Here is a 137,554-nt window from a genome sequence, read left to right as displayed (position 1 = left end):
GTGTGTGTGTGTGTTAGTAACGAGAATTTATTACTTTCTTTTTTTTCACAGATTATCTCTCCTTTATGTATTTTTTTATTGTACTTTAGATGGTTTACAGAACTAGCTTCTCATTAAATAGTACACATATTGTTTTATGACATTGGTTAACAACCACACGACATGTCAACACTCTACCTTCTTGACCATGGGTTCCCGATTACCAGCTTTCCAGTCCCCTCCTGTCTTCTAGTCCTTGCCCCTGGGTTAGTGTGCCCCTTTAGTCTCATTTTGTTTTATGGGCCTGTCTAGTCTTTGGCTGAAGGGTGAACCTTAGGAATGACTTCATTACTGAGCTAAAAGGGTGTCCTCAGGCACACTCTCAGGGTTTCTCTAGTCTCTGTCAGGCCAGTAAGTCTGGTCTTTTTTTGTGAGTTAGAATTTTGCTCTACATTTTTCTCCAGCTCTGTCTGGGACCCTCTATTGTGATCCCTGTCAGAGCCATCGGTAGTGGTAGCCAGGCACCATCTAGTTGTAGTGGGCTCAGTCTGCCGGAGGCCATGGTAGTTATGGTCCATTAGCCCTTTGGACTAATCTTTCCTTTGTATCTTTAGTTTTCTTCATTCTCCCTTGCTTCTGAAGGGGCGAGACCAGTGGAGTATCTCAGATGGCCACTCGCAGCCTTTTAAGACCTCAGGTACTGGTCACCAAAGTAGAATGTAGAATGTTTTCTTTATAAAATATGTCATGCCAGTTGAGCTAGATATTCCCCGAGACCATGGTCCCTACAGCCCTCAGCCCAGCAATTCAGTCCCTCAGGGAGTTTAGATGTGTCTATGGAGCTTCCATGATCTTGACTTGTACAAGTTGTGCTGCTTCCCCAGTATTGTGTACTTTCTCACCCTTTACCAAAGTTACCATTTATCTATTATCTATTTAGTGTTTTTTCATCCCCACCCCTCCCCTCCCTTGTAACCATCAAAGATTGTTTCTTTTTGTGTGTAAACCTTTTCATGAATTTTTATAGTAGTGGTCTCATACAATATTTGTCCTTTTGTGATTGATTTATTTCACTCAGCATAATGCCTTCCAGATTCATCCATGTTGTGAGATGCTTCACAGATTCATCATTGTTCTTTATTGTTGCCTAGTACTCCATTGTGCGTATGTACCATAGTTTGTTTATCCATTCTTCTGTTGATGGACATCTAGGTTGTTTCCATCTTTTTGCTATTGTGAACAATGCGGCGATGAACATGGATGTGCATATGTTTATCTGTGTGATGACTCTTATTTCTCTAGGACATATTCCTAGGAGTGTGATTGCTGGATCATATGGTATTTCTATTTCTAGCTTTCTAAAGAAGTGCCATAGCGTTTTCAAAAATGGTTGTACCATTTTGCATTCCCACCAGCAGTGCATAAGTGTTCCAAACTCTGCACAACTTCTCCAGCATTTGTTATTTTCTGTTTTTTTTTTTTTTTTTAATTTGTGCCAATGATGTCTGGGCAAGATGGTATCTCATTGTGGTTTTGATTTATGTTTCTCTAATGGCTAGTGGTCACGAGCATTTCCTCATGTGTCTGTTAGCCACTTGAATGTCTTTCTGGTGAAGTGTCTGTTCATTTCTTTTGCCCGTTTTTTAATTGGACTATTTGTCTTTTTGTTGTAGAGGTGTTGGATTTTTCTGTAGATTTTAGAGATTAGAACTTTGTCGGATTTGTTATAGCCAACAACTTTTCCCCAGTCCATAGGTTCTTTTTACTCTTTTGGTCAATCTTTTGATGACCATAAGTGTATAATTTTTAGAAGATTCCAGTTATCTAGCTTATCTTCTGGAGTTTGTGTATTGTTAATTATGGTTTATATCCTGTATTAGGGCCTCTAGTGTTGATCCTATTTTTTTCTTCTATGATCTTTTTAGTTTTTGGCTTCATATTTAGGTCTTTGATCCATTTTGAATTTGCTTTTGTATATGATGTGAGGTATGGGTCCTGTTTCATTTTTTCTTTTTTGCAGATGGACATCCAATTTTCACCAGCACCATTTGTTAAAAAAGACTGTCTTTTCCCCATTTGATGGACTTTGGGCCCTTGTCAAAGATCAGGTAACTGTAGGTGGATGGATTTACATCTGGGTTCACAATTCTGTTCTGTTGGTCAATGTGTCTGTCATTGTACCAGTACCAGAGTGTTTTCACTACCATAGTTGTATAGTAGGTTCTGAGGTCAGGTAGTGTGAGTCCTCCTACTTTATTTTTCTTCAGTAGGCTTTACTATCCAGGTTGTCTTCCCTTTCCACATAAAGTTAATGATTAGTTTTTCCATTTCTTTAAAGAATGTTCTTGGTATTTGGATTGGGATTGCATGGTATTTGTAAATTGCTTAGGGTAGAATTGTCGTTTTCACAATGTTAAGTCTACCTGTCCATGAACATGTTATGTTTTTCCATTTATGTAGATTTATTTTCGTTTCTTGCAGTAGTGTTTTGTAGTTTTCTTTGTATAGGTCTTTTATATCCCTGGTTAGATTTATTCCTAAGTATTTTATTTTTTTAGGGGCTATTATAAATGGTATTGTCTTTCTGATTTCCTTTTCATAGTTCTCTTTATTGGGGTATAGGAATGCAACTGATTTTTGTAAGTTTATCTTGTATCCTGCTCCTCTGCTGAATCTTTCTATTATTAGTTCCAGTAGTTTTCTCGTAGAGTCTTTTGAGTTTTCTATGTAGAATATCATATCATCCACAAATAGGGACAGTTGTACTTCTTTCTTACAATTTAGATGCCCTTCATTTCTTTTTCTTGCCTTATTGCTCTAGCTAGGATTTCCAGCACAATGTTAAATAAGAGTGGTGATAAGGGGCATCCTTGTCTTGTTCCTGTTTTCAAAGGGAATGTTTTCAGCCTCTCTCCATTAAGGATGATGTTGGCTCTTGGTTTTGTATAAAAACCCATTGCTGTCAAGACAGTTCTGACATAGCAACACTATAGGACAGTGTAAAACTGCCCCATAGTTTTCAAGGAGCACCTGGTGGATTCAAACTGCTGACCTTTTTGGTTAGCAGCCTCCAGGGTTTCCATTGGTTTTGTATAAAAATTTTTTTTTTTTTTTTATAGACACCCTTTATTATATTGAGGAATTTCCCTCGTATACCTATCTTACTGAGAGTTTTTAATCAGGAATGGGCTTTGGCCTTTGTCGAATGCCTTTTCTGCATTGATTGAGATGATCATGTGAAGAAGCCAAATCTTGACTTAATCACTAATTTATAAACCAAATGAAGTCGGTTGCCATCAAGTTGCATATGACTTATAAAGACCCCATGTGTTTTAGGGTAGTCCTATGCTCCATAGGGATTTCATGGCTATGATCTTTTGGAAGCAGGTCACCAGGCCTTTCTTCCAAGGTGTCTCTGGGTGGGTTTGAACTTGCCAAACTTTGGTTAGTAGCCAAGTGCTTAACTGTTTGTGCCACCCAGAGACTCCTATTTATATAAATAGCAGGGTCAAAAGGAAAGCCACACTCCATGGAAGAAATAGCAGATATTATCAACACAAAGCAAAAATATTAGGACTATCTGAATGTGCTGAGTAATAGCCAACAAACACACTAATCTTTCTTGAAGAAACCAATCATTAGCAACTTTATTGATTATGCTTCTATTTCTAGCTGTATTTTCTCAGTGGATTCTTTTTGGATCTGCTTCATTAGAGGCACAAAGACATGACTACGTTTGATGGCTTTACTCCAAAATATGAAATGAATCTTAGGAAATTCAAACATATCTTTACTTATTAAAGTAAGCAATATTAATGATTAGCTTTAGGAATAAAATTGCTAAACAAAAGGAGTTTATGAATACAGATCATTATTATTATTATTTTGCTGAGGATATGTACAAATACACCCACTAACCCACTGCCATCGAGTCAATTCTGACTCATAACGACCCTATAGGACAGAGTAGAGCTGCCCGATAGAGTTTCCAAGGAGTGCCTGGCGGATTCAAACTGCCAGCCTCTTGGTTAGCAGCTGGAGCACTTAACCACTATGCCACCAGTGTTTCCGTACAAATGTAGGATTATTTATTCTTAAAAGATGATACACATCCAAATGCTTGTAATATAAGCAAAAGGGATTCAAAGGAACTGTGGTGGTGCAATGGTTAAGCACTCAGCGGCTAACCGAAAGGTTAATTGCATATCAGTATATTCACAAGTTGTTAGTGAAGGACTATTTGGAGCAGAGCACAGACTGGGCACTTCTTGTGGTATGATCAACAGGTGTTTATTACTCACAGGAGGATAGGGATGAGGAGAATGCACACATACATCATCATCAACCTTGGTTTCCCGAGTCAGGCCCCTGTCCACAGGGTTAGATCACATCCAGGCATGCCCAGTTCATGTCTTAAGAGGAGAACACTTAAATTCCTGTCTCCTGGTCTTAAATACTAATCAGACAGCCATGTCTACATGCCAAATAGTATGTACAGAGAACAGGTAGGGGAAGGGGTAATAAAAGTAAAGTGGGGTAATAGAAATGGAAATACCCCTGCAGGCAATAGACATCATTTATTGTCTCTGTTCAGGTTATTCTAGATTTACTGGCGCCAGAAAACAGCCCTTCCTCCTTTACTCAATAAGATAGAGTTCCGAGTGTCTTCATAGGCAATCATCTCCCCTTAAAGCATATATTTATGTCCATTAGCAGCTAGGAAGATGTTGAGGAGGTGTTTTAGCTATCTAATGCTGCTATAATAGAAATACCACAAGTGGATAGCTTTAACAAATTCATTTCCTCACAGTTTACAGGCCGGAAGTCCAAATTCGGGGCACCAGCTCTAAGGGAAGGCTTTTTCTTTGTTGGCTCTGGGGAAAGGTCCTTGTCTCCTTTCAGTATCTGTGGTCCAGTGTTCCTTGGAGATTTCCATGCTTCTTGGCATAACAGGTTACAAATTAGTATCAGAAATGACTCAGGATATAGTTCATTGGTCAGGACAGCTTCTAAGCCATACATGCAGGCAGGTCTCTCTCTCAGCCCTCAGTCCCTTGGTCCTTCAGCCTGGTCCAGCCTCTGCCTGCTCATCAAGTGTTATAAGACTCTTCAGATGTGCTGATAAGTGCCCAGAGGCACATCACTCCACCAGTAAGCCTCGGCCAGATGGCATTCAGCTCTCTAGCTCCATGGGTTGGCAAGCCTAGCTCTGCTGACAAGTACCCGGAGGCACCCCACTCCGCCAGCAAGCCTTCTGACCTCAGCTCTCTCACTCTCTGGGTCAGCACACCTGCTGTGCCTTCTCCTGCCAGTCTCCTGGTTCTGCTGCTGCTGCTTCTCTGCCACCACTTCTTGCCTTCTTGTGTGGTCTCCAGTGTTACAGCTCTCTGTTTCCTGGGTCTAGGAGGTTCTCAGCGCAGGGATACCACGTGCAAAAGATGTGCTTCACTCCCAGCTTTTCTTTCTTGGTGGTAGTGAGGTTCTCCCTTACACCCCTACTCACTTCTCTCTCCTTTTATCTCTTGTAAGATAAAAGGTGTGACTTCAGCAAGGGTGTGGCTTGACTAAGGGGAGTAAGGGTGGTGACTCAAGATACATCCCACCCTAATCCTCCTTCGTTAACACATAGAGATCAGGATTTACAACACACAAAATGGAGGATAATAGGATAATTACATCAGATTACAAAATGGAGGGTCCTAGCCAAGTTGACACATATTTTGGGGGGACACAATTCAATCCATGATGGGGCAATTATAACACAGCACACTTGTGCATCCAGCATTAGCAATTCAAACCCAGTCAGTGGCTCCACAGGAGAAAGACCTGGTGATCTGCTTCCATAAAGATTACAGCCAGAAAACTCTGTGGGGCAGTTCTACTCTGTCACATGGGGTCATTATGAATTGGAATCCACTTGACTGTATCCAACAACAATAACAAAAGGGGTCCAAGGCTCTTGAAGCTTGTAAAATGAAACTTTGTATCTGAAACAGGAAAATTAGAAAAGGAGATTTAAAATCAAGGAATTTAAAGGAGAATAATTTTAAAAGGAAAACAGGTTAGCAAAAAATTAAGCTAACAAATTATGGCACAAGATTTCTGGGTAGTTTCTTCTTGTTTAATATCAGGCTCTTTAAGGTAAATACCCAGTCACCTCCAAATTCAAATTCCTCTCTAGGGGCTATCTTTCTCCTCTCAAAGTCTGTTCCCTGCATCTCTTCTTAAGGCTCTGTCAAGGCCATTAGGTGGTAGAGCTGGGCTTCAAATCTAGGAAGACCATCTTAATCAATGGATCAGAATTTATGAGTGTCAAAATCTCACCCAGAAGAAGTGTATAGTGGTTGCCATTATAAGACCTGACTCTTAGTGTTTAAGATTTCCAGCAGAGAAGGGACTACAGGCAGTTGTGTTCCTCCTTCCTCCTGGTCAGCTCAGGGACTTTCTGTCTGCATCTCCTTCATCTGGTAAGCTTCACCCCTTAAGGAGATGAACAGTAGCTCTTGACTAAAGACTGGGGTACCCCGATACAGATTCTATAAATAGATAGGTAAGATCATACTTAAATTAAAAAAAAAAAATCTTGAAATAATAAGTTTATTCTAGTTAAAAATATGGTAAAAATTGGCTTGAAAGAGGAACATAATTCCTCACTCCTTAAGTGTGGGCTGCAAATAGTAATTTCCTTCCAAAGAGTACAGTATGGAAAGGGGGGTGGGGAGGATAACTTTAGAGAAACCTAACAAACGCGACCTCATCCAAGTGATCAAGGTCAACCTCAACAGTGATTAGCCATGTTGGTAGTATGTACTCATGATGAAAATGGCACTTTACCTCTGTGGTCTTCCTCCTAAAAACTCATAACCCCAGTCTAATCATGAGAAAAACATCAGACAAATTCCAGTAGAAGGGCATTCTAGAATATACCTGACCAGTACTCCACACTGTTGAAGACATCAAAAACAAGAAAAAACTAAGGAAGTCTAAATAAATTATGGACTCAAAGTACTCTGAAAAATTTTCCCTGATCCTCTTGGTGCTTTTTAGTATTCTGATTTTCTCTCAAATGATCTAGTTTATTTGGTATTGTAGTTGTGTTTTCAAGTTTAGCTTGCCAATTAAACTCTCAGTTCATTTTCTATATTTTCACATCACTACTTTTTAAATTTTTTTTTACCCTTCCTTTGGAAACTCTGGTGGTGCAGTGGTTAACTGCTACAGCTGCTAACCAAAGGGCTGGCAGTTTGAATCCGCCAGGTGCTCCTTGGAAACTTTATGGGGGCAGTTCTACTCTGCCCCATAAGGTCGCTATGAGTTGGAATCGACTCAATGGCAGCAGGTTATCCTTCCTTTGGAGCCCTGGTGGTGCAGAGGTTAAGAGCTCAAGCTGTTAACCAAAAGCCTGGCAGTTTGAATACACCAGCTACTCCCTGGAAACCCTATGGGACAGTTCTACCCTTCCTTTACCCCAAGTGCCATACAGAGTTTTGCATATGAAAAACTTTTAGATGTATGTCAAATTTTAAGTTTTTAATTTTAAAAGATTAGCTGCTGTTTATAATAGCAAAAAGATGGAAGCAACCAAGGTGCCCATCAACAGATGAATGGATAAATAAATTATGGTATATTCACACAATGGAACACATTGATAAAGAACAGTGACGAATCTGTGAAACACATAACATGGAGGAACCTGGAAGGCATTATGCTGAGTGAAATTAGTCAATTGCAAAAGGACAAATACTGTATGAGACCACTATTATAAGAGCTCGAGAAATAGTTTAAACAGAGAAGAATATATTCTTTGATGGTTACAAGATGAGGGGAGGGAGGGAGAGAAAGCGGTATTCACTAATTATATAGTAGGTAAGAACTACTTTAGGTGAAGGGAAAGACAATGCACAATACAGGAGAGGTCAGCACAACTGGACTAAGCCAAAAGCAGTTTCCTGAATAAGCTGAATGCTTCGAAGGACAGCATAGCTGGGGCGGGGGTTTGGAGACCATGGTCTCAGGGGACATCTGAGTCAATTGGCATAATAAAACCTGTTAAGAAAACATTCTGCATCCCACTTTGGAGAGTGGCATCTGGGGTCTTAAATGCTAGCAAGCAGCCATCTAAGATGCATCAATTAGTCTCAACCCACCTGGAGCAAAGGAGAAAGAAAAACACCAAAGACACAAGGTAATTATGAGCCCAAGAGACAGAAAGGGCCACATAAACCAAAGACTACATCAGCCTGAGACCAGAAGAACTCGGTGGTGCCCGGCTACAACCAATGACTGCCCTGACAGGGAACACAACAGAGAACCCCTGAGGGTGCAGGAGAGCAGTGGGATGCAGACCCCAAATTCTCATAAAAAGACCAGACTTAATGGTCTGACTGAGACTAGAGGAACCCTATTGGTCACAGTCCTGAGATCTTCTGTTAGCCCAGGACAGGAACCATTCCCAAAGCCAACTCTTCAGACAGGGATTGGACTGTACAAAGCCAACTCTTCAGACAGGGATTGGACTGTACAATGGGATAGAAAATGATGGTGGTGAAGTATGAGCTTCTTGGATCAAGTAGACACATGAGACTATGCTGGCATCTTCTATCTGGAGTGTAGATGAAAGGGCAAAGGGGGTCGGAAGGTGGCGAAATGGACACAGAAAGAGAGTGGAGGGAAGGATTGTGGTGTCTCATTAGGGGGAGAGCAATTAGGAATATATAGCAAGGTGTATATAAATTTTTGTATGAGAGACTGACTTGATTTGTAAACTTTCACTTAAAGCACAATAAAAATTAAAAAAAAAAAAAGAATAGCTGGTATGGGATTCACTTACTTTATGTGTTGCTAACTTGCTATTTAGTTAATTTCATAGGAAAAAAAGGTTCTAGATATGCAACAGTAGAATGCCTTTACCTTCTGTGAATCCATAAAACCAGGATAAAGGTGAGTACAGGCATTCTCAACTCAAGCAGGTGTTGTTCCAAGTCAGTTGAAAATAGATTGATACAAACTGAGAAAATCTTTTATCTTTGTGATACAAAACAGTAGCTTCAGAGGAGGTTACCCATCCCCGGGGGTGCGTAAGACCATTCGTTGGGATTTGGAAAGAAAATATTCGAACTTTTGACTATGTTTTGCCTCAATGATTTGTGTATGTCCTGTGTTTGTATGATAATGTGTAATTGCCGTAGCTTTACAGCATGTTTTAAAATTTGTTAGGGCAAGTCTCACCTTCACTATTCTTTTTAAAAAAATGTCTTGGCAATTTTCATATGGTCACACTCTTAAATTAGATTTAGCATCGTTTGCCTGGTGCAGAGGATATAAAAAAAAAAAAGAGAGAGGAATATTACCTCTGCTTAGAAATATTTTAATGAGCTACTTGAGTTAGATGAAGCTCAGTAGGCTTGGCTGGGTATGTCAATTTTTAGACATTGTAAGATGGCTAAATGGTTCTGCAAAAGAAATGGTTCTACATAAGACAACCAGTTTTGGCTCATGACAAGTGACAACATAATATGAAAACTCACCAGAAACAGAAATTTTGGATTTATTATAAACATCTTTTTAAATGAATATCTGAGTTCTAAAAAAGTAAGCAAAACCCCTAGGAGGAGGGGGTAAAAATGAAGAAACTGGAAACCAAAGTTGTAAACACATTGGGAGGTGGGATAGCCCATTTCTACCCCAAGTGTTGTGAATACAAAAGCCCAGGTGTTGAGCCACTTGTCGTAGAGTTGGGATTGAGACTCCTGAATCAAAATGGGACATTCAAAAGGCTACACCATCAAAAAAGAATGAGCTAAAAAATAAAACCATGCAGTGGCATGAGGTGATGAGCAGCTCTTAATGAGTATGTGTGCTGGCAGTTATGGGTAGGAGGGGAGGAAAGAGTCTCCCTTATAAATTTGCAACTGTGTACCTACATCTGCCAGAGTTTGAATTTCTACTTTTATCACGTATTGGGAACTCCAATGCTAAGAAATTAAGAGAAATAGTGATCCTGGGGTGGTAACATCCCCTGGCACACCTAGCTGTAGCAAATCCAAAATCTCTCTGATGGAAAACACCCTCAACCCAGGCCATGTTTTAAATAATTAAAGCCATAAAAGAAGATTTGAAACGTACCAAGAATAAGATGATATAGAAAAGAACAGCCATTGGACAAAGAACTAAGAACTTTAAATGAAAGCTAGATTCATTCAAATTAAAAAGTCAATGGATACATTATGAGCAGAACAGATACCGAGGAAGAGAGAGAGATAAGTGTGGAAGAGATTTATGGAAATTATGCAAAACATTGCACAGAGAGATAAAGAGATGAAAATATGAAAGACAGGTTAAGAGATATGAAGGATAAAATGAAAAAATCAAACATATACCTGAATGCCAGAGGGAAAAAAAAGCATGCAAGAATAAAGGAGAGGAAATGGCAAAAGGTATCACTGCTGAAATATTTCCAGAACTGATGAAAGGCTTGAGTCCTCAGATTCAGGAGGTATAGTAAGTTCCTAGTCAGATAAATTAAAAAAAAAAAAAAATCAACAATTATACATCAAACATGAAACTGCAGAACTAAAAATAAATAAAATATCTTAAAATCTTTCAGAGGATAGCTACAAATGAATGACAATTAGATCTACAGCAGACTTTCCAAATGCACCAATAGAAGTCAGAAGACAATAGAATTACTTCAAAATGCTGAGAACAAGTAACTATCAAACTATAATTCGGTTTCCAGTTAGTCAATAATTCAGGGATGAGTGAAAAAAATAAGATTTTAGGCAATTAATAATTGAAAGAATTATTTAAGGAAGTACTTCAATAAAAAGAAAATTAAAACTGAAGGAAGGGGAGCTCCTAAAAATCAAACACCTATGCTCATCTAAAGACTTCACCAAAAGAGTAAAAAGACCACCTACAGACTGGGAAAGAATTTTCAGCTGTGACATCTCAGACCAGCGCCTGATCTCTAAAATCTACATGATTCTGTCAAAACTCAACCACAAAAAGACAAACAATCCAATCAAGAAGTGGGCAAAGGATATGAACACACATTTCACTAAAGAAGATATTCAGGCAGCCAACAGATACATAAGAAAATGCTCCCGATCATTAGCCATTAGAGAAATGCAAATTAAAACTACGATGAGATTCCATCTCACACCAACTAGGCTGGCATTAATCCAAAAAACACAAAATAATAAATGTTGGAGAGGCTGCGGAGAGATTGGAACTCTCATACACTGCTGGTGGGAATGTAAAATGGTACAACCACTTTGGAAATCCATCTGGCGTTATCTTAAACAGTTAGAAATAGAACTACCATACAACCCAGAAATCCCACTCCTGGGAATATACCCTAGAGATACAAGAGCCTTCACACAAACAGATATATGCACACCCATGTTTATTGCAGCTCTGTTTACAATAGCAAAAAGCTGGAAGCAACCAAGGTGTCCGTCAACGGATGAATGGGTAAATAAATTGTGGTATATTGACACAATGGACTACTACGCATCGATAAAGAACAGTGACGAATCTCTGAAACATTTCATAACGTGGAGGAATCTGGAAGGCATTATGCTGAGCGAAATGAGTCAGAGGCAAAAGGACAAATATTATATAAGACCACTATTATAAGATTTTGAGAAATAGTAAAAACTGAGAAGAACACATACTTTTGTGGTTACGAAGGGGGGAGGGAGGGAGGGAGGGAGAGGGTTTTTTATTGATCAATCAGTAGATAAGAACTCCTTTGGGTGAAGGGAAAGACAACACTCAATACATGGAAGGTCAGCCAAATTGGACTGGACTAAAAGCAAAAAGGTTTCTGGGATAAAATGATGCTTCAAAGGTCAGCGGAGCAGGGGCGGGGGTCTGGGGAACATGGTTTGAGGGGACTTCTAAGTCAATTGGCAAAATAATTCTATTATGAAAACATTCTGCATCCCACTTTGAAATGTGGCGTCTGGGGTCTTAAATGCTAACAAGCGGACATCTAAGATACATCAATTGGTCTCAACCCACCTGGAGCAAAGGAAAATGAAGAACACCAAGGTCACACAACAACTAAGAACCCAAGAGACAGAAAGGGCCACATGAACCAGAGACCTACATCATCCTGAGACCAGAAGAACTAGTTGGTGCCCGGCCACAATCGATGACTGCCCTGTCAGGGAGCACAACAGAGAACTCCTGAGGGAGCAGGAGATCAGTGGGATGCAGACCCCAAATTCTCATAAAAAGACCATACTTAATGGTCTGACTGCGACTAGAGGAATCCCGGCGGCCATGCTCCCCAGACCTTCTGTTGGCACAGGACAGGAACCACCCCCGAAGACAACTCATCAGACATGAAAGGGACTGGTCAGCGGCGGGGAGAGAGATGCTGATGAAGAGTGAGCTAATTAAATCAGGTGGACACTGGAGAGTGTGTTGGCAACTCTTGACTGGAGGGGGGATGGGAAGATAGAGAGAGAGGGAAGATGGCAAAATTGTCACGAAACGAGAGACTGAAAGGGATGACTCAATAGGGGGAGAGCAAGTGGGAGAAGGGAGTAAGATGTATGTAAACTTACATGTGACAGACTGATTGGATTTGTAAATGTTCACTTGAAGCTTAATAAAAGTTAATTAAAAAAAAAACTGAAGGAAGGAGTGAGAGTGAAGAGTAGTGAGCAAATAAATTGGTCAATATGTAGGTAAATCTAAACAAGCATCAATGTGTGGGAATACAGAAATAAACTGGATCTAAAATATAGTCAAAAATAAGACGGTGACTGGAGTGCAAGCCCTGGTGGTACATAGAGTCGCTATGAGTCGGAATAAACTTGGTGGCAACAGGTTTGGTTTTGGTTTGGAGGGAAAGCATTCTAAAATGCTTGTATTGCTCTGGAAGAGAATAGAGGTAATGCTCTATTTGACTATTCATACTAAACCTTAATGTAACCACTAAAATAATGAAAACATAATGTCCTAGGCCTCTAAATGAGCAGAAAGGGAGAAAAAGAAAAAAAAAAAAGGACAAGAATTATAAAACAAGCAATCCATTAGAATGCTAAGAATAGATGGGGGAAACAGCATAGAAAATAACAGAGTAAACATAATGAACAAAATAAGAAGGTAAAAACAAATCAAATAAATCCATAATCAGAGTACAAGCAAATAGTATAAGGTCACCTGTTTTTTTCCCAAAGAAGATTTTTTTCCCCAAAGAAAACTCTCCAGATGGGGGAAGGGTAGGAAGTTGTGGAGCTCTAGGAACAGAGTAGGTAGAAGGGCTGGGTCCCATTTCACATTCAATTTGAAGGTGTTATTTTTATTCACTTATTCACAGCACCAAGTTTGAGGCCTTGCTCGTTCAATTTCTCTGGAGAATGACCCTCTGAACTCTTATGGATTTGGGGTGGGAGGGGGTCCTCTGGCTCTCCAAGGAGAACTAGGGATCAATAGCTATGCCGCCGGTATTCAGATACCAGCAGGGTCACCCATGGCAGACAGATTTCAGCTGAGGTTCCAGACTAAGACAGACTAGGAAGAAGGATCCAGTAGTCTACTTCTGAAAAGAATTAGCCAGTGAAAACGTGATGAGCTGCAGCAGAACATTGTCTGATATAGTGCTGGAAGATGAGCCCCTGAGGTTGGAAGGCATCTGGAAGAAAAATCTAATTGTATGCCATCCCTACTGTATAGATCAACGAATGGCGACTCTCAGGGGAAAAATTAAACTTTCAGGCATAAATTTTCAAACAATCAGAGCTATCCCAAGAGGTCAGAGACCATAGGAACCCTAGTAATCTCTTCCCTCTCATTCATTCTGGACACAAGATAACACCTTTGTCCAAAAGATTTCCTTTACTTATCTTTGGGGTTAGGTAATAATGCATGTGGCTCTTCTGAGTTACTTGAATGAGTAACTTCTTTACATGGGACTGTCAGTATCTGCTGGTCAATTAAGCTTAGGGTCAAGGAACAATATAAAGGCTCTTCCTTAAAGCACCTGAAAAAATCTGAGCAGAGCTAACTGGAGTTAAGTAGGCATTTACGCAGCCGACTTATGCTGCTTAAGGCATGGGAACAAAACCAGTTGCCGTTGAGTTGATTCCAACAGTGTAATTTAATGGCTTTAGAGTCAAAAAGTACTGGATTCAAAACCTGGCTCTAATACTTGCCATCTGGATGGCAAGTTATCTAACCTCTCTAAGCCTCAATTTCCTTATCTGAAAAGTGGGAACCATACTACACACCTCCCAGGATGGTTGTGAAGATTAAATGAGATGCCCCATGTAGTGTGTCTAGTATTGAGCCTGGCATATTGCACAATTTCAATGCCTGTTAGCTCCTGTTTGCCCTCCCACACCTCTCCCATTCTGGTGCTGTCAGTCCTTTGTTGCCACTAATGAGAGCGAAATAAGAGCTGCACATTAAGAAGGAAAAATTAGATTAAAAAAAAAAATTACCCAATGAAAACAAAGTAAACACACCACAAATAGTGTAAAAAAAAAAAAAAAAACACTAGGATTTGGTCCAGAAGGCATAGATTCTATCACTAAGTCACAAAGGAGTGGCTTTGAGTATGCAGCCCAAGCTTTGAGTATGCAGCTGATGCCTCCGTTTCTTATAATGAAACACAAACTCAAAGTTTCTGAAAAGAATGAATGAATTTGTTAAAGAAAATTTCGTTTAATAAATGAATGAATGAGTAACAATGTGGAAAAAATAATTGCCATCAGGACAAATCACCACAAAGATTAAGCTCTTCTGTCAAAAGTAGAAATACTTAAGACAATACAAGCATTGAGGAAAAAATCAGCTTTTCAGTGAAGGGAGCATCTGTTGGCAAGACTTACTGATAAAGTTTCCCAAAGGTTCAGGGTTATCCAGGCCGAGTTCCTGGAAGGTACCCAGAGCTCACCAAGGAGGAACCAGGCAGGCCATTCCCAGTGTGGCCTTCCTCCACTGACTCCCACTCAGAGAAACAGCTGTCAAGGGCCCTGACAGCTCTCCCACTCCTCAGGATGCGCTGATCTCCATTTCCGGAGATAAGAAAGACCAAGTAGAGTGGGCACTTACTCATAGGGGAAGTTGAAGAAATAACACCCATCAGTTGTGGGACTGGACTAGAACTTTATAGATGCTTCCAACCTGTGAAGTCTGTGATTTCTTTGGTCCCTAAATCCTCCTCTGTATAAACTTTTTAGAAAAAAAGAATACCCTGGGCAGGAAAATGAGTTTCCTTTATTTACAGCATCGAACAGAGTGCTCTATAGGCAGTCGGCATCTGTAATGATATTTCCTGATCAATTAGCTTTGAAGAGATACTGCTGCTTACTAAACTTTGGCGGAAATGACATATTTCTCAGTAATTTAAACCTGAATGAGATACTGTAAATTTATGTTCCTGAAATAAAGGAAGTAATTACTGGAACAGCTTAGGCAAGAGTGCACTTTTTTGGTTCCTGTTTTTTCAGCCTGCCTCTCTCCCTACTTTTTTCATGCCCTTTGCTTCGTTATGTAATGTGGAGTCATATTCTGATGTCATAATAACAATACATGGCTTTCTGTTGAGTCAAGTCAATGAACATAGCTGGCGTTTACAAACATCAACAACCATCCCAGTGGGTGAGTCCTTCAAATCATTACTGGTAGATAATTTTCAGTTACTATGTCTACTATCACTCCCTCTAAGAACTCCAACTTAGCTCAGCACCCCTAACCTCATTTTGGAATAGGATGTTGTTGTTGTTGCTCCCATAAAGATTTACAGCCCTCAAGCTGGCTCTGACTCATGGCAGCCCCGTATACAACAGAATGAAACGCTGCCTGGTCCTGTGCCATCTTCACAATTGTTGGTATACTTGAGTGCATTGTGGCAGCTACTGTGTATTTTGAATGCCTTCCAGTCTAGGAGGCTCATGTTCTAGCACTGTATCAGACGATATTCTGTTGTGATCCATAGGGTTTTCACTGGCTAATTTTCAGAATAAAATAGGCCTGTGATATTTCCAGTCTAACATGTCCTACCTAGCCATATTTACTTAAAGAAGGTGAACGCTTTTCACCAAATAAATTAAGAGGATGTTTAACAATAAATTAAATCAATGCAAGCAATTTTTTTTCTTACTCTGTAATTTATCTACTTTGGGAATATATATTAATTGCTTAGGCCCTTTCCCCCTGAAGTATTCCCAAGCCTTGAAAAACTGGGGTATTTGTATATGCTGATGATTCTCCTTAAGGAGAAAGCAGTATTTAGGACTCTGAGAAATATTTTTGCATTTGACAAAGGGTAAAGATATTCTGTTGGGATGGTCTATATTGGTGGGTTATGCTCGGATTTTCTTCCTGGATTATGGACAGGAACCAAAGGATGAGAAAAATGGGATAAGAGATAACAGTAAGCAAGAGACAAGGACATTCTCTTGGCTTCCCCATTACCTTCCCTTTGAAAGATGGATACATAACTCCATATCAGATTTTGGCTCTCTTTCAGGGGCCCTTAACTGAATGTTGCCACTCGGGGGGTAGTAAAGAAACAAAGAAAAAACAGAGGATGTGGGAAAGAAAACGACTTCTAAGGAGCATTCCAAAAACCAAATCAAGGGACCAGTGTGACTGAGTACATAAGGGCAATATAGGGAGTTTATTGAAATACACATTCCTAGGTTCAACCCATGGGGCATTGACGGTTCAGTGGTAGAACTGCCTTCTTCTGTGCGGGAGGCCTGGATTCAATTCCTGGCCAATGCACCTCATGCACTGCCACCACCCTTCTGTCAGTGGAGGCTTCTGTGTTGCTATGATGCTGCACAGGTTTCAGCAGAGCTTCCAGACTAAGCTGGACTAGGAAAACGAGCCAGCAAAAATCCTATGAATCACACCGCTGAATCCCCAACCCATCACAGGGATGGCGCAGGACCAGGCAGTGTTTCCTTCTCTTGTGAAAGGGTCACCATGAGTCAGAAGTGACTCCAAAAAAGCTAACAACAACAACAGTTTCAACCCTAGATTGGGTTGCCTGACTTAGCACCTCTGGGCGGAGCTTGAGGGTCCATTTTTTTAAATGTCCCCCTTCTGACCAGTCCCTGGAGAAGGACATCATGCTTGTTAGAGGGTCAGCAAAAAAGAAGACTCTCAATGAGATGGATTGACACAGTGGCTGCAACAATGGCCTCAAACAGCAACAATTGTGAGGATGGCGCAGGACGGGGCAGTGTTTCATCCTGTTGTACGTAGGGTCACTATGAGTCGGAACCGGCTCCATGGCACCTAACAACAACTTTGGATTCTGGTGCCAAATCTGTGGAAAGGCAAAACTTCATGCTTCAACAACTCAGGACTTAATTTAACTTTGGTTTTTGAAAGGCCAGAGGATGTCTAAAGTTAGTTATGAGACTCTCCTCTTTATTGTCTTCCTTATCCTCTCTTTCCTTTTCAAGCACCTAAACCGTTTTGTGCTTATTGCCTCAGGGGAAGAATCAGCCCAGATAAAAAGGAAATAACCTTCTAAATTAAAAAAAAAAAAAAAACTGTCACGCCGATTCTGACTCATAGCAACTTTATAGGATAGAGCAGAACTGTCCAATAGGGTTTCCAAGGATTGTCTGGTGGACTCAAACTGCTGACCTTTTGATTAGCAGCCAAATGCTTAACCATTGCACCACCAGAGCTCCAATAACCTTCTACTCCCTTCTAAAACCTTAAGATCCTTAAACCAAACCAAAACCAAACCCACTGCCATTGAGCCGACTCATAGCAGCCCTATAGGACAGAGTAGAACTGTCCCATAGGGTTTCCGAGGCTATAAATCTTTATGGAAGTAGACTGCCACATCTTTCTCCTGTGCAGAGTGGCTGGTGGGTTCAAACCACCAATCTTTCAGTTGGCAGCTGAGTGCTTTAACTACTGCACCACCAGGGCTCTTTGGGAATAGATACACTGGGAAAATGTTTGAGAGCTGGAGGGTAAGCATTCAGGAGGTGCTCCCCCCGTCATCCCTGGAAAGGACTGTCTAGGCAAAGAGAGAAATTTAGAGAGGAAGAGGGAAAGCCAGGAGCACACAGATGGCCTTGTATCCTCCAGAGGACTTGGTGCTCTTCTGGTGGGTGAAGAGCCCTGGGGAGACGGCAAAACCTGAGATAGTTGTCAGATTCGATGGTAGAGAGGGTATGTGCCTCACTCCCCAGCATAGAACACCAACAGGGCAGTAAGGACCTAAACAGGAGAATGGGTAGGCTGCACTGTAACCTAGGCAGCCATTGTTGTGTGCCATTCAGCTGATTCCAACTCACAGTAACCCTATAGGACAGATGAGAACTACCCCATAGGGTGTTTCCTAGGCTATAAATCTTTACAGGAGCATATTACAAGGTCTTTTCTCCAGTGGAGTGGCTGGTGGGTTTGAACCATGGATCTTTCAGTTAGCAGGCAGGTGCTTAACCACTGTGCTACCAGTGCTCCTTAACCTAGGCAGATGGGGTAGTAAACAAACAAAAAACCCAAACTCATTGCTGCTGAGTCAATTCTGACTCAAAGCAACCCTATTTAAAACAAACAAACAATCCCGTTGCTGTCAAGTCAATTTCAACTCATAGCAACCCTACAGGACAAAGCAGAACTGCCCCATAGATAACTGGGAGCTCCTGAAAATTAAACAGTTGTGCTCATCAAAAGACTTCAGCAAAAGAGTAAAAAGAGCATCTACAAACTGGGGAAAAACTTTTGGCTATGACACATCCGACAAGGGTCTAATTGCTAAAATCTATAGACTAACACCTCAATAACAAAAAGACAAATAATCCAATTAAAAAATGGGCAATGGATATAAACAGACACTTCAACAAAGGCATTAAGGCGGCTAACAGACACACGGGGAAATGCTAGCGATCGTTAGCCTTTACAGAAACGCAAATCAAACGTACAATGAGATACCATCTCACAGAGACATTACTGGTACGAATCAAAAAGCAGAAAATAACAAATGCTGGACAGGTTGCAGGGGAAATCAGAACTCTTATGCATTGCTGGTGGGAATGTAAAATGGTACAACCACTATGGAAAACGATATGGTGCCTCCTTAAAAAGCTAGAAATAGAAATACCACATGATCCAGCAATCCCATTCCTAGGAATACATCCTAGAGACATAAGAGCTGTCACACGAATAGACATATGCACACCCATGTTCACTGCAGCATTATTCATAATAGCAAAAGATGGAAACAACCTAAGTGCCCATCAACAGGTGAATGGATAAACAAATTATGGTCATATACACAATGGAATACTATGCAGCGATAAAGAACAATGACGATTCCAAAAAGCATCTCACAACACGGATGAATACGGAGGGCATTATGCTGAGTGAACTAAGTCAATCACAAAAGGACAAATATTATATGAGACCACTATTATAAAAATTCATGAAAAGGTTTACACACACAAAAAAAAAAATTTTTGATTGTTATGTGGGAGGGAATGGGTGGGGAGGGGAAATCACTAACTAGATAGTAGACAAGTATTAACTTTGGTGAAAGTAAAGACAACACATAATATAGGGAAAGTCAGTACACCCTGACCAAGGCAAAGCCACAGAAGCTTCCTAACACATCTAAACACCTTGAGGCACCGAGTTACTGGGGCTGAGGGCTGGGGACCATGGTCTCAGGGACATCTAGGTCAACTGGCATAACTTAGTTCATAAAGAAAATGTTCTACATCCTACTTTGGTGAGTAGTGTCTGGGGTCTTAAAAGCTTGAGGGCACCATGTAACATACATCTACTAGTCCCGTCATGTTCGTAGCAAAGTAGAATGAAGAAAATCAAAGAGACAAGGAAAATATCAGTCCAAAGGCCTAATGGACCATATGAACCACAGCCCCCACTAGCCTGAGCCCAGAACAACTACATGCAGCCTGCCTCCCACCACCCACCGCTCTGACAGGGATCACAATAAAGCAGGAGAAAAATGTAGAACAAAATTCTAATTCACAAGAAAAGTTCAGACTTACTGGTCTGACGGAGACTGGGGGGACCCCCAAGACCATGGCCCCCTGACATCTGAGTTACAGAGCTGAAGCCACTCCTGAAGTCCACCTTTCAGCCAAAGATCAGACAGGCATATAACACAAACAATAATCCACATGAGGAGTGTGCTTCTTAGTTCAATCAAGTATAGGAGAACTAATGGGCAAAGGAAACCCTGGTGGTATAGTGGTTGAAAGCTACAGCGTGCTACAGCTGCTAACCAAAATGTCAGTGGTTCAAATCCACCAGGCACTCCTTGGAAGCCCTATGGGGCAGTTCTATTCTATGAACCGGAATCGATTTGATGGCAATGGGTTTGTTTGTTTGTTTGTTTGCAATGGGCAACAGCTGCCCAAAAGCAAAGATGAGAAGGCAGGAAGGTACAGGAAGCCTGGAGGAATGGACAAAGGGAACTTGCGGTGTAAAGGGGGACAGTGCTGACACATTGCGAGGATTGCAACCAATGTCACAAAAAATGTGTACAAATTTTTTAATGAGAAGCTAATTCACACTATAAACTTTCACCCAAAACAAAATAAAAAAAGGGGGGGTTCTAACAGTAAAAGATTATTTTAATCACTTTCATTTAAAGTATTTTCCAAACCCATGGAAACACTTGTATAACAGAAAATTTCTTGAGGGGAATAATGAATTGGAAGACTTTCAATGAATATGCATTTATCATTTAATCACATTTATCCAGTTTGTGGATATAAAATGTTAGGAAAACTTGAAGTGGCAATAGTGATGGTCTTTTACTTCCAGTGTATTATTTATTAGTTCTTCAGTATTTATGATGCTAGTAAGCGATACTCTGCACTTCTGTAGCACCACTCATCCAAGGTACAACTCATCTTTCCTTCGCTGATTTTACAGCTTCTGAATTTGGGTCAATGAAGAGGCAACCTGGATACAGAAGACTGACTCATGGACAGTGAATACACCAAGGGTGAGTTCAGATCAGCCATGGAATATCTGACAAAATTCTTGACCCTCTCTTCAGAAATGGCCGGTCATGATTCTATCAGAATTTTAAGTTTCCCCTCCCCTCGCTCACCTCAGCCTTCTTCTCTTCTCTTACCTCTCTCGAACATTTCTCCTTTCCGTCTGACTGAGACTGGAAGGACCCTGGTGGTCATGGCCCCCAGACCTTCTCTTGGCCCAGGACAGGAACCATGCCCGAAGCCGACTCTTCAGACATGGATTGGACTGGACGATGGCCTGGAGAGGGATGCTGGTGAGGAGTGAGCTTCTTGGATCAGGTGGACACTTGAGACTATGTTGGCATCTCCTGCCTGGAGGGGAGATGAGAGGGTGGAGGGGGTTAGAAGTTGGCGAAATGGACACGAAAAGAGAGTGGAGGGAGAGAGTGGGCTGTTTTATTAGGGGGAGAGTAATCGGGAGTGTGTAGCAAGGTGTATATGGGTTTTTGTGTGAGAGACTGACTGGATTTGTAAACTTTCACTTAAAGCACAATAAAAATTATTAAAAAAAAAAATTTCTTCTTTCCTTTTCTATATTGCTGGCATATGTAGGAAACTTGAATTGAAAACTGCTGGAGAAATCTAAACAAACAATCTGACCTGTCTTGTTTAGATCTGTTGGGCCAGCCACTGTTATTTTCCTTTCCTTACCTTTAACTTAGGTAAGAAAGCTTTTAAGAACAGTTGCATTTTTTTCTCCAACTCAGTATTTTTAAACAAATGTTTTATTGTACTTTAGATGGAGGCTTACAGAGAAAACTAGTTTCTCAATAAACAATAACATATTGCTTTGTGACATTGGTTGCCAACCTACGACGTGTCAACATTTTCTTTCCCCTCCTCGACCTTGGATTCCCCATTACCAGCTTTCCTGTTCCCTCCTGCCTTCTCGTCCTTACCCCTGGGCTGCTGTGCCCATTTAGTCTTGTTTAGTTTTACGGGCCTGTCTAATCTTTGACTGAAGGGTGAACCTCAGGAGTGACTTCATTACCGAGATAAAAGGCTGTCAGGGGGCCTTACTCTCAGGGTTTCTCCAGTCTCTGTCAGACCAGTATGTCTGGTCTTTGTGTGTGTGCGTGAGTGAGTTAGAATTTTACTCTACATTTTTCTCCAGCTCTGTCTAGGAACCTCTGTTGTGATCCCTGTCAGAGCAGTAGTAGCTGGGCTTCACCTAGTTGTGCTGGACTCAGTCTGGTGGAGGCTGCAGTACTCGTGGTCCATTAGTCCTTTGGACTAGTCTTTCCCTTCTGTCTTTGGTTTTCTTTATTCTACCTTGCTTCAGACGGAATGAGACCAGTGGAATATCTTAGATGGCTACTTACAAGCTTTTAAGGCCCCAGATGCTACTCACCAAAGTAGAATGTAGAATATTTTCTTTATAAACTATGTTATGCCAATTGAACTAGATGTTCCCTGAGACCATGGTGCCCACAGACCTTGGCCCAGTAATTTGGTCCCCCAGGGAGTTTGGATGTATCTGTGGAGCTTCCATGACCTTGCCTTGGACAAGTTGTGCTGGCTTCCACGGTATTGTGTACTGTCTTCACCAATGTTACTACTTATCTATTATCTATTTAGTGTTTTTACCTCCCCAGTCCTCCTCTCTCCTCGCTCGTAACCATCAAAGATTGTTTATTTCTGTGTGTAAACATTTTCCTGAGTTTTTATAGTAGTGGTCTCATACAATAGTTGTTCGTTTGTGATTGTTTATTTCACTCAGCATAACGCCCTCCATATTCATCCACGTTGTGTGATGCTTGGCAGATTCATCATTGTTCTTTATCACTGCATAGTATTTAATGGTGTATATGTACCATAATTTGTTTATCCATTCATCTGTTGATGGCCACATAGGTTGTTTCCATCTTTTTGCTATTGTAAATAATGCTTCAGTGAACATGGGTGTGCATATGTCTACTGGTATGATGGCTCTTATTTCTCTAGAATGTATTTCTAGGAGTGGGATCGCTGCATCATATGGTATTTCTATTTGTAGCTTTTGAAGGAGGTGCCATATCGTTTTCCAAAATGGTTGTAACATTTTGAATTCCCACCATCAGTGCATAAGAGTTCCAATCTCCCCACAGCCCCACATGTTGGAGCCCCTCTCCAACATTATTTTCTGTTCTTTTGATTTGTGCCAGTAATGCCGGGGTGAGATGGTATCTCGATGTGGTTTTGATTTACATTTCTCTAGTGGCTAGTAATCTCAAGCATTTCCTCATGTGTCTCTTAGCCACTTGAATGTCTTCTTTGGTGAAGTGTCTGTTCATTTCCTTTGCCCATTTTTTAACTGGATTATTTGTCTTTTTGTTGTATAGGGGTTGGATTTTCCTGTATATTTTAGAGATTAGAACTTTGTCAGATCTGTTGTAGCCAAAAATTTTTTCCCAGTCTGTAGGTTCTCCTTTTACTCTTTTGGTGCAGTGTTTTTTAAAAAAAAATGTTTATCATGCTTTAAGTGAAAGTTTACAAATCAAGTCAGCCTCTCACACAAAAACGAATATACACCTTGCTACACACTCCCAATTGCTCTCCCCCTAATGAGACAGCCCACTCCCTCCCTCCATTCTCTCTTTTTGTATCCATTTCACCAGCTTCCAACCCCCTCTACCCTCTCATCTACCCTCCAGGCAGGAGATGCCAACATAGTCTCAAGTGTCCACCTGATCCAAGAAGCTCACGCCTCACTAGCATCCCTCTCCAACCCATTGTCCAGTCCAAACCCTGTCTGAAGAGTTGGCTTTGGGAATGGTTCCTGTCCTGGGCCAACAGAAGGTCTGGGGGCCATAACCACCAGGGTCCTTCTAGTCTCAGTCAGACCATTAAGTCTGATCTTTTCATAAGAATTTGGGGTCTGCATCCCACTGCTCTCCTGCACCCTCAGGTGTTCTCTGTTGTGTTCCCCGTCAGGGCAGTCATAGCTTGTAGCCGGGCACTTACTAGTTCTTCTGGTCTCAAGCTGATGTAGTCTCTGGTTTATGTGGCCCTTTCTGTGTCTTGCGCTCGTAATTACCTTATGTCCTTGGTGTTCTTCATTCTCCATTGATCCAGGTGGGTTGAGACCAACTGATGCATCTTAGATGGCCGCTTGCTAGCGTTTAAGACCCCAGATGCCACTCTCCAAAGTGGGATGCAGAAGGTTTTCTTAATAGATTTTATTATGCCAATTGACATAGATGTCCCCTGAAACCATGGTCCCCAAACCCCTGCCCCTGCTACGCTAGCCTTCGAAGCATTCATTTTATTCAGGAAACTTCTTTGCTTTTGGTTTAGTCCAGTTGTGCTGACCTCGCCTGTATTGTGTGTTGTCTTTCCTGTCACCTAGTTCTTATCTACTCTCTAATTAGTGAATACCCCTCTCCCACCCACCTCCCCCCTCTTGTAACCATCAAAGAATATTTTCTTCTCTGTTTAAACTATTTCTCTAGTTCTTATAATAGTGGTCTTATACAATATTTGTCCTTTTGCCACTGACTGATTTCACTCAGTGTAATTCCTTCCAGTATTCCTCCATGTTATGAAATGTTTAACAGACTAATCACTGTTCTTTATTGATGCATACTATTCCATAGTGTGCATCATAATTTATCCATTCATCCATTGATGAGCACCTTGGTTGCTTCCACCTTTTTGCTATTGTAAACACTGCTGCAATGATCATGGGTGTGCATATATCTGTTTGTGTAAAGGCTCTTATTTCTCTAGGATATATTCTGAGGACTGGGATTGCTAGATAGTATGGTAGTTCTATTTCTAGCTTTTCAAGGAAGCACCAAGTTGATTTCCAAAGTGGTTGTGCCATTTTACATTCCCACCAGCAGTGTATAAGAGTTCCAATCTCTCCACAGCCTCTTCAACATTATTTTGTGTTTTTTTTTTTTATTAATGCCAGCCTTGTTGGTGTGAGTTGAAATCTCATTGTAGTTTTGATTTGGATTTCTCTAATGCCTAATGATCGTGAGCATTTCCTCATGTATCTCTTAGCTACCTGAATGTCTTCTTTAGTGAAGCGTCTGTTTGTATCTTTTGCCCATTTTTTAATTGGATTATTTGTCTTTTTGTAGTTGAGTTTTTACAGTATCATGTAGATTTTAGAGATCAGGTGCTGACCGGAAATGTCATAGCTAAAAACTTTTTTCCAATGTGTAGGTAATCTTTTCACTCTTTTGGTGAAATCTTTGGATGAACATTGGTGTTTGATTTTTAGAAGCTCCCAGTTATCTAGTTTTTCTTCTGCATTGTTAGTAAGGTTTGGTATACTGTTTATGCCATGTATTAGGCCTCCTAACACTGTCCCTATTTTTTCTTCCATGATCTTTATCGTTTTAGATTTTATATTTAGGTCTTTGATCCATTTTGAGTTCATTTTTGTGCATGGAGCGAGGTATGGGTCTTGTTTCATTTTTTTGCAGATGGATATCCAGTTATGCCAGCACTATTTGTTAAAGAGACTGTCTTTTCCCCATTTAACTGATTTGGGGACTTTGTCAAATATCAACTGCTCATACATGGATGGATTTATGTCAGGATTCTCAATTCTGTTCCATTGGTCTATGTATCTGTTGTTGCACCAGTACCAGGCTGTTTTAACTACTGTAGCAGTATAGTAGATTCTAAAACCAGGTAGAGTGAGGCCTCCCACTTTGTTCTCCTTTTTCAGTAATGCTTTACTTATCTGGGGCCTCTTTCTCTTCCATATGAAGTCAGTGATTTGTTTCTCCATCTCATTAAAAAATGTCTATGGAATTTGGAACGGAATTGCATTAAATCTATAGATCGCTTTTGGTAGAATAGACATTTTTACAATGTTAAATCTTCCTATCCATGAGCAAGCTATGTTTTTCCACTTATGTACGTCTCTTTTGGTTTGCTGCAGAAGCGTTCTGTAGTTTTCTTTCCAGCTCCCCTCCTACCAGCTGGCTGTAGGTGACATGAGGCCCATCCTCTGCATACATGAACCACCGGGCAGCTGCTCCCACAGTAGCTGTACCCACATAGCCTGTCGTAGAAGATGGGAGTCAGGGGTCAGAGCTGGGAGCTGGGAGGTGTCAAGCCTCACGTGGCCATGAACAGCTGGTTGAGGATGAGGCCTATCAGGGCCGCTGCACTGGGGGAGCTGGTGTCCTGGAGGGGTGTCAGTCCCCAGGGCTGGGAAGGATTGTGGGGATCTCTGCTAAGATTTATTCCTAAGTATTTTATCTTCTTGAGGGCTACTGTAAATGGTTTTGATTTGGTGGTTTCCTCTTTGATGTTCTTTTTGTTGGCGTAGAGGAATCCAACTGATTTTTGTATGTTTATCTTATATCCCAATACTCTGCTGAACTCTTCTATCAGTTTCAGTAGTTTTCTGGAGGATTCCTTGGGGGTTTTCTGTGTATAAGATCATGTCATCTGCAACTAGATATACTTTTACTTCTTCCTTGCCAATCTGGATGCCCTTTATTTCTTTATCTAGCCTAATTGCTCTGGCTAGGACCTCCAGGACAATGTTCAGTAAGGGTGGTGATAAACGGCATCCTTGTATGGTTCCTGATCTCAAGGTGAATGCTTTCAGGCTTTCTCCATTTAGGATGATTTTGGCTATTGGCTTTGTATAAATGCCCTTTATTATGTTGAGGAATTTTCCTTCTATTCCTATTTAGCTGAGAGATTTTATCATGAATAGGTGTTGAACTTTGTCAAATGCCTTTTCTGCATCAATTGATAAGATCATGTGATTCTTGTCTTTTGTTTTATTTATAGGATGGATTACATGAATTGTTTTTCAGTGATGAACTGTCCCTGCATACCTGGTATGAATCTCACTTGGTCATGTGAATTATTTTTTTGATATGTTGTTGAATTCTATTGGCTAGAATTTTGTTGAGGATTTTTGCATCTAAGTACATGTGAATTATTTTTTTGATATGTTGTTGAATTCTATTGGCTAGAATTTTGTTGAGGATTTTTGCATCTAAGTACATAAGGGATATAGGTCTGTAATTTTCTTTTTTTTGTGGTGTCTACCTGGTTTTGGTATCAGGGATATGCTAACTTCATAGAATGAGTTTGGGAGTATTCTGTCCTTTTCTATGCTCTGAAATACCTTTAGTAGTAATGGTGTCAACTCTCCTCTGAAAGTTTGGTAGAACTCTACATTGAAGCCATCCAGGCCATGGCTTGTTTGTTTTGGGGAGTTTGTTGATTACCTTTTCAATCTCTTCTTTTGTTATGGGTCTATTTATGTTCTATCTCTGTGTTAGTTTAGGTAGGTAGTGCGTTTCTAGGAATTCATCCATTACTTCAGGGTTTTCAAATTTGCTAGAGTATAATTTTTCATAGTAATCCAATATGATTCTTTTAATTTCAGTTGGGTCTCTTGTAATATCGCCCATTTCTTATTTGGGTTTTTGCTTCCTCTCCTGTTTTTCTTTTGTCAGTTTGGCCAATGGTTTATCAATTTTGCTGATTTTTTCAAAGAACCAGCTTTTGGTCTTGTTAATTCTTTCAATTGTCTTTCTGTTTTCTATTTCATTTAGCTCAGCTCTAATTTTTTGTTATTTGTTTTCTTCTGGTGCCCTCAGGGTTTCTTTTGTTGGTCTGTTTCTATTTGTTGAAGTTGTAGGGATAATTCTTTGATTTGGGCCCTTCTTTTTGTTTGTGTGTATTTATTGATATAAATTGACCTTTGAGCAGTGCTTTCGGTGTGTCGCAAAGGTTCTGATAGGAAGTGTTTTCATTCTCATTGGATTCTATGAATTGCTTTATTCCATCCTTAATGTCTTCTATAATCCAGTCTTTTTTGAGCAGGGTATTGTTCCAAGTGTTTGATTTCTTTTCCCTGCTTTTTCTGTTATTGATTTCCACTTTTATGGCCTTATGGTCAGAGAAGATGCTTTGTAATATTTCAATGTTTTGGATTCTGCTAAGGCTTGCTTTATGACCTAACATGTGGTCTATTCTAGACAGTGTTCCATGTGCACTAGAAAAGAAAGTATACTTGGTTGCTGTTGGGCGGAGTGTTCCATATATGTCTATGAGGTCAAGTTGGTTGATTGTGGCATTTAGATCTTCCGTGTCTTTATTGAGCTTCTTTCTGGATGTCCTGTCCTTCACCGAAAGTGGTGTGTTGAAGTCTCCTACTATTATTGTGGAGCTGTCTATCTCACTTTTCAATGCTGATAGAGTTTGTTATGTATCCTGCAGCCCTGTCATTGGGTGCATAGCATAAATACTTAATATGGTTATATCTTCTTGGTATATTGTCCCTTTAATCATTATATAGTGTCCTTCCTTATCCTTTATGATAGATTTAAGTTTAATGTCTATTTTGTCAGAAATTAACATTGCCACTCCTGCTCTTTTTTGATTGTTGTTTGCTTGATATATTTTTTTCCATCCTTTGAGTTTTAGTTTGTTTGTGTCTCTAAGCCTAAGGTGTGTCTCTTATAGGCAGCATATAGACGGATCGTGTTTTTTAATCCATTCTGCTACTCTCTGTCTTTATTGGTGCATTTAGTCCATTTACATTGTGCATAATTATGGACAGGTATGAATTTATTTCTATTATTTTGATGTTTTTTTGTGTGTGTCGTTGACAGTTTCTTCTTCTCACTTAATTTTATGTGCCGAGTAGATTATCTTTATATATTGTCCTTTCCTCATATTTGTTGTTGTTGATTTTGTTTCTGTTGAGTCTCTATTTTTTTCTTGTATTTTATTTTGATGTGTAGGATAGTTTATCTCCTTTGTGGTTACCTTATTACTTACCCCTGTTTTTCTGAATTTAATCCTAACTTTTATTTCTTTGTGTCACCTTATCTTCCTCTCCATATGCAAGATCTATGACCACATTTCTTAGTCCCTCTTTATTGTTTTAATGTTATCTTCTTTTACATAATAACATCACTGTTACCCTATTTTGAGTGTTTTTTTTTTTTTTTAATCCTGATTTATTTTTGTGATTTCCCTGTCTGGGTTGACTTCTAATTGCTGTGCCCAGTGTTCTAGTCTTGGGTTGATAAACAGATATTATTGATTTTCTAACTAAAGAACTCCCTTTAGTATTTCCTGTAGTTTTGGTTTGGTTTTTATGAATTCCCTAAACTTTTGTTTATCTGGAAATGTCCTAATTTCACCTTCATATTTGAGAGACAGTTTTGGTGGATTATTCACTCTCCTTTGTAGGTGACTTCTTGTTTGTCCCTAGCTGCTCTTAAAATTCTCTCTTTATCTTTGGTTTTGGCAAGTTTGATTATAATATGTCTCAGTGACTTTCTTTAATATCTACCTTATATGGAGTTCAATGAGCATCTTGGATAGATATCTTCTCATTTTTCACAATATCAGGGAAGTTTTCTGCCAAAAAATCTTCAACAATTCTCTCTGTATTTTCTGTTATACCTCCCTGTTCTGGTACTCCAATCACTTGTAGGTTATTTCTCTTGGTAGAGTCCCATATGATTCTTAAGGTTTCTTCATTTTTTAAAATTCTTTTATCTGATTTTTCTTCAAATATATTAGTGCCAAGTGCTTTATCTTCAAGTTCAGAAATTCTCCCTTCTACTTGCTCAATTCTGCTTCTCTGACTTTCTATTGTCTACTTCTGTAATTTTATTGTTAATCTTCTGAATTTCTGACTGCTGTCTATGGGTTTTTTCCAGCTTATTAAAGTTTTTATCATGTTCCTGAATGATCTTTTTAATTTCTTTAGTTGCTTCATCTGTGTGTTCCTTGGCTTGTTCTGTGTATTGTCTCATTTCCTTCCTGATGTCTTGAAGGGCTGTGTATATTAATCTTTTGTGTTCTGCCTCTGGTAATTCCAGGAAGGCACTTTCATCTAGATGATCCCTTGATTCTTTTTTTTGAGAGCTTGTTGAGGTGATCATGCTCTGTTTGTGACTGGATATTGACTGCTGTCTCCGAGCCATCTATAAGTTATTGTATTAGTTTATTTTATGTTTGTGTACTGTGTCATAGCTTCTTGCTTTGTTTTGTTTTGATATGCCCAAATGTGTTGCTTGAGTGAGCTAGCTTGATTATTTTCACCTTTGGAGCTCTGACCTCCTGTCCCCAGACGGCTAGAGCTGTTATATCAGTTTAGGAGTCCGTTTACATTTCTTGTATGAATTCAGCTCAGGTGTTCAAGTAGCAATCATCAAGTGTGTGGTACAGGCTCTGTCCTACAGTGTTAGAGGGGCAGGAACAATTACTGTAGGTAGCCATATCTGGTTGCAGCAGGGGATCACACTCTGAACAAGGCAGGGGGCTGAGAATCATCCCCAACGTGTCTCTGAGTAAAAGTGTGTCCCTGTTCCCTAGAGCGTACAGGTGGGTGGGTTTTGCAGACGGACCATGGGCACCAAATGTTTTTGGTTTAAGGACCAGTTATCCTTGGACCCCTGTCGTGGGTGGCTGGGTAATTTGAGTGGAGCTACCAGTCCTTAGGCCCCTGATGTGGGTAGGTGAGGACCCTGTTTAATAAGTAAAGCAATGTCAAACACCAAACACTCACCTCTCCGCTGCACAGCTGAAACAGAGTCTGCCAACAAGGGCCTATTCTGAAATAGGCCCACACAGGTCCATGCAGAGTGGAAAGGTGCTCAAAGACTACGGACTGTTTATGCCTGGACAGTAGCCGGTTCTGTCCTGAGCTCCCCCAGTTATTGGAGCTGGCAAATTATCTTTTCCCCCATTTGCAAATTTATTCCTTCTCCAAGGCCTGGAGGATGGCTCTAGGTGCTCAATAGGGCCTATCTCAGGCCCAGGGAAGTCAGCCGCTGAAGCTGGCTTGGATGTGGGGGAGGGGGGCATGGAAAATATATGCAAGTACTTAGCTTTTGCCCAGAGTGCCATTCTTGTCTGGTTCCAGAGGTGTGAGTAGGCTGTGTGGTTGGCTGCTTCTCCCTTTGGAAACTGCGGCTAAATGCTAGTACCAGCCTGCCGCCGCTGCTCCCAGATATGGTGCCTGAGGGCTCTGCTTGATTCAGGTACGTTAACTCCTCTCCGCTGCTGAACCCTCTCTTCCTCCCCCTGCCCCTCAGTTCGTTTTCTAAGCTTGCCTTTGATGTTCAGGGCTCCTAGCTTGTCATAAATATACTCATTTCACTTTTTTTTTTTGGTCTTTGTTGTAAAGAGGGCTTGCCAGAAACGTCTGTCTATTTGCCATCTTGGCTCCGCCCATCTGGTGAAGTCTTTTGATGAGTGTGTTTAATTTTTAGAAGATCTCAGATATCTAGCTTATCTTCTGGGGTTTGTATGTTGTTGTGGTTTGTATCCTGTTAATACTGCATATCAGGGCCTGTATTGTTGGTCCTATTTTTTCTTCTATGATCTTTATAGTATTCAGTTTCATATTTAGATCACAATCTGTTTGCAGAGTAACTGCCATACTACCGAGGACCATCTTGTACAAATGTGACAAGGTATTAGACTCAAGTGTTAGGAAGGTTGAAGCTAAAATCAATCATTTGTCCCAGCGTGCCTGCTAAAACAGATGGGCCTAAAAGCAGGTGATTCTTGTATTGGAAGTGCTCAAGAGCTTTTGCTGATTCACTAGGGTGCAAGATCTTATGACCACACAAAGGAAAAAGAGGCTTAACTATTACTAATTTAAAGCATTTACATTATGGCTTGGGTTTAATTGCAGTTGATGGAACTCTTTGTTGCTAGGTTCATGCCTCTGTGGAGACCTATAGTTGGCTTTGATGTTTTACTTCAGTGGAACCTTGACTCTTCCTGTGTAGAGGTAGTTTTCCCTTAGGTGTGGGTGGTGTGTTTAAACAGGTTTTATTCAAGGCCTGCAGAGTTGCCTTTGTTTTGTGTGGCAATGCTGGCTATCTAATATTGAACACAAAGTGGTATAACTCACTGGTATTTGCTTTGGAGAATACACGAAGAGCGTTTTTGACCTTTGTTTTTTGTGTTTGAAAAACCGTACTTTTGGTATGTCATATCCTACAGATCCTTATAATGAATCCAAACAATGTGAGATATGTTGAGGCCTTAGGTTGTTGGTGGCTTAAAAACATCTCATTAACTAGCCATTTTATTTGGTTAATTGCTCTGTTAAATCAACTCTGCTGCCTATGGTAATAGAGAACAAAGATGTACTGTCTCCAGATTTTCATTTCAGGTAATACTGTAGCTTCCTTTGAAAAAAAGGGCTTATGAAAATAAAAAGAAAACAATCCTTAAATTTAGCTTTTTTGCTAATTTCATCTTTGGTAAAAGTGAAATGTGCCAAATGGTAAATAAAGAGGGAAAAATCAACATGCTCTTTAAGTTGCTGATTCTTCAGCTCTCACTTAAATTGTTGGTTGTTGTGGACTAAAGAAGGTCAGGGCTTTCTAAACCTGCTCTTTAATGAAGGCTTGGTTACCTCATCATCTTTTTTGAATGCTTACATGTTCATACGAATAAATGTGTTTATAGTTGGCCTACAGCTGGGGAGGGATATGTGAGCCTTTTAAACATGATTCTACATTTATTCTATTTTACAACTTTCTAGGCCTTACCTGTTGTGGAAGTCAAGAGGAACTCTAGATGTGTTGTGAAAAGAATACTTTTGATAACCAACTTCAGGGAATTTTTAGATTAAAGGATACATTATTGTTATTAAATTTAGCTTTTCCAGAATTAATTTTTGGAGAAAATACTGTATCTGATTATTGTTTTGGCTTCACAGTAAGTATTTAAGAGGCCAAGGTATTAGAAGTGGGTAATCTATTTTTTTGGCAAGTAGAAAGCTGCTACAATTCCTGCCCTTACAGTTAAGAAATGGGGTAGCTTTTACTCCAAGTTGCCTGACTTATTATCTAGCATTCTAGATATGAGATGCCAATTCAGTTCTAAGAATATTCCCTCCTAGAGTGCTTGCTTGTTTTTCTGCTTTACAAATGATTTTGTAAGTACTTCATAAAGCAAAAAATCATGGCAATTCTAAAGTAGACTGATACTTCTTTTCAGAATTTCTCTCTGCACATAGCATCTTGGATTATCAAATTGTTTACATACATGTTTTTTGTTTCTCGTATGTTGCTTACAAAGGGAAATCTGTGTGAGCAAAGACGGATATTTAGGAATTAGCAAAGTATTCTTTAAATATCTATAAACGAAATCGAAACCTACTGCTGTTGAGTCAATTCTGACTCATAACAATGCTATAGGACAAAGTAGAAGTGCCCCACAGGGTTTCTGAAGTTGTAAATCTTTACAGAAGCAGACAGCCATATCTTTCTCCTGTGTTAAATACGTATACTCAAGTATATTTTATTACATAACTAATGTTTAGTTATAGAATCTTAGCATTTCAGATGGGCTTAATTCTGGTGACATGGTTACATTTTAAATCAGTACTGCTCAGATGGAGTGTTCATATACCTGGGGGTCTTGTTCAATGCAGACTGTGATTGGGTAGGCCTTGAATAAGCATGAGGTGCTTTATTTTAACAAGCTCCCAAGGGATGTCAACACTGCAGGTCAGTGGGCTAAGAAAAAACTAGATAGTTCCTGCTTTTCTTGATGGGCATGGAGGGGGGAGGGGATGTAGAGGGGAGAAAGTGTTGTGTATATTGGGTCTGTTTACATGCTAATTAGTAGAATGCTCTTGAAAAGAAAACTCTTAATAGGTCAGGATCTGATAAATTCGGGCATTCTCTACCACTGATTTTTAAAAATCGAAAAGCTTGATGCTGAGTGTTAGCCAATTAAATTTTGTGAATGTTATAGCTTTACACAGCTTGCAACTTTAATGATGAGTCCAGTTTTCTCATCGAACTGATGAATTATATTAAAAAACTAAATAAAGCAAATGGATGTATTGTATGGGGTGGTATCAATAGCCTGTGCTTAGAAAATCCCAACAGCTGAAATTTTTTAGGTGAATTATTAGTGTTAAGTGCTTGGTAGTTCATAGAGTATAATAGAGTAAACTTTAAGAGAATTCAGTAAAATATACCACGTGGACAGAGATTGTTTTACTGTTTTGTGCACTCCCGTTAAAAAACCTGTTGCCCTTTGTGCACTAACATATACTAAATGCAGAGACCAGAAACTGACACGGTAAACTCTCAATAAATATTTTTTTAAATGAATTAATTCTAGTTGATGATTCTTTGACTGTCTTAAATGTCAGGATGGGACTGGCCTTCCTGCATTTAATTATTATTTCATATAATAAAACTGAATTTCCACTCAAGATTAATGACTTTAAAATGTGCCCTAAACTATAATGGAATACGCATAAACACACAGATGCCAAAGCCTAGTATACATAGACATATGTAGTCAGGAAGTGGAAAAATCTTAGATGGCATCAAGTGATAAAAGAAGTTAATAAAAATTTGGTTATATTAATTCATTCTGTCTTAAGTATTACTTTATTCCCAAAAGACAAGAGAACACAGTAAATGAATCCCAACCCTACTTCGGGCTGCTCGGTTCTCACTTTCTCCAGTTGAGATTAAAGTGTATAGCCAAACCAAAACAAAACCCAGTGCTGTCAAGTCGATTTCAACTCATAGCAACCCTATACGACAGAGCAGAACTGCCCCATAGAGTTTCCAAGGAGTGCCTGGCGGATTTGAACTGCTGACCCTTTGGTTAGCAGCCGTAGCACTTAACCACTATGCCACCAGGGTTTCCAAAGTGTATAGCAGAATGAAATTAAAAAAAAAAACCCTACTAGTTTTACATTATTTTTCTTTCTAGTGAAAAGCTTGGTAATAATTGTGTGAAAATGTATATGGAAGATTATAGAGATCTATCTAAAATTATTCAATAAAATAGTAATTTGCTTTAATAGACATCACAGCAGAAACCCCATTTTGTGCTGGTGGGATAAAATAGGTAACGCTTCCTAACTTCTTGTAATTGTCATCTTTAAATATTTCTTTGGCCAGGACTATCTTACCTTTTTGAAGAGAATATGAAGGCTATTTTTCTGTTGTTTTTTAAAATTTTTTAATTTTTTATTGTGCTTTAGGTGAAAGTTAACAGCTCAAGTTATTTCTCATTCAAAAATTTATACACATACTGTTTTGTAACTTTAGTTGCAATCCCCACAATGTGACAGCACACTCCCCCTTTCTACCCTGGGGTTCCCTGTGTTCATTCAACCAGTTCCTGCCCCTTCCTGCCTTTTCATGCTGCCTCTGGACAGGAGCTGCCCATTTGGTCTCATACATCTGTTTGAACTAAAAAGCATAGTCCTCACGTCGATTATTTTTTGTTTTATATTTCTGTCTGATCTTTGTCTGAAGAGTGGGTTCCGGGAATGGTTTCAGTTCTGGGTTAACAGTGCATCTGGGGCCATAGTTTTGGGGTTCCTCCAGTCTCTGTCAGACCATTAAGTCTGGTCTTTTTACGTAAATTTGAATTCTGTGCTACATTTTTTTCCTGCTCTGTCTAGGACTCTCTATTGTGCTCCCTGTCAGGGTGGTCATTGATGGTAGCCAGGCACAATCTAGTTCTTCTAGTCTCAGGCTAGTGAGGTCTCTGGCTCATGTGGTCCTTTCTTTAGTCCTTTCGGCTAATATTTTCCTTGTGTCTTTGATTTTCTGCATTCTTTTGCTCCAGGTGGGATGGTACCAATCCATGTATCTTAGATGACCGCTCACAAGCTTTTAAGACCCCAGACACCACTCACAAAAGCCAGATGTAGAATATTTTCTTAATAAACTATGTTACGCCAATTGACCTAGATGTTCCCTGAAACTATGGTCCCCAGGCCCCAGCCCCAGCTACTCTGTCCCTCAAAGTATTGGGATGTGTCCAGGAAACTTCTTTGCTTTTGCTTTGTGAAGGCTATTTTTCAATCCAAGTTAGGCTTGGACTAAATTGTATTCCATTTGTAATTAGTGACTATTCCTTATCTACTAGAGAAGGGTCAGCAGCCTCTGTATTTGCTAAGTTATAATTCACAGATAGTTATCATTTATATGGTAAAAAATAAAGAAGTTTCTTGGGGAGGGGTATCCTAGTAGTAAATAGTCTTTTCATAAATTGAGATGTCTCCCAACAGGCCATTTGTTTTGGCTGACAACACTGAATCCAGGTAAGAAAAATACAGCTGATCTATTCTTGATTTTCATCTTTGGTTATTTGAAGTAGGGATTGTTGTCCTTTTGTGTTTTTTTTTTTTTTTTGGTCAGTTTCTGCCACTTGGTCTAAAAATGAATAGCTATTAGTTTTCTCCTTATCCTTCACAGAATTCTTTTTGTCTCTATGCTATAGTTGAATTTTATTGGTTTTGTTAACATGGCTTCTCTCTGACATTCATAGGTTACAACATTTCTTACACCAAAATGGCCCTGGTGGTGTACTCTTCATTTCCATCCCACAAAATATCCTCTTATCTTTGTGCCAAGATGGGATTTCCTGCTTCTCAGGTGACCCTGACTGAGTTATCTGAGTCTGGTCTTTCCATGGTTATCACATCACATTAAGCAAATGTCTATTCTTGCTCTGCAATACAGTAGGACCAGACTCGAAACATTCCAGTCCATGTGGAGGCCATCAGAGAGAGATCTTCCTAAAACATTTTGCTCTTAATTGAATTGGAAATAATATATTCTCAAATAAAAAATATTGTAAATGGTAGGTGGGTTCCGAAACTAGCTACAAAAGTGGTAGAATGATGGTAAAGGTAAGCGATGAGCTTTGGGGTAAGGAGTGGAGAAATCATTTTAAACGTTGACTCTGCCACTCATTAGTGCTGCAATTTATTATTATACCCTCAGTGACTCAGTTTCCTTTTCTGTAAAATGAGGATAATGATTCTTCTCAGGATTGTTAGGATAACATGAAAATCTTTATATAACACTTTCATAGGGACTTATTCATGGTATTCATGCTTTATCATGAATTGCAAAAAATTAATTTCTTATGTAGCAAATACATTCAGGTCAGGTTAGATCCGGTTATATAAATGAGTTTAGCTGTATTGGTAATAATGGTATATTGGGAAAATGAACTGTAGTATCTATAGAGACCGCCATGTGTCAGCACTGATCCATGTGCTGAGGTTATAACACTGGGAAAAAATTCCTTATCCTTTTGGAGCTTAAAATTTAGTGTGTATGTGTGTGTGTGGGGGGGGGGGGGGTGGGGGGGCAAGTTTCTATTAAAAGTTACTCAATGAAAGAACCCAAAACACAAGATCACTTACTAAAGCCATCCCAATTTTGACTTGGCCTAAAGACTGATAAGGAGTCCCTTGGTGGTATAAATGGTTAATTCACTTGGCTGCTTACCAAAAGGTAGGGGCTTTGAGTCCACCCAGAGGTACCTGGGAAGAAAGCCCTGGTGATCTACTTCTGAAAAATTAGCCATTGAAAACCCTATGAAGCCCAGTGCACTCTGACGCGTATGGGGTCACCAGGAGTGGTGACTGATTTGAAGGCAGTTGGTTACTGGTTGGGAGCCCTGGTGGTGTAGTGGTTAAGAGCACAGCTGCTAATCAAAAGGTCAGCAGTTCAAATCCACCAGCCACTCCCTGGAAACCCTATGGGGCAGTTCAACTCTGTCCTATAGAGTTGCTATGAGTCGGAATCGCCTCAACAGCAATGGGTTGGTTTGGTTACTGGTTAAAGACTGACAGGAATAGAAGTTACTAATAGAAAGAAATGGATGAAGAAAGAGACAGCTAGTTCATAACACAAAATTTATAAATGGTAGCTTCTGATTCTGTGAAATACAAATAGTAATATCTCATAGGTTTTTGAGGAAATTAAATCCTATTATCTATGTAAAGTGCTTAATTATAAGCACTAAATAATACTTATTTCCTTCCTCAAACGCTTGTTAATTTCCAACATGGCTGGAAGGATTTCAAGAACGCCTATTATTGTTATATGCCATTTGACCTTTTTTTCCGATTTATATATAGTATCTTTTAGAGCAATGCTCAATATTTATTTGTTTGTTTGGATGCAGGCAGATCTTTTGTTATAATTTTCCTTAAAGCTTTACAATCAAAATAATTTATTATAACTCATTCTACTACTCATAATTGCTAACAGAAGAATGAGTTCCAAAAATGTGTGAGATGGTGATTTGGAACTCTACACTATATCTCAGCACAGAAATAATGTTATTTTAACATCCCAAACCATGCAATAAGAAGTCATCTCATCCCATAATGAGGCTGATACTATGTCAGGGTAAAACTGAGCAGTGGGAAGTTTTGAACACAGCTTCCCTCCTGTCCTTTATTCTGTCTCTGCTCTCAAACTGCCTGGTAAAGCTTCCAAAAATGCAGTCACACAAATGTGGAGCTAGTGTATTATTGTTTCCTTGGATGTTGTTTTACATCAAAGGAATAAAGTAAATGTGAAATGAGTTAAATGAATTCTGTGAGGTAATGAGTTAAACAACTGAAAGGAATTTGTATTTTTCCACAGCTTCTCAAATCCCACCAATCTTTGATTCTGAAGTTTGGCCCAATTCTTCTGCACAGCCCTTGCTTTCAAAACTTGAATGTGAGGGCTGACCCACGCCTCCAAGAAAGACATCATTTTTGAGCTCTAGCCAGTCCATAGTCTTGTACTGGAAATTTTGAGTCTGGTAGATGAAAAGGAAAAATGGGATGTGGCTACAGTTCAATCTCCTATATATGTAGCCCAGTTAGGAAATTCAGGTAGAGGTTCTCCATGTGAGTTAGCTTATCCAGAATTACTTCACCCCGCTTGTCAAATACCTAGCTAAGGCTTACAAAAGAACCAGGCTTCAGTTGAAGAGGGGAAAGCATCCAAGAGAAACAATTGTACTTAAGAAGGGTAAAGTGCTGAGCAGGTATACCTAGAAAGTCTAGTGAGGAGTTAGGTATGGTGAAGGCACGAGGCTGGGGCAGGGAAACAAATTAATTTTGTTTTTCATATTTGGCAACTTCTTGAGTGTTGGTGCTTCTGGTCAGAGATGCCACTGAAAACCATATGCTTTGTAAGCTTATGCCTATACAGCATAGTTCTTTTAGGTGCTGAAACATACTACAAGTTCAAAGGTACTATAAATTTGGTTTCACAATTTCACTTATGTGATTTATATAGTGACTTGAATTGAGCAGCTAGGTGGTGGAGACTGTATAAAAATCTTGGCGCTAAAGATTTGTACCTGACAGCTTGACTGATATTAAATGCTTTCTACACAGTAGTTTTTATAAACTAGGTATTATACAGCACATAAATACGTAAGCCCTTTCACCAGAACCACCATCCTGTTGAAATAAAAATTCATTCTATTTACAGATAAAGAAACTGAGGCTTACAGAGAAGATCAATAGCTTCCTCTGGACTATACAGCTAGTAAATGATAGATTTGAAACTAAGTCTATTTGACTCCAAAGCTACTTAAAAGCTTTAAAATCAACTGTCTCAAAATGGAACAATAGTAGAGTTTTCTCTTTAATCATCTGACTACTCATCTTGACTCTTATACAAAAGTTGTGTTACAGTTCTGGGTTTGACTGCCCAGCTCTGTGTCCTTGAACGCACCACCCAAATTGTCTAGGAAGTCTTTGGTGTCCGTTGAGAGGGGCGGTCCACGTGATCATCAAGACCTGTCTAACCGTCAGCGCTTAGAATCTCTACATACGTATGGATTCAATCTTGAGCCTATGCTCACTTACTCCCTGAACACGATGCCTTTTATTTGGAACATACATATGCACACTTGTATTACTGAAAATATACATTTTACTTCTATTGTGAGCTGCGTAGGTAATCATAATAGCCACCATTTATTGCATTTCTTGTAGGCACCAGCTCTATAAGGTGAACTTAAAAGTTATTTTCTGGAGGAGGACGCCAAGGTTCAGAGATTTTGAGTGGGGGAGCCAGAATTCTAGCCCTTGTGTACATGTCTAATAGGACCTTAATGAAGCTGTATACATTTTCTAATTGTGCTTTCGGCCTACGAATGATTTTGGACATTGCTTTTTCAACCACAGAGTTTTTGTTGTTGTTAAAAGATATCACTTAGCTCCTGTCGCTGATTTCACCCTCTGCTTACTTTCTGCTAGATAGGGAGAAGTAGAGTGGTTGGGAGCTTACTGTTTTTATGTTAAATGGTTCTTCAGAGCCTAAGCCTAAAGCTAAGGGCAGGAAAACGAACGTAACCGCCCGCTCAGTGCCTCTGCGGCGCTCGGCGGATCCACCACCCCGCGCCTTCCTTCGCCAGAACTCACGTGCTCCTCCTGAACTACGTTACCCAGCGCACCGCGCGGCCGAGAGCGCGGGCTCGTAGAGCTCTTCCTTCCTCCTCCCCTCGCAGGTCGCAGCGAGATGATGCATAGGCGTCGGGCGCTAACGAGTGACGGTGTCCTGGCTCGCGACCGCGGCGGCCTTAGCAGCGGCAATAGGCGCAACAGCGGCGGCGACTGCAGGGACGACGACGGCAGGGCGGGCGCTGTGCGCAGAGGGGAGGGGTAGGCGGGCGGCGCCGGCGGCTTCAGCTGCGGCAGCGACGGCTAGAGCGACGGAAGAAGATCCCCTACCAGCCGGCGGTCGAGTTAGGCCTCAGCAGCGCCCGGAGCCGCTCGCACTGTCCTCTGCGGAAGATCTCCATAGAGACCGTGACATACACAGAGGCGGGGGACCGCGGAAGGCTGCCGGACCGGAGCCAGCTCCTCGGCCTCCGCCGCCGCCACCCCCTCCCCCTCTGCCAGCGCGCACCCTCTCTCCCCTCCTGCTCGCAACCTCGAGGTCCCTGGTGTGCCTGTGTCCCACCGTGTGGGTAGCGCGGGCGGACTTTTGGGCCGGGACCGGGCGGGGGGGGCTCTAAGGCCGTCGCCTCTGCCTCTCCCGCCCCCCTTACCCGCCGCGGAGCGGGAAGCAGCGGAGGCTCCACCATGGCCTCGGGAGCCGGAGGAATAGGAGGGGGCGGCGGCGGCGGTGGCAAGATCCGGACGCGGCGTTGCCACCAGGGGCCAATTAAGCCTTACGCGCAGGGGCGACAACAGCACCAGGTACGGAACCCCGACGCCGCGGTGGCCTAACGGGTCGGGGGCTGGGCGAGAGGGGTCAGGCAGTGCGGGGCTCTGGCTCCCCACACCCGCCGCACGTGGATCGGATGGGAGGGCCGGAGGAAGGCCCGATTGAGGCGGCGGGAGCTCAGGCCGCTGGGGTGGCGACGGGAAGTGGGCTGAGACAGGCCCAGCCGTGCGGCGCACATGTGTGGCTTGGGCCGCCTCTCGCATAGTCTCTGGGTCAGGGGCTTCCCCGGCAGGCTCAGGGCGGGAAAAGAAATTCTAGGCCCACGGTGCGCGCGTTTCTTTCTTTTTTTTGGCGGGGATTGGGGATTTGGAGGTATTACTCACAGCCTCTCGAGGGAGAAAGGAAAAGATGCGGCCGGAGCCCATTACGCGGGCTGTGCGTTTTCTAGTCTCCCGCGGTTCAGTCTGTGGGGAGGGGGCTGCTCCGAGGAATCGGCTTCTTGGACTCACGGGAGACTGGGGGGCGCTGTTACACGGAAAATGGAATAATATACTCTCAGCCGATTGATTAATTCTCCGTCTCCGCCGCCCTTGTCCGTCCTCAATCTGAGAGCATTCGCTCAACTTTTTTTTCTTAACCGGGATATAGTTAACCGTGGCACTGGGGCATTTTGAAAGTCCCTCTCCACCCTTACGTATTTTCTGCGCTGCGCGGCTCTTCCCTCCCCACCTGTCTCTTTTTTTTTTCTTCCTCCTTTTACTTTGGAAACTAGAATTGGCCGTTCTCCACAGTTGACCAGGATTCCATTTCTGATCTCATACACAAAATATTTTAATATTATGGGGCGTGTTCTAAAAGTTTAAGGACTTTTGACGCTCTAGGAATGTTTGTGGTCTTATAATTTAATCACCGTGTACACTCCTGGGTGTTAAAAATTATAAGGAGTTTAGCCTAAGTATAAATGAGACATTCGTTTCTGAGAAAATTCCATTTTTAAATGTTATTTGTGTGTTGGCGGATGGTAGAGCAGAAAATACCAAATACCTATTTTAATAAAGCCACTTATAAAACTGATTGACACTAAGGTGGGAAGTGTGTGTCTTAAACTTGTTAGAAACAAAAGTATAGCAAAAGGGTGTAATAACTTGTTGCATACAGTCAGGTAGACTTCCTAGATTGCTTTATTTTGCATGATAATAATGAACACTTTAACATGTTTGTTGGTGGTGTTAAATTGTATCATTAAGTACAGATTTGAGGAGAACTTTTGAAAGTAAAAATTGTGGATTATGTATTATATCAAGTAGGTCTCTAATAGTCAGAAGGCTTGGCATTACTATTATCTCCTGCTAGTTTTTCCACGGATATGTACAGAAAGTGCCTCGTTTTCACATGGCTTTGTGAGGAACAGGTACTTGTAGGCAGATTTAATGCTAGAATTCAGGTCACAAGCCTTGACCATTTAACTTAAGCCTCTTTTGTAGAATGAAAGACATACATGCTTTCTGTTTCTCCTATAGAATATCTCAGTGCTTTCTACGATTTGCTTAAAAGAAAATTACTACACATAGAAAAACGTTTTCAATACAGATGAATAAAAAGTTTGGACAGAGTTTAGAAGGGAGTTAATATATTCCAGGCAGCGAAAGTTGTAATCACAGTTTATTTTTAAATTTACTTAGATAAGAATCTAATTTTGAGGAAATAATGTCTTAACAGAATGCCTGTGATCTAAACTGCCCTAGAATTGATACGATTTCAGGCTGTATAGTTTTTAAGTTTTAAATTTTCGTAAATTATCATTGCTCCCTATCTAAAATACTTTAAGCTTCTTGCCCCAGCTGCTTGATTTATTTAAAAAATATATATGTATTTTTAGCTTTTGAATTGGGATTAAAGATGTTTTGAGATTTCTTGATCAACACTACATGTTTTATTTAATACTGGCAGGAACTACCAAAGAAAAGTATTCAGGTATATACAGAAGAGTGCTTTCTGGTTTATCTGTTTTTTAATCTTATATTAAGGGCTTTTCCTTAGTCTTTACTGAAACTTTTGTGAACTACCTGCTTGCTGTATTCTACCCTAAGCTGTCAAATTGGATGTTTTGCAGCAGTTGCTGAGTCATCATGAATATCGAGGCGCTTCATGACATGGCATGTTTTGTACTAATGTTATTTAAGTGACCCAGGGTTTCTGAGCAGGAATGAAGTTTTTCATTATGTAGTAGAGTGTTGGAACCAGAATGAGAGGCCTGGCACTGTTAGTTAATGGCTGTTTGCCATTGCTTGTCAGGCCAATTAGCTAGTGTAGTCAGACAGTACCTGAGACTCTTGCATGTGTTAAATTGACTTGTAATTTCCTGTTTTGACTTCTGGTTTAGCTCTGCTGGGAAATACTTAAAGGCTAGCATTTTTTTCTTTTCACCTTCTCATCTTTAAAATGTCATCTTGCTTAAAGTTGCAAAGACAGAAATCCATTGTCTTTGTCAACTAACAGAAGGGTAGTAACTCTTAAAAATTGTAAAAGCAAAAGTACAGCCTTGAATAATGTAAGCTGATCATTTTCATTCGCTTTCTCCCCCACCCCCAACCCCTTAACCCAGCTACATTTAGGAAATGGTGTCATTTTTCACTGTGGGAGTGAACAGGTCACTAAAGAGGATGTGATTAGTTCTTGTCACCTGTTCAGTCTCCTTTCCCATTTCCTTTTTGTGCAGATTATCAGTCCCAGAAAGTCAGCTCTGTGGAGAGGTCAAGCTGCTTTTCTTAATAGCCACCACAAAAAACTTGAGCCAGTGGGCAAACCAGAACCTTGCCTCTTGAAGAATCTGCTGCCACCTCCTGGTGAGAGGGAGCTACTTATTTTTGCCCTTTTTTGGTGGGGCGGGTGGGGGTTATGCTTCAGAGGTTTTGTCTTCTGGTTTGGAGCTAAGGTAATCTATCCATTTTATCCTCATTGATACAGTCGTGTCTTATAAGTCAGTTGCTATATTTAGCTTTTTTTTTTAAAGAGGGAAACCAGTAGCTTAGATCAGGGGTAAGCCAACTTTTTTTTTTGAGAAGGGCCAGATAGTAAATATTTTAGGCTCTGCGACCATATAGCCTGTCGCATAGTTGTTGTTTTGTTTTTATAACCCTTTTAAAAATGTAAAACCACTCAACCCAAGGTCTGTATGAAAACCGGTTGAGGGCTAAATTTGGCCCATAGACCATGGTCTCCTGAGCCCGTTTATATAATGTAGTTAATTTGTTTTGGTAGCTTCTGTATGATTTTTTTTTTTTTTTTTTATGATAGATTTGTCCAAAACAAGTCTTGCCCGTTACCTGATGCTAGAGCGTTCTCTGTTTTGAAGGGATATTTAGAGGTTGAATATTTAACTTATTCCAGAAGTTACTAAGTAGTTTTGATTTTTATTTTGTCTTTTTTTTTCCCCCCCGTTATTCTAGATGTTTAATACTGCCAGTTGAGATAGAAATGGAAATAGTAGATAAGGAAAATATTGTACTATAAAGGAGTCAGACCACCTGAGTTTGAATCCCTGTTCTGCTTTTATTGAACAAGCTATTTAAATCCTATCTACTTAATTTACTCATCCGTAAAGTGGAAATTGTGAAGGTTAAATGAGATAATATCAGTAAAGCTCTTATAACAGGGCCTGGCATATATAGTGAGAGCTCATTTAAAATTGTGATTAAATAGAACTGTTTGATTTAAATGCCTTTAAATTGTTTCTGGAGTTTTGCTGCCTCTTAGTAAAGTTTTTTTTTTTTTTTTTAAGGAGGCCCATCTTTGATTTAAGGACTTTGTTTACGGAATAAAGAGGCCAAACTTTGAATTATTACTGCCCCGTTAAGTGCTTGTTTATTAAGGTATTTTCCTCATCAAAATGCCAATCATTAAGTAGATAGGGGGAAAAAACCCATGTATTGTGTAATGCAAAGTAGGTTTTTTGTTTGTGATGAGAAGCCCTCATATTTTGTCAGTTTACTTAGCAATTTTTCTAATAATTAAATGGCATGAAAATATCCAAGAATTGTTTCCATTTCCTGGAAAGTCCCTTGGTGAGGTAGTTATGTACTAGTTGGAAGTAAAATGAAGACTTTGGTCCAGTGTCACTAATGTAAGTCATATTCATCAGGAACAGAATATATTACAATTGAAAATATTGTAATGACTTTGTATTTTCAAAAAAATTTTTATTTGTAGATACTTAGCTTTTGGTCATGGTTATTTATTTATTTATGTATATATACACGTACAGAAGCCCTGGTGGCATAGTGGTTAAGTGCTACGGCTGCTAACCAAGAGGTTGGCGGTTCAGATCCGCCAGGCGCTCCCTGGAAACTATGGGGCAGTTCTACTCTGTCTTAAACGGTCGCTATGAGTCAGAATCAACTCTACGGCAGTGAGTTTGATTTTTTTGGTGGTTATATATACATACATACATATATATATATATATTTTTTTTTTCTTCCTTGTCCACATGTAGTAATTTTTTTTTTTTAGTCTACTGTGTTGGAAATCCAGGTTTACGGCCTTGCCACCAGATACATACTTTGTTATAATCATTCTCATTTACTGTGTTTATTGTCAGAAATAGGACGGCATTTCAGTTTGCTTGTCTTATTTGCTTATCTTTTTCGTAGTGTGATTTAAGAGGTAAAATCTAGCCAACATTTTCAAACATTGTTAAAAATGTAATATATTTTATAGGTAATTTGTAGTTGGTTAAACTGCTTTGAGCTTTTTTGGAGTCTTGTATGGGTAGTTTGAAAAATGTTTCAGGGACTCCTTATCTGTGTTTGATCACTATTATCTGTTAACACTACTGCTATAGAATGGGTAACTGGAAATGAAGACTAAGGTCGTGTTTCTCTACTGCATTTGTGGCAGAAAGGTTGAAATTTGTGACCGATTGTAGGCTTTTAATTGTTTAACTGGGAAAATTTTTATGTTCATGTTCTTGGCTTGTTCTCTTGAAGTTGTGAAAGGAAGTGAAAAATGCTTAGAAGGGCTTGGACTGGGTGGATAGGGAAAGCTTGACTGCTGAATGACTTGTAGCTTGTAAAAGATAACATAATAGCTTAGATTTAGAGGTTAAATTCAGGTTATTGAAACTAGATTCAGTATAAATGCTTTAGAATTTGAATCCTTCATTACCTTTTTTCTCTCGTGTAAATAACCAAAGGCAAAAGTTAATAGAAATGCATTGTTAAAATAAGTAATGTTAGACTGGACGTATTAAAAACCATAAATAATTGAAAGGTTAGAGTGACATCTAGTTTTTTACTATTTAGTGTTTCTAATGTTTTTATAATTGGGTATTCTTTAAGTTTTAGCTATAGTCGCGGCTTCTTTGCCCTTGCATTTCTTCACTTGGGGTTTGAAGGGAGCAAGGGAGAAAACTGATTAGGGAAACTATATGAAGTAAGACTTTGAAAAAAGTTTGGAAAGGAGAGCCTAGTGACATGAGAGATGAGTGGGTAAGGAGAATGTGCACAGAACCCTGGGAGAAAACTAAGGTACCAGGTCAGTGACAGGCCTCAGTGAAATAAAGGCAATCAAAAGAGCAGATAGAAATCAAAAGAGCAGTGTATTCTGGGAGAATAGGGCCCCAGGACCTTAAAACTGAAGCTGGACTGTGTTTGATATTTATGGTTAGATGTTTAGTGAAATTATTTGAGGAAGGAGATTTTATAACCTGAATTTAATGCAGGATAATGTAAAGAAAAGGGAATTGAACAGAACTGAACTAAGTCAAAAAATGGCTGATAGAAATAGAGAATTTTGTATATGAAGAAGGAAAGGAAGTTGGCCATATTGGAAAGATGTCTGGTTATTCCGAGATTACAAATTGGTAAAATGTTTATAGGAAAAGAATGTATTTTTAATTACAAATAAGTCTGAGTTAGTATTGTAGAAGAACAGCTTTCCCCTCACCCACCACAGCCTTATTTCATTAATTCTTGAACTCAGATTAAATGTAATTTTTAAAGCTAGTGTATTCACAGAGCCTTAAACACTGAATGTACTTGATATGTGTGTAGTATTGAATAGAATTTACTTCTGGCCCCCCAATTGTGTATTTAACCATTCTAAATATCAGCATTTTTGACATATGATTTAATTTACTCTTAGTTCTTGGAGAGAGAGATCTCAGTTGATTAAACCAGTTCAAGTTTAAATCTTCTCCCTTAATCCTTGAATTTAACTTCATTACTTATGATTTATCTAGTGTAGACTTTGCTTTAGGGCTACAGGGAATAGTTTTAAGATTTTAATGCCATTTATTTTGTTGATTTTTCTAAGCCTCATTAGTTTTGCTTTTGTTGGCTACATTTCTGCTTCTCTTCATTTAGTTTGTTTTGTGTTATTTATAATTCGAGAGAATGGCTTAACTTCTTGCTCTTGGATAGCTTTACAAGTTGTTATTTTGGGGAAGGGTATTAGTGGGACAACAAAAATGTATTTGCTTAAGGTCAAACTATTATACCAAGTAAATATATTACTAAATTTTGAATTCTAGCAATCAGTACCCCTTTTGGAAACTGTTGTCACAGAATAATTATATATGGGAATAAGATGTTGGTTGAGGAGTACAACTGTTGATAAATTAAACACACGCACAGCTAATTCTGTGTGTTGTGCAGACCAAGTCCCTGCCTTAACAGAGGTGATGCCTTAGTGGACAAGTTGGGATTACCATCCTATTTGACACATTACCATGCTGTGGGAAATACAGGGTACTCTTGGTGCATGTTAATGAGTGGCTGTCCCAGACTTGGAGGATCAGAGGTTTTCTGTAGGAGAACTTACAGCAAGTTATAATGGTGGCAGTTATGCTTACCTCTGAAGCCTCTAAAGAATAGGGAGGAAGTTCATCTGGTAAGCAGGACTTGGGGTATTCATTCCCTAGTAGACTTTGGGAATGTCCCTCAGGCACACGCATTTGTGCTCTTCTACTACCTAAAGGTTAGCAGCACCACAGACAAAAGGCCTGGCAACCTGCTTCTGGAAAGACTACATACAGCCAAGAACACCCTATGGAACACGGTTCTACTCTGTAGCACGTGGAATTGACTTGATGGCAATGGGCTTGGTATTTTTTGTTTGTTTAGTAGACCTTGACCCAAAGTATCTCTGTTTCCCCCTCCTGTGTTTTTATCATGAAGCATTCTTTCCTGAGGTTCTTGCAGGAAGCTGGTTTATCCTATTCCTGTAAAGACCTGACGGACTCTTCTCTCAAGAACTCCTAAAAAGACAGGTGGGTTATGTTTGGGCTTTGGTAATACGGTTAAAGGAAACTTTTCTTCCATAAGAACACCATTTTTCTTCTATTCTAGCTTCCTTCACACTTTTTCAGTTTCCCTTTGATGGCTGTAGTTTATCTTTGGTCTTTCAACACTCTTTTTAAAAATTGGTGGACAGGGAGGTACTTTCCAGATCAGTTTGATGGTTAGTCAGGGTCCCTTAACTCTTGACATTCTGTATCTAGTTCTGTGCATAATCAGATTTCTTTTCCCTAGCAGTTTTTTAAAATTCTAATTAACGTCTGGTGGTTGGTTATTTACTATGAATGAATACATATTCTGTGTAATTCATTAACACTGGAAATAAAATAAACTCAAAGGTAGACTTTAATGTTTATTTTTGGTTTGATTTTCACAGTTGTTATTATAAAGTAGATATTTATAAAAACTGATATAATGGTGGAAACCCTGGTGGCGTAGTGGTTAAGTGCTACAGCTGCTAACCAAGGGGTTAGCAGTTCGAGTCCACCAGGTGCTCCTTGGAAACTCTATGGGGCAGTTCTACTCTGTCCTGTAGGGTCGCTATGAGTCGGAATCAACTCGACAACAGTGGGTTGGTATGGTATGATGTAATTAATAGACAGTTTTTTTTTAGGTAAAATTTTGTTATGTTATAGTTACCCATATAAAATAAAAAATTTTACTAAGGCATTAGTTGGAATAGGAGTCTCTGGGTGGCACAAAGGTTGACACGCTTGCCTGCTAACGGAAAGGTTGAAGGTTTGAGTCCACCCAGAGGTGCCTCCTAGGGAAGAAAGACCTGGTGATATGCTTCCAAAAAATCAGCCATTGAAAACCCTATGGGGCACAGTTCTATTCTGACACACATGGGGCTGCTGTGAGTCCACAGAAACTGGTTTTAATTGGGATAAGGTGTCAATAAGTTTTAGATTGTTTTAGTACAGTGGTTCTCAAACGTTAATTTGCTTAAAAATCACCTTGAGAGCTTGTTAAAACAAATGATTTGCATTCATAGAAACTTTATAGGTGACACCAGTGCTGCTGGTCTGAGGACTACACTTTGAGAACCACTATTTTAGTCCTGTTACAGTAGCTAGATATGTAAGTGGTAAAACAAAAGATTACATGTATATATATACACATACACACACATATATGATCAAAGGAGAATTTCAGGACATTTGAATAGTTGTTTAAGGTTTGTTAGGTTGTTTTGTTTTTATTAATAAGGTTATGAGAAGCTTGGACAACACATGCCAAGGATACTCCTGTATTTGGGGTTTGTACTTTCTATTGCCTCAGTCCGTCATACTTCTCTACTAGGAATTTGCATGACTCATTCTCACTTTCTTTAGGTCTTTGCTTACATAAAATACCTCTCCCATCATGGTTCTCTATTCTGTTTTTGTCTGCAGTACTTAATCACCATATTATGTGTTTATATGTTACATGTTATATTTACTTGTTTGCTTTTTGTTTGACTCTCTGACTAGAATAAAAGCTCCAAGAGGTTAGGAACTGATGTGTTGCCAGTGCTCAGTGCCTAAAATGTAGTATGTGATCAGTAAATATTTATGGATGAATTGAATGAAGAATAGCAGTGCTACCCATGAGGTAGCATAGATTCTGAAATATTCACAAGGATAAAGCCCTTTTTCTGGTCCATTCATGGCTCTTTTTACAGAAATAAAGGTTGATTGTAACTTTTGAGTAATATGGGTGCTTCTTCAAGCGTCACACATTTCTTTCACTGTTGATAAAGAAGATGAACGTAACAGACCATAGGCTAACTTTTAATTTATTTATCCAGTCATCTATTGATGGGCACCTTGGTTGCTTCCATCTTTTTGCTGTTGTAAACAGTGCTGTAGTGAACGTGGGTATGCATATATCTGCTCATGTGAAGGCTCTTATTTCTCTAGGGTATATTCCAAGGAGTGGAATTTCTGGATTGTATGGTAGTTCTAGTTCTAGCTTTTTAAGGAAGTACCAAATTGATTTCCACAGTGGCTATGCCATTTTACATTCCTACCAGCAGTGTATAAGTGTTCCAATCTCTCCACAACCTCTCCAACATTTATTATTTTGTGTTTTTTGGATTAATGCCAGCCTTGTTGGGGTGAGATGGTATCTCATTGTAGTTTTGATTTGCATTTCTGTAATGGCTAATGATCGTGAACATTTCCTTATGTATCTGTCAGCTGCCTGAGTGTCTTTTTTGGTGAAGAGCCTGTTCATATCCTTTGCCCATTTTTTAATTGGGTTATTTGCCCTTTTTTGTTGAGTTTTTGCAGTATTGTGTAGATTTTAGAGCTCAGATGCTAATTGGAATTGTCATAGCCAAAAACTTTCTCCCAGTCTATAGGTAACCTTTTCACTCTTTCGGTGAAGTCTTTGGAATGCTTTATATAGTATTTATGCCATGTATTAGGGCTCCTAGTGTTGTCCCTATTTTTTCTTCTATGACCTTTATCGTTCTAGATCTTATATTTAAGTCTTTGATCCATTATGAGTTTGCTTTTGTGCATGGTGTGAGGTATGGGTCTTGTTTCATTTTTTTGCAGATGGATATCCAGTTATGCCAGCACCATTTGTTAAAAAGAGACTGTCTTTTCCCCATTTAACTGATTTGGGCCCTTTATCAAATATCAACTGCTCATATGTGGATGGATTTATGTCTGGATTCTCAGTTCGGTTCCACTGGTCTGTGTATCTGTTATTGTACCAGTACCAGGCTGTTTTGACTACTGTGGCTGTATAATAGGTTATAAAATCTGGTAGAGTGAGGCCTCCCACTTTGTTCTTCGTTTTCAGTAATGCTTTACTTTTCTGGGGCCCCTTTCCCCTTCCATATGAAGTTGGTGATTTGTTTCTCCATCTCATTAAAAAATTTTGTTGGAATTTGGATCAGAATTACGTTGTATCCGTAGATGGCTTTTGGTAGAACAGACATTTTTACAATGTTAAGTCTTCCTATCCATGAGCAAGGTATGTTTTTCCACTTAATGTAGGTCTCTTTTGGTTTCTTGCAGTAGTGTCTTGTAATTTTCTTTGTATAGGTCTTTTACATTGTTACACTAACTTTAAAACTTTCATGTTAATTAGAAAGAAGTTTGAAAACTAGCATTGCTGTTATCAGTTAGGATCCCAGCAGGAAATAGTTTGCAACATCTTAAATAGGGATATCAAGAAGCTCAGAGACTCGAAATAGCGAGAGTTGCTACTATCCATAGGACTGGAGGGATAAAGGGAAGAAATGATGTAACTGGAGTGGAGGTGGGGCCGTCTGGCTGGAGGTGTTGTTTTAGAGATGGAACACTTAAGCTGGGAGGGAGCACAGGAAGAAAGACCTTTTCCAAGATGCCAGTTTGGTGATGCAGTCCATGGACAGCCTACCAAGAATGGGGTGAAGGAGGGCTAAGTGGATACTAGCACAGCAACAAATCTGTGATTTTATAGACTTCATCATGTAAGAAAACACTAAATTTATAAGAAAAGTGAGTGGATTTAAAGAAAAATAAGACATAATAGCATAGGTAAAAAGCATGGCTAAAGTTTTTGGAACATGGTGTTGTGAACTAAATTGTGTCCCCCCAAAACGTGTGTTGTAAATCCTAACCTCGAGCTCCTTGGAAACTCTATGGGGCAGTTCCACTCTGTCCGATAGGGTCGCTATGAGTCCAAATCTACTGGAGAACGAGGGCGGGCGATGGATTTTTTTTTATGCCTGTGGCTGTAATCCCGTTTGGGAATGGGTTTTCTCTCTTATGTTAATGAGATAAGATTAGTGTAGGGTGTATCTTGAGTCATTCTCTTTTGAGATATAAAAGAGATTAAACCAGAGAGCAGAGATGGGGAAAGGTTGGTGAAGATTGCTCAGGAGCAGAACTTCAAAGAGGCAAGAAACTCAGAGAAACAAGAACTTCCTCCATAGCTGATAGAGAAAGCCTTCTCTTAGAGTCAGCACCCTGAATTCAGACTTCTAGCCTCCTGAACTGTGAGATAATAAATTTGTTTGTTAAAGGCATCCACTTGTGGTATTTCTGTTATAGCAGCACTAGATAACTAAGATGCATGAGAAATATAGAAAATAATTCTGTCAGCAGCATTATACTCAGCATAGTCCAATATGGTTACTGTCTTAGTTTCCTAGGACTGTGGTAAGCCACAAAATAGGTAGTTTAAAACCACAGAAATACATTCTCTCACAGTTCTGGAGGCTGTGTCCAAATTCAAGGTGTTGGCTGGGCCCTGCTCTCAGAAAGCTCCAGAGGAAGATCCTTCCTTGTCTCTTCTAGCTTCTGGTGGCTGTAGGTGTTCCTTGGTGTTCTTGGCTTTTAGATGTGTCTTCACAAATTTTTTTTTTTTTTTCACATAGAGTCTGTCTTCCCCCCACTGTGACCCTGTCTCTTTCCTCTTTTATAAGACATCACTCAGAAGGGATTAGGACCTATCCTACTCCAGTGTGACTTCCTTTACTAAACTGATAATATCTTCAAAGAAAGTCGTATTTCCAAACAGGATCACATTCACAAGTATAAGAGTTAGGACTTTAGCATCTTTTAGGGGGACACAATTCAATCATAACAGTTACTGTAGGATTTGTTTTTCTGATTCATTTTAGAATTTTTTTTTTGTATTAATTTTTTTCTGGATAGTGTTCTGCATGCATATGTTTTCCAGACAACTGAAGCTTAAGCCTTTTAAGTATGCACAGTTTTATACACCTGATTCAGATGGACTTTTTCCTAAAGTGTATTAAATTTCCTAATCTGTTTAACTAGAACAGTGGTCTCAAACTCTAGTAATACATCAGAATCACTTGGGAGGGTATAGGGTTTATAATTAACTTTACCCAAAGAATTTGGTCTTTATCTTTGGTTCCTGAGAGAGAACCTCTAAAGCCTTTAAATTTCCCCCAGTAATTTGTCTTTGTTATCTAAGAAGGCTCCAGACCTGACAATTTATGCTTAGGAGGTGACACACCACTTGGTATCAGCCCAACCTTAGGGGACAGGGAAGGGCCAGAAGTTGAGTTCAGCCACACGGGGCAGTGGTTCAATCAATCTGCCTACAAAGGAGGCCTCAATAATGGATTTGGACATGGAGGCTCCATGGGCTTCCTGGTTGGTGATAGACATTTATGCAAATGGGAGGGCGGTTGTTGTTAGTTGCCTTAGAGTCGATTCTGACTTATGATGACCACACATGTGCAGAGTAGAACTGCCCCATAGGGTTTTCAAGGCTGTGATCTTTCAGAAGCAGATTGCCAGCCCTGTCTTCTGAGATGCTTCTGGGTGGTTTCAAACAGCTAACCTTTCAGCTAGTAGTTTAGTGCTTAACTGTGCCACACGGGCACTCCCATGGGAGGGTAGTGCATCTGTTTTGGGGACATGGAAGCTCTGCATTGGGAACCCTCCCAGACCTCGCCATTCATCTCTTTTGTATCCTTTTTGCTGTAATAAAACTATAATTGTAAGTGTAGAGCTTTCCTGAGTTTTGTGAGTCCCTCTGGTGAATTATCGAACCTGAGGGAGCAGTGGGAGACCACCAGGATATGGCTGGCTTCCTGAGGGGGTAGGGGGAAAGCCTGAATTTGTAGCCAGGAGGTCAAAAGTGAGGGTGTCATGAGTACCTCCAAGCTTGTGACTGGCATCTGGCGTCTTGGGCAAACTTAGCCCTTTTAAGTCTAAAAGGCACACTGGAGAACTATGCCCTTTTAATTTGTGAGCTCTGACCTAGCTCTGGTGGAAAGAAGTACTACCAGTGAGCAGTTGGTGTCAGAAGAGAATTGGAACATATCAATTGAATTGGATTGATTTGATGGATCTGATCCAAAGGGCTTATCAAAAAAGCTGCCTAGACTGTACTTGCTGAGTTTCCATTATTAGTACAGCCTGCGAAGGAAGATGTTATAAATGGTACAGATACTACACTGGTATAGGGAACTGCTAGAGTATACTGAGCTTAATTTAACTTTTTCGTCATGACTTAGGATCATTTAACCTACAAAGATATATTTGGCTACTGAAGTGTAGGGATGTTTGTGCTTTCATAATGGTTCCAGGCTTTTGAGCTTTTTTTTAATGTTCAGGTCAGTTTTATAATCTATCTCCTTTTACTGTCTAACTTTTATTGCTCTCATTCATTGTGCCACTAGTAAGTCTTGTGTCTCACTCTGATTGTCTTGTTCTAAGCTAGTGTGGGTTGAGATTAGGTAAACTGACTAAATTTTAGTTTAGAAAAGAGAAGGCCTTTCAGGAAACTCCATGAACTTTGTGATAGCCATTTGAGTGTTCAATTGTATTTCCTGGTTTTTTTTTTTTTTTTGCAAGATATCTAATTACCATATAAGTGACCTTTGGTTAAGTATGGTATACAGGTGGCCTTCGGGTAACTGTGGTGTTAATTTTAAGTTGTGTTTTACTTGCCTCCTTTGATGAGTATCTTTTCTTCTACTTAATAACACTGAAGCCTCGTATCTGATATCTATGCATGGGCCTGTAGTAGAAATAAACATCACAGGGCTCTGTGGTGCTAAACACCTTAAAGGAAGTTTACAAAAGATTATTCTGCACTAAATTCTTGCTGCATTGTTTTAGCTAGCTTATTATCTCATTAAGTATGTGTTTTACTTTTTTCAAAGTTTTACAGTTTTTAAATTAAACCGTATTATACATTTGAGAAGGGACAAACAACTAGTATTGTATTTTTTTTTTTTAAGTCTTGAATGCAGGTGTGTAATTTTTTCCACAGAGTAACTAATAGTGTGTAGCATTAGCATAGAAAAGGGGAACAGTGAGTTTTGTGTTTTTCAATAGTGAGTATTGGGTTATTACTTCGTGGGTTTACTAGAAAGCTTACATTGCAGATGTGCTGAAATTTTCTGTTTGGAGAATACATGGAAAAGTAACTAGATACTTTCTGAGTTGTTACTTATCCCTTTTCAAATAATAAGGAAAATACTATTTCTCAAGTGCCTCTTATCAGAGCTGTCTTTCATCTTTTCTGCGGACAGGATTTTTCAGGGCCTCTTTGCCTTGGGTTTACTTTCAGTGCAGCTTCGTGTGGGCTGCCCTAACTTTAACTTGTGTGTGTCCCTGTTAAGTCATTTTTTCCCTTCCATGACTGTTTCTCTAAAATCTTGCCAGTGCTACTTTATGAAGAAAATTGTTGCATAAAATTGATAACCTCACCCTCAATTTGTTTCTAGTAGGTTTTTTCCTGGTTAGTAATACCATTTTTCAGTATATGCTTCTCTTTTGCTTTATAAATTGTGAAGTACTGTCAGATTATTTCATTTGATCTTCATTATATTTCCTATCAGGGAAAAATAGGGGGGTTTATCAAAGTGCAGGGAAGAACTCAATTTGACCCTAGATCGTACCAGTCCTAAAGCCCATGCTTGTACTCTCTCCTGGGTATACCATAGTAGTTGTGTTTGTTACCTGGGCAAGTTACTTAACTTTATTGTTTTTATCCAGACCAACTTCATGTTATTATCATGGTTAACTTGAATCATATGTTTAAATTGTTTAGAACAGTACCTGGCACATAGCAAACTATAATAACTGTTAATAATTCTAATAGTTGATTATATCACATTTCTTTTTCCCTATAAAAGTTGCCATGATAAAAGTAATTCCTCAGATTTTCACCATCAAAAAAAGATCTTAGATTATTTTTGAGGTTATTTTGTTGGATCAGTTGTCTCTTTTTTTTTTTTTAATTTCTATTTGTCTAAATTTTTTTTCTTTTGTCTTCGAATGTAACATAAAATAACTGCTTGGGAAGACTTGAAGCTGTTTGTTTTTAGTATACCGGAATTAAAATAGATACCTTTTCTCTGAGATTAAAACATTTTAGTATGTACTTTATTTCTAAATCTAAAAGATTATTGCTTATTTGATGGCCTATTGAGGTTTTGTAAGGATTTGAATAATATGGCATTTGAGGTTATTATTGGCTCATGGGTGTGTGCATATGGAATAAAGAAAAAAGTAGGCATTTCATAGTATTTATAGAATTTGTGCAATACCATTATGTCAGCATTAACTCAAAGAAGTGAATTAACAGAGTATTGTCATCTTTAACTGAACTTTGGTGAGAACAGTTGCATTATTCCTTGGCATAGACTTTTGTAAGTAGAGTTTTTTTTTTTTAAATAATGTTTTATTGAGTTTTTGGTAAACGTTTACACAGCAAATTAGGTTCCCATTTGACACAAATTGTTCAGTGACATTAGTTACATTTATCACACAGTGTCGATATTCTTGTTAATTGTGCTCTGGTTGTTCCTTTGCAGTACTTTAGCTTCTCTGTCCCCTTATCTCCTCATCTTTGCTTTTGAATAATTGTTGACCATTTGGTCTCAAACTGATGGTTTTAAGTAGGGCCTCGATCTTATGGGTAGTACCCTTTATTTTGTATACCACTCTGCTGTTTCACTAAAAAGTGATCTCAGGTGATATGCTTGGTTCTAGGTTTAAAGAGTGTCTCAGGGAGTCCTCTATTCTCTACTGTTCTAGTTGGTCTGGCTTTTTTTTTTTTTTTTAAATAAGAATTTGATTTCTGCTCCAGATTTTTCTGCCATTCTATCTAAGACCAAGTATCGTGACCCTCGTCAGAACATTCAGTGGTGGTAACCAGGTACCACCTCGTTCTTTTGGTCTCAAGGTAGATGAGGTTGTAGCTTGTGTAGACTTGTTTCTTCTCTGAGCTTTTGGCTACCTTCTTACTGTTTTGCTCCTGACAAATAGAGATCTATAGTTGTGGCTTAGACGGCTGCTCACAAGTTTCTAAGACCCCAGATGCTGCTCACTTTACTAGGATGAAGAGCAAGATTTTTGTGAACACTGATAAGCCAATTGAGTTGTCTCATGAGACTGTGGTTCTAAGCCTTCAAACCCAGAAAATCAACCTTGGAAGGTATTTGATTATGTCTGAGGAGTATCCATATTTGTGTCCTCAATGAATATATGTGCCTGCACTCACTTGTATTTACACGTACCAGAAACCCTGGTGGCACAGTGATTACGAGCTATGGCTGCTAAGCAGAAGGTGGGCAGTTCGAATCTACCGAGCACTCCTTGGAAACCCTATTGGGCGGTTCTGCTCTGTCCTGTAGGGCTGCTATGAGTTGGAGTCGACTCGACAGCAGTGGGTTTGGTTTTTTTGTGGGCTTATAGGTACTTGTATCTTTTCTCGCCTGTGTATACACCTGTACCTACCTGTATACCAATTTGCCTATTAGATTTTTTTGTTTTTGTATTTAAGAGATAAATTTCTAAAACTGCCTTATGTGTTTTTCCCTCCCAGCAGGGCATTCTTAGCAGGGTTACAGAATCTGTTAAGAATATTGTGCCTGGATGGCTACAGAGATATTTCAGCAAGAATGAAGGTGTATGCAGCTGCTCAACAGACACAAGTGAAGTGCCACATTGGCCAGAAAATAGAGAAGATGACCATCTCATGTATGCTGATGAGGAGAGCTCCAATGTAAATGATGGGAGGCTGACTCCTGAGCCAACAGTCAGTAATACAGAAGGTGAGTAGAATGCAGGTATTTGCTTATGAATGATAGGCTTTCATGTCCTAATTTTAAATATGTTACATGGCTGTGTTAAATCTAATCAGGTAGTACATAAACCATACAGGAGAGAGTGCTGATCAGGTTCAAATTGGAGATTTTTTTTGGTCAGCTTTTTGTTTCTGAAGGAAGGCAATATAATACGGCAGTTAAGTGTACAAGTGCTGGTGTCAGACTTTAGTTTTGAATTTTCATACCACCAGTCAGTAGTCATGTGATTTTGGGCAAGATGATTAATCTATTTTCTGTATCCTCCTAAGTAGTTTTGAAAAGAGTAGGTCTGAAACGCTTTGCGTAGATCCTAGCACTAAGTGAGCACTATATAAATGTTAACTGTTTCAGTGGAACTCTGTGGTCATGCCTCCCATAACACATGAATTTGGATGTAGTGTAACTTGCAGTTGGCTCCTGTCCTCTGCAGCAAGCACTATCGGGTTATTTCATTGATCTTGCAATTAAGTGAACCTTCATTTTAAAGCATTGAACGTTTTCAGAACTACTTATAATATTTTGGTGGAATTTGCATTATTAAATAAATTTGATATAACCCATAGATAATGGTATATTTGGGAATATTACTCTATCATTTCATTATATATATGTGTGTCTGTGTGTGTACACATCTATACATAGAGGACATGGACTTCAGTCTTATGCATACTGGCGCCCTTCTTTGGGCCTGGTTTGGGAGATGAGGGAGCCCTGTAAGTACTAAAAACTGGCATTGCTGCTAGCAGCATAACTTCGTATAGAATTATATTCGATTCCTTGTTCCTCTATAATTTCTGTATATACTTGATTTAACTGATGTCTACCAGTAGCTAGAAAATTGCCTTATCACTATTATCCTGGAGGAGAAGCTGATGTAGTAGAAAGCATTTTTTATGATATAATACACTACAAAGTTAGAACACTTCATACCCTAAAAAAATTTCAGTCTATATATAGAGAGAGGGAGTCCCGGCTACAGAGAAATTGAACTATTTATAATGTTTAAATGCCAGTATAGCTAGCAGACTTCTGCTCTTCAGCGAGGAGTTCTCTTAACTTGAACATATGTGATAAATTCTTATATGTAAAAGCAATTTAGATATTCTATTAGATTTTTTAAATGGAATTTTTCATGAATAGTGATTCTTAAAAGGATTTTTTATTGCCATTCTTGGTACATGTTGCTTTTTGCATAAAAGCACTTCAAAACTAAATAGTCCAGAATTGTTTTGTATTGCTTAAAAGCTATTCATATTTTTTGAAGACAAACTTTCAGAAAAGTAGCACATAGGAGAAAGTTACGAGTAGCAAATATAATCCAGCAGCACATTAAAGTTTAACTTTGTGACGTTATAGTCGCTGGGGGGTGGGGCAGGGTGTTACTTTAGTAATGCAGGGAATCACACAGCATAAGGGAATTAACAATTTACCAGATTAGCAGATGAGGTGATCTTACAATTTTTCTCTTTTTAGTAGATTCTGAATAGGCATTGCCTAAAACTTAAATCCATTCCTCTTTATTTCTGTTTGAACTTTTTTTTTCTTTCTTTCTTAATAAACTACTGCTTTCTTAACATAACACTCTTTCAAACCAAAGGCTGGAATCATGTTTCATGGTGAAACATTAGACATATTCCCACTAAGGTCAGGAATAAGATTGAAGCCCATAAATACCACCTCTAGAAATTAAAAATGTAATTAGATAAGAGGATATATATGTATATATGTGTATAAACACACACACACACACACATATAGGTCTGGGAACAAGGGGGCAAAATGGTCCTTGCTTGTAGATAATATCTGGCAAACTCAGGAAAATCACTTGATTTTTAAAAACTTAAGAATAAGAGAACTTTATCACAAAATTAATATTAAATCTAACAACTCTTATTTAAGCAGTATCCAGTTAGAAAAACTTAAGGAAGAAAGAATCCCATTTATAATATTGAACAATGAAAACATATAGAAATATATTTAATAAGTGTGTGGCACTCTTTAAGAAGAAATTCTTTTTAAGTTCTGAAGTATATATAGGAGATATGAACAAAAGGAAAGGGTAGGTAGGAAAACAATGCTGGGAACAATATCAGTTGTTCATTTTAAATCTTTTAACTTAAGGGTGATCTCAGTCAAAGTAATCTTAGCAGGTCTTTTAAGAACTTTGAATATATTTAAAAATACTTATTTTAAGTCTTTGTCTATTAAATACAACATCTTGGCCATCTTGGGTTCAATTTCTTTTATTTATATATATATGTATATAATTTATTATTATGTTGTTGAGTATACACAGCAGAACATACATCAGTTCAGTTTTTACATGTACAATTCATTGACATTGATTACATTCTTTTGAATTGTGCAAACGTTCTCACCCTCCTTTTCTGAATTGTTCCTTTCCATTAACATAAACTCACTGCCCCTCAAGTTTCCTATCTAATCTTTTGAGTTGCTCTTGTCAGTTTGATCCCATATAGGTAGATCTTAAAAGAGCACAATGCTCAAGGCAGACAGTCTTTACTAGTTAAGCTAAACTATTGTTTGGTTTTAAGACTTCAGGAGATATTTTTGATTTAAGGTTTAAAAGTTATCTCAGGGCAACTGTTTCAAGGATTCATCTGGCTCCAGAAAGTCTGAATTCTGTGAGAATTTGAAATTCTGCTCTGCGTTTTTCCCCTTTTGATCAGGATTCTTCTGTAGAATCGCTGATCAAAATGTTCAGTGGTGGTAGCCAGGCACCATCCAGTTCTTCTGGGTCTCATGGTAAAGGAGAAGGCAGTTGTTCATGGAGGTAATTATCCACATATTACATATCCTTCTCTTATCCTGACTGTCCTTCCTCTGTTGCTCCGGGTAAATAGAAACCAGTTGTTGTGCCTTGGATGACTGTTTGCAAGCTTTTAAGACCCTAGGCACTACACAGAGAACTAAAAAAAAAAAAAAAAAAACACAGAGAACTAGGAGATAGAAAAGAAGTACTAAACATGTTATTCGGCCAATTAACTGGGATGTCCTATGAAGCCATGACCCTAAACCTCTAAATCAAGGAACCAAATTCTGTGAGGTATTTGGTTGTACATAAGCAGCCTCAGCAGCTACTTTTTTTTTTTTTTTGGTCATTGTTGTAAATATATTTATCACACAGCTTTTGCCAGTTCAACTTTTTATAGGTATACAAGTTATTAACAGCAATTACTTTTAACTAGCTATGCGACTATATCCTTAATATGATTTTTCCATCACCGTAAACTACATCTCAGTACTCCGTAAGCAATAACTTGAGTTCAGTTTCTATTGACTATTTTTTTTCACACTGTAGGTCACATTTTTCTTTTTCTTTCTATATGTAGTGATTTTTTCCTAAATATTGGCATTTTGAATAAGACATATAGAGACTCTAGATCCTGTTTTCTTCCTCTGAAGACTGTTGATTCTTGTTTTAACAGGCAATTCAATTATTGAATGGTCGTTTTGACTTTTGTAGACTTAGTCTTAGGCTTTGTTGGAGTAGATTTGTGAGAAGTCCAAGATGTTCATAAACCCTTCTAATGTGGTAGGGCTTAGCCTCCAAATTGTCTTTTGAGAATGGGTCAAGAGTAGATCTTGTTCTAGGCCATGGTCATTAAGACCAAAGGGAAGCAGCTTTTTTTGGTACCCGAGCTGAATTCCAGGGATTTATGGAGGTGTTAATGAGATCTCTAATTTCAGCATCACTGGACTTCAGTATCCTTGGCAGTGCCTTTTTCCCTAACGTTGCTTACCCTCTAGAATCTCTGTTCTCCTTTCAACTCCGTAGCTGCTGCTATTTGGTAAGCTTTAGGTGGTCTCGCTCTGTATATGTATAGCCCATCCACTCACTAACACTTCCATGTGGACTTTTGGAGGCCTCTGTCTGCATAGTTCCCTACTTGCCATTGCCCTGAATTCTGATTTCTGCTCACTATTTTATTGGACTTCAGCTTTCTGTGCCAGGTTTGAAAATTGCTCCCAGGCAGAGAGATAGGTAGTCCTGGGGCTTAGCTCGAGAGTTTTCTTGTGCTGTTCCCATTGTCTGGAAACAATTGCTTCATATGTCTTGTCCACTTCTGTAGTTGTTTAAAGCAGAAGAGCTAGTCTATTTCCAGTTACTCCGTCCTACCTGGAAGCCTATTTTGGGACCTTGACAATTCTAAAGTTCTTGGAAATATACCTAGATGTGAATAGGGAAATTCTGGAAAGAGAGGAGTAAAAGGAGGTGGGGTGGGCTGGAGTAACTGTGTTAGGCATTAAATGTGTTCTGAGGCTATAGTATTTAAAATATTAGGTCTCTGGCACAGAAATAGGTATATCATTAAAAGAATGAGAAAAAGCTTTTTGAAATTTAGTATGTGGTAACAGTGGCTTCTTATGTCAATGAGGAAAGGATGACTTATTTTAAAAATTATTTTCAGATATAAACTGGCTAACCATTTGGAAAACAGTGAAACTGAGTCCATCCTATATCATAACTGATTCTGGATGAAGTCAAGATACAAACATACTGAAATAAAAGCCAGAGTACCTCCCCTCCCCCCAAAAAAATCTATGAAAATTTTTATAGTTCTGTAATGGTAAAAACCTCTGTAAACAAGATACAATTTTGAGTAAATGTTATTTTCTGTATTACAAAAGTTAGTATCAAAAACTTAAATGGGTCAGCCAACTAGGAAAAAGATTAATCTTATTAGTAAGAGACCACTTCAATAAACAGCTAATAGAAGACGACATATAAATGGCCAATGAATGTAAGAAAGAATGTTTAATATCTCTTATTTAAACTAATGCAAATAAAATAATGATGTCATTTGACATTAGACTGAATAGAAATATCCTGTGTTGGAAGCTCTGGGGAAATGTACATTGTCATTTGCTATTTGTGGTATCTTTGGATCCATATGTCATGAGCAAAGATGAGCATACACTCTCATCCCGTACGATAGAGCAATTCCACATTAATCTTTATCCCGTTGATTCTGAGGATACTTGGGACTGCTTAGGCTGATTTATGGGCCTAACTTTAGACTTAATTAATCAGATTTTTTTGTTGTTCTTCTCATAATTTTCACACATATTTAAAGTTAGTGAGTCACGGATTTATCCAAAAGAATATTCTTACAAATATGTGCATATAAGTACATGTGTGTTTGATGTAGTACTGCATAAAGAACTATAGTAAATTGGTAGGATGGTATGATGGAATACAGTGTAGTCTCTAAAGGGAGTACTATATTTGTAGAGACAAAATTATATTGTAAGTGGAAAAAAAATCACGTAACAGTACATACCACAGTTATGTATTTAGGGAAAATGTATGTATGTGTATACATATAAAGTTTCTGGAAGGATATGCAAATGTAAAAGCTATGGTGGCTTCTGGAGGAACAGTCTTGTTTTTTGACTTACTTGACTTTTTAATTTCATTTTTTATGAGCAGGTGTTATAATATCAATTCAGTAAAAATCAAGAGCCATGAAATGTTAGGAGTTGTATGTGATCACTGAAATATATTTTGGCCCTAGGTTAGGTATATTAATTTCAGTTAGTTGAAACCTTGTTTTCCTAAAGAGCATCTTAAGTTGATTTATTTTGGGGAAGCCTTAGTGACTTCAATTGAAGCTGTATTCATTGTGTTGTGTGTTTTCTTAGAGACCATTTTGTTGTGATAGTGTATAGCTTTTTCTAAGTTTTAGGTTCATAATATTAATGTTTTTCTTTTAAGAACCCTCAACAACTAGTACTGCTTCAAATTATCCAGATGTATTAACAAGGCCTTCTCTTCATCGGAGTCATCTGAATTTCTCCATGTTGGAATCCCCTGCGTTACACTGTCAGCCATCCACCTCCTCGGCATTCCCAATTGGCAGTTCTGGATTTTCCCTTGTAAAGGAAATCAAAGATTCTACCTCTCAGCATGATGATGATAATATCTCAACTACCAGTGGTTTTTCTTCAAGAGCTTCTGATAAAGGTATTCTTGGCATTTGTAGTAAATAATTTTGGTAGTAAAATTAAGTTTCATGGAATGAATTTTTTTTTTCTGTCTTAGTTGTAATTTTCATTTTCTATTTTTAAAAATCTAAGGCCTTGTAATTGGTGCTGTTCATATGCATGACCTATTTTTGTTTCAGATATAGCTGTTTCAAAGAACACTTCAGTGCCACCTCTCTGGTCCCCAGAGGCCGAACGTTCTCATTCACTCTCACAGCACACTGCCACCAGCTCAAAAAAGCCAGCATTCAACTTGTCTGCCTTTGGAGCACTTTCCCCTGTGAGTAGTCAATAATTGGATTTAATCACATTAGTTTTGAGTGTTTATTTATAATCTATCATTGTGTTTCTATGCAGTCTCTTGGGAATTCTTCAGTCCTTAAAACAAGTCAGCTTGGAGATTCTCCTTTTTATCCTGGAAAAACAACGTATGGTGGCGCAGCAGCTGCTGTAAGGCAGCCTAAACTACGAAATACACCTTATCAGGTTGGTTTGAATAGGAGAAAGGTTGATAACTAGATTTTTATCTTTTTATTATTCTACTTCAGATGAAGGTTTACAGAACAAACTAGTATCTCATTAAACAATTAGCACACATATTGTTTTGTGAGATTGGTTACCAACACTACCATACGTCAACACTCTCCCTTCTTGACCTTGGGTTCCCAATTATACCTATTTTTGAAACATAGAGAAAGGGTAAGTAGGTATTGGCACTCCAAAAATAGAGTCTTGGTTCATTTTTTCTTTGGTAAAATTTTAGAACTATGGATTACAAATGATTCTTTTCATTTAGGGAATATATGAATATTATATTAGACCTAAGTGAACATTGTGTGCATTAGATTGTGTGTGTGTGTGTATGCGTGCACACACATGTGCATTTGTCTCTAAGGAAGTACAATGATTGTTTCTTTATTGAAGTAAAATTACGTACGGTAAAATTTTTCCCTAGAGTATGTGAATTTTGGTAAACATAGTTGTGTAATCACCTCTGCAATCAGAATATTGAATGAGCATTTCTGTTGCCCCCAAAAGTTTTCTTGTGCATCTTATGTACCCTTCTTGCCGCTTCCACCCTCTGGAAACCACTGATAAGTGTTCTTTCCCTGTAGTCCTGACTTTTCCAGAATGTCAGATAAATGTGGTCATACAATATGTAGCCTTTTGAGTCTTATTCCACTTAGCATAATGCATTCAAGAGCCATCTGTGTTTTTGCATATATCAGTAGTTAGTTCTTTCTTATTGCTCAGTAGTATGCATATAATGCAGTTTATGTATCCATTCACCAGTGAAAGGACACTTGGATTGCTTCCAGTTTTTGGCAGTTATGAATAAAGCTGCTATGAACATTTTGTGTGAACGTTAATTATCATTTCTCTTGGGTAAATACCTAGGAGTTGGATTGCTGGGTCACATGATAAGTATATATTAAACTTTATAATAAAATGCCAAATTGAGTTCCAGAGTGGCAGATATTCCATTTTCACCAGTAATGTGAGAAAGTTCCAGTTGCTCTGCATCCTTACCAGCACTTGGTGTTGTCAGCTCATTGGTTTTTGTTTTTTAGCCATTCTAATAGGCATGCAGTGGTAACTCCAACTCATTGTGGTTTTAGTTTGCATTTTCCTAATGAATAACCATGCTGAGCATCTTTTCTTGTGTTTATTTGCCATCGGTATATTTTCTTTGGTGGAGTGTCTGTTCAAATCTTTGGCTCATTTTTTTATTGGGTTGTTTTCTTACTAATGAGTTTTGAGAATTCCTTATTCAGGGTATAGGTCTTTTATTAAATACGTGTTTAGCAAATATTGTCTCCCATTCTCTGGCTTGTCTTTTCATTTCTTAAGTGTCTTTCGTAGAGAAGTTTTTGCTTTTGATGGCATTTTGTTTTCTTCTGTGGTTTATGCTTTTGGTGTCATATCTAAGACATCTTTTCCTAAACCTGGATCACAGATTTTCTCCTAGACATTTTATAGTGGTAGATTTTAATTTAGGCCTCTGATTCATTTTGAGTTAATTTTTGTATGTGGTATGATTTATGGGTCAAAGTCCGTTGTTTTTCATGTGGATGTTCTGGTAACATTTGTCGAAAACACTATCCTTTTCCCATTGAATTGCCTTTGCACCTTTGTTGAAAATCACTTGACCGTATACTTGGCTCTATTTCTGGATTTTCTATTTTTTTCTTTTGATCTCTGTGTGTGTGCTTTTGCCAACACAACACTGTCTTGATTACTGTAGCTTTATTGTAAGCCTTGAAATCAGGTAATGTGAGTCCTCCAACTTTGTTCTTTTTTCAAGCTTGTTTTGGCTTTCTAGGTCCGTTTCTTTTCTTTAAAATTTTAGAATCAGCTTGTCGGTTTCTACAAAAGTCTGCTGGGATTTTGGCTGGGACTGCATTGAGTCTAAGGATCAGTTAGGGGGTTATGGACATCTTAGCAAAATTGAGTCTTCCAATCCATGACCATTGTATATCTCTCTTATTTACTTAGGGTTTTTTCCTTCCATCAGTGTTTCTGTAGACCTTGTACTTATTTTGTTAGACCTTGCAGTTATTTTGTTAGATTTATACCTAAGTATTTCGTGTTATTTGTTGTTAGTCAAGAAGAAATAGGTAGCCTGGATAGTCCTTTATTTATGAAATAAACTGAACTCATAGTTACAATATCTTCCAGCAAAGGAAACTTCAGGTCCAGATAGCTTTCTTGGAAAATTCTAACAAATATTTAAGAAAGAAATAATAATAATTCTACACAAACTCTTCCACATAGTAGAAGAGGAGAGAGCACTTCCAAACTCATTTTAGGAGGCCACCATTACCCTTATACCAAAACCAGACATTACGAGAAAACTAGAGACTGATACATCTCATGAATATAGATGCAAACGTTGTCAGCAAACTATTTGCAAATTGAATCCAACATATAAAAAGGATAATACATCCCGACCAACTGGGGCTTATCCTGGGAATACAGGGTTGGTTCACTATTTGAAAATTAATGTCATCCACCATGTAAACAGACTAAAGAAGAAAAATAATGGGAACATCTCCATAGATGCAAAAAAAAAGACATCCAACATCCACTCATACTGAAAATTCTCAACATACCTAGAAGTACATGGGACCTTCCTCAACCTAGTAAAGCACATCCACAAAAAATCTTTAGCATCATTCTTATTGGTGAAAGACTGAATATTCTTTCCCAAGATTGGGAAGCAGGTAAGGATATCTGCTTTCACTGCACCTATTCAACGTCATACTATAGGTCCTAGCCAGTGCTGTAGGCAAGAAAACCAAATATAAGGCACATAGATTAGAAAGGAAGAAAAAAATTATTTCTGTTTACAGGCAACATGCCTAGCTATTGTAGAAAATCCCAACTCTACAAAAAATGCTACCAGAACTAATAATAAGTGAGCTTAGCAAGGTCACAGGGTAACAAGATCAATTTATAAAATCAATTGTATTTACATTTATTAGCAGTTAACAATTGGAAATTGATTACTTTTTAAAACAATTTAAAGTAGTTTGTACCACTCTATGCTTTGTCCTAAGTTTCTCTAGATCATAAAGATTCTATTTAGTGTGTACATCGTTGTAGTGCTTTTCTGTACATTACAGATTTTGACATTTTAAAGATGGAGGAGTAATATTATAAGCGTTTAGGCTTTTGAAGAGAAAACTGTGTAAAGAAGGTCATGACAAACACAGGAATGACTGAAACATGTATATTTGAAGATTTTTATATTTTCTTTAGAGTAGTTACTTGCTTTCTTAATTAGAGGATATAAGACAGAGTAGAACTGCCCTGTAAGGTTTCCAAGGAGCAGCTGGTGGATTCCAACCGACAGTCTTATTGGCTGACAGCTGAGCTCTTAACCACTGAGCTGCCAGGGCTCCTGACAAATTATGAGGCATATTTCTGTGTGTGTTTTTATGGAGGGTAATATTTTGTTATAAGAAAGTGTTAACTGGATATTGAAATTACTCAGGGAGCTTTTTCTAAAGCTTCAGCTGGTTCAGATAACTGTTTTTAAAATTTTAACAGTTAAAGTAGTTCAGCATGTTAGGGGAAGAAAAGATGACACAAACCTGTGATTGGTATAATAGCCTAAATCAGAATGTTCCTGCCACTTCGTCCTCTCTTGTTCATAGGACCCTATACTCTTAAATGCTGAGCCTTGATAGACCCTTTGGATCATTCTCAACACAGGCTTCCAAGTAATTATAATTTACACTTGGGATGAAATCTATTTGCTGTTCTGTTTTTAGAGTGTTAGAGCTGGGAGACATATAAAAGGTTCTCTAAATCAGCTCTGTTTTATTGATTTGTGAACTGATGCCCTTAGATGCCAGTAGGTTCCAGTGAAATGACAGACTGTCATATTTTTCTGGAGGATTTTTGATGTTGCCTCACGTTTGTCAAAGTCTTCAGCCCGAATAGCAATCCCTAATGGATCGTCAGGTTCATAAGAAAACTAATGTAGACTGTTGCACCTCCTCTGAGGATAAATAAATCCTTGGTATTAGATAAACATTATTTATTATGGTTCAATTTTTCAGATGTTATAAGTGCCTTCTAAAAACTGGATTATGTTTTGTGATAGTATATCTGTTTTTATATTAATCATTGCTGTATAGAGAAGAGGAAATCCTGGTGTGGTGTAGTGGTTAAGAGCTACAACTACTAACAAAAAGGTTGACAGTTCGGATCTACGAGGCGCTCTTTGGAAACCCTACAGGGCAATTCTACCCTGTCCTGTAGGGTCGCTATGAGTCAGAATTGACTCTACGGCAAAGGGTTTGGTTTTTGATTTTATATGGAGAAGAAATGGTTCAGCCAAACTACTGTGTTTTGTGGTAGCCACTTGATTATTGGACTGTTATACAGTTGATCCTCTATATCCAAGGGTTCCGAATTCGTGGCGTCAACCAATGCAGATTGAAAATATTCAGAAATAGAAAAAAGAAAGTTCCAAAAAGCATAACTTGAATTTGCCACATGCGGAGCACTTATGCTGAATACAGGTGAATGAAGTGATGAGTTGGCATCCCCTGCTGTAGCCTCCCACCATTTCACAGATCCTCAGCCTCTCTCCAGCACTCGTTGTTCGGGCATTGTTTGCCTCTCGTCTTCTCGGTATTCTCTGAACAGTATAATATAACAACTATGTACAGAGCATTTACATTGTATTTGGTATGATGAGTAATCTAGAAATGATTTAAAGTATACAGGAGGGTATGTGTGGGTTATATGCACCATTTTATATAAGGCCCTTGAACATCCACAGATTTTGGTATAGAGGTGTGGGTCCTGGAACCAATCCCCCACCGATACTGAGGGATGACTGTAATGCATTCTTGAGAAAAGGAAGTGTTCTATTGATGTGTGTAAACATTGCCTTGTGTTAATGGGTACTTACCTGTTCTTTTTAAGGTTTTTCCCCCAACCCCAATTTTGAGAAGGTTAAAACATCATTTTTTAAGAAATAGCCTGAATATTGAAAAAAAATTTTGTTATATAAAATTTTGAGAAGCAATCCATTAGTAGTAGTAAAATTTTTTAATTTCCATTGTAGTTTTTTTTTTTAGTAGCTATCTTGGTATTTACTATATTTTTTAATTTCCATTGTAGTTTTTTTTTTTTTAAGCTATGTTGGTATTTACTTATAATTAAAATTATATAATACCTATGATAAATAATAATATTTTAATGCAGTTCTCATTATTTTTGGAAAATGGATTAAGGTAATACTAGAACTTTTTACCAGTACCTTGTTTTTCCCATTTTAACATAGCTGGCAGATCTTTCTTAGAGTGGTACATGCTATCTTACCACTTTTTTTTCTGGTAATAAAAATAATTTCTCAGACAAGGAATTATATTTTCAAGAAAGCCATAAAGAAAAGAAATTAAACTTTAACTCTTAATGGCACCACCCAGAGATGAATTACTGTTAACTTTGGATATCCATTTTATTTGGTAAATTTCTCATTGTATGAAATAATGTGCTTTAGATTTTACATTCAAAAAAATGATGGAGGGTTTACTTTACAGGCACCAGTCAGAAGACAGATGAAAGCTAAGCAACTCAATACACAATCTTATGGTGTGACTAGTTCAACAGCCCGGCGAATATTACAGTCTTTAGAGAAGATGTCAAGTCCTCTAGCGGTAAATTTTTAAGATCATGATTAAATACAGGAGTATAACAAATTGTAACAAATTACCTTTGAGTTTAGTGAAAAATCTTAATTTCGTTATTATTTCAATATTAACAGGATGCAAAAAGAATTCCATCTATTGTTTCTTCACCCCTGAATTCTGTAAGTTGACCTTTAAACCTTTTAAAATGTATATGTTTTTTTTTCTTTTTGCTGATGAGTCATGTTTTTCATTGATTCTAATAGTATTCTATTTTTTCAGCCTCTTCATAGGAGTGGGATAGAGATCACAGATTTTCAGGCCAAAAGAGAAAAGGTAACTTGACTTTAGCACTTACTTAAAGTGCCAGCAGTTTTATTGTTTATTTTTAATTAGCAAATATACAAATTGGAGTTAGTTGATAGTCATTAGGGACCATGATTGAAAGTAAACAGGGTTTTTCTACTCCAACGTTGTAACCTCTTCTCAAAGCCTCAGCACAATGCTGTATGTGTAGTAGATGCTCAGAGTTTTTTTGGTTATTTGGCATTTCCATCTTCAGTCTTTAGGTAGAAGGGAATGAAGCTTTGACGTGTTTAGTAATTAGAAGTCTTGCGAATTAAAGTCCTTATTCATCATAGGCGTCTATGTAAACTTGCCTCATTAACCAACATTATGTCAAGTCTGTGTAATAGAGTTTCATATTGGCACATCTCCCATCAGTCAGCCAAGATGCTGTTACAAGATGTTGGGTTTAATAGAAAATACGTAGGTTACATATTGATGCCCTTTTAGTGTATTCCATTTGGTTACAATTAGCTTTGGAGGTTACTTTGGAAAAAATAAAAACAAAAAGTTGATAATTAGGATTAAAGAAGTATCTTTTTTGTTACTTATATTTGTGGCTAGTTAAGTATCCTCTACGGGAACAGATTCCTAGATGCTTAATTGTGAAAAGGAAAGCGTTTGTTAAAACAATGAGTTGCCCAAAGGTAATTGATTAAAAGTATCTTATTCTATGAATTAATTGTGGGAGCTGTATATAGGATACTAGTAAATTATAATTATTCTTACTGATACTCTGGTTCAGAAAAGAAAGCTAAAATTAGTTTTTTCTTAGAGGACAGTAGCTTTACAATTTTTAGAATTGCCTGGAAATTTGTAATCAGTCAAGAAGAAATTCCTTATTAGCTGCTCTGATAGAATTAATTTTCTCAGACTGAATTTATAGCAGATTGTTAGAAAAAAACTAAATTAAAAAAATTCCTATAGCATAATACATTTGCATGCACAATTTTATTAATAACTGATTAGAGTATCAGTAAAATTTACTAATGGGTGTTAGGAGACATAAAGGCCAGAATACAATGTTGTAGTTCATGTTTCACGGATGTAATCAGAATAGTCTACAAAATAGACTGTCTCATTGAGTTGTAGGGTTACACTTGTGATGAGGATTTAGGGAAGAGCTAGCAACTATACAGAGACTCTGTCTGGAAACCAGTGCTGTTCACAGCTGCTGCTGAATGAAAGGACTGTATTCATAGAGTATTATAATCTTTGGCCAGAGCAGAAGCTCTTGCCCTTAGTCATCTTATTCTAGCAGGATTTTTACTATGTTTCAGTGTAGCAAGGGACCATTGACAGAACATTTGTATACTTAGATGATAAAGCCACTTTGTTTCATAATCTGGGAGTCTTAACAGTTTTTAACAAGTAGACTTAAATTGTAGGTATTTTTTTTGTTTTGTTTTGAATAACCAACATGGGAAAATCAATTTGGAGGGAGATTTGCTAACATTTTTTTTGGAATTAAGTGCTTTCATTACTAGTTTTAAAAATATTTTAATTTGCAACTGAAGAAAGTTCAGATAGTAATTTGGGGAAAATGTCATCAATTTTAGTTAATACTTAAAATTCAGTCTGTGAAAGGTTAGATTTGTATAGCTGTTTTAAATATAGGTCTGTCTTGCGTATGTGTTCACATGTGTGTGAAAAGTCATTGAGTCTGGAAAAAAATACAATTATCTGTGACACTATTTTCAAATTACATATCCAGGTGTATAAGTAGATAAACCGTTAGATAGTCTTGGTTCTATTACTGTCAGTTCTTTCTCAGCATTTGTTTGTATCCACTGGGTATTTCTCTAGGTCACATTAACTAGTGTCAAATAACTTTTAGATATGTATCATTGATATATAAATAATAAAACTTTGTCTTCGCTTTCTGTTTACCTGTAAGGTGGACTCTCAGTATCCCCCTATTCAGAGACTCCTGACCCCAAAGCCAGTTTCCATAGCAACAAATCGAACTGTTTATTTTAAACCATCTCTGACGCCATCTGGTGAATTGAGGAAGACTAATCAAAGAATAGATAAAAAGCACAATGTGAGTATGTGTTTTATTTTCACCAGAGTCTTTGAGTATTGACTAGAATGAATAAACATAAAGTAAAATACATGTGCTCTACTACTGCAGTCAAGCAACTGGATAATGTATGAAGTTTTTGAATTGTTTGCTATGATTATGAATTGATAGGCCTTTAAAATAGCTGTTATGTTCTAACTTAGTATTTACTAGTCAGCATTACTTAGATACTCATTTCCTAGATGAAATAATTTTGCCAGACTTGCTATCTGTGTTTCGTTTGTTGTTGTTGGACTATCTGATAGTAAATTTCTTAAATGTCTGTTCACCCCTGTGTACTTTGGCATGCACCTCCCAAGGGCTTCATTCTGTGTTACCACATCTAGGGAGATTAATATTAATTTCTCCTAACATTATCTGATATATATAAGGAGCCCTGCTGGTGCAGTGGTTAAGTGCTCGACTGCTAACTGAAAGGTTGGCAGTTGGAACCCACCAACTGCTCCACAGGAGAAAGATGTGGCAGTCTGCTTCCGTAAAAATTTACAACCTTGTAAGCCCTGTGGGGCAGTTCTACTTTTGTCCTATAGAGTCGCTATGAGTTGGAATTGACTCAGTGGCAGTGGGTTTGGTTATGGGTCTAGTGCATATTCATAGAGCTCTTGGGTGGCACAAACCGTTAAGAATATAACCACTAGGTTGGCTGTTCCAGCCCATTTAGAGGCACCTCGGAAGATAGACCTGGTGATCTGCTTCTAAAAGGTCATAACTTTGAAAACCCTGAGGAGCATTTTTACTCTGCACACATGGGGTCGTCATTAGTCAGGATAGACTCCATGGTAACTAACAACAAGAAATCCATACTCAAATTTTTTTTTGAACCAGGTTCCAAGTAAGGTTCATACATTGCTTTTGGTTTTGTCTTTCTAGTCCTCACTTTCTCCCTTACCACACTGGTTTTTTTTTTAATAGTTTTATTGAGATATAATTTACATACCAACTGTACAACCAATTAAAGTGATTTTTACTATATTCAGAGTTGTGCAGCCATCACCACCATCAATTTTAGAACACTTTCCTCACTAACTCCACCCACCAAAAAAAATCCTATACCTGTTTGCAGTCACTCCTTTCCCTTTTCTTCCTCCCCTCCCTAAGACTCTGACAACCATTAATCTTTCTATAAGTTTGCCTGTTCTGGACATTTTATATAAATGGAATCATACAATATATGGCCTTTTGTGACTGGCTTCTTTCACTTAGCATAAATAGTTTTTGTTGTCGTCATTGGTTGTTGAGAATGTACACAGCAAAACATACACGAGTTCAACAGTTTTCTACATGTACGATTTTAGTGACATTGATTGCGTTCTTTATGTTGTACACCCTCCTTTTTTTGAGTTGTTCCTCCCCCATTAATATAAATTCACTGCCCCCTAAGGTTCCTATGTAATCTTTCAAGTTGCTGTTGTGACTTTGATCCCATATAGATAGTTCTTCAAAGAGCATAATGCTCAAGGCAGACATTTTTTACTAGCTAAGCCTAGACTATTTGGTTTTAAGAAGACGGAATATTTTTGGTTTAAGGTTTAAATATTATCTAAGAGCAGTAGTTTTAGGGGTTTTCCAGCCTCTGTGGCTCCAGAAAGTCTAGAGCCCGTGAGAATTTAAAATTCTGTTCTCATTGAATGTAATGTTTTCAAGGTTCGTTGATGTTGTAGCATGTATCAATACTTCATTTCTTTTTATTGATGAATGATATTCCATGTATGAATAGACTACATTTTGTTCATTCATCCAGTGGTGGACATTTTGGTTGTTTTCACTCTTTGACTATAATAATGCTGTTTTGGACATTTGTGTACAAGTTTTTATGTGGGCATACGTTTTTATTTCTCTTGGATGGTATATACCTAGGAGTGGAATTGGTTTTTGACGAGACTGCCAGGCTAGTTGCCTTATAAAATGTCCTACATCCTGGGTTTGTCTGTTTTCTTATGGTATCATTTAATTAGAATCATAAGTGTTTGTTGTGTTCACATAGAAAAATTTTAAAGAAAAGTTGAAAAAATAATAGTGATTACCCATACACTTTTTTAGCTTGATTCACCAGTTAACATTTTGCCATACTTGCTGTATCTTTCTCTGTATATACTTTTTAATTGGACCTTTAAAATTTTTTTAACATAATTTCAGATTTATAGACTTGTAAAAACAATTACAAGATCTCCACATTTTACTGCATTTATTTTTTTGTATTCCTACAGATAAAGAATTGATTTACATAACTGTAGAACAATTATCAAAACCGGAACCTTAACATGGATACAATACTGTAATCTACAGATTTTATTTAGATGTTGCCATTTGTCCAAAAAGAAAATCCAAGCTCATGTCTTGCATTTAGTTGTCATGTCTCTTTCATCTCCTTTAATCTAGAACAACTTCTGTTTTTTTCTTTGTACTTGACAGTATTAATGTCTTTGAAGAATACAAGCCAATTATTATATGCTGTTTTTCATTTGAAATGTTGTGATGTTTTCTTATTACTGTATTAGATCCAGTTACGGACTTTTGGCAGTAATGCCACAAAAGAGGTGCTGAGTTCTTAGCATATCTTATCAGGAGGCAGATGATATCAGTAACTTTTTTACTGGTAATGTCATCATCAATTAAGGTACCTGTATGATTTCTCTAGGGTAAAGTTGCTGTTTTACTTTTTGTAATAAATACCTTGATGAGAATATAATATCCCTTCTACTCAATAGCTTTAGCGTTATTGGTGATTTCTTGCTTGAATCAATATTTTGTAGATCACCACTTGGTAGTTTTCTACCTTGATCATTCCTTCTGCCTTTATTAGTTGGCATTCTATTGAAGGAAGAGTTTTTCCTCTAATTATGTGTTCACTTATCTGTGTATTTATGTTTTTGTATCAACTCGAATTCCTGTATTCAATAGGTTGTAATCCTGTATTAACATTATTTCTTTCGATGATCACGTTGTCCCAGATTTGGCCTTCAAACTGGTTTCTGTATCCTTTTACTGACTGTATCTTCATCATATTTTGAACACCATGTTGCTTTTCAATCTTATAAAATAATCTAGGGTCATCTTGTACATTTCTTACCCCAGCCATCTAGCCATGTAATCAGCCATTTCTCCAAGAAGCCTTAGTTCCTTTTTTTTTTTAAATATTTTACTGTGTTTAAGGTGAAAGTTTACAAGCAAATTAGATTTCCCATTTAACAATTTCTCTACAGGTTACACATTTTTCACAATGTATCATCATTCTCATTCATTCCGTTCTGGTTGTATCATTTCCAGTACTCTAGTTTCCCTGCCCCCTTACCTTCTCACCTTAGCGTTAGAGTAATTTTTGACCATTTGGTCTCATATAGATGATTTCTAGTTCCTTTTTTTTTTTTTAATTGTGCTTTAGGTGAACGTTTACAGAACAAACCAGCTTGTCATTAAATAGTTAGTACACATATTTTGTGACGTTGGTTACCAACCCCACGACACGTCAACACCTTCCCTTCTCGACCTGGGGTTCCTTATTACCACCTTTCCTGTCCCCTCCTGCCTTCTAGTCCTTGCCCCTGGGCTGGTGTGTCCCTTTAGTCTCATTTTGTTTCATGGGCCTGTCCAATCTTTGGTTGAAGGGTGAACCTCAGGAGTGACTTCATTTGTGAGCTAAAAGGGTGTCTGGGAGCTGTACTCTCAGGGTTTGCCCAGTCTATCAGGCCAATAAGTAAGTTTTTTTTTTTTTTTTGTGAGTTAGAATTTTGTTCTGCGTTTTTCTCCTGCTCTGCCTGGGACCCTTTATTGTGATCCCTGTCAGAGCAGTCGGTGGTAGTAGCTGGGCACCATCTTGTGCTGGACTCAGTCTGTTGGAGTTCTTTGGTTTTCTTCATTCTCCCTTGTTCCAGACGGGGTGAGACCAGTGGAGTATCTTAGATGGCCGCTCACAAGCTTTTAAGACCCTAGACTCTACTCACCAAAGTAGAATGTGGAACTTTTTTTTTTATATAAACAATGTTATGCCATTTGAGCTAGATGTTCCTAGAGACCATGGTCCCCACAGCCCTCAGCCTGGTAATTTGGTCCCTCAGGGTCTAGTTCCTTTTTAATGAAGGGGCTTTTAAGTTGCAAAGAATCATTTCAAAAGAAATATACTTATGAATTTTCTTGCACACTCAAGCAAAAATATTTTTGTGGTTGGTAAGTATATTAATTCTATCTCTATGCTGCCGTTTTGGGAAAAAGGCAGTTGAGTTCAGTGAGATTTTATGCCTGCAATTGTAGTGTAACTCTTGGTTACTGTTCAGAAGGTAGGGTATAATTGTCAAACTTTAGGAATCATTAAAAAATCATGAAACTTCTGATTCCAGATGTTAAAATTCATAGGTGTAAGAGTGCTATTAGGAAAGTTTGAGCAAATAAGCAAGCATGTAAATGTATATGCTTCTCTTTTTAGACTGGATATGAAAAAAATACAACACCAGGACAAAATAGAGAACAACGAGAAAGGTAATGCCATTTCACATACAGCTGAACTTCCTCATATTTACTGTATGACGTCCATAGTTGATTTATATATATATATATATATATACTTGAAATTTAAGAGGATTAAGAAAGAGAAACCTTTACACACCAAAAATCAATCTATTTTTAAAATCACATTGTTTACTTGTTAGCAGTTGTGGTTTTGAGGTATTCAGTTATATAACAAGTTATGACCAAAGTAATATATCAGTTGTTTTCTTTTTCTTTGCTAGTGATTTTTCATACCCAAATTTCAGTATGCCCGCAGCCAATGGATTATCTTCTGGAGTGGGTAGTGGAGGTGGCAAGATGAGACGAGAGAGGACACGCTTTGTTACATCTAAACCTCCAGAGGAGGAGGTAGGGTTACATGCTTAATACCCTTAAAGTTTATTAAAATCTTTGTTGTGCTGATGATGAACGGAGATCTTGGGGTGGGGGCTCGGGGACACCCAGCACAAGAATAACCTACTGTAGAAACTATTGTGTGTGCGTGCGTGCGTGCGTGCATGTGCGCGTGCGTGTAACAGGCAACCCAGAAAACCTCACGTACCTTTAACGGTTGTCATAAAAAATCATACTTCTTTGAATAAGAAAATACTGTTCCAAATTGTTTTACACTTGGGTTACTGTATACTTTCGCCTGTTTCTGACATTTATGTAAATGGATCAGTACTGTATGAATTCTTCTCATTTGCCTTTTTCAGCAGCTATAGGGTATTTAACTTCACTGCTGTGCATACGAAGATTTACCAGAATTAATCCCTTTAACTTTCAGTGTACATTTGGGTTGACTGCTGTTTTTTGTGATTTGAATACATGCTGAAGTGAATGTTTATGAACTTCTCCCTGTGCACTGTACAGTGTTTTCTCTAGGGTATTTATTTACCTAGGAATGGTCTTGTTGGATTATATGGCATGCAACGTATCTTCAAATTTATAAATTGTAGCAATATTGCCCTTCAGGGTAGGTTTACAATTTAACACTCCAGTGTGGGAGTAGGGTCTCCTTTTTCTTTATCCTTCCCCCAGTGCTTGATTTTACTGACTTTAAAATTTTTGCCAATCTGGTGGTTGTGAGGTGGTATGGGCATTGGAGGTTTATTTTGCATTTCCTTGTTTACTAGGGAGGTAGGACATGTTTTGTGCATTTCTTGGCCATTGGGGTTTTCTTAAGTGGCAGTCACCTTGGTGACTTCATCCATTTTGTTCTGTTGTTTTTATTAGGAACAGTTCTATGTATTCGGAACATCAAAGTTTGAATAAGGTAGGGACCAAAAGATTGATTACGTAAACCCTTAAAAGATTAGAGCCCAGGACCAGGTGGATTATTCTTTCTGTTTGTAGATTATTCTGTTGTTTGTTTTCTAACTACTTTGGGTTGGATGCAGATCTCCTTTCAGCCTTTTTATAAACACATTTCAGCCTAGTTGTAAAGTTTTGATACATGGCACTTCGATTTGTCATTCGTTTCTAATTAAAATTTCATTTGTGACTTTCTCATTGACCCTTGGGTTTTTTAGGTGTGTATTTTATATTTTTAAACACAAAGCCTTCTGTAACAGCTTCTGTTGATTATGAAATGTTTTCATTGAAGTTGTTGTATGTCTTCGTGTTAAATATCTTCATATCTGTTGATATTTTGCTTTGCAAGGCTCATTTAGAATGAGAGGCTTTTGTTTTCCAGATCTTTCTTTTGGTCTCCCGTTTACCTATTTACCTGTTTAGTAGTTGTACCTCTGACTCATCAGAATCACCAAGATCATGACTTGTTTCAGTTTGGCCTAAGCGTATAACCTGCCTGGTCATGCTGTTTGGGATATGGCAGGAGACTTGGCTCAGTTACTGGTCTTGAGGCTGTATCTTTTCCTTCCTGAGTTAGCTTCTGCTTGTGGCTCTGCTGGGGTATTGTATTAATGTATTGTACTATCTTGAAAAACAAAGAAAAATTCAATCTTTGAATACAGTATATAAAATTTTGTAGTTTTCTTAGCATACCAGTTTTGTCATTAAAAGTTCTGTATGTGGACTTTGTTATTTAAAAAACGAGTTATCTGTCTTAGCTTGTATACATAAGGAAATTAGTATCTGATTAACATAGCATAGGCTTGTTCCTTAGACAAGCTTTTATATTTTTCAGTAAAATTTTGTGGGCCCACCTTTTTCTCTTTATTCCTGTATGAGGAGATCATCATCTTGGTGGTTTAGTGTTTGCCAGATGACAGATTGTGTGGATTTTCCTCATTTCCCTCCAGTTTCAATGTTTTGAAGATAAAATTTCTAAGATCTTAAGCTGAGGCTCAGGTTGATATTGGTAGCTCAGTTTTAGCTATCTTGAAGATGTGTATTTAGTATAACTTTGCTTTATGAGAAAGTTTTTTGGTTTTAATTTTGTTTTTGTTTTCTGGTATACTGACTATCAAAAGCTTTATGAAGCACTAATCTCACAGACCACTTTCACCTCCTCCCTTCCTTGGGCCCACCTCTCTCCTTCTCTCCATTCCAGCCAACTGCCAACTTGGCATTCCAGGATGCCTCATCCAGCCCCTTTGTCCCTGGCTGTGTTCCACATGGAGCTACAGTCTCCACATTTCTGAGGAAAGAGGTACTGATGAGGTAGTGGCCCCAAATTTTCTGCCTACCCTCTGTTTTTTATCTAGGTGCAAGGTAGGTTTGGAGAGACACTTTTGTGCCCAATGCAGCTTTTTTTGTTTCAGATGTCAAATGTGTTCAGACCACTAGATGTTTCTTAATTTAGTTATAGTTAGTCAGAATTTTTGCTAAAAGATTCAAGATTCTTTTTTCTTTTTGTGAGTATTTTGATGGGCTTTCAGGAGAGGTCAAATGAGAGAGAATTTTAATGAAATAACAGATTTCAGCTAATTTTAGATACCATTGTTACTTAGCAGAGATTGATGTATTTTGATTCGCGAAGTATTCAGGTTATAGCACTCTATTGAAAATAACCCATTCTGCAGTACGAGACACTAAGAGTGTGTGTTCGCTTTCACCTTATCTTAGATTCCAAAATTTGTAAGGATTGTGTGTGTCAGTCACTAAATATATTGGCGTTTTGCTGTATTATGATTTTTATAATTAAAAAGCTCATTAATACAGAGTAGGTGAGCACTGTGTAATAAGTGGTTGGGGAGAGTTCATTGCTTGTTATTGCTGTCTCAGGCACAATCCTGACTGCCATGTGTACTGCCTGAGTAACCTTAGTCAAGTTGTTGACCTCTTGGTTGCTATTTGTAAAAAGGGGATAAGGAGAATAAATATACTAAGCTTGTATCTGTAGGCTATCTGCTACTTAATATCTGTATGATTATTAGGCCATGTATTTGATGATTGGTATGTTCACCTTGAGGTGTCTGTAAAGCATCCAGTTAGCAGGATTTTTGTCCTTGTTTCTCCCAAATTAAGATCTCCTGAGTCAAAATGTTGGAGACTAGGAAAAGAATCAAATTATAGGATTGGTTCAAGGCCAATAATAAAAGAACTGGTATGGTCAAGTGTATGGCTTAAGGAATTTACATGAGATAGTGGATTCTGTGGTTCATGGGTCCAGGATTTGAAGGGAAGAAGGGCTGGGTGTTGGAGAGGGGAAGAAAACTTCTCTACAGAAATAGCTAAAATGCATCTTTTGTTTGTTCCCCCACTCCCCAAATAGTTTGGTGTGCATAACATGAACCAGAGTTATTTTTTTTGTTTTAATTTAACAAAAATTTACACGTACTGAACTTTAAAATTCTTAAGTGTACCGTTTGAGAATTTGACAGATGCTTACACCTGTATAACCCAAACCCCTTTCAAGATTCAGAACATTTCCATCACCCCAGGAAGTTCACTCATGTACCTTCCTGGCTTTTTCCATTGCCTCCTACCACAGAAGCAATCACTCTTCTGGTTTTTTCAACTGTATATTAGTTTTGCCTGTTCTGGAACTTCATATAATCATTCAGTATGCATTCTTTTGGGCCTGGCTTCTTTGATTCAGCATAAAGCTTTTGAGATTCATCCAAGTAGTTTATTATTTTTTATTGCTGAGTAGTATTTTGCTGTATGAGGATACCACAGATTGTTTATCCATTGTCCTGTTGATGACTTCAGGTGTTTCCCTCTTTCGGTTATTATGAATAAAGCTGCTATAAATGTTTTTATACAGGTCTTCTGGTAGACATGTTAATTTCTCTTGAGTAAATAAATACCTAGGAGTGGAGGCTTGCTAAGTTGTATGCTGAGTGTTTAACCTTTTTAGAAATTGCCAAACTACTCTCAAAGTGTTTGTACCATTTTACACTCTCACCAACAATGGATGAGCATTTTTGTTGCTCTGCATCCTTGCTAACGGTTGTTAGTCTTTATAGTTTTAGCCATTCTAGTGATATCACATTGTAATTTTAATTTCCATTTCCTTGATGACTGATAATGTTGAGTTTTTTCCCATCTTCCTATTGGTAATCTTCCATTGTGAGATTCAAATCTTTTGACCTTTAAAATTGGGCTATCTTTTTTTTAGTGGTAGGTCTTTATAAATTTTTTACCCAAGTACTTTGTCAGGTACATGTTTTTACAAATATTTTTTTTCTAGTCTGTGGCTTCCTTATTTATTAATGGTGCGTTTTATGAGCGGATGTTTTAAATTTTATGAAGTCTTAAATGTACCAATTTTTGTCTGTCATTATACTATTATATATAATTTTTTTATACACACACACACATATATAGTATTATAGTATTGTGTTCTGCCTAAGAAACTTGCCTATTCCCAGGCTGCAAAGATAGTTTACGTTTTCTTGTAGAAGCTTTATAGTTGCTCTTTTATGTTCTTTTCTGATTTCTCATTTGACAGACAGATTATTTAAAAGTATGTTTAAATCTTAAATATTTGGGGGTTTTATTGATTTCTAACTTAATGTGATCAGAGAAATATTGAGATCATCTTTTGAAATGTTTGAGGCTTTTTTTGTAGGCCAGTATGTTGTCTGCTTGATGAATCTACTGTGTGCCCTTAAAAAGAATATGTGTTCTGCAGCTGTTGTATGTAATGCTAAATAGATGTCAGTTAGATAAAGTGACCAATATTATTTCTTACACCTTGTTTGTTGTTACTGAATTTTTTTACTTTGGACTGGTTAGTCTATTAAATTATTGAAAGAGGTGAGTTAAAATTGCCAATTATTTGGTGTATTTGTCTTTTTTTTTAAATTCTGTCAATTTTTATACTATGTATTTTGAAGCCCTCAAAAATTACAGCCTGTAAAATCCTATGGGGCAGTTCCCTGTCACGTGGGGTCATTATGAGCTGAAAATTGACTCAGAGGCACCTAATAACAACATTAGAGCATACTTATTACGTTTATTATGTCTGCCCAATGAATGGCCTCTTTTAATATGATTAAATGTCTTTTAATCTTTGGAACTACTTCTTTTCTTGAAATCTTTTATCTGATGTTAATATAATAATCACCTTATGCTTTTTTTTTTTTTTGCTTAGTATTTGCAGGGTATAACTTTTTTCACCCTGTTACCTTCAGCCTGTGTCTTTATATTTAAAGTAAATCTCTTGTAGACAGTATATTGCTGGACTCAGGCTAGCATGGATAAAAAGCTTTTTACTGATTTTATGCCTATAATTGGGATGATCAGTGTATTTACATTTAATACGGTTATTGATGTGGCTGCGTCCCCTATTATGCTGCTGTTTTCTGTTTTTCCCATTTGGTTTTTGTTTCTCTTCTGTTTTCCTTTTGTATTAATTGCATATTTGTTAAAATCCCGTTTTAATTCATTTGTCGCCTTTTCAGCTCTATCTCTTTTTGTTAGTGGCTCCTCTTGGGGCTCTAGGGGTTATGATACATGTCCTTAATTTTTTACAGTCTACTTTTTGTTAATATTGTATCACCTCCTGTAAAATTTAAGAATCTTCCAACTGTGGTTTATGTTATACTTATCACTTATATTATGTCTAGGTAGCCTATGAAACCACAGTACATGATTTTTGTGTGTGCAATGACATGTATTTTAAAGAAATAAAGAGGAAAAGATATTTTGTTTGCTCACACATTCTCCATTTCTTCCTGAAATCAGTTTGCATCCATTGTCATTTCCCTTTAGCCTGAAGAACTTGCATTGTAGGTTTTATGACAGCAGAGTCTCTTAGTTCTTTTATCTGAAAGTTTCTTTATTTTGTCTTTGTTTTATTGAGGTATAATTTATGTATAATTAGCTGCAGTTGAAGCATTCAGATTGTTTTAACTGGCAGTTAACTTGCCTGAACTCAGAGTTCTTGTCTCCTCGGTGATGGGCGGCAGCTGAACATTATCTAGTCTCAGTTGGCTGCTTGGTGTCTGTCTTACACGCGTGTAGTTTACAGGCCAGCCAGAGGTTTGAGCAGTTTATATGCAGAATTTGGAATTCCCCTTCATTTGCTGTTGTCACCCCATACTGACCTCTGATTGTACAGCTAATAGATTTGCAGATTTCTCTCTGAATTTCAACTACCCACTCACACCATCTGGCACAAACTCATACAGAAAACAGGAGACTTTCTCAGTGCCATTCTCTTCTCCCAACGTCCTCTCTAGTTTCTACTTATTTTTGGTTGATCTCCAGTGCTTTCAGATTCTTGTCTTTTCTGTTTTGTCCAGTTTATAATTGTTATCTGGCAGAGTATTGGTCAGATACAAGCTACTCTATTACTAAATGAAGGAGGACTCTTTTTGTTGTAATCCGAGTCATTTCAAACCTGGGGGTGACTTCCCCTTGCCTGTTGCCGTCAAGTCAGTTCCGACTTAAATTGACCCTATGTGGGTTTGAAAACCAAGGCAGTTCACCAGGTTCATTCAGTACTTGTGTTTATTAAATGCTTAGTTTTGTGTCATGTATCATGTAGGACTTTACATTTCATATTAATACCCATACTTTGATATAGAGAAAGAATAATTTTTTTCTATTTTGATTCTCAAATTCACATGACTGGTTGGTGCCATAGCTAGGATTCAAATTCTGTTTTGTTTTCTTAACTCTGAGGAATCCACATCATTAGCACTACATAGTACTACCTTGTTCCTATTTTGCATTTACCTGTAAATATATCTATTCTACCGGAAAACAAGTAGAAATTTTAAAAAATGATGTTAAAGACAAAATACTTAATGATAAAACATGTTATGTTTTAGGAAATGGAAGTGCCAGTATTACCGAAAATCTCTCTACCGATCACCAGTTCTTCACTGCCTGCCTTCAGTTTTAGTTCCCCTTCCATCACAGGCTCCTCCTCATCACCTGTCAGTCCTTCGCAGTCATTAGCAAACAAGGTACTAAACCGTTGTAAATAGAGACGATGTTTGTTCTTGCCTGTTCCTTATTTCAAAAAGTCTAATACTGTATTTAAAGCAGAATAATTCGTTTTCACTACTAGATTAGTAACTCAGTAAGAAGAGAGAAATTGATATGGTGTTTTGCCTTTTTTTTTTTAGTGTACAAATATCTTGGATACATGATAGTGGGAGTATTCTTTTTTAATTCTTATGTAGTGCTTTAGAGAAAGATGACTGTTAAATTTGTTTCCAAACAGTGTTTTCAGTAAGATATTTTTAGGTAACAGCAGACTTAACGTTTTTACTTCTCAGGTAGAATTAACGTCTTTAATGTGCTCCTGAAATTGATATGCTTTCTTCCTGGATTTTACTTTTTTTGAGCATATTCTTACAGATGTTGTTTTCCTCCTTTAGACAGGTGGCCACCTCTAAAATAGTATATACTCCTCTTCCAAGAGGAAGCCAGATTTTATAGTGGTTTCTGCTCAGTATATTTCAGAAGTTAAAGTGATTTTTAAATCTAAAAGGAAAAGAAAAATGCTTTTGGTGTCTTTGGAATAATTAATTTGCTTAAGGTCGATTTTATTGTCAATTTTTTTTTTCTAAATAGCTCTTTCTGTGTCATTTCTTAATAATTTGGAAAACCAGGTACAAATGACCTCTCCGAGCAGTACTGGCAGTCCCATGTTTAAATTTTCATCTCCAATCGTAAAATCTACTGAGGCAGATGTACTACCTCCATCATCTGTAAGTAGCAACCAAGGAATATTTCTCGTTCAGTGACAGGATTTCAAAGCTATATTGTAATTTTATCAAATGTAAGATGTCATTAGTGGTAAGAAACACCATTATTTTTCTTCCTGTTTAAAAAAGAATTTAATCTACAGAACATTTGAATGAATTTCATGAACACCTATACATTCTTCAGGACGTACATATACGTACGCATTTATACGTATGTGGTTTCTCCTGTACTATTTGAAAATGAAATAAAAACAGCATGATACCTTTAATACTTCTTCCTGTATCTCCTAAAAACCAAAACCCATTGCAGTCGAGTTGATTCCGACTCATAGCAATCCTATAGGACAGAGTAGAACCACGCCGTAGGGTTTCCAGGGAGTGGGCGGTAGATTCCAACTGCCAGCATTTTGGTTAGCAGCCAAGCTCTTAACCACTGTGCCACCAGGGGTTTTTTGCATACCCGCAATGCAATTATCATACCCAAGAAATTTTAATATTGATATACTAATAATATAGCCCATATTCAGATTCCCTCATTGTCCCCAGGCTGTCCTTTAATAGTCGTTTTGTTTCTGTTGGTTCTAGATTGAGTCAAGGATTATGTTGCGTTTAGTTATCCTGTCTCTTAAATCACCTTTACTCTAGAAAGGTCTTGTGCTGTTTTTATGTTCTGTGATATGGAACTTGTTTCTTCATGATGAGCTGTATGTCTGTATATACATGAGATGGTATATTTGACGTTTGTTTAAAACAAAATTGACACTTAAAGGGTACCTCTTCTCTCTTTTCAGATTGGATTTACATTTAGTGTGCCTGTTGCAAAAACAGCAGAACTTTCTGGCTCCAGTAGTACTTCAGAACCAATTACAAGTAGTTCAAGTAAGTTAAAAAAAAAAAAAAAAAAAATCCTCACAAATGTTTGCATAAAAATAGTTGCATACTTAGTCATGTGAACTGCTACCTAATTCTCTGGGCCTACAAAGCTCTGAGGTTTTGGGTCATAGAAATGAACTTGTAGGGGAAAGATTGGCGGGATTTACATTACTAGATACTTAGAAGAGATTTTCCTTTGATGAACTATATTATCTCATGAGTATAATAGTTAAAGTATTAAAGAAGTAGATTAGTATTTCAAATTTCTTTTACCTCTGGCATTCTTAAAAATGCCTTCATTTGAATGAAATTTGTTCTGAAAAGCAAGCAGGAACTAGTACCAACCTGTTGGTAATGCATTTTAATAATTACCTTTAGACATACTAAAGCTTCCTAAATGTAAATGCTAGAGTTTGGTTTTGAGAGAGATAATCTCATCAGCAAAGTTATCCACTGTCTTTGGTTAGTGGTCAAAATTAGACACTTTGTTATAAATGAAATCTGTTAAGAAAATCAAGGGGCGGGTGATGCGAGTGCTGAGCAATTGACTGCTAACCTAAAGGTTGACGGTTCAGAGCCACCCAGTGGCTCCACAGAAGACAGGCCTGGTGAACTGCTTCTGTAAAGGTAACAGCCAAGGAAGCCCTATGGAGCAGTCCTACTTTGTAACACACGGGGTCACCATGATTCGGAATCAGCTCAACAGCAACAAGTCTGATTTTTGTTTGTCTCCATTATAGTTGTAGTGAGATTCATTTCTAGGTTTACTGTTCAATACATAAGTATTTTTATGTATAAAGTTTATACTGGCTCCGTGAGATAGTGATAACATAATTTCTGAACTCAAGAAATCAGTGTCATTGAGGGAAGAAATGAGTAATTAGGTAATTAAAACAGGGTTTTATTGTGGTGGCTTTTTTATTTTTAAGAGTGTTTGGTATTTGGGAAGTGGATAGGCATCTGGGCTAAGTTTCTCAGGTCAAGAATTTTGAGCAAGGGCATTTTATCCAAGAAATAAACAAGAAATACAAGGAAGGGCTCAGGAACAAGAGAAAAAGCTGGACATATTTTGAGAATTGCAAATAATTTGTCATTGCTTGAGTGAGTAAGTGGTAAGAAATGAGGTTGGAGTGTTAGCTTTGAATTCTAAAAATTCTTCAGTGCCTTGGTAAAAAATTGGATATTATTCTGTACATAGTAGGGAGACACTGAGTGATTTTTATACGGGGCAAGGTAGGTGTGGGTGGAGTGACAACAATATGTTGAACGAGGGTATGGGTGGGTGGCATACTCATTTAAGGCATTAGTACTGTGTCCAGAAGTGTTTCTTAGTGTATCTGCTGAGGCTTGGAAGTTTTTAAAAGTAAATCTCCCTTCAATAGATAAATAAGTTTAAAATTTTAAAAAAGCCAAGCATAGAAGTTAGCAAGGTCTTTGGCTTTGGATCATCTTGAAGATAAATGCATAGAGTGGCATGAAATGAGAATTTGACTGGTATGTTTGCAATCCTGTTTATTTTTTATTGAATAAAACAGCCCTGTATAAGAGAAAGTAACAAGCATATTTCAGGTGTGCTTCTTATAAGATTTTTTTCTTTAATAGCAGTTTGAATTCAAGAGAAGTAAACCTACTTAAATGACTAATTTCATGTCATGTTATGTGGAAGGGCATTTAAAATCCTTCCCAATTTTTCTAATGGTAATTGAATGAGTAGTAGTTTGTTGCAGTAGCTTTGTGTTTCATCACTTTTGGGGAGATTTCCTAGTGTTCTAAGGAGTTTGTTACGAGTGGCATATATAGAAGTTATGTGTTCTCGCTTTGACACTTCTGGTTCTCACCACTTCTGTCATTAAAAAGCTGATTGAAAATGTGGATGAAAGTCATGATTAATTAGTATGTGACAGGAGCTAATTTTTCTGTCATTGCCTTTTCCCATCTCTTTGAGTTCACTTCAGGGAATTCTAAAAATTTACCTTAAATTACAAAAAGCAATTCAATTTTGATTATAAAGGAAGATAGAATGTGATAAAGTGATATGTGTGATAAAGCATATCTTTTCTTTGTTTTGACACAGTTGTAAGAGGCAGGTAGGTTTTTTTTCTTTCATTATTTTAGTTGAGGTAAAATTAAAATAACATAAAATTAACCATTTTAAAGCCAACAATTTAGTAGCATTTAGTACATTTATAACCTATGCCTAGTTTCCAAACATTTCCATCATCCCAAAATGAAACCCCATACCCATTAAGCAGTCACTCCCCATTCTCCCCAAACCTAAAACAAACCCATTACTGTGGAGTCGTTTTTGTGACCCTATAGGACAGAGTAGAACTGTCCCATAGGGTTTCCAAGGTTATAATCTTTACAAAAGCAGACTGCCGTACGTATCCTTTCGATTAGCAGCTGAGTGCTTAACCACTGAGCACCGGGGCTGCTTCCATTTCCCCCAACCCCAGGCAGACATCAATCTGCTTTCTATCTCTATGATAATTTGCCTATTCTGAATGTTTTATATGAATGGAATCATACAGTGTCTGGTTGCTTTCAGTTAGTGTCATGTTTTTTGAGGTTCATTGACGTTGCAGCTTGTATCAGTACTTCATTCTTTTTCAGAGTTGAATAATACTCCATTGCATGAATATAGCACAATTTGTCCATTCATCCATTGATGGACATTTATACTGTTTCCACCTCTTGGCTGTTGTGAATAGTGCTATCATAAATATGACTGTACCTGTATGAGTGGAAGGAGCACTGGTGGCATGGTGGTTAAGAGCCACGGCCGTGAACCAGAAGGTTGGCAGTTCAAATCTACGAGCTGCTCCTTGGAAACCCTACTGGGCAGGTCTACTTTGTTTACCATTATGAGTCGGAATCGACTCTGTGGCAGTGGGTTTGGCTTTTTTTTTTTTAATTTTTTTTAATGGTAGTTCTATGTTTATCTTTTTGAGGAATTGCCAAATTGTTTACCGTTATGGTTGAACCATTTTATATTCTCACCAAAATGTACAAGGTTCCAATTTCTCTACGTCCTGGCCAACACTTTTTTTTTTAGGTTAATTATAGCCATACTAAAGGTGCGACTGGCGCCTCATTGTGGTTTTTATTTGTATTTCCCTAATGACAAATAGTGTTGAGCATCTTTTCATGTGATTATTGGGCATTTGTATATTTTCTTGGGAGAAATGCCTGTACATTCTTTTGTCCGTCTTTTAATTGGGTCATTTGTCTTTTTGTTGAGTTATAGAAGTTCTTTATATATTCTGGATACTAGGCCCATATCAGGTATATACGATTTATAAATATTTTCTCCCCTTCTGTAGGTTTTCTTTTCACTTTCTTGATAATGTCCTTAGATGCACAAAAATTTTTATTTTTATGAAGTCCAGTTTGTTGTTTTTCTTTTGGTGTTTATGCTTTTGATGTCATATCTCAGAAACCTTTTTATTCATTACAGTGCATTTAAGAATGATTTTTGTGGCTACGTAGCGTTTCATCATGTCAGTATATTGTAGTTGTCGTAACTAGCCTCTTATTCTTGAGCATTTTATTGTCCAGGCTTACAATACTATAACTGAAGGATTGTCTCAATCACAGGATGAATTCCTAGAAATGGAGTAACTAGCCCAACTGAATATTTTTAAGGTTTTTAAAATCAATATTGCTAAATTACTCAGTAATCAAATAAATACTTCATGCACCTTGATCCTGTCCAGTGTTTCCATTTTATTTTCTTGATTACCAATGAATTCATTGGGTGAAAATTACAGTTTATGTTTTTTGCCTTTGTGGGAGGGAGGATCAGTATGAGAAATACTATCTTTGCTTCTTTGTAATGGCAAATAAACTCTAATACAAGTCATTTGTTCATTATCTTTGCATTACGGTGACTTTCTTGGTGAAGTTTTAAAAATTGATCTAAGAGAAAAAGTTCTTCGAGAGAACTTTTTTTTTAACCGTTTATTCCTTTCACTATGATAAAATACATGCGACAAAACATTTGCCATTTTAACCATTTTTACGTGTACAATTCAGTGATGTTAATTATTTTCACCATGTTGTGCAGCCATCAGCACTATCGATTTTCAAATGTTTTTCATCCCACTAAACAAGCTCGGTATTCCTGAAGCAGTAATAACCCCCCGTTTTCCTCTCAACTCAAGGCCCTGGTAACCACTAATAAATTTTTGTCTGTGCATTTGCCTTTTCTAAGTATTCCATGTAAGTTGGGTCATAACAGTATTTGTCTTTTGTGTGTGACTTTTTAATGCATGTAACTCAAGAGTCCAATGCTTTTTCTTGATATAACATTTTTTTTTTTTTTTACACAATTAAAAAAATTGCAGCACAAGATACCACTTCAGTGAACAACAATACAAGCTGTAAGAGGAAGCTAGATGAAGATTGTGAGGGCCCTTTTGTACCTGCAAAAGCCCTGAAAGAAGGAAGTGTTCTAGATGTTTTGAAAAGCCCTGGTAAGATACCAGCTGCCCTTGGAGTGGTTAGAAGTCTTAATTACAAACTCAGAGTCTTGTTTTAATGTCATTTGTGCTTTTTAAAAATTGTGATTAGTTTGGTATAGGAGGTTGACTTTTGAATATAGATGTAATCAGATGCAATTCTTTTGGGAGAAATACATTAGAAAACTCTACCTACTACTTTGGAATTCAAAGAATTTGAAATCTCGAGTCAAGTATAGAAGAAAATGAACTGCCTGTTAAAGCATAGCAAGATAGAGATAGGCCAGTATGGAATAAAAATAAATAAACCTGATGTTACCTGGACATATCTTTATCTGATGATTTCCTCAAAGCATGGAACTACCTTGTTCTTCTCAGATTTTTCTCCAGCTGTGGTATATATATGTAACAAGGCCAAGCAGAAAGCATGTGCATAATTATAACATCTCTGATACATAGGGAACAATACTCAGTTGAAATGAAACAAAATTTAAAAGCTAGTAGGTAATAATTTGAAGGGGATAAATTGAAGTCCTGAAAAGGAATGGTTTTGATTTGAAATCAAAGAGGATGTTCAAAATTTTAATTGTGATGTATGGTCTAAAAACATAAAACTATTTATTTGATAATCTCACAGCTCAGAAAGAATTTAGGTTTAACTAGGCAGGCTTGTTCGTGTAATTATATAGGTTTTTGTTTTGTTTTGTTTTTTAATATAAGTGAGGCTGTCTTCATTAACAGAATTTAAGAAGGGTTGGGTTCTTTTTGGTCCGGCTCTCTCATTTTACAGATGCCGATACAGCCTATAGGAATCCAATAATTTTATGCAGTTATGGCAGAACTCCAGAATACCTACCTGTATTAGAGTTAACCAAGGTTTAGGTAACCATTAAGTGCATATAGCTTATATCTCTAGGGTAACATTTTGTGTTTATAATGCTACCCTCTCCCCCATCCCCTTCCCAATTTTAACTCTTTTAAGTAGAAAAAATTGGGGGGAAATTCATACTTTCATTTGCAGGAAATCCTAAAAAGTAGAAGGAAAAGAAATCTAACGCTTTGAGATGGTTACTGTTAAGATTTTGCCAACTTAGGCACTCAAATTAGTCATTAACAAATAGTACATTGGTGACCACTGGGGGGTAACTGAAGTATGTGAGATTATTTTGTTCTTATACTAAAGTAGTTCTAGGCTAGGTCATTTCTTTCTACCACTAGAAAACCTCTAACGATTATACATTCTTCTTCTTCCCTTCGGTGCTCAGGGCAGAAGAAATAGACCACAAAGTTTATTCATATTTGTAAAATACAAGTTAATTGTTCTTAAGTGAAGGATTGGTGGCAAATCTTTCCTGTAAAGAAAGTGCAGCTTGAGTGAGTCAATTTAGCCACAGCAGTTTTCGTAGCACAAGGACTATTGTTTTTGTTTTTTCCGATTTCATGGCTCTGTGTGAATACCTTAATTGTCTAAATACACCTTCAGTGGTTATTTTAAGTATACTTATGTGAAATATTCTGAAATAATACTGGAGAGAAATGTGAGGCAATTTTGTTTGAATTAGCGTTTCGTAACTGTGTAGCATTTGATAGCATGAGCTCATGTTCTATGAAGTTAGACTGTATTTTAATCATTGTGTATTTGTAGTCCATCACCAGAAGATTGGGTGCATCTTTGTTGAAATTTGTAATCATATGTGTCATTGAACCATTACCGTTTCAGAACCCACTGGAGTAGTATATAATTAAAAGTAATCCCTAATACACTGTTATATTTTGGAGGGACTTCTGTTAAATAACTATGCCTGTATAGCTCAAATGGTTTTATCGAAGGTAGCAGATACCACAGCAGTGGATTATGACTGGACGGAATTCAAAGGTTGTAGATATTGAAGTCATTTGGCATAGCCAAGGGGAAAGCCTAAAAAGGGGCAGATGAGGGAGGAAGGTTGTGAGAGTACTGTAGTTGAATACTGGAGGAAGGCAAACTATAATAAGACTGAGATGACAGCAGTACGTGCCAATGAATTAGTAACAGATGAAAATGTAAAATCTAGGTATCAGTTGAATTACAGTAAATAGGACTTTCTAAAAGGATAAGATGATATACTATAAACAAAACATTTTTTATAGAATTTTAACTAGATCTAAGTGTCACTAAGCAATTATGTAGTTAACAAATATGATTGCTTAGATGAAAAACATCTCTTAAATATTCCGTCTTGGCTAGAGGAATCCCGGCAGTCATGGTCCCCAAACCTTCTGTTGGCACAGGACAGGAACCATCCCCGAAGACAACTCATCAGACATGAAAGGGACTGGACAGAGGGTAGGAGAGAGATGCTGATGAAGAGTGAGCTAATTATATCAGGTGGACACTTGAGACTGTGTTGGCATCTCCTGTCTGGAGGGGGGATGGGAGGATAGAGAGAGTTGGAAGCTGGCAAAATTGTCACGAAAGGAGAGACTGGAAGGGCTGACTCATTAGGGGGAGAGCAAGTGGGAGTACGGAGTAAGATGTATATAAACTTATATGTGACAGTCTGACTTGATATGTAAACGTTCACTTGAAGCTCAATAAAAGTTAATAAAAAAAAAAGTAATGTTAGACAAACAGCAAAATTATACTTTAAGAAAAAAAAAACCCATAGCCAAATTTTATAAAATAGCAAAGCTATTAAATAGAAGTTATATAGAAAGAACTATACTGATTTACTCCATTTATTTCAATTTATTGAAATTACCACTTTTCTATCTTTTTAGTGTAAAATATTTGAGTTTTCCTTCTTTGACAGGTTTCCACTTTATACAGTTTCTGGCTTTCACAGGTTTTAATGTAATAGAGTATGGTATTTGTTTCCGTAATTCAGAATTTGTTTAAATGTTCATATATTTTGTTGGTATATTCACTAATAAAGTGATTTTTACAAGGAATAAAATTAAAAGTATGATTTTTGGAAGTCATGCAGGGAAATAGTATGATCCCTACGCCTGTGGAGTTCACAGACTAGTCAGGAAGACAGCTGTTGAATAAGTCACTCACATATATGATCAACATGTGAAAAAATGTAGAGTATAATAAAATATTTGCAAAGCCCTTTAAAAAAAAAAAAATTTCATCTTGGATTGTAGTAACCAACCCTGCCATAATGTAAATGTTTTCTCCCAGTAAATAATACTTCAGTTAATATGTTGTTAGAACGTGTCCCTAATTTTTTTTTTTGGTATTCTCTCCCTATTACAGGTTTCCTATCACCAAAGGTCGATTCTCTTGCTGCTCAGCCTACCACAACAAGCCCTGTAGTTTATACAAGACCAGCAATAAGTAGCTTTTCTTCCAGTGGAATCGGGCTTGGGGAAAGTTTAAAAGCCGAATCATTGTGGCAGTGTGACACTTGTCTAGTCCAGAACAAGGATACAGACAATAAGTGCACAGCCTGTCAGGCCACAAAATTGCCACCAAGAGATACTGCTAAACAGACTGGAATTGGGACACCAAGTAAAAGTGGCAAATCAACTCTTCCTGTATCAGGGACAGGCTTCGGAGATAAATTTAAACCAGCAGTAGGAACTTGGGATTGTGATACCTGCTTAGTGCAAAATAAACCGGAAGCAGTAAAATGTATAGCTTGTGAAACACCAAAACCTGGAACTGGTGTTAAGCGGGTCCTTACGTTGCCAGCAGCTTCAGAAAGTGCTGTAACTGTGACTGCTCCATCTTCCAGCTGCACCGTGACCGCTGGTACCTTAGGATTTGGAGATAAATTCAAAAGACCTCTGGGATCTTGGGACTGTCCAATGTGCTATGTTTCTAATAATGCAGCCGACAATAAATGCGTGTCCTGTATGTCTGAGAAACCAGGTATGTTTATGGTTATTTGGAATAATTTTGCCTCATTAGTAGAACATTTTAATTCTCTTAAAGCAGATGATAAAAATCCCAGTACTTTAAATGGTTCAGGATGAGCATTTCCTCATACCTCTTAGTTTTTCTAAACTAGCTTGAGGTTTAAATAATTTGCTTGGGGTAGGATCTTCATGTTCTCTTAGCCTAGGTTGTGTGTCAGTCAGTACAGTATATACTCTTCTCTCTTCTTTGTATTCAGTTCCATCAGAAAGTTATTGTTCTTTGAAATCAAAGTTGACTAATACAGATGCTGAAAGATCTTAGAATTGGGCAATCTTTCTCAAACCTTTATATAGAACAAAACATGACCCTATCTCTTTTTTTCTCTAAGTAAAAATGAGAATGGCTGGTGGTCATTGCCAGGGAAGATTTTTGTTAAGGTATAAACAGTAGTATTTTATGAAAAGCCTGGCTGAGTTTTAATGGTGATAACTGTGCCTGGTTTATACGTATGCTATCTGCCAGAGTTACTGCAATGATAGCAGATTACTGAAGCATTAATGAAAAAATTCTCACTTTGCCAGAGAAGTGGAATTAGGTTTGAACTTTATTCCTGTTTCTCTCTTCAAACTGGAAAAGTTACTGAAGATTCACACCACCCAGAAATGTCTCTTTGCTGTTTTTATAATGGTATAGATATATGGTAGCAGGGATACAAGTAAAACATTTGGAATATTAGTATCCTGGGAATTATACTTCTAGTTTTATTGCATTTTTTATGGATGCATAGTTTTGTGCCTGCAGTATAAAGCCCTAGCTATTAGCCCTAACCCTTGACTCGAACAACAGAGCCATACTTCTAACTCCTACTGGACATCACCACATGAATAAGATTTTAGAATCTGCATTCTGGGCTATTTTCCTCTTCCCATCTGGCATCCCTTCTCCTCCCCTAAAAAAAAACAAAGATTTCAATGCATGTAGTAAACCAAAATTAATTCTGAGTTGGTGGGACAGTGAAACTTTGAGTCCAAATAACCATGATCAAAGAAAGTTACACGTTATGACAGAAAGCTCATATGTGTATTAAAGAACTTGAGCTTTGTCCTGTAAATGATAAGCAGAAGAGGATATGCTCAAATTGTGTTTCTGATGGATCACTCTGGTCGTGGTTTGGAGGGTGGATTTGAAGGGGACAAAATTGGGAGGCCTGAAAACTAATGAAATCAGTCAAGGATGGGGAGATATACAATAATGTACAGTTGGACACATGCTGATTTCAGGCTGCTGGAGTTGATCAGATAGGTGTGAGGTCTTTGGATATACTCCTAGGAGCCTTCTGGGCTGGAGATACAGATTTGAGGGCCATCAGCCCATAATTTGGTGTCATGGGAATAGAGGTGACGTGAGGTCAGTGAATAGAGAAGACAGCCTGAAACTGAAGCCTGGCATCTTAAAGAGGTGTGACAGGGATAAAACTTTTGAATGGTTAATCTTTTAAAGCAGTACCCAGCGAGGAAAGACAAAAAACACATGGCACTGGTTGCTCAGAGGAGGGTGAATTTCAAGGGAACAAGATCAGATTTCTCAATAAAAAGGCCAGAAATGAGGAGGACTTGAAGTAGAATAGTAGTCGAAGGATTAGAAAAAGAGAATGAAATGGATTTGAGAAATAAAAAAGGGAGGAGGAGGAGCCAGCTAGCCATGCTAACCCGGCAGGTAGTGGAACCACTGTCCAGCTAAGAGACTATAGGGATGAAGCTCAGAAGAGAAGTATGGGTTGCAGATACAGATTAGGAAACTGTTTTGTTGGTGTGTAAGACCATGCAAGTAGATGAGAAAAAGAGGAGTGTGCTAAAGTTGGAACTCGGGGGAGCAATTTTATCGGTAAGGTGGAAAAGAATGTGCTTATATAACAGGGGAGGATCACAGATAACTGTGGGAGAAGTGACAAAAGTTGTAGAAAATTTACAAAAGTAGGGGTACCAAATGACTGGCTGCCCTGTCAACAGCACCTTTGTTCAGACACCTCTGCTTTGCAGTGCCAGCTCCTGTCCTGGCTCCCCTACTCCGGCATGCTACTTTTGCTAAAGATTTAAATAAATCACCTCTGTATCATTTCTCGTCTTCCAGATGGTACTACTATGCATCTATGTGTTTTGTTTTCCCCACTTTAGACCATGAATACCTTTAGAAGCTAGACAACATTTTATTCATTTTTGTATCTCCAGTACCTAAGTATATTACTTAATAAATATCTGTTAAATGGCTAGCATATAACAGAAGTGCTATAAACATAGTAGGTGTCGAGTTGAATTGCAAACTGGATGTTAGCACACTTCTATGGAAAAATTACTGCAACAGCAGAGACCTCTGCTTTGAAATCTTGACGTGAATACTGTCTATGGCAATGTATTTTGTGATGGGCGTGGCCCACAGTTTACATCTTATGTCTTATGATGCTGTGCTATTTGAAGGAATTGCATAAAGATTCTTGAGGACAGTTTAGTCTTCTACCTTTAATCTGAACGGTTTTTTTCCAAAAATTCATTTTGTTGTTGAGAATATACACAACAAAACATGCACTGATTCAGCAGTTTCTACATGTATAATTTAGTGATACCGATTACATTCTTTGATTTGTGCAACCATTCTCACCCTCCTTTTCTGAGTTGTTCCTCCTCATTAACATAAACTCTCTGCCTCCTAAGGTTTCTGTCTAATCCTTCAAGTTGCTATTGTCAGTTTGATCCCATATAGATAGTTCTTAAAAGAGCGTAATGCTCGTCAAGGCAGACCTTTTTTACTAGTTAAGCTAAATTATTGTTCAGTTGTAAAATGACTTCAGGGGATATTTTTGGCTTTAGGTTTAAAGATTATCTCAGGGCAATAGTTTCAGGGGTTCACTCAGCCTCCATGGCTCCAGAAAACCTAGAGTCCATGAGAATTTGAAATTCTGTGCTGCATTTCCCTCCTTTTGATCAGGATTCCTCTATGGAATCTCTGATCAAAATGTTCAGTAATGGTAGCCGAGCACCATCCAGTTCTTCTGGTCTCATGGCAAAGGAGGCAGTTCTTCATGGAGGCAATTAGCCACACATTCCATATCCTCCTCTATTCCTGACGCTCCTTCTTCCTCTGTTGCTCCAGGTCAGTAGAGAAAATTGTTGTGCCTTGGATGACTGCTTGCAAGCTTTTAAGACCCCAGCCACTACGCAGTGAACTAGGAGGTAGAACAGAAGCATTAAACACGTTACTAGGCCAATTTACTGGGATGTCCCATGAAATGATGACCCTAAACTTTCATACCAAGGAACCAATTCCCATACAACCATTGTCGTAAATATATCTGTCACACAACTTTTGCCAATTCAGCTTTTTATAGCTGTACAACTTATTGACAGCAATTATAATAATCAGCTGTGCAACCCTACCCTTAATCAGTGCAATTTTTGCATTGCCATTAGCCTCCCTTTCCCTACCCCCCTCACTTATGGTAATCTCTAATAAACTTTGGTCTCTATATATTTGCCTTTTCTTATTTTTCAGTAAGTGAGGTCATGTAATGTTTGTCCTTTTGTGATTGGCTTATTTCACTCAGCATGATGTCTTCAAGCTTCATCCATACTGTAGAATGTATTAAGACTTCATTTCTCCTACTGGCTGAGTATTAGTCCATTGTATGTATGTACCACATTTTGTTTATCCATTTATCTGTTGATTTGATTTAAGATGTTTCCACCTTTTGGCTATTATGAATAGTGCTGCAGTCAGTATTGGTGTACAAGCCTCTGAGTCTCTGCTCTTAAGTCTTTTGGGTGTATGCCTAGGAGTGGAATTGGTGAGTCATATGGTAGTTCTTTTTTTTCTTTTTTCTCCAAAATATTTTTTTTATTGCACTTTAGATGAAGGTTTACAGAGCAAATTAGTTTCTCATTAAACAATTAATACACATATTGTTTTGTGACATTATATTGGTGGCCAACATATCAGCACTCTCCCTCTCTCAACCCTGGGTTCCCCCTTACCAGCTTTCATGTCCCCTACTGCCTTCTTGTCCTTGCCCCTAGGCTGATGTGCCTATTTGGTCTCATTTTGTTTTTTGGGCCTGTCTAATCTTTAGCTAAAGGGTGAACCTCAGGAGTGACTTCATTACTGAGCTAAAAGGGTCTCCAGGGGCCATACTGTCTGGGTTTGTCCAGTCTCTGTCAGACCAGTAAGCCTGGTCTTTTTTTGTGAGTTAGAATTTTGTTCTGCATTTATCCCCAGCTCTGTCCGAGACCCTCTGTTGTGATCCTGCCAGAGCAGTCCGTGGTGGTAGCTGGGTACCATCTAGTTGTGCTGGACTCAGTCTGGTGGAGGCTTTGGTAGTTGTGTTCCATTAGTCCTTTAGACTAACCTTTTCCTTGTGTCTTTGGTTTTCTGCATTCCCCCTTGCTCCAGATGGGGTGGGACCAGTGGAGTATCTTAGATGGCTGCTCACAAGCTTTTAAGACCCCAGATGCTACTCACCAAAGTAGGATGTAGAACATTTTCTTTAATAAACTATGTTATGCCAGTTGAGCTAGAAGTCCCTGAGACCATTGTCGCCACCCCTCAGCCCAGTAATTCAGTCCTGCAGGGAGTTTGGATGTGTCTGTGAAGCTTCCATGACCTTGCCTTGGTCAGGTTGTGCTGGATTCCCCAGTATTGTGTACTGTCTTACCCTTCACCAAAGTTACCACTTATCTGTTGTCTTCAGTTTTTCCCCCCCACTGCTCTCCTTCCTCATAACCATCAAAGATTTCTTTTTGTGTGTAAACCTTCTCATGGATTTTTATAGTGGTTGTCTCATACAACATTTGTCCTGTTATTAACTTATTTCACTCAGCATAATGCCCTCCAGATTCATCCACGTTGTGAGATGCTTCTCAGATTCATTATTGTTCTTTATCATTGTATAGTATTCCATTGTGTGTATGTACCATAGTTTGGTTATCCACTCATCTGTTGATGGGTACCTACGTTGTTTCCATCTTTTTGCTGTTGTGAACAATGCTGCAGTGAATGTGGGTGTGCCTATGTCTGTTTGTATGAAGGCTCTTATTTCTTTAGGATATACTCCTAGGAGTAGGATTGCTGGATCATATGGTATTTCTATTTCTTTGAGGAAGCGCCATATCGTTCTCCAAAATGGTTGTACCGTTTTGCATTCCCACCAGCACTGCATAAGAGTTCCAATCTCCCCACAGCCTCTTTATGATTAGTGCCTGGAATGTCAGAGTGAGATAATATCTTATTGTAGTTTTGATTTGGATTTCTCTGATGGCTAATGATCTCAAGCATTTCCTCATGTGTCTCTTAGCTGCCTGAATGTCTTCTTTGGTGAAGTGTCTGTTCCTGTCCTTTGCCCATTTTTTAATTGGATTATTTGTCTTTCTGTTGTACAGGTGTTGGATTTTCGTATAGATTTTAGAGATGAGACCTTTGTCAGATTTGTCATAGCCAAAATTTTTTTCCCAGTCTATGTTCTCTTTTTACTCTTGGTGAAGTCTTTTGATGAGCGTGTTTAATTTTTAGAAGATCTCAGTTATCTAGCTTATCTTCTGGAGTTTGTGTGTTGTTAGTTATGGGTTGTATCTTGTTAATGCTGTGTATGAGAGCCTCTAGCGTTTATCCTATTTTTCTTCTATGATCGTTCTAGTTTTTGATTTTATATTTAGGTCTTTGATCCATTTTGAATTAGTTTTTGTATATGGTGTTAGGTATGGGTCCTGTTTCATTTTTTTATAGATGAACATCCAGTTTTGCCAGCACCATTTTTTAAAGACTCTTCTCCCCACTTAATGGACCTTGAGCCTTTGTCAAAGATTAGGTGACTGTAGGTGGATGGATTTACATCTGGCTTCTCAATTCTGTTCCATTGGTCAATGTTTCTATTGTTGTACCAGTACCAGGCTGTTTTGACTACCGTAGCTGTATGGTAGGTTCTGAGGTCTGGTAGTGTGAGTCCTACTTTATTCTTTATTCTTCAGTAGTGCTTTATTTATCTGGGTCCTGTTCCCTTTCCATATAAAGTTAACGATTAGTTTTTCCATCTCATTAAAGAATGCTGTTGCTATTTGGATTGGGATTGCATTGTATTTGTAGATAGCTTTGGGTGGAATTGACATTCTCACAATGTCGAGTCCACTTATTCTTGAGTGTGCTTTTCCATTTATGTAGATACCTTTTGGTTAGGGTCATATGGTAGTTTATTTTCGGTTTTTTGAGGAACCACCACACTGTTTTCCACAGTGGTTATACCGTTTTGCATGCCCACCAGCAGTGAACCAAGGGTTCCAGTTTCCCCACATCCTTGCCAACATTTGTTATTTTCCTTTTTAGTCGTCCTAGTGGGAGTCAAATTGTATCTCATTGTTATTTTGATTTGCATCTCTGATGGCTGAGCATATATATACACATACATATGGGGGGTTAAGAAGAAGCTCACCACTGAGCAAGTTGAGTGTGAGTTGTTCATTTATAAGGTTAAAAGGAACCCCAGATGTCTTGTTTTTAACAATGTAATATACATTTTCCGTGTCTTGATAGGAAAGACTCATACAAATTGAATGCTTAATTTTTATTAAGAAATTGACATAATGTAAATTAAAATTCTCATACGTTTCCACATTATTTTTTAGGAAGCTCAGTACCTACTTCCAGTAGCAGCACAGCACCTGTGTCTCTGTCTTCTGGAGGCTCTCTAGGATTAGACAAGTTCAAGAAACCTGAGGGAAGCTGGGACTGTGACATATGCCTAGTACAAAATGAAGCCGATTCTACCAAATGTATAGCGTGTGAAAGTGCAAAGCCAGGCACAAAATCTGAGTTTAAAGGTAAGGTGATGGTAAAGGCCTCCTTCTAATGCCATTTTAAAGTGAAATATTTACTGATAGCCGTATTTTTTTAATTATTAATTCCTTCTCTATTGAATATCCATGTAAAATAAAGTACTTATCTCAGAAGAAGCTCACATCTGTCTCTGAATTACTGTAAATTCAGGTTATTTTCTGGTTAGCAGTTAGTTTTCTAACAGCTGGGTAAAAAACAATTCTGTCTTGAGTTATTAAGTCTTAGAGAGAGAGAGTTCCATTTGTTTTTAATTGTTAACACTTCAGTACTAGTGAATCCCCTGGCTTACCTGACTGGGAATTTTTACTCGTAGGATCCTATTGTAAGTAAGCAGGTCTTGTGCTTTGGTTTCCTAGATCCCATCCCAGAAAAAGAACTGTTAGCATTTTGCTGTGTAAATATAAAGGAAGAATCTCTCAGAGTAATTAATACTAAAGTATCTGGAGGCCAAATTTTTCAAGTCTTCATATGCCAGTATGAATTATTCTAATCAGGTACACATTTCAAAAGAAAAATGATGGTTGCAGCCTACCAAGCTAATTACATGACTAATGGAATACAGTTGGCAGTTGGGGAAACACCGCGTTAGTGTTCTAGAAGACCACTGTGCTTTCCAGTTCATTTTAATTCTTCCTGTAGCTGTTACCTCATGGTCCTTTTTCCAGGTCCTCAACCTGTAGTGCAGTTATGCCATATCCCATACCTTTAAATCTGTCCAGCAAACCTCCTAGAGGGAGAGATGATAACTGGTTACTTCTTGTCTTTGGCACCTTTACTTTTAGCTTTCTGTCTTAAGTTTGTTATCACTTAATGTATTTTAGAGAGTATGTGGATTGCCGTTGCTTCTAAGATTCTGATACCATTTTTCAACTAAGTTTCTCTTTGGGGAAGATTTGGGGTGGCTAATTATTAAAGGAGAAAATTAAGGATGAGGCTTGCAAAGCTGGTCTTGTGATTCGTCTTTGTTTATATGTGACTAAGATCTGGTGGTGCAGCGATTAAGAGCTACAGCTGCAAACCAAAAGGCCAGCAGTTCAAATCCGTCAGCCGCTCTTTGGAAACCCTGTGGGCAGTTCTATACATAGGGTCACTATGAGTCAGAATCAACGGCAAGTTTTTTTGTTTAAAGCAGAATCATGCACACCTATCTTGACACCTGTTTAATGACTTCTGTTTGGGGCCAGTCAATCAAATGCTTCATTTCTAGTTTCTTCAGCAACAGAAATGCATTACATAACCAAGACTGAGCTTGTCAGTATAGTGCTGTATATCTTTTTAAATATTACTTTGACTCATGAAATTTTTCTGGCTTTCTGATGCTAGCAGTTTTTGTTTTTTTAAATGCTTGAGTAAACACGATTTATTTGCAAGATTTTTATGAAAAGGTTCACAGTGAAAAAGTCTTACCTCTTATCCCCTTTAGTTTATTTTCCATCATTCCTCTCCCATCGGAGGTAATATAGCTGTTGTTTCTTGTAAATATTTCAAAGTTTCTTTACACGAATCCTAAGCAAATATGGAAACCGTGGTGGTGTAGTGGTTAAGAGCTACAGCTGCTAACCAAAAGGTCGGCAGTTCAAATCCACCAGACACTCCTTAGAAACTCTATGGGGCAGCTCTATCCTGTCGTATAGGGCCACTATGAGTCGGAATTGACTTGACAGCAACGGGTTTGGTTTTTGGTTTAAGTGAATACATTCTTATTCTGAATATTCTTAACACCTTCTACCTTGTTAGAAAAGGTTGTATGCCATGCTGTCCTTCGGCCCCCTAATTTTATCACGTGTTATATTAGGCATATCCCCATTCTTCATTCTTTGTTCACAACTGCCTGGATCGATAGAGCATTTTCCATGTCTGTGAGTATGTCTTTAAAACAAAATCCCAGCTATAGAGTAGCTTGGTCAAAGAGTATGTTGTGTTTGTAATTTGCCAAACTGCTCCCCATCAGTTTTGTGCTCGTTAACGCATCCATCTGCAATGTATGAAAGTGCCTGTTATGCTCAGTCTTATCAAACTTTTTGATCTCTGCTAGTCTGATAGATGAAAAGTGTCGTGTCGGTATAGTTGTGAGCATGGAGATGTGTTTCTAATACTGTCGTTGCTAGTACTCTTCAGAGTAAAGCCTTTCAAAGTTATTCCTATGTAGCTTTGGCTTTCAAGGTTTACGTTTTATTTGAGAGGCTAAGAACATTAATTCACTGTCTTTTGTATTTTTGAAGGCTTTGGCACACCTTCCTCTTCTTCGAACCCAGCAGCTTCATCCTTCAAATTTGGTATTCCATCATCCTCTTCTGGGCCTTCTCAGACATTAACAAACACTGGAAATTTTAAATTTGGAGATCAAGGAGGCTTTAAGATAGGTGTGTCATCAGATTCTGAGTCTACAAATCCCATGAGTGGAGGCTTTAAGTTTTCTAAACCAATAGGAGATTTTAAATTTGGAGTTTCATCTGACCCTAAACCTGAAGATGATAAAAAAGACAGTAAGAATGATAATAACTTTAAGTTTGGACTTTCTTCTGGCTTAAGCAGTTCAACTCCTTTAGCTCCATTTCAATTTGGAGTGTCTAATCTTGGGCAGCAAGAAAAGAATGAGGAAGCCCCTAAATCTTCATCTGCAGGCTTTAGCTTTGGTACAGGTATTATTAACCCTACCCCTGCTGCCACTAATACTGCAGTGACCTCTGAGAACAAGAGCAGCTTCAGCTTTGGAACCATAGAAACCAAGAGTGTTTCAGTGGCTCCTTTCACATGTAAGACATCAGAAGCAAAAAAAGAAGAAATGCCTGCCACCAAGGGAGGGTTCACCTTTGGCACTATGGAACATGCCTCTCTGCCATCTGCCTCAGTGTTTGTTTTGGGAAGGACAGAGGAGAAACAGCAAGAGCCCGTCACTTCTACTTCCCTAGTGTTTGGGAGGAAAGCTGACAACGAAGAGCCAAAGTGTCAACCAATGTTCGCCTTTGGAAATTCAGAGCAAACCAAAGATGAGAGTGCTTCCAAGTCCACATTTAGTTTTGGTATGACAAAACCATCTGAGAAGGAATCTGAACAGCCAACAAAGGCCACTTTTGCTTTTGGAGCTCAAACCAGTACTACAGCTGGTAAGTATTACAGTTTTTTTTTTTTCCCAAGGTATTATTTGATATCCTGACAGTGTTGCAAGTCATGGAATGGTTTACACTGAACATAGTTCAGAGAGCCCCCAAAACAGAAAACTCTTGGAAGTAGCTAGGATTTTCATTTTTAACTGCTCCACACACAGGAAACACTGGTGGCATAGTGGTTAAGTGGTGCGGCTGCTAACCAAAAGGTTGGCAGTCCGAGTCCACTAGGCACTCCTTGGAAACTCTGTGGGGCGGTTCTACTCTGTCCTATACCCAAAAAAAACCCAGTGCTGTCCTGTAGGTTCTCTGTCCTATAGGTTCGCTATAAGTAGGAATCGGCTTGATGGCCGATGGCAACAGGTTTGGTTTTACACACACACACACACACACACACACACACACACACACACACACACACACACACCCATGATTCTGATGATGTTATCTACAGATAAAATTTTGGGAGACATAGCTGTAATGGGAAGCCCACAATATTGCACTTTTATTCATGTCTTTCTTCCTTATCTTGGGCATTTATAATCAGAATTGGCATATTCTGTCCAACTATATAGCGTTTCTTAAAATAAGTTCATGGAATATTTTCTGTTATAATCTTTACATATAAAGTCCTTCATTTACAAATATATGCAGATACTGAGTCATCATCAGACATTTTAGGAACATAGACAACAAATATAATTAATCCCTGAGAAAACAGGTGATGAAAATGCAAATCCTGAAGGAAAAAATGACATGGAATTCTTAAAAGTTAAAAGTGTGATTGGTGAAATAAAAATCATTTTGTGAACTGATAATCAGATTAGTGAACTGGAATTTCCCGGACCACAGTGTAAAGGTATAAATAGATTGCTGCAGGTTAGAGTGAAAAGTTCTATTGGAATAGGAGTGCTTAGCAGATGAGAAGAGTACAGAAGAAAATCAAAGAAGTGAGAAAGTTTCGTAGATGTAAACAAAGACATTGGTCTTAAAAATGGAAATGACCTGCTTTCTGAGAGAGACAAGTGACACCAAAGCTAAAATCCTGAATGCTTCCAGAGACAGAAAAACTGTTTGCCACCAATAAACAGGTACAGGTTAGCATCACACTTCTAATTTGCAACATCAAATGCTAAAAACAATAAGGGAGTGTCCTCAAAGTATAAATAATTTTGAACCTAGAATTCCATAATCAGCCAAATTTGTTCAAAGATAAGGGCAAAATATGTTTTCAGACATGCAAAGAATCAAATTTGAACACCCATGAACACTTTTGAGTAAGTTGGAAGCACTCAAGCAAAATGAAAAGTTAACCAGGAAAAATAAAACAAAACTGTGGAGTTCAACAAATAGGTATAAGCAGTTTTTGTCTATTGAATTTTTACTTTAAATTAAAAAAAAAAAAAATCCTTTGAAGAAAATTAAAACTAAAATTATATAGTGTTTAAAAAGGAACAAAAACCAAGATAGTATCTAATTAAGTTTAAGCATGGACTCACTAGACTGTTTCCATCAAAGTAGGCATTTTCTTAACCAACCTCCCTTTAGCTAACTCTGACTTGAAAGTGAGTCAACGTGCTCTGTTTTCTGTAAATGGTACAAATGTTCTCAGCACACTGACCAGCTGTGTCTAGTAGGCAATATTGGAACGGAGACATTATTTGGAACAATAAAAACTCTTGATTAAGGTAGCTGGATTCAGGATCGCCATACAAAAATCCATTGTTTTTCCCCAAACCAGCAAGAAGTAGATGTACAGCATAGCTCATTTGTATTTTCTAACATTTCTAATTTGTACTTTAGAACAACAACAGAACCTATAGCATGCTGAGTAATTAAAAGAACACGAAGGACATACTTTTACTTGTTCCAGGGCGAGATTATTTTTCCCCTCCCCGTACCCATATCACTTAAGATCTTAGAAGAATTTTGGTGGAGCTTGACAAGCTGAGCTGATTCTAAAATTCACACAGAAGGGAAAATAAACAATAAATTTTAGGGAGAAGGGCAAGCACACAGGTAGGCTTGCCCTACCAGTATCAGAACGTGCTATAAAGCTACAGTAGCCTCGTGACAGTAGCAGAGGAAACAAATGCATGTATGTTTGGAAATTTAGGATATCATAAAGGCAGCCTTGCAAATCAGTGGCCACAGGGATTCACTAGTCAATAAATGCTGCAGAAAAAATTGTCCATCCATGTGGATAAAGTAAAGTTAGAAACCTACATACTGTAACACAGATTGCACATAAGTAATTTTTAAAAATGTCAAATTTATAAAAGTGTTATCTATTTCCCAGCATCCAAACTTGCTATCCAAATACAGCATCCAGGTAGATTTGGATTTGAGGGATGTTTTTGTATTTATTAATCTGAATGCTGAAGTCCTTCCAATGAAAGACAGAAAATCCAGAAGCTGTAAAAGAAAAGATGTGTATATCTGACTGCCAAAATGTAATATAACAGATGGCCATCTGGTTAATGAATCTCTAGGAAATATTTACTATTCTGTTTTCTAAATTCTTCAATTATAGGGCAGGAAAAAAATGCTTTCTGAGATTATTCTTAAGGATTTTGGTTTGTTTCTTAATTTGTCTTACAGATCAAGGAGCAGCAAAGCAAGTTTTCAGTTTCTTGAACAACAATTCCTCTAACTCAAGTACACCAGCCACTTCGGCTAGTGGAGTTATATTTGGTAGTTCCACCTCTTCCTCCAGTGCACCTGGGGCTGCCTTTGTGTTTGGACAGGCCAGCAATCCTGTGAGCAGCTCTGCCTTTGGTAATTCTGCTGAATCCAGTACATCTCAGTCTTTGCTATTTTCTCAGGATAGCAAACCAGCAACCACATCTAGCACAGCTACAGCTGTCACCCCATTTGTCTTTGGTCCAGGAGCCAGCAGTAGTACTACAGCAACCTCTGGATTCAGCTTTGGAGCTACAACCACATCGAGCTCTGCAGGTACATTAAAAAAAAAAAAAAAAATTATGTTGTTGTTTGATTGGTTTTAATTATAAGCATTTTCAACTGTTAGCAAATAATGTAGCAGGTTATCACAATTGGCCTGGGTGCCTTCAGATCACCTATACCAGGCATGTTCTAATTTGTCAATGCATGAAATATACATTTTGTACATTTAGTATTTCACTCTTGAAAGCAATTTTTCTAATTTTGGGAAGAGTGTAAAATTAATTTTTCCAAAAAAAAAAAAAAATTTTTTTTCTTTTCTGAATAGTAACTTGTAAATAACCACACACTTGAGATTATTTTATTAGACATCATCCCTCATTAGACAGTACTGTATTTTTACACAAATAACGCACACTTCCTAAGTTTGTTTGCCAACTGTGCCCTCCCCCCAGGAGGTATTTTCGTAAGTGTGCTATGCTAATTTTTTTTTTTTTTTTACAGCAAGATGTAAAATATGTAAAAATGCGGTATACACATATATTCAACATTGGTCAGTTTCTGCAACATGTTAAATTTCTGGTTGGCATTTGTCTTAGATATATCCCTTTATGCAAAAATTCTTGACTGTAAAGGTGGAAAGTCATGTTAATTGAAATTTCTGTTTATATGGATTCTACATGCTTCATGAAATAAATGGTAGAACTGTTTGCTTAATCATTATTCAAAACTTATCTTAATCTTGATGTAATTAGTTTAGCAAGGTAAAAGTCTGAAAATGAGCTTTAAGTTTGTTCTTGAGGTTATAGAAGTTTCTTGAGGATTATCTCACTGTACAATCACGGTGATTGATGTGTTTGTTTGGGCCTCCAGGATCCTCATTTTTATTTGGCTCTGGACCTTCTTCAACACCATCTGCCAGTCCAGCATTTGGTGCTAGTCAGACCCCAACGTTTGGGCAAAGTCAAGGTGCCAGCCAACCTAATCTCCCGGGCTTTGGATCTATATCTTCCTCGACAGCATTATTTTCAGCTGGTTCTCAGCCTGCAGCGCCTACTTTTGGGACAGTGTCAAGCAGTAGCCAGCCTCCTGTGTTTGGACAGCAGCCTAGCCAGCCTGCATTTGGCTCTGGAGCAGCTCCGAATTCTAGTAAGTGTGTATGGTAAGGTAGTTTGTGTCTGTACTTAGGTTCTGTGTCTTAAAAAAAATTCTTTTTCCTTTAATTTTGAAACGTATCTTTTTTTATTGTCTCTTAGACTGTTGTCATTGTTGTTAGGTGCCGTTCATAGCGGCCCTATTACTTAGACTAGGGAGGTGTATGTTTAGACTTAAGTATAAACAACATTCCCATCTTTCACACAGTTACAACCTTTATTAAAGACTGTGTTTAAATGCAGTTCTTTCTCACTTTTTAGCTTAGGTACGTAAGGTGAGTCCCATTTCTCCCCGACTCTGAATACTGGGGCTCTCTAGCCTAGATTTCGATCAGTTGAGTTGAGTTGTCTCATGTCATTTTCTGTTGGCTGTTCATGCATATACTTGTGTAACTGCTGCCTGGAAGCTCCTCATGTGACCAGTTCCTCTTTCCTTTCCCCACTTCAACAGTGACCACTGTTCTTGGCTTTTATGATAATAGGTTTCTTGGGTTTTATTTAAAATTTAACTAATTGCATATGCATCTCTAAAAAAATAGTTTGACTTTTGACTATATAAATGGGATCTCACTATTTGCGTTTTGCTTCTTTCATTCCTTCTTAGGTTTGTAAGGTATATCCGTGTTACTACATCCAGTTTGTTCATTTTCATTGCTGTAGAGTAAATCATTGTATGTACATACCACAGTTAATCGATTTCTGTTGGCAGATGTTTGAGTTGCTTTGGGCAATGACAAAATGCTGCTCTGTTCACTCTTGTATATGTGTCTTGGTGCACATATGTATGTTTTTCTAGGGCATATACCCTGGAATGAGGTTGCTGAGGTAAAGGGCATGCAGATCTTAGACTTCAGAAGTATGATGGGTTGTGCTAGCTTATGTCCTGCCACCATAGTATGAGACTCTAGTTGGGTTTTTGGGGCGGCTTTTCTGTTAGGTTGTTTGGCTTTTGCTTATTGATTTGTAGGAGTTCTTTATGTATTCTGGGTATGAGCCCTTTGCCATTTAGAGTATGTGGCAAATTACCTCTGTTTTGTGACACATATTAACCACTTAATGCAGGATTTATTGGTTTTTTCAATATAGAATTCCAGAGTTTAGCTTTCTTTCACACAGGTAAAATTTCTCTCCAGTCTCCTGTGTGGCTAGATCGGTATTCTGATCCAATACCAAATTTTTTGTTTTGCTGTGTGTTTATTTATTTATATATTTACTTATACTTTTAATATGAAAAACACCAAAAAGAAAGTCAGAATCATCCATAATCCCACCACTTATTTTTTTGGTATTATAGAAAGGACAACATGAGAACCCCCTTCCCCACCCCCAGAAACAGCCACTGTTAAGTGAGTGGTATGATTACTTACTGCCTTTTCCTGACTTACGCGTGCACAAGCACGTGCACACACACACAATTTTAGGGCTCATACTGTACATATTGGTCTGTAATTTCCATTTTCACTTAACAGTGTTATCTTGAGCACTTTTCCATGTTAGTGCATATGTTTGTTTTTTGGCAGGGGACGTAATTTAATCTATAACATTCCACCCTTTGGCCCCCAAAATTTATGTTCTTGCCACATGCAAAACACATTCACCCCATCACATCATCACAGAAGTTTTAAATCAGCTCCAAGTCCATAATTCCATCTTCTGAAGGATCTAAATCAAATATGGGTGAAACTTTAGGCATATTCTATCCTGGGGGAAAATTCCTCTTCATCTGTGAACCTGTGAAATCTAGACTACAAATTATCTGCTTCCAAAGTACAATGGCAGAACAGGCACAAGGTAGACATTTCCATTACAAAAGGCAGAAATTGGAGGGAAAGGAGGGATATTCAGGCACCAAGCAAGCCCCAAATCCAACAGAACAAATTATATTACCTCTAAAGGCTTGAAACAAATCCCCTGTACTCTGAGACCTTCTGGGCAAAGTCCCTGCCCTCCAGACTCCGGGTGTTGGCCATGCTTTCTGGGTTCTGAGTGGAGTGCCCTCGATTCTTCAGCCCCACCTTCCAGGCCCACTGGGGTGGCAACTCTGCTCTCTTGGCTGTGGGCAGCCCTATTCTCCTAGTCTATGTGAGTGGCAACCCCACCCCCTTGGCCCCAGCAGACCCCGTTCTTCTGCCCCTTGGACGTGGTAGCCCTGCCCTTTCAGCTTTGGGTGGTGGCCCCATCCCCTGGCACTGGTGAATGGCAGCTCCACACTCTGGAGCTGAGTTGGTGAAGATCTGACTGTTCAAAACGTAGGAGGCTGTTGCCCCACCCTTGAAACTCAAGAGGCTGCAGCCCCACCCCTTGAAAACCCAAAGACTGTGGTTCCACACTTTGAGACCTGGGAGACGGTGACTTCACCTTTTGAAACCGAGGCAGCCCTGTGCTCCTTCCAACAACAGTTCTACTGATCTCTGAGCTGCTTCTGGGATGGTTCTTTTCTTGGAAGATAACATGTAGCTCCTTTGGCCTGTTTCCTGCCTGTAGAATTTCAAGAGACTGACAGTGTTCTCTGTTTTCGTTCTTTTTCTGTCCCCTTTCTGGTGTGGAGTTGGTTAGACGTATCATCCAACGTCAAATTTTTGTCTTCTCTGGCGTTAATGATTCCTCTCTTTGTTAACAGTTTTTTTTTTTTACTTATTTCTAATTCAAACTTTAATTCTTCTCTCATTTGTACAAATATTTTCTGAATATGTTCAAATATATTAGCTGTTTTTCAGTGCCTGAAAGAAATTTCTCATAGGGTCTTTTAACTGTCTCCTCCTACTGATCTTGGAGATCCTTTTCAGCTTTTTCTTAAAGGAAACTTTGTTTCCTCAATGTCATGTCTTCCTTTGTAGTTTTCACCTTTTTTTTTTTTTTTGGTAAATATGTATAGAACAAAACATTTATCATTTTATCCATTTTTAAGTGTACAATTCAGTAATATTAAGTATGCTCACCATGTTGTACAACCATCACCACTTTACATTTCCAGGTTTTATCACCCTTAACAGAGACTCAGTGCCCCTTAAGCAATAACTTCCCCCTTTTCCTCTCCCTCCAGTCCTAATAAAGTTTTATTACTATGCATTTGTCCATTCTAGATATTTCCTATAATACTTGTAGGGCTTTGAACTGGTTTAAACCAGTTCATTCATGGCCAACAAAGTGAAACAGGAACAGACCCAGGGTTTTACATTTTGGCAGATTTGGCATGGTACCCAGAATGGGAAAAATTATGGGTCAAAGCTCTAAGATGAGGGACTCATAAGAGGTGTAGTGAGCCCTTTCAGAAGCCTGATGAGTGAGATTGGATTATTGCCAGAACTGTAGGAGAGCAACACACATTCAAAGTGGTGCGATTGGCCACCACCTTTGAGCGGGGTGCTGCCATCTTTGAATAGGGCAGTGCTGCTTCAGACTGCCCAGGATCTGATGGGTTGCTATGCAGCCCATCGCTGCCCGTGTTTTCTAAGAGAGATTAAGTCTCTAGCAGGGGCTTCGACCCATAATTTTTCTTGTTCTGGCTATCTTTCCAATTACACCATAACATTAAAAATTCAGTTGCATTCTAGTGACGCTTCCTTGGCCATGACTGAACTGGGCACAACCAGTTAAAAGCCCCTGAATATTTGTCCTTTAGTGTCTGGTTTTTTTGCTCAGCATAACGTGTTCAAGTTCATTCATGTCATAGCACATATCAGAACTTCATTTCTCTTTATGGCTGAATAGTATTCCATTATATGCATATTGCACAATTTGTTTATGTGTTGATGGACATTTTAGTTTAGTTTTTTACCTTTTAGCTATTGTGAATAGTGCTGCAGTGAACATTAGTGTACAAGTATTTGTTCGTGTCCCTACTTCAACTCTCTTGTTTTGATAGAGCACTTCTCCCAGTGATTTCTGGGGTAAGGGTACAGGGAAGAAGATTTTGAGAGCTTGCATTTCTGGGAGGACGGTAATCTGTCTCTACGTTTGATTAAGATTTTTGGTTCAATATATATTTTTAGCTTGGAAATAATCTTTATAAGTTTCCATTGTGGACTTTCTGGTTCTCACAGTTGCCCTGGAAGTCTCTTTCCTGATCTTTGCTTTTATTTATTTATTGTGCTTTTAGATGAGGGTGTACAGAGCAAATTAGTTTCTCATTAAACAGTTAATGCACATACTGTTTTATGACATTGGCTGACTGGTTTCTTCTTGTTAGAATGTGTTCCTTTGTCTCCAGTGTGCTGAAATGCCAGGGTGGTGTGCCTTGGTGTGGGTCCATTGAAGATTTTCCCTCTCTTTTTAAACTTCCTTTTTTTCCGGCAAACATATTTGGATATTTTATCTCCAGAATTAGTATTCTGACTTACTGTCTATTTGCACCTTCGTTCTCGCTTGTCTTGTACTTTATGGGGAGGTTTTTTCAGTTTATAATTTACTGCCCCTTCTGTTGAAGTTTTTCTTGTTCTGTTAGATGTTTTTTAATTTCCAAATGCTCTTTTTTTGTTCTCAGGGTGTTTCTTTTTTACGTGACCCTGGTTTGTATCATGAGTGTAGTGTTGTTTACTAATCTCTGAGGATATTAATGATTTTTTTAAGTTTTTACTTCCTTGCTTAGTTTTCTCCAAATTGATTTTTTCTATTATTATTTTGACATTAGTGTTTATTAAATACTTCCCTCAAATATCTGGTGATCCTTAGCTATCTGTTCGTATTTTTATGAATAGGATACCTAAATACCTCTTGAAAATTCTTTGTACATGGATTGGGCTTAGATCTTGAATGTCATTGTAGAGTTATCTGGCTGGACTGTTTACTTGGGAAAACCTGCATGTTGGTGTCTTTAGGTCTTTCCTCTTAGCCTGTTAAATTCCCTAGAGAAGATGGGTCCAGTCTCCTGCCTGGTTGCCAGTGTTCTGGGAGCTGAGTTGTGAGGAAGGCTGGAGATCTCAATATTCCTTATATCAGCTACTTTTAGTCTCCCTTTTTTCAGTAAGATATCCTTGCCCATAGCTCTGTGTGGTGTCACCCAAGCCAGATAGCTCTCTAGAGACTAAACTTCTGGGGTGGATGGGGAAGCGTTACCATCTTGTTTGGTATTGCGTGGGGCTTGATCTGGGTATCTGCTTCTTAAACAGATATCCTACCTATCTTTCCTTCTTTTAGTCCTACTTTCATGCCAACTTCCACAGGTACCCAGATCCTAAAATTTCAGGGTATGTAATGTAAATGGAAGTTGCTTCTGTGCTGCCCGTGTTGCTAGTTTAGTGTTCAACCCCAGTCAGCCTTCCAGCTTCTAAACTTTTGCTACCATGTCTTTTCTCCCCAATCTTTGTAAAAGTCCCTTTACTTTTATTTTAATGTGATTTCTAAAGAAGAAGGAGCTCTGGTGGCACAGTGATTAAACATTCAGCTGCTAACTAAAAGATCGATAGTGCAAACCCACTAGCCGCTCTGTGGGAGAAAGGTGGCAGTCTGCGTCTGTAAAGATTACAGCCTTGGAAACCCTATAGGGCAGTTCTGCTCTGTCCTACAGGGTAGCTCTGAGTTGGAATCAACTCGATGGCAGTGGGTCTTGTTATTTTGCTGTTCTGAAGAAGATAGAGCTAAGGTGTTTGTTTATTCTGCTACCTTTAACCAAAAGACCACTTTCCCGCCTTTCCTTGGTCACTGGTAAGTTGTGTCACTTGCGGGGCATATCATGTATGTACTGTGTACCAATGGAGATGATGGATTTTAGTTTTCTCTAAGTGACTATAGAGAGCTTACCCCTCGTAGTGTTTTTGTATGTAAAGATCAGAGTCATTAATAGAGTCATTTTTGCCTTAATGAAACAACATTTTGAAGTACTTCTTCTCTGAATATTGTAGGTTCGGGTTTCCAGTTTGGCAGCAGCACTACAAATTTCAACTTCACAAACAACAATCCATCAGGAGTGTTCACATTTGGTGCGAATGCCAGCACACCTGCAGCCTCAGCCCAGCCTTCAGGCTCAGGGGGATTCCCATTTAGCCAGCCTTCAGCAGGATTTACAGTGGGGTAAGAAAACGAACTTTTTGTTGAAATGAAGAATTTAGCATAAGGGCATGTGCATGCTTGCATGTGTATTTTGTTTTTTAAAATCACTGAAGTGTTTGGTTTAGTTTGGGTAAAGTTAAATATGTTCTCCCACACCAATTTGCCATGTTAAACAGTTTTGGAGGATGATAGCCTGAGAAAAACAGCAGTAATTTGTGTGTGCAAGGTACAGCAGGAAATGTGTTTACACTGACACCATGAGTTTTCCCTGTTGCTGGTCACATTTAGTGTTTTATGATGATTTTGAAATGTTTCTCTGGGCATCATATCACATGAAGTTTTTATTTTTCACAGGTCAAATGGGAAAAATGTCTTCTCTTCTTCTGGAACTCCAGTTTCTGGTCGCAAGATAAAGACTGCTGTTAGACGTAGGAAATAAAGGTCACAAAGGTGTTATACACAACAGTTTTACCAACAGCTGGTGCCCTGCTTTCAGATACTGGATTGTACTACATGCTGGGGTTATCTGAAGTCAAATCTGCCTAAGGACATCTTTAATTTTGGAACTTTCCTCCTTTCTCTTTCTTTACAGAAGCTCCCACCCTCACCCCACCCCCACCCCTTTTTTAAAATATTAGCTAGCCTGGTGACTGATTCTTCAGCAAAAATATTTTATGATCTAGCCAATTATTCACTGATTTGGCATGGTCTGGCTGTACCCAGGAGTAGAGCCCTCCCGGTGAATGGCTTTGTATAGAACCTCTTCGTCTGCACCACTATGTGCGTTGGTATGCGTTTATAGAACGCGTTGAAATTGTAATTATATCTGAGGAATTCTGTATAGATTAGAGGATGTTGAAATGAATGATTTCTATGCTGTTTGTGCTGGTGTATGTGTGAAGTGAGTGAGTTGGGTGTATTGTGCACTAAAATTTTCTGATAGAGGAAGCCTGATTAAAGAATGGTCCATGCTAAGGACTTGTTAGATCTAGTTCTCCATTTAATAATTATATGCTATTTCTATATTTTCATTCTTATGACTATCACCTGTCTTGCCTTTTTCATTATTTTATTATGAAATTTGTGTAAATACAATTTTGTTTCTGTACTTTTTTGACATAACATAAATCTGTGAACTTGAAATTTTAATTTTGTGTTAGAAATTTTTTTTGTTGTTTGTTTAGTCTTGTCTCAGATTTTATTATGTAAATCCCATTATTCAAAGTTGCCTAAATCCATTTGGAAATCTTTAAAAAAATAAAAAAAAAATTGGGGATTCTTAAAGTAAATTTATTGGCTTTTCTGATCCAGTTTTGTTTGGACCAAAAACCAGTATTGTACAAAGTATTAAGCATATATTTTTATATTTACTGAAATGGACTGTGGTGACTTTGGATAATAAGGAAAAGTTTAATATTAAAGCCATGTTTATTACAGTATAATTAACATGTTAAACCATGGGATAAATGCCATCAATAAAAAATTATGAAATACTTTTTGTTGTAGTCTTAACTGATAATGAAGTACCTGGTATTAATAGACAGGAACTTTTTTTTAATAAAGGTTAATGATTATCCATTAGAAGGCAAATTCAATAGGATGCCTATAAGTGATTTAGATAACTCCTAAATGAATGGCAGAGTCTCTGAACGCAAGACATACAGAAGGTACCCTGCTTCTTGCCCGGAGCTGGGAATCATGCCAAATTTGCATATAAATTTACAAGCCTTCTTAAAAAGTGGAAAATAAACACAGGCAACCTTTTCTGCTTGTACTTTCCTTGGTAAGTTCCTAAACAGTGTTCATTGATGGAGCTCTTGGAAATAGATGCCAAAGCAAAAATTTCATTGGTCTGTTTTCATAATTTCTTTGGATTATTTTCCTGTATCGTTTTTACTGGATTTTTTTTCCCCCCAATGTGGTCCATAGAGTTCTTGGAACAGCATTTGGTAGTTTTATTCTTGAATTTGAATGCACAGTTATTTGGTGCCCATTTTAATTTGCTGAACTTCTGCTTGGTTCAAATCTAAATTCAGAACTTTAAAATGTTTAATAGCCTTTTTGTTTCCAAGAAGGGTATTTTTAATTTTATTATGCTTTAGGTGAAAATTCATAGTGCAAATTAGTTTCTCATTCAAAAATTTATACACAAAGTGTTTCGTGACATTGTTTGCAATTCCCCACAATGTGTTGGTACTCCTCCCCTTTCTCTCTCCACCCCAGGTTCCCCGTGTCCGTTTGTTCAGTTTTCCTGTCTCTTCCTGCCTTCTCATCTTTGTTTCAGGCAAGTGTTGCCCATTTGTGTCGTATACTTGATTGAACTAAGAAACACGTTCCTCACATGTGTTAAACTGTTTGTTTTATAGGCATGTCTAATCTTTAGCTGAAGGGTGAGTTAGGGTGTCCAAGGGCCATAGTCTCAGGGTGTCCTCCAGTCTCTGTCAGACCAGTATGGCCTTTTGGTGTGAATTTGAATTTTGTTCTGTGTTTTTCTCCCACCCTGTCCGGGACCCTCTATTGTGATCCATTGGTGATGGTAGCCAGGCACCATCTAATTCTTCTGTGCTTGGGCTGCCAGAGGCCGTGGTTAATGTGGTCCACTAGCCCATTGGGCAAATATTTTCCTTGGGTCTTTGGTTTTCTTCATTCTCCTTTGCTCCAAATATGCTGGGACAATTAGATGTATCTTGGATGGCCGTTCGCAAGCCTTTAGGACCACAGGCAGTACTCACCAAAGTAGGATATAGAACATATTCCTTGTGAACTGTTATGCCAGTTGACCTGGATGTCTCCTGAGACCACGGTCCCCAGCCCTCAGCCCCAGTAACTTGGTCCTTCAAGGTATTTGGATGTGTCTAGGAAGCACATACGACTTTACCTTGGTCAAGTTGTGATTTCCCCTATTTTTCTTAATCAAATGCTTGTTTGGGGGTTTATAATATGCACTTTATTAATAATACACATTTGATACTGACTCGTTTAGGGGGCCAACAATGATGTTGAATGCTGGAGGAAAGATGTAAACTGGAAATCTGTGGTCTTAAACATTAGAAGTTAAATCCTAATTAAATCCCAGGCCACTTCTTAGCCCTTCTCTAGGCCCCTATGGATGGGAATATTAGGCTTTCTGCTCTGGGGAGATTCGGATTAAAAATGCTATAGAAATAATAAGCTTCCAGTCATTTAGTGTTTTTTTAAGCAGGTGACTGAAAATCATACTTAACATGGCTGATGTTAGAAATGGCATCTTCTGGCCTCCAAAACTGAAATCTTTAGGGGCTATATTCAGGACTTAGGACTTACTTTTTCTCCATCTCAACTGCTTTCCATTGCTTTCGCGTCATTCTCACACTGCATATGGTGGCTCTAGAACATACTCACGGTACACGCCCAACAGAATTACCGCCCTGTTGGACTGGCTCAGGCTACAGACCCAGCTCTGATCTACTCCCTGTGGCTGCTTTTATTGTTTGTTAAAAATTCTCTCCTGAAATTGCTTACGTAAGTAAAATTTCATTATTTGAAAGAAAAGTGCTTAATTGGTACTAACCATTTATAACTAGACAGTAAACTTTCTGGGTTGGCCTGGGAAGAATGTGTTTGCTTTAGTTTCATTAGTATGTCATTTTCTGGGCCTCTTTAAAAGTTCATTGGACATTTTATAAAGCTTAAGCCCTGTGTGCCTAATGGAAGCTGACAAATCTAGTATAAAACTGAGAAAATAGTGTTCGGGTTCTAGCTACATGCACCACTCAGGGCCTTACACGAAGGCCAATCAGAGCCTTCATTTGCTTGTAATGTGGAAGAACTTTGAACATCTCAAAAGCCCACTGTACTAAAATGTCTAAGATCTTGGTTGGGATCAAACTTTGGGATCAAACAGCACATCATCTATAGGAACCAGACCAGGCCATATTTTAGCTAAAGTTTATCCTTTATTATGTTTGTCCTTCTTGAGGAACCTGTTACCTTGTATCCTTTTCTTCCCCTTCCAGACCTGTTCTTAAAGGTTAGAATAAGAAAGGCTTTTTAAGGTCCAAACTCAGTTTAAATTGCCCAGCCCAGTCATATACTAGCTATGAGACTTTGAACTGTCTCCTCATAAGTAACACATGAAGTACTTAATATTCTGTATGGCGGTTGTGATGGTTAATAGTTCTTAAGAGCAGGATTACTTTAACATTAAGCTTAGTTATCTACTGGTAAACTTTTGAGTGTACTTGTTAAAAGAATAACTCTATAAAAGGGGATGATTAAAAAATAGCCCTCTGACTCTGAAAGTACTCTAGTTAACTGCTGTAGCCGTAATACTCATCATATGCACACCTGCAGGCGGAGAATGCTAGAAAAACTGAATTTGGAAGCAGGGTGTCCCTAAGCAGGAGATTCAAAGATGATGAAACATTTAAAACAGTAAACATTCTCAAAGAAACAGGCAAAACACAAATGCATCAGTGACCAAGTATTTATTGAGACAAAAAATACAAATTAGTGGCGTACAAATTATTAAAAATAGAATGCTGAATTTTATTTATAGGCTGGCGATCAGATACTGTTTGCAGGTCAAGCTCTACTATAATGAACTTCAAGGAAATACACATACACTGTTTGAAATGAGGAACTTCACCCAGGCAAGCACCAGGTAGACTTTGGCCTTTGGTTTAGTGGGCAGGGGTGGTGTGTGAAATGACACTTCTCAAGCTATGCAATTTTAGGAATACTATCATTTAGGCATATTTGTCAAACAATAGCCTGTTTTAATAGGAACAAGAGTGAAAAATTGCAGTGCTCCTACCCCCCTCAAAATGTTCTTTATTGCCAAGTAGTTAGTAGTCTAAATGAACTTTCAATTCCTTTTTACACCCTTCCCTTTGCTAGACATGCTTATTTATGTATAAGCGAAACACCCAAACAGGTTATCGAAAGGAACTCCTTTTCCCCCCAGTAAAAACATTTTACTGTCATTTGAAACAATAGGAGACACTGAAGAAAAAGTGCTTCACAAATACGCTTTTTCCCCTCTCCAATTCTAAACATTTTGGTGACTTTGGAAGGTCAAGTGCTTAGGTAGAAAGAGGTAACTACTGAACCAGTGCTACAAAAGTATCAGCTGGGCAATACTTTTACTATAAATATCGGCAAGTGAAGGCTTACTATCCAAAAGCGTTGATTTTGCTTCTGTAGTCATAGAATAGTCTAAAAAGCAAGGCTTGCGATCATTCACACTTACCTACCCTTAGCTTTGGATCCAGACTGTCTCAAGGTGCAGCAGCTACTCAGGCTACTTTCAGTGGTGGCTACTGAAATTGCTAGATGCCAAAGTTCATTGCCAGTTCTGTGATCCCGAATTTGGAGGTTTTAACCTAGGGCATGCTCACTAAAATAGTATTCTCACTCAGCTTAACTCCTAATTTTTGTTCCCTTATAGAAATGATGAGTAACGTTTTTACCATGGAGACAACTTCTTTTTGCCTTTTTGGGCTAGAGCTTCAGCTTGAGATTTATACTTTGATACAGAAGGTCAGCATTTCTATTAATGAAAAACATTAAATAGAAAAGTGTTCTGAAAAGCTGATTCCCCTCCCCACAATCCCAAAGAAAAAAATGTAGTTCTCCCCAACCTCCACTGTTTTGCCATTTTGGGGAACTATTTGGGAATCAAAATCCTTTTTCCTAAGTGCTGCATGCACAAATAGAAACACACTGGGATTTTGATGTAAAGGCAAAGGAATGTGACACTCTTCTAGGGCTTTGTAGTATAACTTGAATCCACAGCTGGATCTGAATGAACCTACATGGATATTAATCTGAATGACTCAAGTATGGCAAATGCGTAATGTACATAAATTAAACTGGACTCTTGTTTGCTTTTATTTTACTGCATTAATAAAAATGGCCCAGATGGTGGCCCATTCAATTATCTGACCTGGAATTATAAATCAAAGATATCCTTCAGTCATGTAGCTCTGGAATACATTTCAACTTGAATTCCCCAGTCAGTGGCAAAAGTAGTGTATATACCAGTGCTAACGTATGCACCACCAAATGCATCAGTAATGTTTTTACTATGGAGACAACTTTTAGTAACATTTCCGAATTTCTAGTCTAATCACAAAGTTACAGATTTTTTTTTTTTTTTTACAACAAAGGGCCATAACACTGAATATCTTTCCAGAGTCTACAAGTCAATTATCTGTTTAGTGCTTTGACACACTAAACTAACTGGCTTTCGGTGAAGCTGGATTTCATATAAAATTATTTTGGAAAACATGGTTTATGAAATTTTAGAGTAAGATATAAATAAGGACATCGTTAAAGTTTCTATAAATATCAAATGTGAAGATGTAGTTTCACATTTTTAAATGTCAGTTTTTCTTGATACAGTGATAGTAAAGACATGTCTTGGATTTGTTATTAGGTTTAAGACCAAGGCTTAGATTGAGCCCTAAAACAATTTAATAATGAACTGTTCAATATAGTTTAGTGTTTTCTGAGAAAATAATATCGAAGATGGAAAAAATGCCTAAGAGCCAAATAAACTATAAATAGTACAGGCAGACCTCAATACAGCTAACTGGGACATCTAACAAAAGCACACATATACACAAAGACCCACAACTTTGCTTCAATAAATTAAAATGGTAATATACAGAGTATTACTGTGCTTAGTATTTCCCCCAAAACTTCATCCCTTGCAGGCCCAAAATGAGCTTTTAGCCCACAGAAGTAAACGTAGAATAACACGTGGAGGTGATACTCTCCCTTGTTTTAGAGAAAACAGTCCATAATTGGAAAATTACAGAATTTTCACAGGCTACTAGTATTTAGACATACTAAACTGATGTTTCAACAGTCATGGAACTACAGAAGACATAAAAGGAAACTAGAATATCCTGTATATAAAGAGAAATCACACATACAGAACACTGAGAAGCACTAATACTTTCTTCATGCTGCACACATACTGAGAATATTGTTTTACAGTAAATATGCCAGTTTCATGGAAGTAATTTTTCCCTACATATTTATAATTTGACTTAGAGCACTGAAAACACTTGCACATAAATTTTAAGTTATGTTTACAGTGAAAACTTACCCCCCCCATTAAAAGTAATCACTGACTTACCTTTTCCTTTAAAAATCAATAATATAGCAATATGATAATACTTTTTCATCATCATGCAAAACTTGTCCCAAAATAATGTTTAAACATTAAGAATAGCTGTAAAGTTACATCATTCCCAAAGTAAACCACAGTACAGATTTTAAAACTTCAGGTACGGGAACTCCTAGGCCTGCCTCACCTGACCCTTGTTCTTGCAGCTCAATGCACCACCTCTTTGGATGGGAGATGAGTGGATTACCAAACTTCTCTTCCTCTTCCCTCTCCCTCAAACACAATTTCCCAAAGAAGTGTTAACTAAAAGATGAATTACGTAAGTGTTTACAAAACACAACATTTTCCACAATCAGGATAAATCAAAATAAATTTTAGAAATTTTGTTTGGAGATTTCAAAGCTGAAAATGCTCCAGCAAATTCTAAAGCTGTAGATCTTAAGAAAGTATATATTTACTGTCCACTGTTCACTATGAAACCACTCGCCTTCTTTCGATCTAAAAATTTTAACACTTGAATTTAACAGGTATTGTTTTTCTTCTGGAAGAGTTCTTTGGCGTTCAAGGAAAATCAATACTTTCAGAATAGTCACCTGTATCACACTGGAGCAACTGCTTTAATTTCTAAATCATCAAATTAATGTAACCCAGGGATACCGATGGCCTCAATACATAATTTAGTCTTGTCAATATTCGAGAACATGGCATTCGGGGCTGTTTTTGGCATCATCTGACCCCATTTCTTTTTACCACAATGGTTCCTGCCACAATGTCATAGGCTGTTCGATTATGCTGAAAAAACAGCAGTGTGATGAAAGCAGGGAAAAAAGAAGCAATAGAAAAATTCTTGATCAAAGCTCGTATGGTGGACCTAAAAATTAAAGTAAAGAATATCAGGTGTGTTGTACATTAACCACATGTAGATAAATGGTATTCTGCTCAGTTCAAAATATGTATTTAAAACATTTAAAATACAGTTGACCAATTTTTTTAACTTTTGAAATGTGAGTTATTTTCAAATAGCATTATATCATGGTCGAACCAAATGGACTTCATCAACGTAAGACTTTAGAACTTTCACGTGAAAAACAGTAATAAACGTCTTAGCGTGTGAACTAAGGGTTAATAGGATTTTCTAGTGTTTTGCCAGAAAAAAATAATAACTGTTCCCTTTACTTACCTCTTCTATAGCCACTTACTATTACCATGTGTTTCTAGAATCTCCTAAACTGAATATGCTTACTGCAGTCCCATTTCTACCTTATATGAAGTGCTAGGATTTTAAATTATTTTTAGTGTTTTTCAGCTCTCTTTCTTCTTTACGAGATCCTGGAAAAGCTTTAAAAAGCTTTCAGTAATAGTTCAGAATGGAGACTTATTCTACTAATGCTAGGTGCCTGCCTTTTTGTGCACTGAGAAGCTATGGAAAAGCATGGTGGCTAACAGTGTGGGATCTGAATTCAGACTAGATGGCTTCAAATTTATCTTATTCCACTGTTATGGACCGAACTGACACCCCCCCAAAATACGTGTTGTAAATTCTAACCCCTATACCTGTGGTTGGAAACCCTGGTGGTGCAGTGGTACAGGTCAGCAGTTCAAATCCACCAGGCGCTCCTTGGAAACCCTATGGAGCAGTTCTACTCTGTCATTATCGGATCGCTATGAGTTGGCAACTACGGCAAAGGGGTTTGGTTTTTTTTGTTTATGCCTGTGGTTATAATCCCATTTGGGAAAAAGTTTTGTTATGTTAAGAAGCCGTATCAGTGTAGGGGGTGTTTTAAGGCAATCACCTTTAAAATATAAAAAGTGCAGATTAGACAGAGAAGCAGCAGAGATGCTGGAACACAGATGCCACACCGCATGAAGATCACCAGGGAAAAAGAGGCAAGGACCTTCCCCCAGAGTCAACACAGAAAGCCTTTCTCTACAGCTGGCACCCTGAATTCAGGCTTCTAACCTCCTAAACTGTGAGAAAATAATTTCTGCTTGTTAAAGCCATCTACTTGGTATTTCTGTTATGCCCAAAGCAAACCAAACCCAGTGCTGTCGAGTGAATTCCGACTCATAGCGACCCTATAGGACAGGGTAGAACTGCCCCATAGAGTTTCCAAGGAGCGCCTGGTGGATTCGAACTCCCAACCATTTGGTTAGCAGCCATAGCACTTAACCACTATGCCACCAGGGTTTCCTTTCTGTTATAGCAACACTATATAACTAAGACAACCACTTACTAGTTATGTTCCATATCTGTAAAAAAAAAAAAAAAGGGATAAAGTACCTACCTTATAAAGGTGTTAGATTAGTTAATACATATGTACCATTTACCAGTTTCTGGTATATAAGAAGTGCTCAGTAAAACATTAACTGTTATTGACTCTCTCATTTGATTTTGAGATTAAAAGTAGTAACCAGGAAATATTAAGTAACCACAAAATTTTAAGGAAATTCTGAGGATGTCAGCAAAATCAAGGCTTCACTTACTATCACTCATATATTTCTTTATTATAACAATCCAGCTCTGAATCACTCTGGCAGCAATTCCAGCCAGTATCTTGTTTTGGTCAAATGATTACCACCCATTCAACCCCACAACTTCCATTATCATTAGCTGTACCTTCCCTCAGGGCCAGATGCCACTAGCTATGAGTAGTGGGAGTATTACAAGTCCTCTCAGTTAAGAGCAAGAGCAGGACATACCCACGCATAGCTGTCAAAACTCTCTTCCTGCCTATTCAAGATGGACAATGATAGTCCACTCACTGACCTACGTCCACACATTTAGAGAATACTAAAGCTGGGTATGAAACACTGAGACAGCACAGCATGAACTCCCAAATCGTCCTCATTGTTGTGACCTATATTTACTAAAATGATCATCTTGAAAAAGTATACTGAAAGGCGTCTACAGTCATATAACACAAGTGAAATAAATACAAACTGTTTTAAAACTTAATAAATGCAATTCTATCTAATTGCATGCCATCTGGAAAGGAAGAAGGTAAGAAAAAATGCCAATATTCTAAAAACACTATATCGAATACAACAATTTATGAATTACACAGATGACTAAAAATTTATTATTTTCATAAGTATACAGTGGATTAAGCTAAGAAAAGGACTTACGTTGTAATGCTAACATTTGAGGAAGGAATCACTAAAACCCGACTTGGTGCAATAAGCACGGATGTATCACATGTCACAACTCGAAGCCCGAGCAGGAACTTCCCTGGGGTAGCGCCACCTGCTCCCCAAATGCAAATTATCTAAAGAAAAAAGGATAATTTGACAATAATTCACTGGCTCAACTATACCAATTTTAAAGGTAAGCTTTCCTGCCATACTATTTCATGTTTTAAAAAATTTCAAGTTGAAAGATAATGTTTCATAGAATTCTATCATCAAGCCACTCAAAAGTTAACCTTCTACTACATTTCTGCAGGTCTCAATATCTTCAATACCATCAGACATCTAGTGTAATATTTCTTAATGACTCATTTTTTAGCAAGTTGTTTCTATGGTAAAATATATTTCAAGTTTCACAACCACAACCTGTTTAGGAGTTAGAAACTATACATAATATTTTATTTTAATTTCTAAGGCTAAAAAGAATTAGAATTTTTTTTTTTACTTGAAAAAAATAGTATGTATTAATTACAGAATTTAGGAAAAATAGAAAAGTAAAAACAAACATTTGTCAAGCACATGAACAATTATAAATTTCCTCTACTTTTTTGTCTTAGGCTAATAATCTAAAATTAGACTGTTAAATAGTGGAATTTGCTAAAGCCAGTAGGTTACCTCATAGAAACAAACTAATAATCTGTATATAAGAGCCACAACCATCATTTTCTGCAAATCTTCCATTGACGTGTCTTCATCTATTTCTTCTATTATATAATGCATAGCAAACTTAGAGATATCCCTACAAAAATAATGGAATAGTTTTTGGTTACAAAGAATTTAGTTACCAGATAAGTAAACTAATCTTTAGAAATGTTCCCAACTATCTAATTTCACAAAATATTCACTTATTAGCTATTCAAAAAATACGCACTATTATGAACAGGCACTGTACTAGCCCTGGGGATATAATGGTGAGTGATTTCGACATGGTCTCTGCCTTCACGGAGATTCTAACTTAACAGGGAAAAAAGAACAATAAAGATGTAGTAACAATAAAGTAGGCTAAGGACTACTATAAGCAACCATAAGGTCCTATGGAAATACGCACCAGGTGCATTTAACCTAGTGAAGGTTTCCCAGGAATGACATTGAAGTTGGAATCTGAACGGTGAAGAAAGGTTAGCCAGACTAAGAAGGGGTGAGAATATTCCAGAGAAAGGAAGCAGAAGAGAAAGCCTCAGAGTAAGGAGAGTGTGTAGCAGAAACTGAAAGCAGTCTAGTATGGCTCAAATACTAAGTGTGAGAGGTGACAAATGATTAAGAAACAAGATCATGAAAGATCTGTTAAACCATATGGAGAAATTCAGATATCCTGAAGGCAAGGAGAAGCTATAGAAGGGGTTTTAATGCAGGAGAGGGGCAGGATCAGAATTTATGATCACTATGGTTTTTTTTTTTTATGGTTTTATATCAGAGATTGGATTGAGGTAAAACAGGAGACTGGGATACCAGTTTTTTACTGTAATCCAGGTAAGTGGTAACAATGACCGGACTAGGGAGGAGCCATGATGATGAAAAATAGTCTGGCAATGAAGAAGAAAATAGTCGGATGGAAAAACTATTCAGGAGATTGGACACAGGGGAGTTGGTATTTGACTGTGTGTTGGGGGAGGGTAGGGAGAGAGTGACAAAGAATAAGATGACTCAGGTTACTGAGCTCTGAAATTTGACTACATGAGTATGTAGCTTGACTCTATCACTACCTTTGTAACTTCTCTATGCCTAAATTTCAACCTTTGTAAAATGGAGATATTGACCTCTACCTTGAGTTGTTGTTGTTGTGTGCCATGAAGTCAATTCTAACTCCTAGCAACCCCACAGTACAGAGCAGAACTGTCCCATAGGGTTTCCTAGGCTGTATGCATTATGGAAGCAGATCCCCAGGTCTTTTCTCTCGGGGAGCTGCTGGTGAGTTTGAACCATTGACCTTTCAGTTAGCAGACAAGCGCTTAACCATCATACCACCAAGGCTCCTTTCACCTCATATTAATATCAAAAAAGAGTTCACATAAAGAGATGAGCTCAATGACTAGCACACAGAATGTGCTCAGAAAGTATTAACTGACATTATGATTACTGTTAATTAAAAGGAGGATTATTCAAATAAAGGGCTCACTTTGCAGTTCACTTGGGATTTGGATCGACACTATCAGAGTAAGCAATCCCATCTGGAAATGCCATATAGTTGATTATCAATGGTTCATCTACCAAGAGCTCTTTATACCTTTGTCTTTAGAGACTCCATTCTGAACATATCTGTTGTTGTTAGGTGCCGTCGAGTCGGTTCCGACTCATAGCGACCCTATGAACAACAGAACAAAGCACTGCCTGGTCCTTCACAACCCTTGCTATGTTTCTGCCCACTGTTGCAGCCACTGTGTCAATCCATGTCACGGAGGGTCTTCCTGTTTTTCGCTGACCCTCTACTGAACTTGATAGTAAGAGGAAAATTAGTTCCTGGCTCAAGAGAATAACATTAACCCAAGCCAGGTTTGAAGGCTCCTTTTACATATTTTAAATAGGTGAGATTCTCACAGATCTTACAGAATTTATTAGGAATTTTTTAAAACCAACAAGAAAAAAATAAATCTCACAAAGCTCCTATAAAAAAAACCATGGCACTGGGACACTATCCACATAGTCATCTGTAGACATGAATTTAGCAAGACAAGATCTCTAAATGGTAGACATTAAAATCTTTCTGCACATGCTCTTAACTTACTTTATTCCACTAAGGTGCATAATGCTTAACACAATGGTTGCTTTTATAAAGAAGAGAATAAAGAAATCCACCATCTCTGCCATAAATCTGTGGGCCAAGGATGGAATGACATATTCTCTGCCTGTAATTAAAAAAAAAAGTTAGGAAAATTAATTTGACATAGACCTTAGAACACAAGCTAGGAAATGAAGAGGAAATAAAGTCAAGGTACAACTTGCTAATTAAAAAAAAAAAATTTATAAACTTGCAACAATTACTGGTATTGATTCCATCAAAAGTACTTATTATTAAAATATAGCCCCACTGCTCCACTACTTACTGAACTGTTTAAAGCTTGCTTTCACTACCTTAATGTTTAAAAAATGATTTCACAGATAAATGTGTTAGAGTACTCAATGCATTTCACAAATGAAAATCTGGCACAATGAGGAATAAGAACTGACCACCACAAACCTAAAAAAAACCCAGTGCCAAACCTATGACACAAACTTACACATTTTTTTAGTAAAAATCAAGGTTGAGTATAGACAATCGGTATAAAGTAAATCCCTGTGTTCCTCATTTTTCCCTCTATTCATTTAGTTTGCTTTGTTTCCTATATAATCAATCTAGTGATTATCAATCTGTCATCCTAAATTCTGACTGGGACGCAAATTCAGGCATCAACTAACTAGTTCCTGTCCCATATCTCTGTGCCTGAATAAAATAAAAAATTCTATGACTAATTCCAAGTATTTTAATTCCCAGACTGAAGTAAACAATAAGACAGTATACAAGATTCAAGCAGGGCTTCACTCCAATTGTATTAATGCAAATCTCCTGTTATGTCCGTTCAACTGCACTGTCCCTAAGGCAGCATAAGGCAGCAGCTATAGGGTCGCTATGAGTCAGAATCGACTCGACGGCACTGGGTTTGGTTTGGTTTGAAGGCAGCATTCCCCGTCTGCATTACTTCCGGCATGACCAGTCAAACCCTGCCCAAAGTGGGTTTGCCATCTGAGAGTTAAGCTTTGGATCTCAATACCTAGAGAGTGGAGATACAGATAAGAGGGTACTTCAGAAGACAACCCAGCATGGTTTGAGGAGAAAATACAGGTAGCAAAGACTTCCATGAGGGAGGGAATCCGGAGTTCCAGGTCTAGAGGAAAAAGAAACCGTATTGTCTCGCTGTACACTTCGGGAATTTAAGGCCTGGACAAAAGGTAACTGATGCACGCGGAGAAACACTACAAGGAGGAGCAGCAGCAGTTATTGATATAAAAAGCTTGCCCGCCTTAGCCCCCGATGATTCCCTAGAGATCCCTTCTCCTCTGCCCAACTTCTACGTCGCGCTTCTCACCTGCCTGCCGCCCGGTCTCGCTCGGAGTGCGCGAAGGGGCAGTGGGTCCTGCCCTCGTCGCTGGGGAGGCCCTGACGGATCCCTGCACGTGAGGAGCCCGGGGTGCCAAGCCGGCGACGGGAGCAGGGGTTGCGGTGCCCGCAGCAGTCCCCGCGTCAGGCCCTGCGGCCGCGGCGCTCAGGAAGTAAAACGGGCTGTAATAGCCCAGCTGAGGGGGCGGCGGCGCCACGGCCTGGGGGGCGGCAGGCGCTCCGGCCGCCGGGTAGGTCGGCGGCGGCGGCGGCTGGGGGCTGCAGTAGGCGGGGAGGGCGGCGAGGCCACTGTGCCAGGTGAGGTAGCCGCAGTAGGACTGCCACAGCCACTCGTGCACCTGCCGGGAGTACTCGCGGGCGCTCAGCCCCGCCGGCCTCTCTCGCGGAGCCGCGGCTTCGGGCGCGTCGCAGCCGGTCGGCTCCTGCAACCCCGCACCAGAACCCGAGGCCTCCTCCCCGGGCTTCCCCGGCTCGCGCGGCGGCTCCGACTCCTCGGCGGCGGCCGCAGCGGGCGCGAGGCCCGGGACTGGGGGCCTGCCCGGGGCCTGGGGTTCAGCCTGCGGCCCGGCCTGGGGGCGTGCAGCGGCGGCGGCAGGAGGGCCTGTAAGGGAAGGGCCCGGCTCGCGGTCCCCTCCGCCGTCGTCCTGCCCGGGACGGCGGCTGCGGGCTTCCTCCGACCCCTCTGCCATCGCCGCTCAGTAGCAGCCTCCGCACTACCTGTCACTGCGCAGTCTCCCTCCCTAATAGCCCCTCCCCAACGGCGCCGTCGCTACCGCAGCGGCCGCAGGCGTCAACAATCCGCCACCGGAAGCGGAACCCCGCCCCTTGGGGGCGTCGCCGGCCGCCGGGAAGAGCGGGGTTGAGGGTGTGAGGACATGGGGGTGCAGCTGGCTGCGTTCCAGCCCCTCCTCCCAGCCCCCTCCCCCCCGCAGGCTTTGCGGGCGGGTGGCCGGTTCGCTGTCACTGACTGATGGGTTGTTGGGCCAGGAGCGCTCCCTGCTCTGTATGGTTTTAGATAAAAAGGTCCAAGGCCCTAGGCCTTCGTAGATAATCCTACGGGGAGTGGACTTAAGATGTCCTGGGAGAAACTGCATGGGGAGAGAGGATTTTCAGAGGTGCCAAGGGTCTTGGTTGCCTTTTTTTTTTTTTTTTTGCGGAGGCACTGCTGTGACCCCAATACCTTGCAAAATGTTGTCTCCTTTTTCAAAATGGGTCATGAGAGGTGGACATAACTAATGCCATAATGATACTCTTAAGTAATCTATAAGCCTTTTTTGTTGCACCAGCTGCACTGGTCTCTTTCCAAAGGTTTGTGGAGCCGTCTCTGCTCCTGCGACCTTGGTCTCCTTTGTTCCCTTGAGAAATGGCCTTCAGCCTACAAGAGGGCAGCTAGGAAGCCTGCCTGGAGCTTTTGGTCTGCAACTTTGTTTCTTGCCCTTTATCTCAGAGTGGACTTGGCAGGCCAGTGCCAGTAGCGGAGAGGTTCTTATGTAAGTTTTTTTCAGCTTGTCCCAAACATACAGATTAGAATCCAGATGTCCTACCTGCATGTCTTTGGTTTAATGAAGAGTTTCTTGTAGTTGTTTTGTGATGTATGCGACCACTTGTGGGCTTGCACGCTTAAAAACATTGGGTAGTCCTTGCCAAAATGATACATAAGCTCTGATTTAAAAATTGCTTCTGCGGGACTCCATAAAGGACAGCCTGTGTTGCTGTCGGGGCCCTCCTGTTGGTGTCATCTCCTAATAAAGTTTTCTCTCTCTTTCTGACTTGGAGTGTGTTTCATTGTCTCCATTGCTCCAGGGCACGGACCCCAGTCGGGTAACAACTACTGTTGTTTTGGCTTCCATGCACAGGGGTACTTTTGTCCCCTGGCATTCATTCCAATTAATCAGTCTTCAGCCATTTGTATTCAAAAAGGTGTTACAAGGCACATAGAGAGCCCTTTCACTGATAAGAAATGAAAAACTAAACTCAACTGGGACATGTACCAAGACGGTATGGCTCAGCTGCAGAGATTTGCAAATGTGAAAAAAGGAAAGAGGTATTTTGCTGATTTAAGAGCTGTACTCTCTTCTTATCCTGGAGTTAACCTGTGTCCATAAAAAATTTCCATTGCTGGATTCCAGGAAAACTGTACCTTTCCTCAAATCCATGGTCTCAACCTTAGGTCCTTTTTCCTTTATTTTGTGTTGGAAAGGCCCTACTCATATCCCAAGGCTTTGATACCTTGTCTGAGTACCCCAGCCCACACATGATTTCCCTTTCCTTTCCTCTGAACTCTATATAGCACCTCACATATTTATATTTTAATATATTTAGCTCTGTCCTTAATTTGATTATAAGTCTCTCAATGGTAGGAATATGTGTTTGTATCCTCAGTACCATACAGAAGACTTATAAAAACCCCTTGCCATCTAATCAATTCCAACTCACAATGACCCTGTAGGAGGACAGAGTAGAACTGCCCCATAGGATTTCCAAGGAGCAGCTAGTGGATTTGAACTGCTGACTGTAGCTCTTAACCACTGCACCACCAGGGCTCCAGAAGACCTATAGGGGCTAAGTCAACCAAACCAGTTGCCATCGATTTCGACTCATAGTGACCTTATAGGACAGAGAAGAACTGCCCCATAACGTTTCCAAGGAGCAGCTGGTGGGTTCGAACTGCCATCCTTCTGGTTAGCAGCTGAGCTCTTAACCACTGCACCAGCTTGTCATTATACAGTCATAATAATGTCAACAATATTATTTTAAACCTGATACATAAAAATTACAGAACTAAACATTCAGCAATATGGAAGTAAGTAAGCAAATATCAGATGAAATAGCTAGAAGAATTGAAAATACTCAGGACTACCTTTGTGGAAATTAAATGAAGGATGCCCTTCTTCAAGACACTTAAATCTGCCAGAAACTAATGCAATATCCTGATTCTGTAGTGTCAAAGACACTTTGCTGCAATCTGTAAGAAAATAAAGACAATGTCTGTTGTGAACACACCCAGAGGGTTATGCAGTACATACCCTGCATAACAATCCCTGAGTGAGCTTGCTTCCAGGGAGCAGGATAGGAGGTTGGGATGGGCAAAAGTGAGGCAGTGTATTGCCATTTCTTTTTTACATTTGGACTAAAAACAACAACAACAAACTATTACCCTGTTGGCAAAAACAAGAAAAAGCAAAAGGTAGGGCTGACTTCAGGTGTGGCTGGATAGAGAAGTTCAAATAATGTCAGCAGGATCTGGTTTCTCTTGTCAGCATAAGCTCTCTCATTAGGATTAAATGGTGTCTTCAGACTTTACGTTCTCTCAGTGTTCCCAATCTTGAGAATGAGTGAGTTTTCTATGGATGAAAAGTCCTGGCCTGCGGTGCAATGGATCGCTTTTATATGGCCTTTCTCTCCATGGTCTTGTAACTCCCACCAAAAGATTGAGTGGGACTCTGTAAAATAAGGTGCTTGTGGCCCACCAAGGGGATTGGACAGCTTGTGGGGGTGGGACCATGAAAATAAGATACATGGAACCCTAATGAGGGGATCGGGAAACCCTGGTGGCATAGTGGTTAAGTGCTACAGCTGCTAACCAAAGGGTCAGCAGTTTGAATCCGCCAGGCGCTCCTTGGAAACTCTATGGGGCAGTTCTACTCTGCCCTATAGGGTCGCTATGAGTTGGAATCGACTTGATGGCACTGGGTTTAATGAGGGGATTGGTCAGTTTTGCCATCCTGCTAGGCTTAAAAATGAGTCATCCCAGAGGCAGAATCCGGGGTCTTCACAACAACCAAGAAAGAAGGGCTAGGAGTAGAATATGTCCTTTTGGACCTGGGATCCCTGTGCTGAGAGCCTCCTAGACACAGGAGACAGAGAGAGAGCAGTAACAGCTGAGATACTGAGAGATGATGAGAAGCCGTAGCAGAGAAACAGCGGCAGCAGCAGAACTAGCAAACCAGCAGGAGATGGTGTGTTGAGCTTGCTGGCCCATTGAGCAAGGCAGTTAGAGTGGGTGTGCCGGCCCACAGAGAGAGAGCGAGCTGAGCATCTTCGGGCAGAAGGCTTCTGGTGGAGTGGGGTGCCTCCGGACACATATTGTGGTTTTTAGGATCACCAACTCATGGAGCAAAAGAGCTGAGCGCCTTCAGGCACAAGCCCTACTGGCGTAGTGGGGGTACCTCCAGACACTTACTGGCAGAACTAAAAGAACTTGGTAACACTTGCCTGAGGAAGGGAGAGGCTGGGTCAGCCTAAGAGGCCCAAGGGGCCAAGGGGTAGAGGGCCGGAGAGAGGTCTGCCTATGGCACAGCTGAGAAGAGGCTGTCCTGGTCGAAAAACTATTGCCTGAGCGTTCCTGAACCTGCATTGTAATCTATTTCTTCCCTAATAAACCCCACAACTGTGAGTATGGTCTGTGAATTCTGTGTGGCCACTGCAGTGAATTGTCAAACCCAGCAGAGAAGTAGAGAGTGCTGTGGCAAGGATGGTTGGTGTCAGAATTGGTAAAAAGGTGGGAGAGATGTATCTGACCTCTGCCTCATAGCATTCAGCTCTGGGCTATTGATCTTGATTCTCCTTCCCTCTTGTGACGTTAGAGGAGGTCAGACGTCTCTGCCATGCCCTTTTCATAGGTCTGATAAGTGGAGCCTGGATCAGTTAAGGAACAGGAGAGTCCGTGTAAACACAGGATAACAACAGCAGAGCAAAACCAGTGAAGTGTATATACCCAAACCCCAGTGCCGTCGAGTCGATTCTGACTCATAGTGACCCTATGGGACAGAGTAGAACTGCCCCACAGAGCTGCCAAGGAGCACCTGGTGGATTTGAACTGCCTACCCTTTGGTAACAGCCATAGCACTTAACCACTACGACACCAGGGTTTCCAGTGTATGTGTGTATATATATATATATATTTTTTTTTAAGGAAATGGCTCATGCGATTGTGGAGGCTGGCAAGTCCCAAATCCATGGGTCGGAAATCAGGCCGGAGGCTTCTCCTGACTCATGTGGTTGTAGGGGTTGACAAACTCAAATTCGCTGCTGGCTTATGGGGCTGCAAGAGATGGTGAATCCCAAAACTGCAGATTGGATGTCATGCTACTGGCTGATGTCCCAAGAACTGGAGGTCAGAGGAGGACAAGTTGTATGCAGGATCCAGAGACAGTGAACTTTGCCAGAACATCTATATATATTGGATGCAGGCCACACGCCCAAGGAAACTCCCCTTTCAACTGATTGGCTGCTCACATCAGATCACAAAATGGAGAATGATTGCATAATATCTGCCAAATCACTGAGAATCATGGCCCAGCCAACTTGACACATAACCATCACAAGCAGGAAGGAACACTTAACAGAACCGAATAGGAGCAGAAGATTCAAAAATGAGAAAATTTAAAACATAGCAGAAAAGTCAAGGAAAATGGAGATGGAGGAAAGAGCACAGAATTGAGCAGGACATTGCTAACTTTGAGAGAAACAGCTCCATGAAGTGGTGGGAACAGAAGTCGTATCTTGCACTGCTTTTCAAAGTGTGGTCCCTGGACCAGCAACAGCTGCATCACCTGGGCCCACCAATCTGTGTTTTAACAAGACCTTCAGGTGACTCTGATATGCACTAAAGTTGAGAACCACTGGCCTAGGCTTGCTTTGTTGGCTGTATAGGTTTGTACACTTCCTGTGTAGGGAAATTTGATAGTATCAGTCATAACTAGAAATGCATTATACCCTCTGACACAGCTTTTTAATTTTTAGGAACCTGTCCTACAGGTATTTGTACATAGCCAAAATGACTCATGTAAAAGGATGTAGCATTATTTGGTTGGAAACTAAATGGCCATCAATAGCGGGCTGGTAAAAACCGTTAGAGTGCATCCATACCATAAAATGCTATGCAGCTACAATCAAAATGAGAATATTCATTATGCATTCATATGGAAAGGTTTCCAAGATATATTAGATACTTTATTTGGTTCATTAGATGTCTTATTTTTGAAAGAAGCCTTAGGTGGTTGACTTTTTTTCTTCTCAAATTCCTAAATATCAATTTATCAAATGAGGCAAACCTTTATTCTGAAGAAGACACTTTTTGCTGGATGCACAGGTGTGCTGTATGATAGTTGCCCCCTCACCATCTCCCCAGCTACTAATGGACGTAAAGTATGTGCTTCGGGGGAGATGACTGTCCTCTGAAGAAACCCAGAACTCTGTATTAGTGGGGCAAAGGAGGAAGGGATATTCTCTGGTGCCAGTAAATCTAGACTAGCCTGAACCGGGGCAATAAATGATGTCCATTGCCTACCAGGGGCCTTCCAATTTATCACTCCTTTTTACCTTTTATTGACCCTTTTCATTACCCCTTTCCCTACCTCCTCTCTGTAGATGCTATTTGACACATAGACATGGCTGTCCTATTAGAATTTAACACCAGGAGGGAGAAATTTAAGCGTTCTCCTTCCAAGACGTGAACTAGGGGGTGCTTCGATGTGATTTCACCCTGTGGACAGGAGCCTGACTTCGGGGAACCTACGCTGGTGATCATGTGTGGTGTTCTACTCATCCCTGTCCTGTTCATTCTGTAAGTAACAGACACCTGTTGATCACACCCTTAGAAGTGTCAGGTCTGTGCTCTGCTCCAGACGGTCCTTCCACCAAGAACTTGTGAATATAGTGACATTGTACTTTTAAGATAAATTTGACATCACGGGGCAGGTTTTCCATAGATTACTAGGCAGAATTATTGAAATATGTTGATAAACCAAAAAAATTAGGAAAATCGATTATCAAACAACAGACTAATGATGGCCCCAAAATTTGGGAGTCTTAAATTTCAGGAACTGACTTTTCAGTTGCCCTATCAAAACATGGATTCAAAAAAATGGTTAAAAAAATAATTAGCTACTTCTCTAATATGTTCTTTTCCAGAACAAGCTCCTGGAAGATGAGAACGCAATCATCTCTACTTCCTCGCCTTCCATTTCCTCTTTGATCAGCCTTTCACCCCTTACTTTACCTCTCCCCTGAAACTACTCAAACAAAGCCATCGGTGACCTCTTTTAGTTGAAAGGATCATAAACCAGCCCTTGCGAACAAGCTTAAAAGGAATTTATTGGAAGGATATCACAGACCCTGAGATTAAAGGAAGGGCTGTTCGCAAGAGGTAATCAGCTGTCTTATCAGGCACCTCTGCTAGCATTAAGCGTGTTTCAACCTTGGATCGCTTTGCTCAAGCTTCCAAGTCTCAGGTGAATTTTCAAGTCTAACTGGCCTGAGCTTGGGTAACATGCCCACCCTGCGGCTTGGTGTGGCGGTGCAGGGTGCTTTGACAGTCCTACCAGAGGTGCACATACCAGGAGCAAAGGGAAAAGTGGGATGCTATTATCAAAAAAGAGAGGAGGAATTGCTGGGTGGTCAATAAAGAAAACACTCACCAGTTTCATTCTCCTTGATATATGGTTTTGACACCAGGTACAGCTCCCTTCTTACAGAAAGCCTGTCTTCCCTTGGCTTCTTTGATTCTACTCAATCTTACTTTCACTTCTACTTCACTAACCGTTTCTTTTCAATTTTTCTTCAGTGTTCCCTAGGCCTTTGTCTTTGTCTTTCTTCTCTTTTTATTCCAGCGTTTTCCATTGACTTATCACTTCAAATACCACCTACATGCTTATGATTCCTCAATCTGTATCTTCACAGATACCACATATTCACAACAAGTATTCCTTGGATATCGCACAGACATCTCATTGCTCCCTGTCCCTCCCATCTCCCACTTCTTCTTCCTTCTGTATTTTACATTTTCTAAAAAGGTATCTTAGTCCACTCACTTAACCATCTAAGACAGAGTCTTCTGTGAAGAGTCTCTCTCTCCCCAAATCCATGCAGTCACCAAATTCTTCAGATTGGGCCTCCTATTTTCGCTCAGGAGTCCCTGAGTGGTGCTAATGGTTAACACACTTGGCTGCTAACCCAAAGTTTAGAGATTTGAGTCCACGTAGAGGTGCCTTGGAAACCCTGGTGGCATAGTGGTTAAGTGCTACAGCTGCTAACCAAAGGGTCAGCAGTTCGAATCCACCAGGCACTCCCTGAAAACTCTATGAGGCAGTTCTACTCTGTCTTATAGGGTCGCCATGAGTTGGAATTGACTGGACGGCACTGGGTTTTTTTAGAGGTGCCTTAGAAGAAAGGCCTGGTGATCTACTTCCAAAAAATCAGCCATTGAAAACCCTATGGGGCACGGTTATACTCTGACACATACAGAAACTGGTTAATCTCATGAAAATGCTCTTCTCCCTTATATTCCTATGCTCTTGCCTTGGTTCCGGTTCCCTTCATCTTATCCAGACTATAGTCTCCGAACTGGAATCCATGTTTCCAATTTCATACCTCTCCAACTCACCTTCCACACTGGTACCAGAATGATGTTCTAAAAACAAAAAACAAACAAACAAAATCAGTTACGACCATGTTTACCTCTTTGATTGAAGCTCTTTCATAGCTTCTGTTGTCTATAGGATAAAGTCCAAACCCTTCTATGGAACAAAAGCCCTTCATAATCTGACCCCTCCCTATTAAAAAAAAAAAAAAAATTCTCTACTTAATTCCGCATCAAACCATAAGTATCAGCTTGGCTATCTCCACAAACTTTGCTCGTGTTGCACCTTCTCCTCAGAATAACCTTCCTTGCCCTGTCCATGTAATAAACACTTTTAAGACTCAACTCGAAAGTCATCTTCCTGATTCTCACTTCCGTCTCTTCTGCCTCTCCTCACAGGTAGAACTGACCACGCTCCCTCCTTTGAGTTCACACTTTTTCTTGTACTTATTTACCTTCCAACTTTTCCCATCTATTCTCTCAGCCTCTCAGCTGAAAAGGCCTAGTTTCATTCACCTTTGTATTTCCAGTACCTGGCAAAATGTCCAGAACTTAAAATGCTCAGTCAATAGATACAGAAATGAATTTGTGACTACAGAGGGTACACGCTCACTTGAGGAACTTAGGGAGAATAGAGTCAGCAAACTTTCTTTTGATTAGAACCAGCTAGACTATCTGGAGACACACTGTATG

General features: G+C 38.7%; 2 protein-coding genes across 4 annotated transcripts; one reads left to right on the top strand and one right to left on the bottom strand.

Moving 5' to 3' along the window:
* Nucleotides 1-40,381: 40,381 nt before the first annotated feature.
* On the top strand, nt 40,382-115,596 carry NUP153 (nucleoporin 153). Of its 3 annotated transcripts, none has more exons than XM_003416456.4 (22): nt 40,382-40,932; nt 57,496-57,721; nt 63,495-63,743; nt 63,904-64,043; nt 64,121-64,249; nt 69,826-69,942; nt 70,050-70,094; nt 70,195-70,248; nt 72,155-72,301; nt 76,761-76,813; nt 77,065-77,191; nt 84,013-84,150; nt 84,802-84,900; nt 85,689-85,776; nt 90,117-90,245; nt 93,472-94,089; nt 100,740-100,934; nt 103,173-104,057; nt 106,659-107,015; nt 107,835-108,110; nt 113,956-114,124; nt 114,458-115,596. In XM_003416456.4, exons 1-22 carry the CDS (start codon nt 40,816-40,818, stop codon nt 114,540-114,542), a joined length of 4,443 nt encoding a protein of 1,480 aa, XP_003416504.2. In that variant the 5' UTR covers nt 40,382-40,815; the 3' UTR covers nt 114,543-115,596. The 3 variants fall into 3 exon arrangements, with proteins under 3 accessions (XP_003416504.2, XP_010594495.2, XP_023411543.2); XM_010596193.3 differs by having other exon boundaries at nt 57,493-57,721; XM_023555775.2 differs by lacking the exon at nt 40,382-40,932 and adding an exon at nt 41,034-43,746 and having other exon boundaries at nt 57,493-57,721.
* A 2,958-nt stretch (nt 115,597-118,554) lies between these two features.
* Nucleotides 118,555-129,242, bottom strand: FAM8A1 (family with sequence similarity 8 member A1). The gene is made up of 5 exons (XM_003416457.4): nt 128,468-129,242; nt 127,129-127,249; nt 125,022-125,145; nt 124,347-124,486; nt 118,555-122,091 (listed from the first exon to the last, which is right to left on the bottom strand). Exons 1-5 carry the CDS (start codon nt 129,186-129,188, stop codon nt 121,947-121,949), a joined length of 1,251 nt encoding a protein of 416 aa, XP_003416505.2. The 5' UTR covers nt 129,189-129,242; the 3' UTR covers nt 118,555-121,946.
* Between the last annotated feature and the right edge of the window lie 8,312 nt (nt 129,243-137,554).

This window comes from Loxodonta africana, chromosome 1 (assembly GCF_030014295.1).
Source record: "Loxodonta africana isolate mLoxAfr1 chromosome 1, mLoxAfr1.hap2, whole genome shotgun sequence".
Taxonomy (NCBI): Eukaryota; Metazoa; Chordata; class Mammalia; order Proboscidea; family Elephantidae; genus Loxodonta; species Loxodonta africana.
This window is presented reverse-complemented; position numbering and strand designations above follow the sequence as displayed.

Bases quoted from the DNA above. Each gene is read 5' to 3' on its own strand.
- FAM8A1 (XM_003416457.4), bottom strand. From the start codon at position 129,188: ATGGCAGAGGGGTCGGAGGAAGCCCGCAGCCGCCGTCCCGGGCAGGAC. The intron at 127,250-128,467 runs GTGAGAAGCGCG...TTTTAATTACAG, and splicing joins CGAGACCGGGCGGCAGGCAG to GCAGAGAATATGTCATTCCA. The intron at 124,487-125,021 runs GTAACCTACTGG...TTTTTTCTTTAG, and splicing joins TATTAGTTTGTTTCTATGAG to ATAATTTGCATTTGGGGAGC.
- NUP153 (XM_010596193.3), top strand. From the start codon at position 40,816: ATGGCCTCGGGAGCCGGAGGAATAGGAGGGGGCGGCGGCGGCGGTGGC. The intron at 70,095-70,194 runs GTAAGTTGACCT...CTATTTTTTCAG, and splicing joins TTTCTTCACCCCTGAATTCT to CCTCTTCATAGGAGTGGGAT. The intron at 114,125-114,457 runs GTAAGAAAACGA...TATTTTTCACAG, and splicing joins TCAGCAGGATTTACAGTGGG to GTCAAATGGGAAAAATGTCT.